General features: G+C 42.2%; 3 protein-coding genes across 3 annotated transcripts in view; 2 read left to right on the top strand and 1 right to left on the bottom strand.

Annotated features, from left to right (window-relative positions):
- Nucleotides 1–44616, top strand: part of RRP15 (ribosomal RNA processing 15 homolog) — a 45157-nt gene extending 541 nt beyond the window's left edge. Inside the window, exons 2-5 of the mRNA XM_030557490.1 lie at nucleotides 13195–13469; nucleotides 15657–15754; nucleotides 16687–16888; nucleotides 44029–44616. Of these exons, the coding sequence (XP_030413350.1) occupies nucleotides 13195–13469; nucleotides 15657–15754; nucleotides 16687–16888; nucleotides 44029–44178 (725 nt within the window). The 3' untranslated portion in view covers nucleotides 44179–44616. The remainder of the gene's footprint in view (nucleotides 1–13194; nucleotides 13470–15656; nucleotides 15755–16686; nucleotides 16889–44028) is intronic.
- Nucleotides 37325–37735, bottom strand: LOC115647628 (signal peptidase complex subunit 1-like). Its single transcript, XM_030554327.1, is given in 2 exon segments — nucleotides 37325–37485; nucleotides 37488–37735. Coding segments are annotated over 2 exon segments (372 nt in total). The 5' UTR covers nucleotides 37699–37735.
- A 19851-nt stretch (nucleotides 44617–64467) lies between the features above and the next one.
- TGFB2 (transforming growth factor beta 2) lies at nucleotides 64468–141444 on the top strand. Its single transcript, XM_030557489.1, has 7 exons — nucleotides 64468–66136; nucleotides 111641–111804; nucleotides 131509–131641; nucleotides 131757–131867; nucleotides 133774–133951; nucleotides 135072–135225; nucleotides 137719–141444. The coding sequence occupies exons 1-7, from the start codon at nucleotides 65794–65796 to the stop codon at nucleotides 137875–137877; spliced, it is 1242 nt and encodes a 413-aa protein (XP_030413349.1). The 5' UTR covers nucleotides 64468–65793; the 3' UTR covers nucleotides 137878–141444.
- Nucleotides 141445–144179: the final 2735 nt, after the last annotated feature.

Here is a 144179-nt window from a genome sequence, read left to right as displayed (position 1 = left end):
TCGCCCTGTGCCCAATCCCCGTTGCTTCCCCTAAAGATATCCCTGTTTTCGGCTCCCTGCTGCCCAGGAGAGCAGCACGAAAAGACAACAGTAGGATGCAAGGGGAAGCAGGCAGTAACTGATCTACTGGGGTGGGGGTGAGGGTGGGTGTTGTGCATCTCCTTGTGGAATAACAGTCACTTATCTTCCTTACGTGGCCCCCCAAGTGGTGTGAATAGGCTTAGCCTGTGGTGGAGAAGGCCTGTCCTAGCCTGTATGAACCCAAGGCTCCAATACATCTGTTAGTCTATACCGTGCCACAGGACTCTTTGTTGTCGTAGCTTGTATATACCCAAGGCTCAGGGAAAGCCACATGTGGGAGCTTAGGACTTGGCTACATTTGCGAGTTAGAGCGCATTAAAGCAGCTCCGGGCACCCTAACTCCTGGCCCATCCACAGGTCTACACTGGGGGGGAGGGATCGATCTAAGATATGCAACTTTAATTACGGGAATAACATAGTTGAAGTCAACGTATCTTAGATTGAATTAAAATGACTTACTTCACGTCCTCGCAGCGCTGGATCAATGACCGCGGCTCCGCCATAGACTTTGCTTCTACCTCTCGCAATGATGGAGGTCAGCAGTCGACGGGAGAGCGATCGGGGATTGATTTATCGCGTCTATACTACACACGATAAATTGATCCCTGATAGATCACTACCTGTCGATCCGGTAGGTAGTGTGGACATACCCTAAGGCTTGTTGCACTTTGGCTGAAACACCCCAGCGTCAGTGTGAATGAGGTATTGCATTACTGCACTTTGTTCGGCCTCCAGAAGCATCCCATAATCCCCTTAAGTCAAGTGGCCCCTCTTGTCATTGTTTTGGAATACAGATATCCCCTTTCAAAGCTCCATTTCTGAGGTCCCACAGGCTTATCTGCTCCGGGGCAAAGGAAGCCATTAGTGTGGAATGTTGCTTGCTGTGTGTGTGTGGGGGGGGGGGGGGGGGGTCTGAACTTGCAAGACAGCATGATGACACACTCTCAGTGCCCCAAAAACCCACTCTCTCTCCCCCCACATACATACCAAACAGCCCCTGTCACACTCCACCCCACCTCCCGCATTTGAAAAGCAGGTTGCAGACACTTGAATGCTGGGATAGCTACCACAATGCACTGCTCTTTGTGGCTTTGCAAGAGCTGCTAATGTAGCCATGCCAGTGTGCTTCCAGCTGAAAGTGTAAACACTGGGCAGCCTTTTCCCTGCTATGGTCTCTAAAGGCTGGTTTAACTCCCAGCACTTTAAATCTGCAAGTGTAGTGACTTCTTTTCATGTGAGAAATATTCCTTGTGGAGTTGCAGGAACCTTGTTTTTTTACATGGTTTTTGAGCATGATGTGGGATGAGGAGTGTAACTTTTTTTTTTTTTTTGATGGAGTCCACACTAAGTGTAGTGCTTCAGTGTAGACACTCTCGATGCTGACAGGAGCAGTTCTCCATTACCCTGAGGTGGTAGCTAGGAAGAATTCTTCCGTCGATTTAGTGCTGTCTACACTAGAAAATTAAGTTGGCTTAACTACATTGCTTAGGGATGTGAATTTTCCAATCTCTCAGTGATATAGTTAGGCCGACTTAATTGTCTAGTGTAGATCAGGCCTAGCTAGGGTGCAAATAACATTTGAGATCCTGTCTATGCTAGAACTTACTTCAGTATAACTTATGTCACAGCCAGAGCAACATGAGTTATACCAACCTAAGTGCTGGAGTGGATGGTGCTATGTGGGCAAGAGAGCTTCTCGCGTTGATGTAGCTTCCACACGGCATGGGAGGCAGAGTAATAAAGCCGATGGGAGAGCTCTCTCTGGTAGGCTTAGAGCATCTTCACCAGAAACGCTGCAGTTGCGCCGTATGTAGCGCTTCCAGTGTACATGTAGCCTGAGGCCATGTCTACATCTAAAATTTTGCAGCGCTGGTTGTTACAGCTGTATTAGTACAGCTGTATAGGGCCAGCGCTGCAGAGTGGCCACACTTACAGCAACCAGCGCTGCAAGTGGTGTTAGATGTGGCCACACTGCAGCGCTGTTGGGCGGCTTCAAGGGGGGTTCCGGGACGAGAGAGCAAACCGGGAAAGGAAACCAGCTTCGCCGCGGTTTGCTCTCTCGGTCCCGGAGCCACCCAGCGAACCGCAGGGAAGGAGACCTGCTTGCTCGGGGTTCCGGGACCGAGAGAGCAAACCGGGAACGCCGCGGTTTGCTCTCTCGGTCCCGGAGCCAGCCAGCAAACCGCAGGGAAGGAGACCTGCTTGCTCGGGGTTCCGGGACCGAGAGAGCAAACCGGGAACGCCGCGGTTTGCTCTCTCGGTCCCGGAGCCAGCCAGCAAACCGCAGGGAAGGAGACCTGCTTGCTCGGGGTTCCGGGACCGAGAGAGCAAACCGCGGCGAAGCTGGTTTCCTTTCCCGGTTTGCTCTCTCGGTCCCGGAACCCCGAGCAAGCATGTCTCCTTCCCTGCGGTTTGCTGGCTGGCTCAGGGACCGAGAGAGCAAACCGCGGCGTTCCCGGTTTGCTCTCTCGGGCCGCGGTTTGCTCTCTCGGTCCCGGAACCCCGAGCAAGCAGGTCTCCTTCCCTGCGGTTTGCTGGCTGGCTCCGGGAACGCGAGAGCAAACCGCGGCGAAGCTGGTCTCCTTTCCCGGTTTGCTCTCTCGGTCCCGGAACCCCGAGCAAGCAGGTCTCCTTCCCTGCGGTTTGCTGGGTGGCTCCGGGACCGAGAGAGCAAACCGGGAAAGGAAACCAGCTTGATTACCAGAGGCTTCCTCCTTCCACGGAGGTCAAGAAAAGCGCTGGTAACTGTCTACATTGGATTACCAGCGCTGGATCACCAGCGCTGGATCCTCTACACCCGAGACAAAACGGGAGTACGGCCAGCGCTGCAAACAGGGAGTTGCAGCGCTGGTGGTGCCCTGCAGATGTGTACACCTTCAAAGTTGCAGCGCTGTAACTCCCTCACCAGCGCTGCAACTTTCTGATGTAGACAAGCCCTGAGATCCTCCATTTAGGCTTTGTGGTTGCCTCCTGCTTTCTTGTATGGGCTTTTGTGTGGTCCCTCCCTCATCTCCCCCCCCCCCCTAATTTGCCTTGCACTACAGTAGCTCTAGTCGTTGCTGATTCCTGGATGTGTAAAACCCCTTTGAGAGAACACTGTTGTTCTCTGCAGTACTTGATAGTGTATATAAACTGTGTACTGCTGTTTCTTTCCGGAAAGAAAAGTTTTATTTTTATTTATTTTCAATAAATATACATGAAACATCTCCACCTGCTGCAGGATCTACAGTAGTCCACTTGAGGCAGCACAGAATACAAATGTGCATAGAAGCAGCCAATATAGATTAACTCAGCACCAGTTTGCTAATATGCCTTAGTGATGTACATTTAATCCTCTAGTGATTATCTTCATCCCCTAACATGTTGTTGGCAGCATTCAGTTACTAATTTACCTGATTAATTTTTCGATTAAAAATAAGGGCAAGGAAAAAAAGTTTTCTTCCAATGAAAAATTGTCTTCTGTTCAATCAATATGTCGCAAGATAAAGTGTCCTGTAGATGTCAAGGTAACCATGTCAGAACCCTGCTCCAGGGTGGTCTTGTTTGTTTCAGACAGAGAGAGGTATTTTAAGAGAGGCAAAACTAGATCCTGAGAGAGTTTGATTCTTATTTAAAGTCTGTGCATATGTGGTTACAGTATTACTACCATGGTTTTGAAATTATGCCAGGTTAGAGTTCTTGTAGTTCAAGATAGAGCCCTAAAAACCTCTCTCAACAGAATTAAATTGCTAAAACGAAGCACTCCACTTCAATTTAGTCTGAGCTACCTATGCTTTATCCTGCATTTTTAAGAAATGTTTCAAGATGCACACAATTAATATGCTTGGTTGAAAAAATTTGTTTAGTATGCAAAACTGGTAAGTAGGACTAGCCTCTCTAGTTACTACTGTGGGCAATGGGAATGTCTCTAAATTATCTAAAGAAGAAAGGTCACTTGAACTTTCATGGTACCACATGTGATTTTTAGCTCTACCGTTCCCTTTGGCAGTTTACAATTTCTGTAGTAAAGTCTTTGGTTATGCCTGTGCTATGGAGCCTGTGTTGGCATAGCCTGCTTGTGTAGATTTCTGTCAGTGTAGGAACACCACCTCCCTGAAATTCATTAGCTATGTTGACAGAAGCACTCATCCGCTGGCATTGCTGCGTCTACGCTGGGGGTTTTGTTGGCATAGCTATATTGATCGGGGTGGTGGGTTTTTTTTCCACATCTCTGAATGATACAGCTCTGCCTGTAAAATTTTTAAGTATAGACTAAGGGCTTTTTGGGCAGTGATCGATCCAGCAGGGGTCGATTTATCATGCCTAATATAGGTGTGATAAATTGACTGCTGATTGCTCTAGCGTTGCCTCCGGTACTCCACCTCACAAAAAGCGCAAGGGGAACTGACAGGAAAGCGTCTGTTGTCGACACACCACGGTGAAGATGCCGCGGTAAGTAGATCTAAGTACATTGACTTCAGCTATGTTATTCGTGTAGCTGAAGTTGCATAACTTAGATCGATCCTGGCACTCTCCTGTCCCCCATAGTGTAGACCAGCCCCAAGACTGTAACTTTATGATTGGAAGCAAAGGAAAATGTCACTACATCAGCAGTTTCCAAACTTTATTGGTTCGTGTACAACCACCTTCAAAAATTGTTTTGATGTAAATGATAGAACATCAAGCTCATCTACACGGACCACAGTTTGGGAAACCCTGCACTAAGTCATAGCTCTTTACCATTCCAAATGCTGAGTCAGACCCTAGTTCAGTGGTGCTTTATATGTGTCTCTTGCGGTGGAACTGATATTTGTCTGAAGATAAAACTTTGTTCTCAAACTAATCTAAGCAATGTGTAGTGTTTGGAGTTGACTCTAGATAGCTGTAAATTAAATTACAAATTGGAAGCTGCAAGGGTAGATCCATTGTTGTTTTTATTTTTTCCTGACTTCACAATCAGTTAGGCTGTGCTTTGATTTGGCTCTTCTGAAACTAGTGCTTTTTAAAGTCTATAAAGCACTGTTGCCAGCCCCACAGACAAAAAATCTTGAGTTTTAAAAGTAATTCATTTTGGGTTCACTTTGTTTGTCTTCTGGATTCTGAGCCTTTAAGGTACACTTCTATGATGTTTTGAAGCTTTTCTTCAATACCAGGAAGGCCAGAAGATTTTTTATAATCAAAGCTGAAATTCTCACATAGTCACATGAATCCAGGAGCTAGAACTTTACATCAGATCTCACCAGATTTGTGATGAAGTTGCAAGAGTTAGCAACATGAAGGTGGTGTGTAGGACTCCTGAGTTTTGCTCATGACAGTGCTGCTGACTCACTCTGACCTGTGGTAAATAGGTTTACATCTGTCTCAATTTCCCCATCTGTAAGCTAGGAATAATACGAGCCTAGTTTAGCTAATGCTAATAAAGAGATCCTCAGACTAAAGGTCCTTTAGAAGGGCAAATTCAGAGCTGTCCTATTGCTTGAAGATCTTCTTTATGTGAGAAAGTTGCACTGGTTTAATGAAAGGTGTGATTTTAAAACTGATTTTGTTGAACCAGTTCAAAAGGCTGTGTGAGCACTCTTAAACCAAAATAAATCTCAACACTGGGATTTGCACTGATTGGACCACATTGGTTTAAATAACTCATAAATTAAACTGGTCCAGCTTTGTGGTATAGATGAGGTCTAGAGTGGATTGCTGAATAATTGGCAAATTCTTTGTGTTAGTAGGCAATAGATAACAGCTGTGTGATTTGGGAGGAAGAAATCAGGGGGAGATCTGTGTGTGTTGGATTTGCTAGCCTGATTTTGCATTCCCTCTGGGTGAAGAGGAAAGTGCTTTTGTTTCCAGGACTGGGAACGGAGAGGGGGAGTCACTCTGTTTGGATTCCCAGAGCTTGTGTCTGTGTATCTCTCCAGGAGCACCTGGAGGGGGGAAGGGAAAAAGGATTATTTCCCTTTGTTGTGAGACTCAAGGGATTTGGGTCTTGGGGTCCCCAGGGAAGGTTTTTCAGGGGGACCAGAGTGCCCCAAAACACTCTAATTTTTTGGGTGGTGGCAGCAAGTACCAGATCCAAGCTGGTAACTAAGCTTGGAGGTTTTCATGCTAACCCCCATTCTCACATGTCCAGAAGCCTGCGGGTGACTCACGGAAGCAGGGTGCGTGAAGATGTCTTGGTAGTATAAGGACAGTGCAGCTTTTAGAAATTATTAAATAAGATGGGATGATGCAGAATATGTCTTCCATTTTATCATTGTGCTGACTCCAGGATCAGCACTCATGACGTTCTCCTTCCTACTCTCATGATGGGTCATATGGGGCATACAGCATCACGACATGGACACAGAACACTAATGGAATTTTGTGGCTTAAATAAATATACTTCTGAGAACACTGCAGTTTTATTCGATCCAAATGCTGACTGTTCACAATAGTGTTCATATAAGCATAACAGGGCCAGATCATGATACCTTTACTTGAGTTGCATAGTACCTTGCACAGTGACCTTACTCCAAGAGGAGTTTATCCAGTGTGTGCAATGGTACTGCAGTTTCGTCTGGGTTACTTGGTTTTGCTTAAATTAAGAGCCCGGGGCTCAAGTCTTTTAGGTTCTGTTCATGGCTCCATCTTGCTTTGCCGAGTGATCTTGGACAAAGAACTTAACTTACCAATTTGCTGGGCTTATAAAATTCACTAACCACTTGGCCCTGTGCAAATAAGAAATTACCCTTTGGGAGTGGGATGGGCTGATTCTGACTCTGGGATGAAATAGTTCAGTTCTTCAAAATCTTTCCCCCTCCCTCCTTCAGCTAGGTATTCTATACAGTTAACTAAATATGTGTTAAGGATTTGCTTTCTTGAAAAGTGCATGTACAAAAATTCCATTTGCAAGCTTTGTGAGCCTTGGTTCTGACTGTGTTTTCTCCCTCAGGCATGACCCCTTTTATTGCTGTCCAAATGAAATATTTTGAGAATTGTATAGTTGGGGACATGGTGTGGTGGTGGGGATTGTAGGTTGGGGAAATGGAGGGTGAAAGAGGAGATGAGATTAGGGAAGGGAGGATGAAGGTGAAGGGAAAATGCATGTTGGGCACAGTTTTATGAATAGGCTTTTCTTTGGTTCTCCTTGCCGTAGCATCTGTCTGTAATGTGTGGAAGAAAAATTGTGGGGGTGGGGGGCGGGAGGTGTCTTCCATCTGGAAGATATCTGCTGGAGGTCTCATGAAGTCAGCAGTAAAATATCATTAGAGTTCCTTAAAATTATAGACAAAAGGTAGTGCACCCAACATGAAGTGACTCTACTTTGGATCTCACTGTAGGGAATAAATCACTGGACTGAAAGTTGGTGGTTACTTCGATCCCAATTATCATGTCCTGATTATATCCAATAAAGGGAAGCAGAAGACCATCTGAATGAACAAAAAATATATTTGTTGCTTCAAAAAGGGTAGCTTTCCAAAGGTGAGGAAAATTATGAGTGAAATTGACTGGGAGGAAAAATTTAGACAGAAAAATGTGAATGAAAATTGGACGTTCTTTAAGAAGCATTTTTATGTATCAAGAAAGGGGACAGCTTTCGCTAAAAGCTCATCTTGTGCTGCAATCAAAAATAAAAAAAGCTGTATATTTACAAATGGAAAAAAAAGGAAATATTGATAGCAGTCAATATTAATGAGAAGTTATGAAATGACAAAACTTATCAGGGAAGCTAAAGACAGCAGGGGAAGATCCATGGCTGTCAGGGCTAAGGACAAGGCGGGTTTTAAAATATACTAGGAACAAAAGAAATCATAGTAATAGTAAAGGCCCATTAATAGATGGAGATGATAAAATTATTAATGATGAAGAGAAGACAGAAGTGTTTAGTAAACATTTCAGTTTTTTATTTAGATAGAAGCAAGATGACGTACTCCTATCCTAAGGACTTTCCATTTAATTAGTAACCTCTAACCAGGGATGACGTTAAACATGATCAACTTTTTTTTAAAATCAGCAAGCCTGGAGAACTTGTACCCAAGAGTCCTAAAAGAGCTGGCTGGGGGGTGTCTGGCCCGTTGGCATTAATATTTAGTAAATCTTGGAATACCAGGGAAATTCCAGAAGACAGAAGAGTGCTAATTTGTGCCTGTATTCAAAAAGGGCAAGAAGGAAGACCTTGGTAATTATAGGCCAGTTAGCCTGGCATCAGTTCCAGGCAAAATAATGGAATCGCTGATCTGAGACTCGGGGGATAAGAATTATAGTATGGGAATATAATTAATGCCAGGCAACATGATTTTATGGAAAATAGATCTTGTGAAACACACCTGATTTCATTCTTTGAGGAGATGACAAGTTTGGCTGATAAAGGTAATTGTGTAGATGTAATATACTCAGATTTTGTAAGGTGTTTGATTTAATACTGCATCGTATTCTGGTTAAAAAAACCCAACGCTGTGCAGTATCAATAATGCACATGTTAAATGCATTGAGATCTTGCTAACTCAGATCTCAAAGAAGTCAGTGATAGGGCATCTTCTTGAATTGGGGTGTTGTGATGCTTTGGGGTTCAACTCAGACTGGTAAGGGGTTATGTCGCTGCCTGCCCTGCAACTCTGGGTACCTTAAATGCTGTCCTGCTGTGGCTCACAGCCCTGACACCAAGAGCCAGCATACAAAGTGTACGTCTATGCAGCAAAGAAAACCTGCAGCTGGCCCGTGCCAGGCTCTAGGACCCTGCAGGGTAGGAGGGGTCCAGAGCTTGGGCTGAAGCCCAAGCCCGGAAGTCTACACAGCAATGAAACAGCCTCACAACCCAAGCCTCGCGAGCTCAAGTCAGCTGGCATGGTTTCTCTTTGCTGTATAGCCATCTCCACGCTGGCTTTTACTGCCAGGCTCCTTTTTTTTCAGCGACCCCAACACTCTCCCAATCCCAGATTTCCCCCAAACTGTATGCTGTTTAGTGTCCAGCCTTATTCCTGCCCATTTTAAGACGTTATTAGGTTTTCTGTTTCCTTAAAGAGACACTACCCAGCGGCTTATGTTAACTGGGGTTAACAAATACTCTATTTTAATCAAATCAGCAAATTGGTTTATTGTAAAAGTCATGGGTTTAAATGATAACAGGTATAAGGAGTAAGGAGAGAGAAGATTAGTTTTAGAAGTGTATTTTTGTTTGTTTCTAAAGCTTAATTTCAGCAAAGAATTTTTGCCTAAGCAGGTGTCTCACTTATCCTGAGATCCCAGAGTCTTCAACCCATTGGTTGAAGGACACAACATTCTGTGATTTCAGGAGCTCTGGCCTCTTTAGTCCCTCAAGAGATGAATGCCAAAATGGCTTTTTCCCCTTCTTGGATCTTTCCAGAGTTCACTGACCTTGCTTCAAGAGGCACAAATGCTTCTTCGGAGCACAGTCTCCATTCCCTGCAAGATCGTTTATTAGTCATCTCTCCCTACTTGCTCTCCTGATGCCTCTGTTTATGTTTCAAAAATGTGCCCTTTTTTTTTTTTTTTTTTTTTTTTTTTTTTTTTGAGTCTTTGGTCATAGCTTGCTTAATTTACATGAGACACACGTTCCTTGGTGTGGAACAGGTGTGGCTTAGGCACCGCTTACCAAGTACATTTTACGAACATATTTGCAGCACATCTCTATAAAGTCCTTTCTGGGTTTTACTGTACATACATCTTGCAAGAATATTAATGATCAGTGAGTTACTGGTTTTCCAGTGATATACTGAAAAGGTCATGTTATTTATTATGTGCCACAACAGTGTGCCAGCTAATATTGGCGTCCTGTTAAAGTCCCAGGTGTTTCTAGTGGGGTTCTGCAGGGGCTGGTTCTAGGCTTGATGCCATTCAAGAATTTCATCAATGATCTGGAAGTAAATATAAAATTTGTGGATGACACAAAGATTGGTAGATAGTGATCAGGAGAGGGCAGTCATACAGAATGTTCTGGATCACTTGTAAGCTGGTCCCATTGAAGTAATACAGCCAGTTGAAGGTCGTAGATACAGCAACAGTGTTTCCAGGCCATATGTACAGAATGAGGGACGGTAAGATATAAAACAGTGACTCAGAAGGGGATTTAGGGGTAGTAGTGGGCAAGCCACTGAACATGAGCTCCTAGTGCGATACTGTGGGGGAAGAAGGGTCAATGTGATCCTTAGGTGCATAGATGTGAGTAGTGAGGAGGAGTGGGGAAATTGGTTAGACCAGTGCTGGGATAGTGTGTCCAGTTCTGGTGTCTGCATTTATAGAGGATGTTGTAAAATTGGATAGGCTGCAGAAAAGAGCCACAAAAATGACTCTCGGGCTGGAGAAAACACCTTATAGTGAGAGATTTAAAGAGCACAGTCTGTTCAGTTTTTCAGAAGGAATTCTGAGAATTGGCTTAATTTGTGTAAGTAGGGCCCAGTATTTCCACATGAAGGTAAAGAGTTCTTTAATCTAGCAGGGAAAGGCATAACAAGAACCAAGCACTGGCCGCTGAAGCCAGGCAAATTCAAATTGGAAAGAAGGCACAATTTTTAACCTTCAGAATGATTAACTACTGGAACAAGCTACCCAGGGAAGTGGCTTATTCTCAATAGCTTGATATCTTTTAATCAAGACTAGATGATTCTCTGCAAGTTGTGCTTTAACCAAACACAAGTTATCGGGCTCAGTACAGAGTTAAATGGATGAAATTCAATTGCCTGTGATATACAGGAGGTCAGACTAGATGATCTAATTGTTCCTTCTGGCCTTAAACTCTATAAATCTATGAAACAATGCCCCTGTACAATAGTGAAGTATTGTCTTAGTTGTACAGATGGAGAACTGAGGCACGGAGAGAGACCTTTACTCCTACTAGTTTGTGCCTTATTTCTCAAATAGTCCCATTAACTTTATTGAGTTGCTGCCCAACATGAGTAAGGGTAACAAGTATCTGGTCCTAAGTGGCTTACCCATGGTCACACAGAACGTTTGTCAGAGAGGAATTAGTTCAAGACTTCCTGACCAGTTCATTAACTACAAAGCAGTCCTTTTTCTGAGGGGTCAAGCATGATATGAGAATTAGAGCACTTGAAGCAGCTGTTGCCAGAGTCAGTGCAAAAGGTGAAGGGGTGGGTTAGCTTTGCAATGAAAGATCTCTCCTTATTCCCAGGTCAAGCTTCAAATCTGATTGCATCTGGGGAGAACTGAAACCCATTAAGGGCAGCCCAAGAGGTAGCATTAGAGCTGCTGCCCCACATGATGCCCTCAAAGCAGGCTTCATCAGTTTGCTTGGGTGGTTGAGGGATGTATGCAGGGGCTGCTGGCTCTTTCTCTCTTTCCCCTTTTCTCACATACTCCTGCTGTTTGTTTTCAAAATCCAGTGTTACTTTGGTAAAAAACAAACAAAAAAAAGAAATACACCTCTACCTCGATATAACGCGGTCCTTGGGAGACAAAAAAATCTCACCGCGTTATAGGCGAGACTGCGTTATATCAATCTTGCTTCCCCCCCATCCCGCCCAATTCCTTGTTCCCTTACCAGCCCCTCCAGAGACCCCCATCCCTAATCACCCCCAGGATCCCACCCTCTACCCAAATCCCCTGTCCCTTGACTGCTCTGACCCCTATCTATCTCCCCACCGCCTGACAGGCACTCACGGGCAGCGGCGGGAAGCAGAGCAGCCCAGTCCCAGTCTGCTCCACCCTGCCAGCTCCCAGCCATGGCACTTCACTTCCTGCTGTCGTTGAGTGTGGAGAGGTTGGGGAAAGGATGCCCTCCCTCCCGCACTCACCTGCAGCGGGAAGCGGAGCGACGTGGCCCCAGCCCGCTCCGCTTTCCTTGCCCTGGCCCTAGCTGTGTTGCTGGGGGGCGGCTGGGGAAAGGTCCTGCACTCACCTGCAGCGGGAAGCAGAGCACCACGGCTGGCAGAGTGGAGCTGGCTGAGGCTGGGCTGCTCCGCTTCCCGCCATCGGTGAGTGTGGGGAGGTTGGGGAAAGGACGTCCTCTGCACTCACCGATGGCAGGAAGCGGAGCGATGCGGCCCCAGGCTGCTCCCCTCTGCCACCTCCCAGCCGCGGCGCTCTGCTTCCTGCCACCAGTGAGTGCAGGTAGGTTGGGGAAGGGACGCCCCCTGTACTCACCTGTGGCGGGAAGCGAAGCACTGCAGCTAGGAGCTGATGGAGTGGAGCAGGCTGAGGCTGGGCTGCTCTGCTTCTGCTGCTGCTGGTGAGTGCGGGGGAGATCCCTTTTCCCAAGCCCCCTCCCCTGAGCGACATGGCTGGGGCCAGGGCGAGGGAAGCAGAGCGGGCTGCTCCCGGCCCCCGGCAAATCCTCTGAGACTGCGGGGTCCCCAAAAGTGCCCTCCCACAGCTCTTGCCCCCCGAGACCCTGGCGGAGGAGCCCCTGACTGCCCCCGAAAACCTCTGCCCCTTATCGAACCCCTCGGTCCCGGCCTGGCCCAGCACCCTTAACACGCTGCTCGGAGCAGTATGTCAGAGCTTTACTGCGTTGTATGCGAACCCACATTATAGCATGTCGCGTTATATCGGGGTAGAGTGTAGGTGTTTCCCCATAAGTCTCACGGGAGACCTGAGCATCTCTTTGTAACATAGGAGCTCAGTGTTCTGGGAGAGTTTTTGAGCAAGTGTTTTGGATCCCAGAGCCACAAAACAGCCCTCTGGATACTTTCTATCTGCCTAGGAAATTGTGCTTTGGGGATCTTTTACTTTAATTTGACTTGCGCACTAATCTGAATTAGCTTTGTGTATTTGTGGGTAAATGTCACACAACCATTAAACTAATCTGCCTGGTTATATTTATTTAAACACTAGGTGTCAGTGTTGCGGTTTTAATATTTTACCAGAAAAGCTTTTTCTCAGAAATTTGCCGCTTTTAATCATCAAAATGTTCATTAATCCCATAATAAATTATTGTGGCTCTCTTCTTTTCCCTCCCACCTAACTTCTTAAATCACCACTCAGAGGAGCAAATGCTTACACAATGTACTTTGTAATAAATTCATTATAATGATGTATGCCCCATTGGACATCTTGAGGAATTAGTTGTAACAGGAAATGGTGCATGGTCCTGAACTCTTGTAACATTTCAGCTTGAGAGGAATTCTCTTAATGGTAGGGTATTCAGAAGCAGGGAATCTGACATCTTCCCTCTTTCTTCAGGTTCTGAGTGGAGTTCAGAGCTCCCAGAAGACAGTTTCTCTTCAGCGGGTGAAGTGATAGACGGTGACGATGAGGATGAGGTGGTGGCCCGCGGCAACATGGATGAAAATGAAGCAGAATCCCAGGCTGGTCCAAGTGCGGGTTGGGCGGAGGCCATGGCCAAAGTGCTTAACAAAAAGATTCCCAAAAGTAAATCCACCATATTGGTTAAAAGTAAAGAGCTGGAGAAGGAAAGAGAGAAAGAAAAACAAGAGAAGCTAGAGAAAAAGAGGCAGGTGAGAAAGAGACAGTCTGTGATATCCCTATGCAATACTGCCACACCAACACTTAGTGGGTGTTCCTGAGCTGGAGCACCCTGGTAGAGATGGAAGCTGCTGGTAGAGTGTTCTCCATGCGGACTCCTCAATTCAGAGCCATAACATGGGCATTTTTGCACCCAGGGTGAGCAAGCATATTTGCATCCCCTACTGTTTTTCCCCCCTTCATTTCTTTGCCCCATTTTTCCACCCTGGTAGCTATGTGCTCTGGTGACTGTCCGACTTACCCTGCCTTGGTTATGGCCCTGCCTCACGTTTGGGATGCATTCACTCTTTGATCTGAAATGTCCTGAATCTGCTGGCCTTCAGGACATGCTGAAGGCCTGTCTCTTTATCCATACAGGCTTTTGGGTCACAATAAGGTCTGGTGTTTGGCAATGGGAGTATTGTGATTGGAGTTTGCTCTCATTTTGGATTAAGTATGTGTTGTTGTGGGGGTGAAAAGCATCTACTGGTTGACTTTTCTTAAGACTATTTTTAATGTATGGTATAGGTGTGTTTTGGAGTGTTACGTTTATTTCCGTTTGTAAAGTTCCAATGTCTTAGTATCATAGAAGCTAGACACAAAAAAGTTGCCTTGGGCTACATTCTGCTGTGACTTAACTTCTGGGTGTAAATCGGAGTGGAGCTTGATTATCTGGTCTAGTGGATCATGCTGCCAGTTCAGTTTCTTGCCCAATGACTATTTTTTTCTCATGTTCTGCCTATGGTCGTTTTAAACGTCCCAGGTTGTATGCAGTTTTGAAATTGTCAGGTGAATAAAACAAAATTGTGTAGCTAATTAAGTAGATTAGCTGCTTTTCCTATGAAGAATTGTGATAAAAACAGAAAATTGATGTACCTTGGTATTAAAAGTACAGAATAGAAACACTTTAGATGCCTTGGCCTAACAATACTGTTTTAATGGGATGACCCAGTCAGCGGTTTGGTTAACTGGGACATACTGTGGTGGCTGCAGCCCACCTTTTGAATACAGAGCATTACAGTAAGGAATCTAATCAGTTACTGTTCTTGCTGAATACCTGGTTTTATCCAATAAATATGTGGGGTACCACAAATTAGTGGTGGGCTGTGAGGCTGTAAACTGATTTGTTCACCCCTGGATAAACTTGAAAACAGTCTGCCTTTTATTAATTCCATGCTGATGGAAGCTAGAATAGGGTAATTCCTTTGATCAAAGGCCAGAGCATGGTCATAAACTCATGAATTCATAGTAGTCTGCCTGGAATGATAAAGATAAGGACTCTGTAATTTCATGAAAGAGTTTTTGTATGATGCAGACTTAATGTAAGATCCCTATGACTAGAACACTGTTAAATTGCTTTAAAAAAAATGCTGCTAACTTGTCCCTGAAACAGAGGTGGGGAATACAACTTTCCACTATCATAGTGGAAATAAAAGCACTATTTACTGTGGCTGATGATGATCGCAGAAAATATGGTTGGGTTGGATTTTAAAACAGTGAGCTTCAAAAGAAAACTGAAATGTTTTATATCTCAGCTCTTTCTCAGTGGAAACAATGTTCTCCCTCTTTGGTCCAAATTCTTTCCTTTATAGCTTTTTTTTTGCTGTGTCATTGCTCATTACAAAATATAGTGAATTGTATGATAGTCTGTTCAGTGGAGAACATCAAGTAGTGTAGGCCCAAAATGTGACACACCTTTATTGGCAGGCCCTGAATATTTAACTTAAAGTTTCTGACTGCTGTGCTGGTCCTACACTGTGTGATGAAGAATATGATTTTTGGGGGTAGGGGGAGAGGGAGAAGGATTCCTTTTTGAATAATTTTCTCCTAGTTGGCCACTCTCTTGCTGAAAAGGGGTGGGCTGAGTTTCCTCCCAGGCTCCATTAATCCTTCTGGGTCACCCAGAAGATTTTCTGCAGAGGGAGTCTCAAGGGCTTTTTTACCTCCTGTGGGGACAAGAGGCTGTTTGAGAATCTTGGCATCCTTGTGTGAGTGTGGCAAACTTACCCCAGGACCTGTTGTCCAGCCCCATAAAAGTAATATTTAGAAGTTCCCCTTACCCTCATCCAAACTGAGTCCAAATGGTTTATCATTTTTGTCGTCTTGCAGAATATCCTATCAAAGTGTGTTACATTTTAAAATGCCTAATGTTTTTTCACATAACAATATTTATACCCCAGCTTGATAAAAAGCGGGAGTGGGAAATGATGTGCAGAGTGAAGCCAGATGTTGCCAAAGACAGAGAAACGGAAAGAAATTTTCAGAGAATTGCCACGAGGTAAGAAAGTGTTTTTGTCCATTTCATTTTTTTAAATAGATATAAAAGCATGTGTGGGTAATCTGTTTCCAATCAAATTGAACTCTTAAGAAGTGACTAGTGGCAGCCAAGTGATTTATACCCAGGTTTGCCTTGTACAGTATTTAGTTCAACAAAAGATTTCAGAAGTCTTATAAGAACATAAGAATTTAGACAGAATATAACATAAGTGTTTGCCCAGCATGAGTGCTGTGCCTGAGCTCATCGTTTTGTTAATTCTGTACTTAAAAATATATAGATCAATCACATCTACCACTTCCTTTTTTTTTTTTTTCCTCTATGAAGAGTTCACCAAATTCATTGTTCTTGTGATCAGATTACTATTTCGTGTTACTCTAGTGCGGTACCACGTGTCTTTGGCATAACACATTGCTGGTGTTCTCTCTATATTTACTTTTATTTTGCTGGGGTCACTCTGATGCTCCTTCCCCTTTCCATCTTGATATGTGCGAGTGGCATGCGACAGATTTTGGGGGGGATGGAGCATTGTCCTGTGGTTGACTCCAGCACTTTGTACCATCCTTCAGCAACTTGATGTGGCTGCTGAATAACCTGTTAAGAACTCTGGCTCTAGTTCAGTTATGCATGTGCGTAGCCCCATTGATTTCTCTGGGACTGTTTATATGCTTAAGTACCTTGCTGAATTGGGTCCTACAGCGGTAGATGTCTATCTGGTTCATAGCAGCAGGTGTGAAGAAAGAGTTGAATGCTGGAAGTCTGAGGTGTATTATGATTACTTACTCTTTAGCTGTGCGAGAGCCTTAAGTCACTGTTTTTGAGAACAGTAGCTAATGGTCTTTTTAGCATTTGCACCAGCACAATGTTTTTTGGTGTGTGTTTCTGTAATGACAACCTGATGCAAAATGCAATATTTTCTTTCTCTTTAACCCTAGGGGTGTTGTGCAATTATTTAACGCTGTCCGGAAACACCAAAAGAACATCGATGAGAAAGTGAAAGAAGCAGGGAATTCCAATAGGAAGCGTGCTAAACTGATGTCATCTGTTACGAAGAAAGACTTCATCAATATGCTCAGAGAGAGTGAAGGAGCTAAAAGAGAACAAAGTACTTCTGGGAAGACCCTGAAAAGCAAACAGGTAGGCATGGTCTTGCTGAATTTACACGAGGGGTTCTCTTAGTGTAATTGTTTGTTCTGGTTTTATTTGATGGTGTGTAAATACTGCCCTTTAGCACAGTGGTTCTCAGAGTCTGATTTTTGTGTGTGGACTAGTTAGGCAGAAAGTGAACCTCGCTAGACCCATCTCCCCTCCATCCTAATCTTTAGTCCATTCTGTGAAGCTCAAGGTAGACTTTTTGGTAATCCATTGATCACAGTGAGTACATTTTGCTTTAGTGATATGTAAAAATTGAACTCATACTTGGTATATAATCAGAGACCGTAATAGAAACTATAGGACTGGAATAGCTTGTAACTTGATTTGAAGTCTCAAATACAGTGGTAAATGGCAGGGACTTTCCTGTGATAACATGTGGCACTGACCTGTTCAACTTATGCATTCACACAGGTAGTCTCTGTGCTCTCTTGCTCTGAAGTAATTATCAAACCTGAAATTGAAAGGTTTTGACACAGGTGTGAGGGTGATATATTACTATATTGGCAGGCAATAATAAGGGTATTTAGAGACTTTAATAAAGATCAGATGTGGGGGGTTTTGTTCACTTAATTGTGTGCACGCTATCCAGGTTGCAGAGTTGGTTAGGACATTATGCATTTCTCTTTCCAAGAGTTATCAAACAAAATCACATGGTCATTACAAACAGATACTGGAGTGACACAGATTTTTTGGATCTGCCAACCCTTGGACTAATCCTGTGAACCCTTCAAGTATCTAGGGTTTAATAACAAGTTGCTCAGACTTTTCTCTTGCTCTCTGAAATTTCAGAAGCTGCCCCATTTTTAAGCATATTTGTGCTTGTGTTTGAACTTTATGCTTGGTAGTGGGTGGAATACTTCTCTTGGCTCAGATCCGCACAAACTAAGTGCTTTTGTGTGCCAGGAAGAAATACTTTAATCAGTTGGGAGACAACAGTTTGTCATATGTTTTTTGTTTGTGTGCATTTAGGCAGCATGTTGAAACACTCCATGGCATGAAAAGCACTTAAAAATTTCAGTCAAGTGTAGTAAGAAAGTATTTTTAAAACTCTTTGGGTAATTAGAGCAAGTTAGTTTGGTGCTGAAACTTTAATTTTCTTAATCTATGTAGCTTGCTTGATTTCAAGTAGCAAAAAAAAAAAAAAAAAGCTGGTATAACAGCAATGCCCACTAGTGCTGCTGTGGCTAAGGGTCTGACAGTATTTATAACTCTGTGGTCAGAGGAGATTGTACATTACCTGCAAAAATAGGGCAGGCTGAGATTGGGCCAATAGATGGGGAACTATTTTTTTTTTTTTAATGTCTATCAAATTGTGGAGCAGCAGTTTTCTTCTAGTGACGGAGTCACAAAATGTAGGTTTCAAGTACCTCTTTGTGTCCTTATATATACTAGAATGACTGATTCTGGAGGAGTCACCATGGGTGTGTTTGTTTTCTGGTGCTTTGGAAAATCAAATATAACTCTTTGGATGCTGAATGGTGGTTTGTCTTTTTTCTAGCTTTATATCTTATGTCGCCATTTTCCCCATCTGAACAAATTTACAAAGTCCAGGACTTCCTGAGGTGGGGCATGAAATCTGGGGGTTGTGCAGCTTGGATTTGGGACCAAATTTGCCTTTTTATAACAGCAGTATCGTCTCTGTAGATATCCCAGTTCTTCTCTTCCCATCATTTCCTTTTGTCACCACGGTCCTACAGCCAGGAATGAACGAAGTCTGGAACTTTTTTCAAGCTGCTCTTAATCAAGGCTTGTTTTCTCTTGCCAACTTAGTTCTCTCATAGCTCACTAGTTATGGACACTCCCAGCTCAAACCTTGGTGAGAGAGACTGAGACAGGTATCTAAACCTAGGTTTTCTCCTTAGTATGACACACACATTTCTGCCACTGAACAGGACTTGTATCTTTTCTCACATCATACCTTGCTGTTTGGAGTTTGTGGATCTTTTGGGGGATTTTGAGTTGTATATTGGAAAGAGCAGGAGATTTTTAGCTTGTGTGAAAGGTCTGTAGGAAGGTTTTGGTAGCAAGCTGCTCTATGTTTCAGCATTGGAGCATATGGTCTTTACTTTTTAAGAAATGTGAATGTGTTTATTTCAACAAACAATCTGAAAGATGCCAATCCCACGCTATGGGCATTCTGCATCAAGTAGAATACGGTTCATAACAATTAACCACCATGACCATACCACCCACGTAAAACAACCAGTCAGCAAGAAGAACATAGCAGAACAAAATCTCCCCGTGAAAGTGAACCTTTCCTAAACTAATACTTTTGCTATGCAGATAGGCAGGCTACGCTCAAGAGTGTATCTGCTGTAAGTTGCAAATGCAGCGAACCATGCGCTCACAAACTGCCATGTCTTGAGGGGATGTTAATTTTTCTCCTCCCCTCCAATATCCTGGTTGCTGCTCTTTGGAGAGGCAATGATGGGAACTTTCAGAGACCATTAATATTTGATTTTTTGCTGTGATTTGCTTATTAACGCATCTGTGTACGGATGTGCATATGCTGACATTTTTGAAACACATAGAAGTCCACCTGTGGAATTGGGATTTATTTCAGTAGCATAGGCATCCTTCTAATAGGGTTTGCGGTGTTCCTTCTTTACCCTTACAACTTGGCATATTACTTAAAGGAGGCATTACTTGTACCCTTTCCTAGAACTGTATTTGTTGTATATGGTCTTGTATACTTGCTTTATATCCATGAGCCTAAAATCTTTTCAGTGTTTCTTTTTTCCCCCTATTTAGCTACAAAAGTAGAATACATGGGCTTCTGTTAAATATTTGCTCATACAATTTAAAACTGTAGCTCTTTTGCAGGTTGTGTGTGCCCAGATGGGAGTAATTATGTTTCGGAATTGAAGCCAAGGCCTTTGCCTTTCATATCATTAACTGTTTATCAAGGTATTTCTTAATCCTGGCTGAGCCAGCTAGTTTGTGGAATATTTTTCCTTATTTTTCCCAAGGTACTATGCACAATGCTTGTTTCTGGGCAAGATCCACCTCCTTATCTGAAAGCCTTTCTATGTGGGAGTAGAGTGTAGTCGTTTAAAAGTACTCCAGTTTTTTGAGCATTTGTTTTACAGTGAGATGTGTTTTGCTTTAAAGTCCTACTAGAACAGCTTTTTGTACAGTGCATTGCTTCTCTTTCTCTTCCGCCCCCCTTCCTTCCCTCCTGACCCCACCAAAACAATAACATAATCTACGGTATCTACAATCTTTTAAAAAAAAATAAAAATAAATAGGGCCTGTGAAAAGTGCCATATTGCCAGCTCTGGGAACAGAAATCCTCCATGAATCCACAGAAGGGATACAGCATGTATAGTGGCAGTGCAAGGAAGCATGCACTGCTCTCCAGATATGCATCGACCATAAATTGGAAGGACAGCCTCTAGGGTGGGAAAAGCAACTTGTCTTACATGTCTATTGAGTCCTTGACCTCTGAGATTGACCTCAAGGGAGTCGATTTAGATAATGAACAAGTGTCTGTCATAAAACAACCCACAGGTCCTCTGAGCTGCAGATGCATGTCCAGAGGCACTCAGACCACAAATGTGATCACTTTGATTATTAGAAGTCTGGCCCAGATTAGATGTGATGGTCGGGAGGTGATGGTAATGGGATACTGAATCAGCATAGTTCTTTCTTAGGAAACTTTGTCTTGCTTTCCAAGGCCCTTTAGCTAAAACATAAGAAACCTGCTTGGTCTACCAAAGACTTTTTAGTGCTTACGTTTTGAGGATACATTTCAGGATGTGGTCATCATGTGACGCTGTGCCTGCTCCATGAGGCATTGCAAACCCTTCCCAAAGCACCCTGTGGCCAGTAGCACGGTGAGATAGCTACCACAATGCACTGCTGTCTTTGTGGTGCAAGAGCTGCTAATGTGGATGCTGTCCAGTGTCACAAGGAGCACAGCGGTTTAATTCAAGCATTTTAATAAAAGTGGTATAACTTGTGGTGCAGAAACTTGCCAGTGTAGACATACCCTTAGAAAACCTGACCTATGAGGAAAGCTTTTAAAAAAACCTTAGTATGTTTAGTCTTGAGAAAAGAAGACTGTGTGGAGAGCTGATATGTCTTAAAATATGGTTAGGGGTGTTCTAAAGAGAATGGTGATCAATTGTACTCCAGGTGGTCAATTGTATGTCCACTGAAGGTAGGACAAGAAGTAATGGGCTTAGTCTGCGGCAAGGGAGATTTAGGTTAGTTGAAACATAAAGGTTAACAAGTAAACATTCTATAAATACATTAAAAGCAAGAGGAAGATCAAGGACTGGGTAGGCTGTTACTCAAAGAGGGGGGGAAACAATAACGGAAAATGTGTATATGGCAGAAGTGATAAATAACTTTTGTTTTAGTTTTCACCAAAAGATTTAGTAGCAATTGAACATCTATCTTAATGAATGCTGGTGAAAATGAGATAGGATCAGAGGCTAAAATAGGGAAAGAACAAGTTAAAAATTACTTACACAAGTTAGTTGTCTTCAAATCACCAGGGCCTGATGAAATACATTCTAGAATACTCAAGGAGCTGATTGAGGAAATATCTGAGCCATTCGTGATTACCTTCAAAAAGTCATGGAAAACTGAATAAAGTCCAGAGGACTGGAAAAGGGCAAATATAGCGCCAATCTATAAAAAGGGTAATAAGGACAACCTGGGGAATTACAGACCAGTCAGTTTAACTTCAGTACCTGGAAAATAATGGAGCAAATGATTTAATCAATTTGCAAACACCTAGAAGATAATAAAGTGATAAGTTACAGTTGGCATGGATTTGTCAAGAACAAATCATGTCAAACCAACCTAGTAGCTTTCTTTGATAGGGTAACAAGCCTTGTGGATAGAGGGAAGTGATAGATGTGGTATATATTGACTTTAGTAAGGTTTTTCATACTGTCTCACATGACTTTATGCACAAACTAGGGAAATACAACCTAGCTAGAGCTACAATAAGATATAACTGGTTGGAAAACAGTTCCCAGAGAGTAGTTAGCACTGGTTCACAGTCATACTGGAAGGGAGTAATGAGTGGGGTCCCGCAGGGATCAGTTCTGGGGCCAATGTTGTTCAAAATCTTCATCCGTTATTTAGATAATGGCATAGAGAGTTTGCTTACAAAAATTGCGGACGATGCCAAGCCCTGAGGGGTTGCAGGTGCTTTGGAGGATAGGATTAAAATTCAAAATGATCTGGACAAACTGGAGAAATGGTCTGACGTAAATAGGATGAAATTCAATAAGAACAAATGCAAAGTATTCCACTTAGGAAGGAACAATCAATTGCACACATACAAAATGATAAATGACTGCCTAGGAAGGAGTACTGCAGAAAGGGATCTTGGGGGTCATAGTGGACCACAAGCTAAATATGAGTCAACAATGTAACGCTGCAAAAAAGGAGACATTCTTCTGGGATATATTAATAGTAGTATTGTAAGCAAGACACAAGAAATAATTTTTCTGCTCTACTATGCACTGATTAGGCCTCAGCTGGAGTATTGTGTCCAGTTCTGGGCACCACATTTCAGGAAAGATTTGGACAAAAGTCCAGGGAAGAGCAACACAAATGATTACAAGTCTAGAAAACATGATCTATGAGGAAAGATTGAAAAAACCTGGAGGAGTTCTCTCTGGAGAAGAGAAGACCGGAGTGTGTGTGGGGGGAGGGTGGAGAGGAGGAGGGGACGGGACATAATTTTCAAGTACATAAAAGGTTGTTTCAAAGAGGAGGGTGAAAAATTGTTCTCCTTAACCTCTGAGGATAGGACAAAAAGCAATGGGCTTAAATTGCAGCAAGGCATTTTAGGTTGGACATTAAGAAAGATTTCCTAAATGTCTGGGTAGTTAAGCACTGGAATAAATTGCCTAGAGAGGTTGTGCTATCTCCATCACTGGAGAGTTTTAAGAGCAGGGTTAGACAAACACTTCACAAACTCACAGACTTTAAGGCCAGAAGGGACAATCATGATCATCTAGTCTGACCTGCACATCGCAGGCCACAGAACCTCACTCATCCACTCCTGTAATAGACCCCTAAGCTCTGGCTGAGTTAATGAAGTTGATCATTATTTGAAGACTTCAAATTACAAAAAAAATCCACCATTTACACTAGTTTAAACCTGCAAATGACCCAGGCCGTGCCCCATGCTGCAGAGGAAGGCAAAAAACCCTGCAAGGTCTCTGCCAATCTGAGTCTGGGTAAAATTCCTTCCCATTCCCAAATATGGCAATCAATTAGTAGACCCTGAGCATGTGGGCAAGACCAAGCAGTCAGACACCTGAGAAATAATTCTCTGTAGTAACTCAGAGCCCTCTCCATCTAGTGTCCCATCACCAGCCTTTGGAGCTATTTGCTGGTAGCAGTTGCAGGTCGAGTACATGCCATTGTAGGCAGCCCCATCATACCAATCCCTCCATAAAGGTGTTGAGCTCAGTCTTGAAGCCAGTTTGGTTTTTTGCCCCCATGCTTCCCTTGGGAAGCTGTTCCAAAACTTCACTCTGATGGTTGGAAACCTTTGCCTGATTTCAGGCCAAAACTTACTGATGGCCCATATCCATTTGTTCTAACTGAGGTGTGTGTGGTGGGAGAATATGGGCCCCTCTTTACTTCTTGGGGCGCTGGGAGACTCTCAGTGCCCTTCAGAGTTTACTGGGTCTCCAGCGCAAGTTTCAGCCTGCTCCCCCTTTGAGTTCCGGGGATCCCCACCCTCCCTCAATGAAAGCCAGAGCCCCAAATGCTGCCAGCCCTCGCTTTGGGGCTGGAGATGCTCCACAGACTGTTCCCTTCCCGGAGTGGCTCCTCTCTGAGTAGAGTAGGTCTCTCCTGTTAACTCCTGCTCCAGTTCTGGCATGGTTTGCAGGTGTGGAGGGGCTGAGCCAGTCCAGACTAAAGCTGCAGTTTAACTCCTTCTATGCCAGTGTGGGGTTTATATAGCCCTTCACAGGTGCCCAGGCCCAGGGAATGGCCCCCTATCAGCCCCATGCCTGATGAGGTGGGGCGACCCACTGGCAGTGTTGCCTTTGAGGGTGCTGCTCCCACTCCCTCCCCTCCCCCTTTACTGCCACCACAGTGCCTGTCACCTTCACTTCCTGAGGGGTGAACCCAGGAGGTGTGTTTTGTTATCCATTTCCCTACCTCTGCGCCCCCCCACCCCCCGGATCCGTTGTGCACCCTCCGTCACTCACATCTGCATCAGGAGCCCTCATCTGCTAGTGTCACTGGCAGGATGGGCAGGGATGGTGTCTCTAACCTCTGATTGCCGGAGGCTGGGAATGGGTGACAGGGGATGGATCACTTGATGATTACCTGTTCTGTTCATTCCCTCTGAAGCACCTGGCATTGGCCACTGAGCTAGATGGACTCTTGGTCTGACACAGTGAGCCGCTCTTATGTTTGCAGTCTCTATCAGGAGTATCTATTCCAGGGGACCACAACGCAGTGGTGCTCGCAGGGCCATCTAAATACACCCGCGTCCTGTCAGGGATGGAGATAATACTTCAGTCCTGCCTGATTTGTATAGTCACGAATTGTTATTCTAGAAGCTTCATTGAACATAGTTTAGTTCACTATAAACAGGGCAGAAGAGAGTCCCACTTACACTTCACTATTGCAACAGCTCTGCAATAAAAACTACAGTCAAAGTATAGTTTTGTTGGTTAAAGCAAGCAGCTGAGACTTCCAAGATCACACTCAGGAGACCACTGATTAACTCAAAATAAGGCTGACAAATACAGACTAAGCTTATTACAAAGTATATTTCTAAACAACTCCCATGTTAATTACATACCACTGAGATACCTCTTACCACTTAAGACAATCTTACTGTGAATAGTACAAATGCAAAGAATCACAGAAATGAGAGGCCATCAAGTCCAGTCCCTGTGCTGAGGTAGGACCAAGTTAACCTTAGACCAAAGGTTTGTCCAACCTTTTATTAAAGTCTCCAATGATGGGGATTCTACGACAATGTCCCCTGGAAGCCTATTCCAGAGCTTAACAATCCTTATAATTAGAAAGTTTTCCTTAACATCGAATCATAGAACTGTAGGACAGGAAAGGACTTCAAGAGGTCTTCTAGTCCAGTCCCCTGCACTTAAAGTAAAAAGCATAATTTGATTCTTAGACCAAATTGACTTTCCCAGGTGACAACTAGAAAAACCCCTTTGGCCTCTAAACAGAGTAAATTTGCAATGGTATACAAAAAATTGAAAAACTAAGGTGCTATTTTCAGCCACCTTTTGGCCCTAAGTGTAATTCTGAGACCTTGTCTGGAGTTGTATCGTGAGCTCCAAGAGATGGAAGAGCTTTGCTACCAAGGTTTCTTCTTCTCTCTTACTTTTTTGAAACTGAGGTTCGTTTTATGAATGCTCCTGGTATTTAGTAAGCAAATCACAAGTGCAGATGATTGCAGGAGCAGATTGGTTGGGGAGTCTAAAAAGCACAAGCTTTGTTTTTGTTTGTTTTGCCGAGTCCCGGTTTTTGAAAAGTTTTGATCCATAAATGTGGCAGTTCTGAGCAATAGCTTGCCATTAGTATTTTCTTTTGCTTCTGAGAATGTTAGTTTGACTCTGTTACCATGACTACATCAGATGCTGGGTCACAAATAGATGCAATATTTTGGGTGGTTTTTTCTAATCAGGTTTGAGGAAAACAAAACCATGTGACACAATAGAAAAACATTTTTCAGGTGAAAAGTCAAATATTTTTTAAATAGGTGCAAAAATTTTTGTTTCGGTTCTTTGTTTTGGTTTGGGGATTTTTTTTTGGTTGTTTTTGTTTTGTTACATACCTTTTATGGGCTTTGTCAAGTCACATTGCCTTGTTCAGGGTCCTGAGGGTACAGATATGAAAATATCAGAGGGGTAGCCATGTTAGTCTGGATCTGTAAAAGCAGCAAAGAATCCTGTGGCACCTTATAGACTAACAGTCTATAAGTCTATAGTGACTTATAGTCTATATAGACTAATAGTCTATAAGGTGCCACAGGATTCTTTGCTGATATGAAAATAAGCTCCACATCCAGACAACTTGTTGAAGTCGCAAGAATCTCTAGGGCTTTGTGGGTCAAGTAGGATCAGGAGGATCATAATAAGGTTCAAAAAAGAAGGAGATAAATTCATGGAGGATAGGTCTATCAATGGCTATCATCCAGGATGGGCAGGTATGGTGTCCCTAGCCTGTTTGCCAAAAGCTGGGAATGGGCAATGGGATGTATCACTTGCTGGATTACCTGTTGTGTTCATTACCTCTGGGGCACATGGCATTGGCCACTGTCAGAAGACAGGATACTGGGCTAAATGGACCTTTGGTTTGACCTAGTATAGCCGTTCTTATGCGTGTTGATGAAGGCTTAGAACTCTGCTAACAAACTGGGGTCGCTTGCAACCTGTTTTGACCTTTAAAAAGCAGTTGCTTGTTGCAACAAGAAGGCAAAAATATTGCAGAGTAGAGTACGGTGCTAGATCACTGCTGCGGATGTTCGTATTGGCATTTGTTTTCAGTGCTGCAGCCACTGGCAGTTTTCTGGCAGTATGCGTCGTGAGCATACCGTAACTGTCAACATGTCGTACGCTGCTGTTACAGAAAACACTTTAAATATAAATCCAAAGTGATAGGAATTAGTTGGGAACAAATAATTTGGCTGGATTTTCTGCAACGTAATGTCAGGAATGACAGCAGCAAGAATTTATTGCAAAAGACTAGTATTTTGAGAGGAGATAACAGTGTACAGTGGATGCCACTGAAAAAATAACAGGAGTTAACACATTGAGTGTTAGGCTTTAGTGTGGTATTGACACTATTTCTTATACTTCAGGCAGGAAATACCACAGTGAAGTCTAATACTGTAACGTAGTAAACCATTGCTTTTTTGGAGGAATGCACCTATATTTTAGAGTGTTTAATATTCAAGTAAAGTTACAGAGTATGCAACTTGTCCAGGCAGTGAACAGTGCCCTTTAGCCCAATTGACCATGCTAACAGCTGCAGCAAACCTGGAGTAATGTGGTTTGGCAAACTCCTGCAGTAAAGTGAAAATCTCTCTCAGCATCCTAGTCCATAGTGATGGTCCCAGTGTCAGTATGTGAGGATTTTTCCATATGAATTTTAGTTTAGGTTATTGCATAAATCCTTTATTTGTATCAATTTCTCTAGTTGTACATATCTTTTATTATTGCTAGCCCACTGCTGGATCATGTTGAAGTTCACTTATATTTTTAGTCTAGGTTTTTGTTACAATGGAATGTGATCATATAATTAAATACTGTATTATAATGCGTAGACACAATGGGGCTGAATTCAGGTTGTGTGCCTGTGCAACCTTAATTCTGGCATTTCTGAACTTCTGAATGCTTGATCTTTTAAGGTAGGTTTTCTTTGTGTGCAGTTTCGTAAAAAAACTTTAAGCAAACTGGAAAAAAACCGAAATTCTGTCATGTCAGACGGTGATCTCCACCTTGGGTTATTGGCAAGATTAGGCTATTTACATCCATAGTACGGTTGTCTGGTGCTTGAGCAAATGGAGTAATTGGCAGCAGTAGAAGGCTGTATTCTTCTGTGTGAACCAGCCACTAGACGGGGGAGAGACAAACTTAGTTTTATGACTATTTGCTAGACAACAAAGGAATGTTGAGACTCAGCATCCTGGGTTCAGTTCCAGATTCTGAGGAGAATGTGTTTCTGCTGGTTACAAACAGTTCTGCCACTGTCCCCACCCCCTTTCTGCTGTCTTTTTCCCCTTCCTGGCTCCTGCTCCTCCCTCCCCTCTGCATTACAGTCAAGCTATTTCTTCCTCTCTGTGCTGCCTGGGCACCAACAGGGGGAGCACTGAGAGTATGAGAGTGTCCTTGCTCTCAGTTCTGATTCCTAACACCAGAATGACCCTGGCTTCTGGGAGAAGGAACTGGAGGGAAGGTCCTGCATGGGATTGAGCATGCTTAATTAGTTGCCTTGTGGGGATGGTACCTGTGCAGTCTGATCTCATGTGAGAGCTGTGAGGGATCAGAGCATGGTCTGTGAAGACCGACTATTTGGAATTTTTATCTGCCAAACTTTAACAAGTCTCTACGTAGCATGTGCAAACTGAGATTTTTTTCCCCAGAGGTTTATAACTTGGCTAAATTAGAATGAATCTTCATGAGAACATCAAAAGGCAAATCTCTGGCATCAGGGTGACCCCCTGGCAAATTACAAGTCGCTGCTCCAAAGCAGGAGGGAGTCTGAGCTTCTTAGCAAGGTGGTTGTAAGAATTTTTTTCATCATGGGCAAAACAACATTTTTCTCTAATCTCACCCTTGATAATAGCAGAACTGTTTTAACTGAAACTTTGCTTCAAATTGGATTTTTTGGGGAGACACCTAGCATAGAACATTTCAGCCCAAAGGGTTTGTTTGACAAAGTTATAAGCAACTGAAAACATAGTCTTATAATGAGTAATGTTGGGCAACTTTAACTATAGGAAGTGCTATCAGCTCCCCCCATAATATAAAAATAAAGTATTTGAGAATTACGTTCATTAGTAATGCAAAGGGGGACTCCAGTGTTACTTTATTTTCCCAGATGTTGCTGCCAAGCTGGTTTTCAATGAAATTGTGTCTAAAACAGTCACAGGGAGGGGGTACATTGAACAATTTGCGGTATACATCTTCTTTTGATCTTCTGTAAATGCACAATCCATAGACATCCAAAATGTCTAATCCTATTAAGACTGCTTTACTGAACTCTCAAACTATGATCTCCAAAGCTATTTTAACGGGAAATATGTCTTGAAGAACTCAAATTGGATGTCTGGTTGTTTTGGCTGTGGCTTTAATAGCTCATGGTGTCATGATTGGCTTAGTTGAAGCTTGTCCTTTTAATTTGGACCTTTTTTTTTTTTTCCCCCAATGTTCCTTATTTGCTATATGGGGTAGCAGAAATTTGTTCCTTTGTGAATAAATCACTGAGTTCACTGTTAGTTCTCCAGGTCCTTTTTAGGACGTTTGACTGTCTCTAAATTCCAATTCTTTCAGTTATGTTTGTTTACAGACTTTCTAAACTATCAAATAGCACCTTCTCTTTGATTGCATTGAATGATCTTCTGACCATTGGCTAAACTCTAATTGGTAATTAAGTTTTTCTGGTCACTGCTTAGGTGCTTTTATCACTGAATCAGTTTAAAGCCAAGGAAGTTCAACATATTGCCCAAAACTCTAGCGGTAAGCAAATCTCTAAAAGTTTGGAGTCTGGATTTTGTTTCCTTTAAAAAACAAAAGCTGGGCTGCTTGCACGAAGGATTCACTTATGCAATATTGATCTGAAAGTTTCCCAAAAGCAGACTTTCCTTGAGAGGTTTCTGTCTTTGTTCATAGCAGTTATTGGCAGGATAATGTTTGTAAAGAGGAATATATATAAACACTTCAGCACCTTTTATAGAAAGATTTTGTTCTGGAAATAACTGAAGATTTGGTGTAGGTCTTTTATCTGAACTAGTTTGGTTTACCCCATCTGAGTGCTGTCTCTCACAGATTATCTTGGGGAGCAATTTCATCAGCTCTATATTACTTAGTTATTTTCGGTGTGATGTGTTCTGATTTCTATTTACCATAATACATATATGCTCTTTTGTAAGTATGACTTCTCTGTGCACCTACTTTTTGTTTATTTATGTGGGTAAATGGAAGAGCTCTGCCGTATGAACTGGAAGAACAATTAGAAGACAGAGCTAAACTTTTTCTTTCATCAAAGAATTTGATGAATTTTTAATGATGGTTTCTGAAAGGACTTTGGCGATTTAAAAAAGAAATCACATAATTGAGATCTTTTTAAAAACAACTGTGGTTACAGATATCAGAGGGGTAGCCGTGTTAGTTTGGATCTGTAAAAGCAGCAAAGAATCCTGTGTCACCTTATAGACTAACAGATGTTTTGGAGCATGAGCTTTCGTGGATGAATACCCACTTTGTCAGATGCATGAAAGCTGTGGTTGCAGAAAACACCAAAGATGTTTTTAACTGAAAGATTAGAGAGCAATTAACCCTTTTCCAGTTTGTCTGAGCATGTGACACTTTTCTGTGTATAGTCAATTTTATTTCCCCCTTAATAGCCAGTTGGCTTTCCCCTCTTTGCGGGGTAAAAGACCCACACAAGAAAGAATCCACCCCCCCCCCCCCGAAAAAAGTATAAACCCATGAAGATGGGGTGGAAGAGTGGAACAATTGGTGGCAACAAAAGAGAGGGAAGATGGTCCACTGCCTGGGGTGATAGCCTGGAACTCAGAAGTACAGGGTTAAATTCCTTGTTCTGCTCTAGACTTCCTGTGTGACCTTGAGTAAGTCACATAGTCTCACTGTGCCTCTGTTCCCTCTTCGTAAAACGGGGATAATAATGGATAATTCCTACTTCACAGGTGTGTTCTGAGGATAAATATACTGAAGATATGTGCGGCACTCTCATACTGTGTTAATGGGTAGAATAAGTAGGGGGTATATTCTCTGATAGATAAGTGGGGGATTCAGGAACAAAGGGTAATGCCTGAAACTTCGTAACTTGTTTCTAAAAACTGACTAAATTTCAAATTAACTGCATTCCTTTTAAACAAATCAAAGTCCTGCACTAGCCAGACACTTGTCTTTATTAGCTATGTGCCTAGGATTAAAAATTATATTGGTCTAAGGCTTGCTGTGTTAGATGCTGGGCCATTGCAAAAATTGCACTTCTGCTTAATGCCGGTTTTAAGGCCCATTATCTCACAAAAGACCAGGGTTAGACATACATAATTATTTAGAAATCTGGTTGTTTTTGAATTGTGAACCTTGAAAAATTCATGATATTGATAATCTCTCATTTTTTCTACATTTCCATTCCAACTGATTTTAGTGGTTACCATCTTGAGAATTGTAAGAGCTAAAATGAGTACTGTGCATCATCTGAAAAAGTCCCATATTTTCCACTTAACTTAGCATTTGTAACTCCTGAAGGTGGAGGCACAGACTGCTTTTATGCTGATAGCGGCAGCATAGGACTGAAATAGATGGACAAGCTTTGTTGGGAGAAGGAACTACAGTGATAGTCCAAAAAGGCCTGAATTTGTAGACCTTCAACACATCCTGCCAAAGCTATGTTTAGGAGGAGGGTCCAGATGGGGTTTTGGGTGGTAAAGATTTGCACAGCTATCAAGAAGTTTCCAAGTTATTCACTAACAAAAATTGGGTGATCTTCACTCTTGGAATTCCAATATTTTATAACTTTGGTAGACCAGTAATCTCATTTCAGGATCCATAAACTTAAGCATTTGCCCTGGACCGGTGATCGGAAAGGAGGACCTTTTCCAGGCCTGGACCCATTTGATTGCAGTGTCAGATCACTTCGTTACCTGAAATGCCAAAGGAACTATCATTGCTTTAGTCTTCATCTATTTAGCAAGTGTGTCTGGGATTGACTCTCTTGTGTTTATTGATCAGCCTTGATAAGAATGTCAGTTGGTATTTGATTATCATTTGCAGAGAGGTTTTAGTGTTTCTTTGGGGTTCCCCCCCCCTCCCCAGCATTAAACATTCGTATTTATAGTAAAACTCTTCAGACTTAACATTAATTCACTTTTGGGGAAAAAATGTACTATGAGAACTGCATTTTTAAAAGAGATCTAATTTCTAAATGATGATTGGACTATTTCTAACCTAACTGAGCTATGATCATTAAAGCTGTAGCTATTCAAATTTAACAACTAACTTGTGTTATCAGAGTTATGAATTTCAATCAAATTTTCAGTTCCTCTGCGAGGCAGATTGCTTGCCTTACAGTTTGAGCTCCCTTGGATATGAAAGGTATTTTTTGTCTGTTTTTACAAATATCTGTCTGACCGTTCAGAGTTTTCACTGCAGAACAGATATGCTTGGTTAGCTCCTGATCTCGCTCCTGTTGAAATCAGTGGAAAAACTCATGTGGACTTCATTGGTAGTTGGATGAGGCCTTCAGTCTGTGCAGTATTCTCACTTTGGGAGTAGATCCTCGATTTCCAACAGCCACCATTTCAAGTGGTGAATATCTTAGATGTAATGTTTTGATGATTAAAGTTATTAATTTGTCATCTTCATAGGGAATGGAAACTACTATATCAGGGTTTCTCAACTGGGGTTGCTGCTTGTGTAGGGAAAGCCCCTGGTGGGCTGAGACCGTTTGTTTACGTGCCCTGTCTGCAGGTCTGGCTGATCACGGCTCCCACTGGCTGCAGATTGCTGCTCCGGGCCAATGGGGGCAGTGATCCGCGGCCAGTGGGAGCCGTGATTGGCCAGACCTGCCGATGGGGCAGGTAAACAAACCTGCCTGGCCCGCCAGGGGCTTTCCCTACACAAGCTGTGACCCCAGTTTGAGAAACCCTGCATGATATGCTCTAATAGTCACTACCCATTAACTTAACTTAGGTTTGTTTTTTGTTTTTTTTAAATTTTAGATTACTTTAATTTCCACTGGTTAAATTCATCACCCTCAAATTGTCTGAAACTCTGCAGCTTGTGTGTTTACTCTCAGTTGGATCTGGATAATGCTCTTTTTGACTGTGTTCCTGGCTGACTTCCTTTTTCATACAAAGCCCGTACCATGTAGTTTCCAGAAATTTGTTGGCACCAAACCAATCCGATGCTGCTTGAATTGCACATTTGACAAAACATATGACAAAATTCTAATCTGACTCTAGAATGTTTATCTAGATAAGATTTAATTTTAAAAGCAATAATACATATTATTTGTATATGGTAGCATCTGGAAGCTCCAGTCATGGACCAGGACCCCTTTTTACTCTGCATTTCCCCACCCCTAGATCTATTTTTATGCAGCAATCTGTGCATTGGGAGGTCACATGGGGGGTGCTGTATAAAGTTTGGGTTCAGTGCTCATCCCTGAACTCTAATTCTGGCCTGATTTTAACTGTCACTATAATCCGGTATCATTTGATCCCATGACACTTGAGTACACAGTAATTTCATGAGTATGTTGCTCTATCTCACAGAGCATTAATTTAAAATATTAACAGAAAATAGGATCTGTGATACCTCTTATACCTGTAATGCTTCTTATATACCTATAAAATATCATATTGCATTTCACTAAATCAGGCTTGTTTTCAGGTGTTTCTGCGTTGGGTACATGAGATTAATATAAAAAGAGCCTGATTACATTTTGCTAGGCAACTTTCAAATATCCTGTGGGCTATTGTGTTTGTAAGTAAAGTGGCTTGTCATGGAAGAAATGAGAAGGACAAGAATATTCAACCTAAAATTATAATTTAAAGGTGTATCAGCTTCAAGAACACTTGTTAATTCTTTTTGTCCAGTATTGTTCCATGTAGCACCTAAAATGACTATAATTGAAAGAGATTGAAAGAACAGCACCTGTCCAATTTGTTTAGCATATATTTTACTAACTTTGTATATAGTCAGTTTCACAATATCTGCTCCCTGTCTCTCTTTTCTTAGTACTTCCCTTCCTCATTACAGCAAGTTTGTGTGGGGGTTTTAAACGGTAATACAGGGGAGAAAACCATGTTTAAAATAGGAAAAGTGACTGTAAAATCATGAATTTTCAAAGGTTTATTACCTGAAACTGCTTTGAATGCTTTCTTTTTATAACTGATTAGATTTCATGTTGATTATGTTCCTTTTAAAAGTCATATGCTTTCCGAAACACTTGTATATTGTGCATAGTATAATCCAGAACCCAAATTTATGTTTTTTCCTGGGCAGCTCGTAGTTATAATACTCCCATATCTTTCCCCACTACTTTCAACAGGTATATGTGAATCTCTTTGCCAACATGTCTGTATGTTGTCTTGTAGCAGCATGTGGTAAAATTCTTCTTGCAATGGAAAGAATTCCCAGATGGCTGCTATCAGAAATGGAATGCCCCAAACTCTGCAAAGCACCAAAATTTCAAGCCAAAAAACAGGCCCCTCCTAACTCTATTTTTTTCTTTTAATGTCTTTTACATCTTGTGGTACAAATGCTCCTGAAACTCATTGTGTTTCTTTTACTAGGACTAAACAAAGCTCTCTTTTTTTTTCCACGTAAATAGCTTAAAATATAAACGACTTCTGTTTCATCTCTTTACAGTCAAGTGTTAAGTAATGATTTTAGAGAATGAGGTTGCTGTTGATTTCTTTTTTTCACTAAAGCCCAGGTGAATGTTTATTTTCAGAATTTATATAATTCAGTTCTGGGCTTTGTTAGGTTAGCATGTATTCAAAGCTCTGTGCATGCCAACCCAAGCATTCCTTCTCATTTACACATCCACCTTCACAATAAACCCAAGAAAAGGTTGTAGGGATAGGGGAATTACTCACTCAGGTTGCTGAACTGTGGAATGCTCTTCCAGTTGTGCCCAAAATGCAAATCAATGTTTGTTGAGCCCAAGTTTCCCCTCTCTGCAGTAACTCCAATGTTTTACCCATGTAAAAGTTTGAATATTAACATCTGGAATCCATATGCTGTAAACAATTGATTGTAATGGTTGTTAACTGGAAATGGCCGTGTAGATTTTAGCCTACACAGCCTGGGTAGAGCTGTAAATAAATGAGATTGTGTATTGCTCCTAAAGTCAACAGCATAGATCTATCTCAAATATTCAGTTGTATTTCAATTTAGTCACTCTAACTTGAAGTCCAGGGTAAATGTGAATGTGTGTTGAATGACATGCTTATCATTAGGAGTAAGTGTTTGTGAAATTACCCTGGAGCAGAACAGGCACCTGTTGTACAATTGGCATGTTCTACAAGCTTTCACTTTAAAATACTTTCCTAAACCAAATTAATATGGAGTGTGTTGTTCAGAGAATGTAATTTACCCTGTTACGACAATTTTTGTATGAAGGGAGAGTTTGTGAAAGTTGCCAGATTGAGAGTCCAAGATGCTAACGGACAGAATAACATAAAACATAGTTTATAAAGTCTTCAGAACAAGGATCTTACTTCTGTGTCTGTTCCAGATCATGCATATTTATGATGCTCTATTATAGATGAAGTTGGTATCAACACCAATATTTTTCCATTATAAGCCTCTGTTTTCAATCGCTTCTTATATTGCCAATTTTTAATTGTTTGGGCTGCAATTTTCCTTACATGTTCTCTGCCTCAGGAGAATTTTTTTAAAGCTTCAGTGAAAAATCTTAGATATTCCAGAGAATAAGGTTAGAAAGAGTAGATAGTTCTGGCAATGTTAAAAAAAAATGTTTCCAACTGTGTCTTTGAAGAGCTTTTGCACTTTTGACGTTGGGAGCAGGAACTTGAAATTTAGCAGGGAAATTGTTGTCAGAGTCAGAAGTGCCTTTTATTATTTTCTTAGAAATCTCCCCGATTTATCCCAAGTTACAAGCACCTGAAAATCACCATTTGCCCTTGTTCAGTAGAGCTTATTCGAGTTGGCTGCTAAAATCACTGAACATTCTATCCACATGGGACATACTCGCCTACCCCAGAGTTTGACTTCTACACAGAAACGGCAGCATCAGCCAGCCCTTTTTGCTTAAGGAAAAGAGTGCTGTGCCAGGAGTCAAGAAGAGACGAATTCTAGGGCTTGTCTATACTTAAAATGCTACAGCAGCAGCACTTTGTTATAGACACTACCTATGCCGACGAGAGGGATTCTTTTGTCAGCAGAGGTAATCCACCTCTCGGAGAGGCGGTAGCTAGGTGGATGGAAGAATTCTACCGTCCACCTAGTGCTGTCTATACAGGGATGTAGGTTGACTTAGCTACGCCATTCAGGGGTGTGGATTTTTCACACCCCAAGCAATGTTGTTACGCTGCCCTAATTTTCTAGTGTAGACCAGGCCGTACTTTCAGATCTTCTACTTTTTGGTGTTCATAATTCCATGTACTTACATCTCTTCGTGTTGAGGAAAGTCTCAGATCGCTATCTTGAAAGTCAGGTAGTTCTAATTCCTCGCATTTTACAGATGGGGTAACTGAGATGCCACACAAGGTCACTTTGAATAGAGTGTATAATAGAATATGATCTCCACTATAGCTACCCAAGGCTTATCTACTCGTCCACACATGGCTTTTCAAAACAGCTGGCCTGGATTTATATGCTTAGGTGGGCTGTTGTTAACTGCTAGACCCATTCACTAGAGCCAGGAGTGGATCCCAGTATTTATAATTTCCAACGTTCTCCTGCTATCTAGCAAAATGTGTCGTGTTCCCCTCAAGTGACTGGTCCATACAGAGGTTAATGCTCTACTGCTGCTTCAGGCACTCCTTTAGCTGAAGTGGAAGGATTTTTTTTACTGTAATTTAAAGGTCCTGGGTTCCAACTCTGCTAATGATTGACCCAGAAAGGGGTTCCATATAAGGGAATTTCCTCAGTTTTCTGTTTGTTTTGTTTGTTTGTTTTGTGTAGGAGGGGGGTTAAAACCTTAAAATAACCAAAAACAAATCTGTGTTTAAAGGAATGTTGTAGCTGCAGAGTCAAACACTCAGAAATTAGGAAACACCAGAATTAAAAGTTGCCTCTGAAACCTCACTTTGACCAGTTTGTGCATATGCATTACGATAGTCTTGAATTACATGATCATTACTTGTTCCAGTGGGATACCTGCTTCATTCAGTGTACAATCTGGACAGTGAATGAGGCAGAGGGTTGTAAGAAAAGAACAGTGTTCTTCAGTGGTAAAGGCAACATGATTTCTGATTCTACCACATACTTTCTATGTGATGTTGCATAAGACTGTGGTGCGTTGGTACAGGTTAAGATTGCATAGACCAGTGCTTCTCAAAGCTGGTCCGCCACTTGTTCAGGGAAAGCCCCTGGCAGTCCGGGCCGGTTTGTTTATCTGCCGCGTCCTCAGGTTTGGCCGATCATGGCTCCCACTGGTCGCTGCTCCAGGCCAATGGGGGCTGCAGGAAGGGCGGCCAGTGCATCCCTCAGCCCACGCCTCTTCCTGCAGCCCCCATTGGCCTGGAGCAGCGAACCGTGGCCAGTGGGAGCTGCGATCGGCTGGACCTGCGGATGCGGCAGGTAAGACTGCCAGGGGCTTTCCCTGAACAAGCAGCAGCCCAACTTTGAGAAGCACTGGCATAGACAACAATAGTACTGGCATTGCCTAACTTTAGAGTGCTTGACTTTGCATCCTTAATTTTCCTAAAACATAGGGCTTTCTTTGTATGTATTAAGCAACATGACACAGGTAGTGTCAGTGCAGACATTCCCACACTGAACTGTTGATGTCCCTCGTACCTGTCCAGGAGCAGTTACTCTTAGGGCGGAAAAGAGAAGTTCCAGTCTTCTCCGACATTCAAAATTTTGCCTGTCTTACACTGCCAACAGGGTGCCAGTCGTGGTGGTGGTTACTGTGGAGTGTGTATGCAAATACCAATTAACCAGGAAAGCTTTGCCACAACTAAATACTATTTAAATAATAAATGCTAGTTATTAATTAAATTTTTTAGGTTTTTTTATCATCATAGAAACCTTTAATGAAGCTAAATTCTCCAGTGTTCACATTATGAGGGTTCATATTCTTCAACTTTTGAGTATGGCTTTTCAGTCCTCTCTCTGATGGCTTCTTGTCTTCTGTTCCCGACTCTTGGACAGGGAGCCATTGCAGCGGTACATAGGCCATGGAGGGAGTGTTAGCAGGCACGATAAAGCAAACCCAGCCATAACTATATAGACAGCCCAATCAAACTGTTCAGCGATGTAGCCATAGATAAAACCAATTACTGCAGAAACAAGAATGATCCCTCGAAAAATCTGTTCTGCTAGTTTTTGACCCTTGTAGTCCATCTGGGTGAGGATGGAACCGAATACATCCAGCATGGTGCTAGCGATGGAATTCACCTCGTCGGCTGCTTCCCCGCTCTTGCTGCTCTCCTTGGAATTGCCCGCCCCGCCCTGAGAAGCACAGGCCTCAGAGATGCTCCCAGCCTCCAAAAGGGAAACTTCAGGAGTATCCTGAGAGCCAAAGCCAGGCCCGGCCTGGGAGGTGGAGGCCTCAGTGGCACCGGCCTTGGAGGAGGAGGGAGGCGAGGTCTCGTGGGCGGCAGCCTCCCTGCCGGACTGGCTAGCTCGTGTTGACATTCCACCAGTGGCAGCCGAGTAGCGGGTCCAAGTCTGAAAGATAGGCGCTGAGCTGGCCGGGTAAAAAATTATTTGCAAGCTTGTCTCCAGCACTCCTATTCTACCAGGACCCCAGACAACACAAACTATGGTCAGACAGCTAATTCCAGTAGTGGATTCAGAAATGTCAAACGTATCAAATGACTTTTGTCAATTACATTTCACAGTTCTTTCATGGCAGTCAGTGTCGCCTATGTTTCAAACTTTCAGACTGCTGTCTTGAGCTTAATGGGTGCAATTGGAGATGTAGTTTGAATTAATTACACTTTAAGACAAAAATGTAAAAAAAAGAAAATTCTCTAGATGTAAAGCTATTGCTTAAAAATGTTTATATTAGAAATTCCTTCCTTGACAGGTACAAATAAACACTTACTGTAGGTGAAAGGTAACATGAGAGTGATGTCAATGCAGTGTCTGGTAGTTCATCTTTGATTATAAAGTGAAGGCAAGGGAAACCCAGTATGTTGGTTATAATTCCCAGGCTTGCAAAATGCTTGTTAATGTTCTACACTTCCAGATAAGGGTATCAATGTACTTTACACCAGAGGTGGGGAACCTTTTTTGTGTCAGGGGCCACTAACCCACCGAAAAAATAAATGGTGGGCTACACATGTTCAACTCACCTGCCGGGCTGTGGGGGGAGGAGGAGAGCTTGGGGCTTCTGGCACTCGTGGCTCCAACCCCGCACACGCGAAGCCCCGAGCCTCTGCGCGCGCACACACACACTCTCTCTGTCTCTCTCTCTGTCTCTCTCTCACACACACACACACACACACACACACACACACACACACACACACACACACACACACACACACACGAAGGGGCTGGAGCCATGAGTGCCAGCTCACCCCACCGTGGGGGGAAGCCCCAAACCTCCACACCCCCCGTAGGCTGCTGGTTGCCCACCCCTGCTGTACACCACACAGCCTCACAACTTCCATGTGAGATAGGTTATTGTAGTTGCAGATGGGGACACTGAGGCAGATAGAAGTTAAGTGACTTACCAAAAGTTTCTATATGTGTTAGTGGAAGAGCAGGGAGTAGAACCAATATTCTTACTCTGTCATGGGTTCTCACTGCGGGAGTTCACTCCCACCAAGAACTGTACTTTTGCTGATGTTGTCTCATCCTACAAGATTTAGAATATTTCCTTTCTTTTGCCTTTAAAAATACTGTATCAGTTGAATGACTGTGCTTTCCTCGTTCACTTAAACGTAGTTTCTGGCACACTAGTTATTCTAATTGTGTTTGCCAAGAGCAAGTTACATAACATGTATTGGTACAAGCAGTAAAAACAATGGCTAAAAGCAGAGGAATGCTCAGTTCTAAATTCCAGAATTACTTCATCACAAATATACAGATCTCTGCTGTGGTAGCATGGAGGCTGCACGGAGCTTGTTCTGCACTGGCCCCACGACACCCAAAAATTAGATGCCAATGCCATATTGCTGTGTTGTGCTGTATGGAGTGACATCCATTAATGATTATGTCCTCCTAGTCTTTTGGACCCTGACTTTACTCATTTTTCAAGACTTGGCTGGCAAGATTCAGCTCACTGTGAGTGAGTCTGAGCTCAGGTGATCGGCACTCACGGCTGGTCCACGCTGGGAACTTACGTCAGCATAGCTGTGTCCCTCCAGTGTGAAAAATCCACATCCCTGAGAGACGTGCTGCCCTAATCCCATGTGTTAACAGTGCTGGGTCGACAGAAGAATTCTTCCATCAACCTAGCTACCGCCTCTCGGGGCGGTGGATTAACTTCGCTGATGGGATAACCCTTCCTGTTGGCCTAGGTAGCATCTACACTGAAGTGCTACAGTGACTCAGCTGCTGCAGCTGCTGTTGTGGAGGTTTGTGTGGGCATTCCCTCGGATTTAGCCTAGCATAGGTGGAGCATCTTCTCCGCAAAGTGTACCCATGCCAGACCAGTTTGGTTGGATCCACACTAGTAGTGTGCTCATGGATAGGAGGCTCTAGGAAAGATGTGGAGGGGGTTGGCTGTCTTTTAGTGTTTTTCAGTTGACCATAAGTGCAGCTGCTGTCCTGGTACAGAAACATATCTGGTTTTGGGAACAGAATAGGGTTAGTCTGGGTGCTCTGGTGAGATAGAGGTCATCCCACTGCACTAAGAACTGCTGACTTAGCTTGTGTCCAGTGTGGTGTTGGCTGCCCAGATGTATTCTCAACGCTTCAAGCCAGTGTGAACATTTATCTTGTTTACATGTCTGATATCTTTTATAATGTTCTCGTGCTGTGCAAGCAAGCAAGTTTCCAAGAGATGCTGTGGATTAGATTGCCTTTATCAATTAATTCATGCAATACTTCTGAATATTATTGGTGCAAATATAAGAAGCCATATATGACATGTTCTCCAGCCTCTTCCATCTTTTAAAGTGATAAATGGGCCCCTGTTGGAACTCTGCAGTAAAACAAAATAACTTGAACATCACTAGGAAACAGCGATTCTTCAAATGTATTACTGTATATATACACATTGTTCTAGTCTCTTGAATGTCATAACCTGTTCGAAGAACAGTTTGCTTTACAGATGTGAAGCCCTTGCCTGTCCAAAACAGTCCTTTTGTGTAGCACTACACGCTAATGTTTACACACAGTGTTTTGTTTTCATTTGGGGATGTTCAGAAGAGACTTCAATACCACAGTAAAATCTGGAAGATGTGGACGAACAGCTGAGAGAAAGCTCAGAGCAATCATGTGGAATGAAAGCTTGTTTACTTGGCAAGTGCCAAGAATCAGTTTGTTTTTACTTCGATGAAACTAGATTATAGTATTAAAAACCGTAAGACATGAACGTTCTTGTGTAGATAAAGCATGTGATGAAATTAAACTTGAACTAACTGCTAATTATATGCAGATTTACTGCACATTTTCCTAGGACTTAATTTTGTTTGTTTGATATTACAACAGCAAATAGGTCAGTCTTGTATTTTCTTCAGTCTTCATTGACCCCTTCGCTTTTTCCTTCCTGCGATAGAAGTGCCCCACCATTAAGTGGGATGAACATGGGTTTTCTCCTAGTGGTAATATATTTAAAATTGATAAACCACCTGAAAGTAAATGTTCATCTTCCAGATTGAGACCTGCTGCCGCTTTCTAACTCTTTAGTTAATGCTTGCGCAAGTCTCTAATCAAACTTTACAAGTAATTCATTTACACAAGAGATGGTAGCTATACTGAAGTTCAGCATCTGGTTTTTGTTGAAGTCCTGTTTTCACCCAGGTGTTGCCGTTCAGTTGGCTGAGCCAAAAGGAGGCCCACTGGCTTGCTGAAGGTCAGATGATACTGGATTTGAATGCAGGCTTTTCTCCTGCCCAGCCGTTTGCTCTAATCCCCTAGAACTCACTGCTGCTGCCTCTTGTCCTTTATGTTTTTAAACGCACCATGTGGATTAAAATGTAGTAATCGTTTTCTGTTGCATTTTTCTTTAGCAAAAGCAGCTTATTGGAAAAACAAGCTGGATTTTTTTCCGTTGAGTATTTAGAGTTTTACTTCAGTGCTATATCCAGACTGTGGTGGTTATTAAAAGGGTTTAGCAAAGAAGGTTTTGTGAGTGGTTTCTTTTATCATTTTAGCCTCTCTTCCCTGACAGGGTAGATGATGAGATATAAAACAGCTGGGGCCCAGTCAAGCCCCAAATTATCTCGGCAACAATTTTCTTTTTAAACTGTTCTTGTGCATTCTGGCTATCGGCCAAAGCGAACACCACTCTGTCTTCTGGGCAGAGCTGTTCTGCAAGCAGCCGTAGAGGAGCCCACCCTGCATGCAGACAAAAGACACTCTTGGTATGGCTACTTGAGACTTTTATTACCCAGAGTTCATTGATGTTTGTATCCTGGAACAGACATTTGTGAAATATCCAAATTAGCCTTTACCAATGTGTTAACTGCTTTGAGTTAATTGGAAATCATTAAGACAAGGTGAAAAAGTCTAATATAGACAAACACTGCAGTAGGTGGAGGTCAGGTCTGATCTGCACACACTTTTTGTACTAGTATAACTGTTCAGGAGGGGTGTTTCTTTTACTGATCTAGTTATACCTAGTACAATCCCAAGTTATGCTGGGATAAAGGGGCCTATTCCCCTTCCCATATGGGAATAATTTATACTGATAACTGAGTCCATGCTGTGGGGGAAGCAGGTGTTACCAATTCCATACTGCAATGTAGTTACTGTAGTGTAACTTCTGTGTGTAGTCAAGCCCTCTGTGGCGTTAGTCAACTTCTCTGGAGGCCATAAGAGTAGGTGGAATCAGAGAAGAGGATGTTGCTGATTCTATGGTGGCTAGAGATGGGAGAACTACTCCTTGGAATAGGAAGTTGTGGAAGAAGATGTAAAGGCCATAAGGCATCCAAGCAGCAGCTGCCGAGGGTACTTTTTTCTGGATTGGGCTTTCGGAAACTGTTTTGAGATGGGTGTGAAATAATAAAATAACCAGTCTTATGAGAGGCATCTTTTTAATACAAGTGCAGGACAAGCTGTAATTCTAGACGAATGCTTCTGGTTTTTGACATCCATTAGCTTAAAGATCTCGCTCTTTCTGGGACAGATTTGTGTTCCCATAACTTGTATTCATTATGCAGAAATGCTTTCTTGCTAGTCTTTTTATATGTTTGCTCTTTACTAACTGACCTGAGTTCTCCAGTCTCTTTTTCCCAGGGCACTAAATCCTTATAATCTCCATTTGCTCTCTCCCTGAGATCACATGAAAGTAGGCTTATGCATATTGTGTTCATCTAGAAATGCACTGGAACAAGGGAAAAGCATGCATAAATTTGAAGAGACTGACTATATGCATTAGGCCAAGCAACAACCGTCAATATCTCATAGTATTCTCATTTCAGTTAATTCCTTGTGACAAGATTCGTTTAAGAAGATAGTATTAATATTGCCGTATCCCGAAGCACGTTACCACAATGTTATGTGTACGCTCTGTACACACCCTACAGCATCATGGAAGTGCAAGCGCTGAGGGGGTGACTGTTTACTAGTCAGTGATAGCAGTGCAAGGGGAGAAGATATTTTTAGCCAGGGACAGCAGGGAAAACCCCTACTTTTTATGTTTGTCTGTACAATCTCATCTCAGTAACCCTTCAATGGTAAACTGCATGTCACTCCTTTACTCCAAGCAGATATTGAGCCATCATGTTCCTTGAAATATTTCACACCGGAGGCTTAGATCACTAAACTCCCACTCTAGTACATGGAACAGTTTTGAGTGATTATCTTCAATAATAGGATATAGGTACAAATTTGTATAAACTGTGTTGCTTAAATTATTTCCACAGGGTGGTGCTGTTGCACCATCTGTGTTTTACCACATAATCTTTGGAGATCTGCTGCCTCCAATACATTAAATAAGCTAACCAAAACTCCTTGTCACCCTTCTTTTTATTAACCCCTGAGCCTTTAAATATTGCCTCAGTTAAACCATTTTCATGCAGAAGCAAATTTGGAATCAAGGTGCTGTTGGCTTGCTGACCATAGATCAAATTTCCATTTCTTTTGGAAGCATCTTTGTACCATATGCAGGCCCAGGTAGTGAGGCAGTAATAACCCACATAAAGGGGATTTGGTTCACAAATCACAAAATATGTTAAATGTTAAATTTGTTTTTTACAAAGCTTTTATTAAATCCATATTTGTATTGCAGAAATGTGCCAAAAATGTTCTAATGAAACATCACCTGGGGGTTAATAAATGATATCATGAGTCCATTTTGATTGCCAAAGATGATTTTACTAAAGGAAGCCATGCCCAGGGTTGACTCTGTTTAGTCCATGAAAAATAATTGTTTTGTTTCCATATTTATTTTATTGCTGTCAAGTTTTTTACTTGCATGCTTGTTTGCATTGAAAGAAATGAAGTCAGCCCTCAGTTTGTCTGTGTCTTTGCATACATTGTAAACGTGGGTTTGGGGAGTGGGAGCGGGTATTGTGGAGGATCGGAATCCTTCAGACTGTCTGATTTCCTCATTCACCTTTTTGGTTTTTGTTTTATCGTAATCAGGGTGAAGTGAAACCTGATGAAGAGCCAGCATGGAACATACTCCGTGACGATTTCATGATGGGAGCATCTATGAAAGACTGGGATAAAGAGAGTGACAGGGAAAGCTTCACTGGACAAGATGGACTAAGGCAGGATAGTGACAGTGACTGATGGAGGAAATAAAAGAACATTCAAGATAAAATGTTAGTTTACTTGAATAAAAAGCTCTACATTCTGTGAATGCACAGCTTTTGGGGACTGTAGTGATGCCTATTTTAAGGAAAACAAAGACATCCTTAGGTTTGGGTGTGGCTTCTTTCCTCATTCACTTCGAACTTTTATTTACCAAAACTTCACTCTCTATACTGAAATCCTGAAATATTTTCCAAAACATGTATAATTTTCAACATATTTCCAAAACATTTTGTACAGTCAAAATAGTGGCACCTGCCCAATGAAAGATATGTTTTGCCAAGGTCATTAAAAGTGAATACATTGGTCATGGCTATTGACGTATTATTGTGCCTGAATTTCCAAAGCTAGGTTGCACCTTGAAAAGGTGTCAGCAATTTGTAAAAGAAATGACTTACAATAAACATAAAAATTCCATCTCTTTGTAAAGTTACTGGTCTCTTGTAGAGTCTGCAGTCCTTGAAAGATTTTGTAGATAATAAAGCCAAGAAAGATTTTGTAGATAATAAAGAAAGCTAACCACTAATGTCATAGTACTGGTCTCTGAGCATTGATTTCATGGGAAACAGTCATAGAAACTTAATTTAAAAAAAGAAACCGAGCCTTATGACTGATGTCATCTCTTTATATTTTCCCTTTATTTTTTTGCAAGTCTTAAGTTAATCTCAGTATGAGACTGGTGGGAGAGGAAAGGAGCTCTCACTTTTTATTTTATTTTTTTACAATAAATAAAACTTGGGGGGGGCAATGTTGAGATTTGAATGTTCCACATTCAGAAAGCAACCTCACCTGCAAGGTCCATGGCATAATTGATGTGACAGCTGTACAGCTTGATTAATTAATGGTTTTATAAAGTGCGGTCTGCATGGTGTTGAACTGTGTCAAGGAATAGTCACTGCTCTGAATTGCTTTTAGTATGAGGGGCAGATTCTCAGCTGGAGTTCATCATAGGACCTAACCAGTTTACCCCATTGGTAATCCAGTCCTTAAGGTACAATGGGTACAGTACATATACATGCAAAGAAGGGATAGTTTTGTGGATAAGGAAGAAAAGTAAGAACCAGGGGACTGAATACTCTCTTCCGCCCATCATAGACTTGCTGTGAGATCTTGTGTAGGTCAGTACCTCAGTTCCCCAATTGTAAAATGAAGATGATGATACTTATAATAGGGTTTTAAGCATAATTCATTGATATTTCAAACAACTTTGTGATGATCTGGAAGTTGTTACACTGCCAAGTATTCTTGAGTCTGCTGCTATGGATTTCTCATGAACCTTTGTATCTTATTATATGCAGAGCACTGAGTATCTTCACTAATTTAAAGAAAATATTTTAAGTAGTCCCTTATTCAGCATCTAAGTGAAAATATAAAGGACTTCATTGATGTAATAGAGGCAAACTACAAATGTTAAATTGGATTTAAATTTCTTAAATAAGATGAGTGGAGGGATTTGTATATATTATACCATGTAAATATAATATATATATCTAATTCATAAACTCAGCCCCTAACAACTGGCAGTAGTTCTGTTACACTGTAGCCTGTTCATGCATCTGGTATATATTGTAGCATAATTCTTTGAGGAGAACTCGAAGCTAACAGCAGAAATGTTTACGTTTTCAAACTGGTTTGAGTGTTAAGTGTATTAGATATCTAAGGAGACATTAGCTTGTGGCCTCATGATTATTATCACAAATGAGGGCATGTACCCAAAATATAGAGTGGCAAAACCACAAAAGTTTGATGTACATTTATCCCAACTTCTGAGGATTTGACATCTGTATAGTTATTAAATTAGTAGAATTGACATCTCATTATTTCACTGTAAACAAATATTTTTAAAATAAGGTAATATACTTTGAATCTTATAAAGTACCATTATAGTCTCACATCACATTTCTTGGTTTCTGCAGAGTTTAATTACTTTATGAGTAAAATCTTCATGGGCAGCCTTAAGTCTATAGCTTTACTGAACAAAGAGTTGATGATGCTGATTTGAATTTTCTCTGTGGTTTGATCTTAAGGCCTGGTACTGACTTACATCCAGCATGTAAGTCTTGTTTGATATCAGTAATATCCAGCTCTGACCAGTGACTCATTGAGATCAACTACTTTAAAAAGATGATTTTTCCTACCAGAAAGTTTCTTGAGAAACAATAGTATATTTTGAAATGACTAAATTTTATAAAATTCTTTTTAGCGAACATTTCCATATTCTTTTAAGTTTTCAAAACTTGTTTGTATGCACTTAGGTTTTTGCAGTAAAGCTGTAAGTGACCAAAGCATTGAGTGGCCATTTATAAATATTTTTAAGAAAAATATGGAGAGATTATACATAAACGATAATGTCTTAAAAGCTATACTTTTAGATCGCCCATCAGCGCCTAAGTGGTGTGTGTGTAGGCCACATGTAATTGCCTTTCAAATCCCTTAACATTCATAACTCTGACCTTTTTCATGTACTACTTCACAGACTGCCTAACCAACCCTCTTACCCTATAAAGCCTCCTTGCTTTTTCCTTTGGGTTGCATACAATATGCTGATGAATAATTAAAATCTAAATCTGAGCCCTGATTGTTTAAAATTAATCTTAAATTGATGCTTTACTTGGACTGAAATTTACAAAGCATCAGCATGTCCGTGCGCTGTTTGAATTGCTACATTATTGTTTAGCTTTCAGTGAAGGACATATATGTGAACTTCAATCCTGCAGCTTTGGTGGTCAGTAGATTACTTGGGGGGGGGGGGGAAATGTTTGGAGGACATGCAAATATTGTAATATTTCATCAAAAACAAATCTTTTCCTCCCACCACTATCTTCTCCATCCAAAGCAATTCTGAAACTTATTTCAAGGCACAGAAATGGTCCACTTAGCTTACTGCCTTCTACCTTCTCTGCACCCGAACCATTTCCATGAACACAAATCCTGCCTTATAATTTGGTATTGTGGTTTTAAGCTGAGGATTTAAATGTGTAGTAAAAGTAGATTCCTGTTGTATAGGAGTAACTCTGAGACTGATTTCTTTTCACAAGAGGGGAAGGATGATCAGAACCGTGGGCTCAGTAGATGCTCAACACCTCTGGAATAGCTTGGAAGAGACAGAGCTAGAACCCACGTCTGCTGACTCCCAGCCCTACCCCTTTCCCACGGAGTCATTCAGCCTGCCCTCCCTAGCAGTGGTGTCTTCCTCTGCTATCGCAGAGAGAGCAGAACTTGGTTCTCAAGCTATCTCCTGCTCCCATGAGTTTCCAGGCTTCAGAAGAGTTGTGCTACTGCATGAAGGAAGGAGTTCATGATCCTACTTACCATTATATGGTGTCTTTTTGCATCCATAGAAATAAAGACACCTAGGGCTGCTTCCAGATGTGCAAGGCACCAGGTAGGCTCCATAATATGCACATCTGGAAAAGGATTCTTTGCTGCATGGATTGCAGACAATACATTTTCATGGGGAGAGGAGCAGTTCACCGTAATCTGTTGGTTAATTTTGCCTTCATCTTCCGATCACTGTTGGCTTCTCTTTCTGTGAGGAAAACATCTTCTCATAGCGGTGCTTTGGGTCTGCCCCTGAGGGAAAACTTTTGATGGGGTGACCTTGGGGTCTGTTTTGTATTCTGTACTAATTTTACTGAGCCACAGAGAGGCTCCAGAAACTTCCCTGCTATGGCTGCTTGAGTGAAGAGAGCTCCTGCCTCTCTCTGGCTGGTGATCTCTTGGTTCGGGGCTGAGGACCTCCATGTCCCTTGAACTATCTCTGCAGTCACCACCAGGGAGGAAGGCAGTAGCCATTTCAAATCTAGCTCTTTCATGGTTAGAAGAAAGACAAACCCCTTAACTCTTATTAAATGGGTCCTGGCCTCCTTAATAACCAGACTGAACAGTCATCAACTTTGCTTTCTTCCAGCCCTTGCAAACCGATCAATGACTTTTTCAGGACTTGGTACAAGAAAGAAGCAGGGGAAGGCTTGAAATGTCAGGGAGCTTTGAGATCTTGTTAAATTTTGATCATACTTGAAGCAAATGTACAGAGATCCTAAAGCCAAACGAGGTTCACATTAAACATATAGGCAATGAGCAGATGCTTACAACCTTAGCCATGGGTTTTGCATTCTGCAGTAGATGGGAGGATTGTGAATGGTGGTTTTCCAAGAAGGCAGTTGAAAACCTGGTGACCTGCTTTCTGATATACAGGAGATGCTTGAAGGGGAATGTTCTGAATAAGATAATACCACAGGGCAAATAATGTAGTAAAAATTACATTTGGGGAATGAGGGGGTAGGGTAAGCTTCCTGAGCTGTCTTACAACAGGTGTTTGCTTTCAAAGGCAGTTGTTTCTTATCGCTCTTATCTTTGGGTACACATTGACTGAACAGAGCTTGACTCGAAATGTGCAGTTTCAGCACTAAATAAAATACTTACTTTTATCCTCATGCAACATTTTCAATCTTTAGAGTGAGTTCAGTCACCCTAACACCTTTATAACTTGTGTGCTGCCAAATGCTTTAATAAGTTTAAAGGGGACCTTTTCAAAAGCTTCTAAGGGATTTAGCATCACATGACTTTCAGTGGGATTCTAAATCCCTTAGGTGCTTTTGGAAATCTTCCGATAAATCAACAATATTTTGTTATAGTTTCATAGTTCATCCATTCCAGTGAGAGGACCAATAGCCGCTTCATGGCAGAGATTCTCATGCACCAGCATGCAGCTTTTCAGTAGTAATCTTAAAGTTCTATTTTCAGCATTTCTATTGATTGTAAAACTGCTAGATAGGTCTGCATCCTGCAAAAACTTACATCCAAGGGGTCTCATTCTGTAAATTGCATACATAAGTCTTTGCAGGCTTACAGCCCTAATAACTTTAAAGGAGAGGTGCACTGGTTGCATTTGATATTAAGATTCCATATATAAATGGTTAATACATGAGTAGTGTGTGTCATAGATGGTTACAAGCACATCGGTAGAAGGTGTTGTCGATGGTTATATACCATGGTTGTAAACAACATCTTGACCTATCCAAATCTGTAACATACATTAAAAACATCTGTTAACCTGTTATAAGCTATCTTATAAATGTCATTTTAATATGACGTGACTGATGTAGTTAGTTTGGTGAGTGAGTTTATCTCTTTGTCAACTGCAGTTCTGTTATCCCCATCTGAAGAGAGACAGTGCAGTTCTTAATTTGAAGTTTTCTGAAGTATTTCCTTTGCCATAATCTTTTCTGGGATGGGCAGGAGATATAGTGAATGAATGTGTGAATTAATGAATATAGTGTGAATTAAATGAATGTTACTGATTATTGCCTGGCATATCCGTGCCTCTAACCACATAATGAATTTTAGTTAACACATGTCTTTATAAAGTCATTTCTTTATATGAGAGAAGTAGTTCCTTTTTTTTTTGTATGCTATGTAGATGATAAATACATGTAAAACATGTATATGTTAAATAATCTATTAGAAAAGAGCAGACTAGGTTGTAGAACAAGGATGAGGATCCAGGAATTCTAGCTTTTATTCACAACTCTGCCACTGATTAAGTGACCTTCCCAAACACCTCCAAGGAATTTTTAGACACGAGCTTTCCCCATTCTGTTATCAGGGACATATGGGGAGATCCCTGCAACTGTGCAGGCTTTTCCATGATCAGAACCTTAATAAATATTTCTAAAGTGCTTTTAGATTCGAGGATAAAAGACACTATGTAACAGCAAGATGTTAATAACATTCAGAAAGTGTGCCGGGTATGCTTTGTATAATACATTTTTTTAAGACAGAATGAAAAATTCAGTAAAACCCTGTTAATCTCTGCGCTACTTTTTATTTTGCAGGCACAAGACTGAATATTTCTTTATAAAACATGTGGTTTCAGAAAATTGCTGTAGGCTAGTAGCTTGCAAGTGGTGCTATTGATTAGCATCATATCACAGTAGGACCGTGCTAATGCTAGTGACTTAAGCCCATAGAGTCTGATCCTTAGATACATTCAGGTCTCTTAACAGTGCCAGTACAGTGTGTCAGACCCATAGAGTGTAAGCACACAATCAAATAATATTTTAAAACAGACAACAGTGAAGTAATACATGGAAATTCAGTCATGGAGCTTTGGATAGCGAAGGCCCCGGTTCTTGCAAGGTACCCTTCTCTCCCATTGCCGCACCTTGCAGGATCATGTGTGAACCTGCCAACTCGACACCTGTTTGTCATCACCACATCAGCTCAACAGAAGTATAGTCTTTATTATATGGTTAGTTTTCCGTGGTATTATTAATTGCCTGGGAATTTTTTTGTTTTTAAATTTTTGGTGCCAAAATGAAGGATTAAAAAATAAATTAAGTGAAATGTATTTAGTATTGAAACAATCCAGTGAGGAATGTTCAACAGTTTTTAGGTAGATGAAATAGGAAATTCAACCTACTGCCTGTGTCCTTTTAAATTCAAGTTCCTTTAAAGTTTGTTCTTTGTGAGGTAAAAGATGATTGTATGTCTGTATAACATACATAAGGCTAAAGGCTTGATGCTGGTAGACACACGGCACCCGCAGACTTATTGGTTTGAGTGGGTGTTGGAACATTCTGTAGGATTGGATACAACGCACATAATCTAGACTTGGTCCAGGAGACAAAAGTTTTCCTTATAGGTCACAGAACTCAATTTTGGCCTCTCGTACAGTGCCATACCAAATCCAAGGGATGATTGTAGCCTTCCTATGTCATGCTAGCATACAGTACTGGTAGATGAGCCTCCAGTGATAGGGGTGGCCAATATTATCAAGGGGGCAATTTAGTCAAGGTAAATTGATAGCAAGACTGACATTGGGAACTTCCTTGTGCCTGTATATAGCGCACTCCTTCCTGCAGCTTGAATTTTGGCAGCTGGGTGTATGATTCTATCTAGCTACTTGAGAATAAAAACCATAGACTGGCCCCTTGAGACTTGAACACACACAACCCGTCTGAGCTGCTGCTGATTCAGTAGGCCAAGCGTAGGGCCAAACCACGACACAGCCTGCTAGTGATCTACACTGGTGAATAGAGCTTTATAGGACAGATGAGCTGTAGCCTGAGCTCTGGAAATGACACCCAAGGTGCCACAGGCAAAGTCACTTCACCTCTGTGCCTTAATTTCCCCCAGCTGTAGCATGCAGTTAATATTTGGCCCTGTTTGTGAAGCGGTAAGGAATTACACGGATCTACAGCGGCTGAGGCCCAAAACATTTAATAAAAATTTTAATGAAGAGGTTTTTTAAATTGCTGATTCCAGCTCTGTTTTAGAGTGAAGAGGGACAGGCATCTGAAGGGAAAAGGATTTAACTCGTGAAATATGCTAGAGCAGAAGGTCTGTTGATGGAAGTCTGTTCACTGACCCCAACAGGGCCAGAGGAGGTTTCCGCCACACTGCCTTGCCATTTGATCTCCATGCCACGTTCAATCCTTGGCTGCTGTGCTCAGACAACTAATGCGTGTGTACGTATGGTAGGTCGCTCTGTGAGGTGGAGATCTGTGCATTCAGACCATTAAGCTTATTACACCCAGGATGTTCAAACAACTATTAGCAGTTAACAATACTAGCAACGTGTATTGCACTTAATCCAGTAACCTACAGGTGGCTAAAAATCCATCTTAATTAGCTACTCTGTATTTTCAAACATGATGAAAAAATACGTGGAAGCCTGCACATTGATGCAATATAAGATATCAATTCCAACAGATGTCCTCCTAATTAATCTTTTTTCATCGTCATAACAAAATTATCCAACCTGCTGCATACATATAATTCAGTTCCATCTGTTTCTCACTTTAATACATATTTTATAATTAAGTTTTAGCCAGATTTTCCAGCAAGATAATACAAATCAGCACTAGGGGGAAAATGAAGGAAGAAACAATTGAACAGCGTTTGGGTCAAGATTTCAATGAAATGAACAAAATTAAAAGAAAACACTCTGCGCAGCTTCAATCCAACAGCTGTGTACAATGTTGAATGGCCCAATAGGAAAGCTGCAAAAAGGAAAGGTAAAGGTACAAGGCAGAAATATCTGTACAAGGAGGCTGTCAGACAAATTCCTCTCAAGTCTAAACTTTCCATAAATTGGATCAGGAATGCTCCACATAGGAGATAAGTTCCTGTAATTAGATAATGGCCAAAGGGCAGATAACTTAATATTTAGTAGCACAAAGAGAGGGTCCTTCTCAAGATATTCTGAGTCCTGGATCCCAATGGTCATAGAATCCAGGTTTGCACAGAACTCTCTTTGACTCCATATAATTCTATTTTTTTTGCAATATGTGCTGAGAAATGTAGACTTCAAAGATTTGCAAAATATGGCTGCAATTATTTTGGTCTTCCTTATGGATTTAAAGACCGGGGGTGGGGGGGGCATTCTCTAATCCACAGCTTGGTTGGGTGGAAGAGGGCCTGCCTGAAGCTGGAGCTCCCAAGGGCATTTTATCTGACTCAGTTTACTGCCCATGGGGCAGAGTGTGTATATGCTCTGCTGTGGGAGCTCCACCACCTTTTTACAGAGTGCTGTATGTACTCCCCCATGCTTGTTCCCCTGCATTGGAGATGGGGTGTGGACAGAGGAGCAAAATCCTCATGGTTTCAGGGACAGATTGTGGCTGACAGGTGTGCAAGCAGTGGTGACTTCCTAGTGCCCTGTTTTCTTCCATCTATACCCCAGTTGTGGACACCCATGTAAGACTAGCCACCATCTTGCCCTATGGGTGCTCTTCATTGAAACTAATGGACTCCTAGGGTGCTGGACTAGGAAGTGCTCTGTGACCAGACTGCCTAATTGCTATGTAGGTCTCCTGAGCTGCCAACTTCTGCAGGCCTCAAAAACTGGAAGAAAGCTCCATGTTATAGTCTCCACCTGCTGCAACACCAAAATAGAATACAATGAAGGACCCAGAGGAGGCAAGGAGGAAGCAATAGGTGGGAAGTCTTGCTCTTATTGAAGTCAATAGGAGATGGAATTGCTAGACCTAGGAGGCCCTTTAAGTTTGCACTGATGAGGAATTACCTACTTTAATGGAAATAGCTTTTTCTGTAACCTCTGTCCCTTGATTCTGCATTTATGATGGAATAGATTTACTGTAATAAAAGAGGCGACACCAAATTTGCATGAGAGTGCGGGAAATGTGAGTTTAAAAACAAGGACAGCTGAGAGTTACATCCCTATGTGTGTGTGGCCTTTGCAGCTGCTAATCCATCCTGGATCGGGCTTCATTTGGAATGCTACAGAATTGCCTTTATAGACCATACAGTGTCAAGGGATTGGCTCTAAGGGAATAAATGGAACAGCTGACTGGAAGTGCTTCATAGGAAGCCTCCAAAACTGCATACTAAAGGAATCCAGTTTGAGAGAGTTTATAGAAATGCAAGCAGGATCATCTGTGCGTGACTGGAAAAGGCCTCCAATGTCAGAGTCTGTCCACACCACACGCAAGTGTAAGGTACAGTCCAGGTAGAGGGTACATCTGGCATTGAGATACTAGGCCTCAGATAAAAGACCCATGGATCAACCCGATCCAAAGCTGCTATCTGAGACTGTTTGTGGTGGAGGTCCTGCAGCCCTTAGTAAATGTAGTAATACTACTGCAGATTCTGAAGGATGCATACTGGATGTGAGCAGGGAGCCTGGATGGCTCAGGAGACTAGTGATCAGAGACATGTACCTCTAGGCCACTAGCGCAGGTGGAGTAGTGACTAAAAGTGGCTATCTAGTAGCTGATGTGAAATCAGTTTGGACTCAGACTGGTTTGTAGTGGGAATGTAGAGTTCAAAGATATGAACACCAGAGTTACGGACCTACCGGACAACCAGACACCCTGTGGAACTGGAAGTCCTCAATGAGGCAACAGCACAGCCAAAAAAAACAAAACAACAAAAAACACCAGCAAATACTGTATTGCCTCAAGGCTTTAGGCCTGAGGCTCAGGGCTTCAGCTATGGTGGGTTGGGGCTGCAGCCAGAGGGTAGGGGGGCTTCGAGCTTCTGATCCTCAGGAGCACTGGGATGCAGGGCTTTAGATCGGGGGGAGTGCTGGGGCTCTGGAATTTAGCTAAGAGGGGAGTGCCAGTTTCAACTCCAATGTTCCCCCCATAGCTAAAGCCCCAAGCCCTAATGCAACCTCCCTGCCCCTCCCCCAAGCCAGGAGTGGAGCCCTGGGGAACTCTGAGCCTTGGCGCCTCCCCCCCACCCCCAGAGCTGAAGCACTGATTCCTGGTGCCCCCTGCAAGGCTGAAACTGGGAGCAGAGCCATGGGGCTGAAGCCCCAAGCTCCAGTGCTCCCCCTCCATGTCTAAAGCACTGAGCCTCCGGTGCATCCGTGGGACAGAAGCCCAACTCTTCCCCCCTCCTACACACCTGGATCCCTGACCTTCACCTTGCGGCTGCAGTCCCAATGCCCCACCCTATCCCAGAAGTCCCTAACCTCTTCTTCAGAGTTACAGAACATTTCAGAGTTACGAACAACCTCCATTCCCAAGGTGTCCGTAACTCTGAGATGCTACTGTCAGGGCCGGCTCCAGGCACCAGCATTCCAAGCTGGTGCTTGGGGCAGCAATCTGCAAGGGACGGCAGTCCCTGTTGTTTTGCCCCCAAGCAGCTCACCGAATTGCCGCTGCGGACGGCGGGGGCAGTCCGTGCATCTTTAGGGCAGCAGGCGCGTTTCCGCGGTTGCGGCAATTCGCCAGCAGCTTCTATGTTTAGCCCTCCGGTGGCAATTCGGCCACTGCTTGGGGCGGCGAAAACTGTAGAGCCGGCCCTGGCTACTGTACCCACAGCAGAAAAATGCCAGCATGATTGATGCTTTTGATGGCAGTCTCAGCTGAGAGACCAATGAAGGAGTATAGATATTGAGCTGCCCTCTGACCTATTCTAGTCAAGGGGTGAGCTGTGTTAGCAGTATCATGCTGTAGACAAATGCAGGGATGTCAGTTCCTCTCATTGCATTCACTAAAACAATCAAACAAAATCCATACCAAAGCAAACTAGAATGTCTTATGTATGAATGAAATAATCCAATGAAGCCTGGGTTATGACATGGTAGACCAAGGATGACGTTGTCACAGTGAAAGCCAGGAAAAATAGTGAGACACAAAGTTTATTACACTTTATTATGGATACATTTGCTCACTGGGGTGAAATTCACTCTTGTGCAGAGCAACCGCACAAGGCTTACATAGCACTTAAAAGCACTAAGGATGGCTAAATGCATAGGCTTTTTGTAGGCACTCTGTACAGAGGCAAATCTGATCCTACTTGGTCTAGGGCTGTCTCTTCAGTTTGACAAATGACTGCAGTTTCCTCATTTACGTCAGCTCATTCTATAGGGATCCAATCCTGCAAGCCCTTCTTGTGCAGAGCTCTAGCTGATTTCAGTGGTCCATGGACAGTGGACTTGAAAATGTGTTTGTTTTTTAAATTGGAAGAAGATATCAATCTTTGGTCAGGGGAAAAAAACTAGAAGTTGTTCCACCCCTCTCCCCGCTTCCTACTCCCCAAAGTAGATCAGTGTAGACTTTCTACTGGGACCGTCTGAAATAGTAAATCAAAGTCTAACTGTCTAGAGTTTTTCTTCCCCACTGCCCTTGAAAATGAGCCACTTTGAAGATGTTACAGTCTTAGGAATCCACTTTGTTTTATTTAAGGCTTTTCTTTGTGCGAGCTGCACCAGCAGGCTGCCGGAGAAGCAAGAACCCTACAGTCTTTGTGAACTGCGCAGCTGCAATACATGGCTAAAGATATTACATTACTAAAGGCTCATTTTTGAGGCTGCCGCCACTTACTTAATATTGCTTTATAAACAATCCTCTTCTTCAAAAACCACCACAAGTACCGCCTGGACGTATGTTTTCACTGAAGTTGTACAATTGAATTTCCTGAATATTGTCATATAGATGTTCTGCTAGAACTACTAACAATTTCTACGATTATCATTTGTTTTATTTATTGGCGCACAACCAACACTGTCTCTATGCAATTCTAAAATAACATGCAATAACCTTTCAGGCCTTAAAATCTTATTAAAGAAATACATACACACTCCATATAAAGCAGTCGTCTATGAATTTATAATAGTTTAGATTAGAGGTCTTGACCACTGTGGTCTTTATATATTCCCTGACAACTTTCGTAAGACTAGTGCCCCCGATTTTCTGCAGCATCCAGTCTCCACTGTGTAGTGGAGGGCTGTGCCACAAAGGTGCTGTTGTGGCTTCCAGACTGTCAGGGTCTAATCTATGTCAGCTAATAATAGTTCCTAAACTAGAGTATTGTGCAATCTGGCCATACCCCCATTTCTGCTCCCAGAATTCCTCCAACAGCTAGATCTGCTGGGAGGAGTAGTCCAAGAGATAGCTATGTCAGCTCAGCACCTACTGGGGACTGCATGCTCCTCCGGTTAGGGTTGTGGTTGATCTGGCCTTAGGTGTTTTAATGCTGGTATCCTGGTCATAGTCCATTCTAAATTTGCACTATACCTTCAGTTGCTTATTATTGTTCTTTGTTTCCTGCCTTAAATTGTTGCGTAGTAGTGGTGTGCACTGGAGAACAATTCCCACCTTTACTCAGAGGTGCTGGCACTGTATAAGTGGAAAAAGTTATTCGGAACAAATTCTGTTGTTCTTTCTCACATGAACACTCCTAGTGAAGCCAAGAGGTCAGTTTGTATGAGCTGGGACTACTCGTGAGGAAAGGTTGCAGGACCAGACCTTCACTTTGTAAAGTTTGCAAAGAACTTTGGGCCTCTAAAACGAAAATCATTATGTTAACATAAGATCATTTTAATTTTATGTTAAACAGCCAGAGATACGAATTAGTCAATATCTTTGAAACGTAAGGGCTGCAGGACAGAGTCCTGTATGAAATAAAAGACGCATTCTGGTGGCAATGGGGCCACTTGCAATAATAAGTAAGCTCAATAGGATGTGTCAAGTACACATAGGAATCACTATGCTTACTAATGAAAAGTACGATACAGAAGTATAGAGGACTGGTGCTTCCAGCTACACCAAAGGTATTAAATGATAAAACCAAGCGTTTTATTACTGTACAATTTTTCTCTATTTGTCATCTCTTCATCTTACTATTATAAGGTGCCACCTCTGCTCCAGAAATTGAATGGTTGTGTGTGCTTGTTTTTATAGAAAGGAGAATTCAAAAGTTTCTTGGCTGGCAGACTGCATCAGAACAGCTAAGATTCAATATGAGCAGAGTAACTGCTGCAAAGTTCTGTGTATGCCACAAAGAATTAATTGTGCAATTGTCAGACGCTCGTCATCAATGTGAAGCTTATGAAATGTGCCTCTTAAATTTTAAAAGTTATTCCTTCTCCAACAATGTTCTCTACTTTATGAAATGTGACCAGCCACCTCACTTAATGACCTGGTCGTCAGCAGTTTGAGAAAGATTATTGCCATTGTATTTTGCACAGCACATTTGTGTATAACCAAAACAATCTAAAAAAGAAACCACAAACTGTAAAATCCTGACCACATAATTTTTAAGTTAACAGGAAACATGAAAGCCGTAAGTTCAGTAAGTGGAGTAACTTTCCAGGTGTCCCTGTTTTCGTAATAAACAGTTACTGTTTATTACAAAAAAAAAATCAACATATAAAAAGACAGCATTGTACTGAATTGAAAGCACAAGAACAGATAAGTCCTGTTCTTTCTTTGTGCTTTCTTTACTCACATTTGGGTGCCCAAGGAATGCAGGATGGGGTCCATGTAAAAAAAATGTATATAGATCAAATCAAGTTTAACTGCATTTGTATTTAGTAAATGTTTTCCACAGTAGTTTTTCACTCTAACTCACTCTTTAGAATTTAATAAATACAACTGATACCTTCCCAAAATAAAATGCCAGGGGTTAATTATGATAGTTTAGCCTATTAGATATGTGCATAGTGAAAATAAAGTTATAACTCAAAAACTGCATTACCTGTATTGAAAGGCATGTGTTTTTTTAATTCTGAAATTATGTTTAGTTTATGGCACTTTATCCAGCAGAATTGCATTGGACCATGCACATAAAATGGCAAAAGTTACAGGGCCAACTTTTGATTGCCTTACTCAATGCAATTGCTCACATGTCCATGATAAACAGAGGTTGGGCCATAATTTCTTTGGGGTCCAATTCTGCATTGCTTGTATATTCACAAGAAAATCTGTGGGAGCAAGAGTTTTGGGTGCACATAGAAAATAAGCTCAGGCAATGTGTCATGAGAGAGAGAATGTCATACTTTCAAAATGAAAAGCTGGTGCTTGTGAATTTTGGTATATATTGTAATGAACTGGCTAGCATGTATGTGTGCCATTGTCCTCTACTAGGAAGAATCAAAATGGCTGACCTGTGTGTATCAGGCTTGGGCTACACTACGTGTTTAAACCTATTTTAGCAGCATTAAACCGATTTAACGCTGTACCTGTCCACACTACGAGGCCCTTTATATCGATACAAAGGGCTCTTTAAATCAGTTTCTCTACTTCTCCCCGACGAGAGGAGTAGCGCTAAAATTGGTATTACCATATCGGATTAGGGTTAGTGTGGCCGCAAATCGACGGTATTGGCCTCCGGGCGGTATCCCACAGTGCACCACTGTGACCACTCTGGACAGCAACCTCAACTCGGATGCAGTGGCCAGGTAAACAGGAAAAGCCCCGTGAAATTTTGATTTTCATTTCCTGTTTGCCCAGCATGGAGCTCTGATCAGCACGGGTGGCAATGCAGTCCCAAATCCAAAAAGAGCTCCAGCATGGATCGTACGGGAGATACTGAATCTGATCACTGTATGGGGAAACAAATCTGTTCTATCAAAGCTCCGTTACAGAAGATGAAATGCCAAAGCATTTGAAAAAAAATCTACAGGCTACACAGTGCTGCATGACAAGCGTAATGGGAAGCCAGAGACTCAAATAGACGCTCAGAGGGAGGGAGGGGGTACTGAGGACTCCAGCTATCCCACAGTCCCCAGCAGTCGTCGAAAAGTATTTGCATTCTTGGCTGAGCTCCCAATGCCTGTAGGTTCAAACACATTGTACGGCGTGGTTCAGGGAATAGCTCGTCAATTTACACCCCGAACACACATGAAAGAAAAGGGAAATAAATTGTTTCTTGACTTCTTTCAATGTCACCCTATGTCTACTGAATGCTGCTGGTAGACGCGATGCTGCAGCAGTGAAGAGCAGTATCCACTCCTCTCCCCTCCCCGGTGGCAGACGGTGCAGTAGGACTGGTAACCGGCCTTCTTATCAGTCCGCGAGTGCTCCTGGCTGGCTTCAGGGGAGGCTGGTAGGGGGTGCCTGGGTGAAAATAGGAATGATTCTTGGTCATTCCTAGTAGATGGGACAGAACGGCTGGTAACCATCTTCATCATAGCAACTGGGGGCTGAGCTCCATCAGCCCCCTCCCTTTCCTGTGTAAAGAAAAGATTCTGTCCTGCCTGGACTATCATAGCAGTGGGATGCTGGGCTCCTCTCCCCCGCACCGCTTAATGTCCTGCCTGGACAGTCATAGCACCGGGAGGCTGCCTCCCCCTCATTTTATCTCACTAACAAGTCACTCTTTCTTATTCCTGCATTCTTTATAACTTCATGACACAAATGGAGGGGACACTGCCCCGGTAGCCCAGGAAGGTTGGGGGGAGGAGGGAAGCAACGGGTAGGGTTGTTGCAGGGGCACCCCCCGTGAATGGCATGTAGCTCATCATTTCTGGGGAATCTGACACGGAGCAGCTGTGCTCTCTGATACACTGCTTCTCTAGTACACTTGCCCCATATTCTAGGCAGGACTGACTCTATTTCTAGAAACCATAAAGGAGGGATTGACTCGGGGAGTCATTCCCAGTTTTGCTTTTGCGCCCCTGGCCGATCTCAGCCAGGGGCACCCATGATAGCAGCAGACAACACAGAAGGACAGATAACCATCATCTCATTGCCAATTTACACCAGCAGTAGATGGTACAGAACGACTGGTAACTGTCTCTGCTATCATGCAAAAGCAAATGAATGCTGCTGTGTAGCGCTGGAGTATTGCCTCTGTCTGCGGCCCATCCAGTACACATACAGTGACTGTAAAAAAAAAAGCTGAACAGGCTCCATGGTTGCCGTGCTATGGCATCTGCCAGGGCAATCCAGGGAAAAAGGGCGCGAAATGATTGTCTGCTGTTGCTTTCCCGGAGGAAGGAATGACTGACGACATTTACCCAGAACCACCTGCGACAATGATTTTTGCCCCATCAGCCACTGGGCTCTCAACCCAGAATTCTAAGGGGTGAGGGAGACTGCGGGAACTATAGTATAGCTACGGAATAGCTACCCACAGTGCAACGCTCCAGAAATCGACACTAGCTTCGGACCATGGACGCACACCGCCGAATTAATGTGCTTAATGTGGCCACATGCACTCGACTTTATACAATCTGTTTTATAAAACCGGTTTATGTAAAATCGGAATAATCCCGTAGTGTAGACGTACCCTCAGGCCCTATGTTACAGGTGGTAGGGGCTTAGCTCAAGTGGTAGGGATCTAACTATGCTTTTGGAAGAGGAGTCTACATTCTATCCCTGCTGCATCTGAGAGCTTTTGAATGGCAATAATTTGCACCATAGTGATACCAAGAAGTCTTAGGTAGCAACAGATTTCTTACACTGATGTCAAACTGAAAGCTGAACTATAGTGAATGCCAGACGCTTGAGGCTGAGATTTGTCAAACCAAGAAAGTGTGTAATGAACTGGTAGTGTGTATGTGTACCATTATTGGACTCTCTACTGGACAGCATAAGAACTGCTCTGTTGTAGGTTATAAGACTTCTAACGAGAGTTGATTGGAAAAGTTTTGGCACATTTTTCTTTTGGAATTTGCTGATTTGGCAAAATCAAAACATTTCCCGGAGACCATTCGATTTTGCTGACATTTAGCTGAAAACCAGCCAGGTTTCGAAACCTGCCCGGTTTCCTGCCAGCTCATTTACCTCACTCCCCAACTCACTTGGAAGGGTCTACGGCTCTGGAGCAGCCCCCCAGACAGATTGCCTCAGAATCCAAGACCTGAAGGATTCCAGGGTACACAGAGAATTTTGAAATTTTTAGTTTTTATTCCTAATAGCAACAAAAGCAAGTTTCAAAATATCAAAATTCTGAAGGAGAATTACCTTTCTCTGCCCAGCTCTACTTATCACTGCCGACAGCTAGTGAAGAGTTTCTAAATGCTCCCATGGTATGGGCTAGTGCTTTAGTAGGAGGATCTGAGTTCTAGCCGTGTTGTCGTTGTGAAGTTCTGGATCGGCATGAGGTACAGCCTAGTAACAATTGTAAATTCTTACATGGCCATGGATGTATTACAGTGTATTTCTCCCTGGTTTCAGGTACAGTTTTGTGAGGAAATAAATTAATTTCACCACCTTATGTTCAGAAACATTCACATCTTAGGTACAACCGATGGCAGGGCCAGATCTTTAGCTGATCAGTGAAGTCAATGGAGTTATACCAATTATACTAGCTGAGGAATAGTGGTTTGTTTTTTAAACAGGAATCTACAGAAATAAAATCAAATGAATTAACTAATTCAACTTCATTTCTCTGATATTGTTAACCATATTATTTCCCAAATCATTATCACTGGAGCTGTACCTTTCGGGTCAATAAGAGTAAGACATGGACACAGAAAACAATAGAAGTGTGGTGATGTGACAGAGAAACTTGTATTCAGCTCTTTGTAGGAATTCAGAGAGGTTTAAACGAACAGGTGCCATTAAATGCGATATTCAGGACTGGTGCGACGTCAGCTGTGTGGCTGCAGTGCCATCCATCTCTGCTTATTTTTAAACTTGTTTACTTTCAAACTATGGCAAAATGACCTTTCAACTACAGTAATTCCTCACTTAACATTGTAGATATGTTCCTGAAAAATGCAACTTTAAGTGAAACAGTGTTAAACAAATCCAATTTTCCCATTAGATTTAATATAAATGTGGGAGGTTAGGTTCCAAGGAATTTTTTGGGGGGCAGTCAAAAGGCATTATATACTGTACAGTACTTTACTGTACTGTGGTGGGGAGGTGCCCCAGGCTCAGGGCTGGGGATGCAGTGTCTGGGGGGGAGTTAGGGTACGGGAGGGCACTCAGGGTGGGGGTGCAGGAGGAGGCTCAGAGCTCAGGCAGGCAGGAGGTGCAGAGCACTTACCTGGGGCAGCTCCTGTTTGGTGCAGAGGGCATGCAAGTGGCTCTGTACGGCGCGGCACTGCACCCATGGCTGCGATTCTGGGAGCTGCCCGACCCCCCAGCAGGCAGGGCCATCTGGAACACAGGGGCTGCAGGGCCCTGGGCTTCTCTCCAGCTGGCTTTGAAGGGGAAAGCACTGGTTCTCTCTGGTCGCTGGCTGCGTGGCTGCTCTTGCTCGTCCGGCCCATGCTTGCAGGGCCGCATTCTGAAAGGGGTTTTAGAGCTGCAGACCAGGGCCCTGGTGCCCCCTTAGCCAGGGCCTTGCAGCCCCTAAAGCCCCTGTGTTCTGGGTGGCCCTGCCTGCCGGGGTGGGGCACTTCCCCGCTCACTTGCTCACTCTCTCCCTCTCAGAAAGTCCTAAGCACCACCAAACAGCTGTTTGGTGGCAGGGGAAGTGCTGGGAGGGAGGGAGGGGGAGGAGGCAGAGAAGAGGAACTTGTGCAATGCTCCCTTGTAAAATCAGCCAAATGATGTTATAAAGGAGCATTGCACAACTTTAAATGAGTATGTTCCCTACTGGAGCAGCGATGTAACTTCGAAACAACGTTAAGTGGGAGGACGTTAAGTGTGGAGTTACCGTATATAGTATTCTCATGTCCTTTATCCAGTAGGAAGGCTCTTCTTTGCTTGTATCCACAGCAGTGCTGGATTAGTTGGCAACTGCTTTCCCTACAGTGGAGCCCTACCATTGCGAACAACATACAGTAGTTCACTAATGCTAGGCCCCTTTATCTCCCCTCCCCAGCCTTCCCTTCTCCCCAGGTAACTGCTCTAAGGAAGCTGTTTTCCTTGCAGACATACTGAGAAGTAAAATTTTGTTTTTCATCTAGGGGCTACCACTTTCAAGTGACTAGCAAGTCTTAGAAATCTTTTTAATACTTTCTAGAAACAGTAGATTGTACTTCTAAGGCTAGATCATCAGCTGGTGTAAATTGGTGTAACTCTTTGGACTCCAGTGGTTCTGTGTTGATTTATACCATCTAAGGATCTGGGACTATATCTTTTGGGAAATTTGAGCCACCCTATCTGGCTTCCTCTGTACATTTTTTGTAGTATAATTAGGAATGGTATAGTTGTGGTCCTATCCCTTTATGCCCCTTATGTCATCATGCTGCAATGAATGCTCCTACACCCCTATCTTATACCATAATAGGAGGTTTAGAAACAATCTTGTCACTATGGAAGAGAGTGGGCTAGATGATTTACTAGAGGCTCCAAATGATTCTCTCTCTTAACACATCCAGTGAAAAATTATGACAACTTAATGCTAAAGGGAATTGAGGAATAGAATGGAGGGTGTTAAGGGAACAAAGGCTACTTGATCATTTCACGAAGTTCATGTTGATGTACAGATGTGATAAATGGACTGTGACAGAAAAAGAAAACACATAGGGGATGAAGTTAAGAATGAGATCTATTTGACTGTAGAATAATTTCTCAAGACCAGGGCCAGAATGCATTTAGGTCAAACCTCTAGCAATTCCCTATGTACAAAGAAGGAATGGTCATGCATTGGCACCAAAATGGACAGGTAAACCCAATAGGTTTTTGTATATATAACATCTAGCAGACTGTGGTGGACATAAAGAAGTAACTGAGAGATCAAATTAGAGAGACAAATGAAAAAGCTCCTGGAGTGAGCAACTGAGTGACCTAGTACAAATGACAATGTGCACAAAGGGCACCAAGGAGCAGGCAGGAGAGAATCATCATCACAGTTTTAATGAGTATAATGATAACCAGGTAACACTTCAGAGGGAGATGACAAGGCCACAGAATGTGTATGGAAATTGAATTTAAGTACAGGGGAGTGGACTGAGCAAAGCCAGAATACCTTCTGCTGACTATTAAAACGATGGGCCAAATTTGCTGCATAATATAATAATGAATCGTAATTATTGGCACATATTTTTCTAACAGAAGTATCTCACAGAGCTCCCCAAAAGGTGGGGCAGGCATGACAGTGACCCCTATCGCGAGTGCCAGGCAATTGCCTACAACAGAGTTGGAAACAGCGATGTGATTTGGCTGTATGACGGTAAGAACAGGCTCAAGAAACAGTAAACCCCAAGCAAGCCAGACAAGAGTCCCCCTCGTCTTCCCCTTCCCGCTTCTCTCCCACCTCGCACGGTGCGGCACCTTGAAGCTTATGCACTGCTAATGCTGGCTCGCGGAGCCCCCGCCTGCTGCACAGAGGGACTAAGGAGCCGGGGTGAGGGAAAAGCTGGAGGAATCCTCTTCCATGCAATCCCACCACGTCATTTTGTTGGGAGGCAAACACGTGGTGCAGGGAGACCTTATAAATCTCCCTCTCCCTGCAGGATCGTGATGTTATCTGCTGGCAAAGTTTCCCTCTTCGCAAGGAAAGCAACAGGGCTCAGCGAGGGAGGGAGGCAGGCAGGCAGGCAGGAGGAGAGAGAGAGAGAGAGAGGGAGAGACACTAACGGGACTGCAGATAAAGTACAGCAGAAGCTGCGCGTTTCGGGCCGGGGGAAGCCCTGCGGATCGGGCCTTGCGTGGCAAGCACTGAAATCAAGCAAGAGGGGAGAGGTGCCCCCGAGGGAGAAAGCGGCAAAGCACCTTTTCAACGCCTGGGCTCGCGATCCACAGGAGGCTGCAGCAGCAGGAGCAACAGCGCCGGCTTGTTGACTGTGGCTTGGGTTGGCTTTTTTTGGAGGAAGAGAAGGGCGCCGGGGAAGCTGCACCGCAAGAGAGGGGGGCTGCTCGGTGCATGCAGCCCGGGGTGCCGGCGGCAGGATCAGTACCGAAGCGAAGAGCAGAGCAGAGCTCACCCAGCCCCGGGGAGTCCCGGGCTCTCCCCTCGCGCACACACGCGCACGTGGGCGCCCTCTCGCCGGCGGGGCGGCTCGCTCTGCTCGCAGTTGCAGCTCCGCAGCTCGGGGCCAGCAGCTCAGCGCGCGCCGCCAGCCCGCCCCTGACATCGCCCCTCTCCCGTCCCGTCCGGTCCCGTGCGTGGCGCTGGAGGAGCCCAGAGCAGAAGCCCGGAGCTGAGCGCCCGGCTGCCACCCGCTCGCCCTCCGGCTTCAGGCGCGCTGCTCACTGGCCAGCCCGGCCACACCGGCTCGCTAGGGAAACTCCTCTGGTGCCCGGCGCCGCGGTGGGGGCTGGTTGAAATACCCCTGAGTTTGTTCCGTTTGGAGGCTGATGCAGAGGTAGCGACCCGCTTTCTTTGCAACTCGCCTGTGTAACCCGGGGGCGTTTTTCATTTGCACCCCCGTTGCCTTTTCCTGGCAACCCGGTTGCATTTCCAGCCGCAGCTGCTTCCCCTCCTTTGCACCCTCCCATCCCCTTCTTTTTCAAGTCACTTTTTTTGGGACGTTGGGTTTAAACCTGAAAAATGCACTGCTATCTTCTGAGCGTGGTGCTCACCCTGGATCTGGCCACCGTGGCGCTCAGCTTGTCTACCTGCAGCACCCTAGACATGGATCAGTTTATGCGCAAGAGGATCGAGGCGATCCGAGGACAGATCCTGAGCAAGCTGAAGCTCACCAGCCCTCCCGAAGAGTACCCCGAGCCCGAGGAGGTACCCCCGGAGGTCATCTCCATCTACAACAGCACCAGGGACCTGCTGCAGGAGAAAGCCAACCACAGAGCCGCCACTTGCGAAAGGGAGAGGAGCGATGAGGAGTATTATGCCAAAGAGGTTTACAAAATAGACATGCTGCCTTTTTACCCCGAAAGTAAGTCCTCTGTGTGTGTGTGTGTGTGATTTCACCCTCCAAACCTTGGCAGTGCCCAGTGCCCTGAAATACCTGCCCCATGTATCATAACTCCCTTTATCTGTTCATTTCATTCCTCTTCTTAGTTCGTTTTTCATACTTTTTGGAGGGGGGAAAGGAGTCGGTTGCTTGCAGATCTGCTGTTTTACACACACACACACACACACACACACACACTTTTCCCTCTCTAAAACGACCCTATCTCTCTCCACAGCTGTTCTGTCCCTCAACCTATCCCTGTGGTTTTTAAAAAGGTATAAAAAAGAATTACAGGCTTCTTTCCCTGCCCCTGCTAACTCCCCAGTCCACAGAATATCATTCTCAAGATCTCTACTTAAATTGGTAGGTAAGAAAGGACAACTGCAGAGACCTTCCTTCTGTTTTCAGTTTAATAGCTGCTGTTCCAATTAATGGTGCCTTTAATTTTAGGTACAAAGAAGTTCCATCTTCTGTTTAGTGTCAGGTTGCTGAAACCCCTCTCATTTTTCTGCCTTTGCTATTTTTTTGAATAACACCAATGATACACATCTCATTCTGAACAATAAAAGAGAAAAATGTTCTGTGCTGATATCTAATCAGATTCCACCTATAATGAATACAAATCATCATAACATGCCTCTTTGTTTTGGTGGTGGTGGTGAGTGTGCAGAAAAGCATAAAACTCCTTAAGAAAAAGGTAAAAGTTAGCTGCGCATGCCAAGGAAGGTTAAATACCAGAGAGAGAAAAGAATAACTTCACCATCAGAGTATCCAAAACTCCAGTGCCTAATCTTTTAATTTCCCTCCCTCTTCCCCCACCCTCCACTTGATGCCATAAATATTTGCTGTCTGTTTTTGAAAAGTACATACCTCTTGCTTAAATAGATAATGTAGCCATCTTGGTAACTTTATCCTAGAGTTTCTAATTGCATTTTCTTTCATTTATTTTTAGTTTACCGAGTTGTAGCTTTAGGGCTCGCTGTGTCTTGCATGTGATAGTCCCATGATGCCAGCCAAAGTGTCTGAACCCCTCTCTTTGCAGCTGCCTTTTTCTTCTTTTACTGTTGAATGACACCATCAGGTACAGGACACCCTCGCAGTCAAAGCCATTTTATTATTGTAATTACAATAACAGCTAGGATAAATATACTCCACCCTTGTTACCCTCAGGGAAGGAAGATTTTTTTATGTATATTGGAGCCAAGTGGATATACGCAAAAGGTTCAATGTAATTTGTAGCAATAACATTGAGACAGAAGGTGGAACTCATGGTGCTTTTCCTTCAAAACACCCCCCCATTGCCACACCACCCTTGCTGATATTTTGGTGAAAGTCTGAATTTTGTTTTGAGACCCAACAGCTCATGCCCTGAGCCTGGTAGCAAGTATTTACTAACAGAGGCCATAGAAAGTAGTAACAACTCCTTGATATATGGGTTTTTGAAGGCATTGATCCTGACCACAGATTTGCCCCTTTTCCCCACCAAAGAAAATCACACAAAGAACTACTACTATAAAATCCAGCCGTATACTTGTTTGAAGTGTGTGACATGAAAGTTCACAAAAGAGGGTCTATTTTTTAAATATTGTCAAAAGCCAGAGAGGTACTAAAGTATCAGCGGGGTTCTGACAGCGTAAAGTAGTCTTCAGGTACCTACCAACAGAGTGCATCAGAAGTTTGGGATCAGAAGGCCATTTAGCAGCAGATCCAATACTACTGTGCAAGTGCCATGGCTAACATCATAGTAAGTAGGTTAACTGTTTTTCCACTGCTCTCTAGTTATCCTGGATTGAGTGAACCTCTCCAAAAGAGACAGAAAGGAGGGAATTGCTCCACCGTATTTTAAACAAACAAATTGAAAGTGCAGCATTGGCTGCTATATACACTTTCTCCTAGACTTCACTGAATAATTTTCATAACTCTGCAGTTCCTGATCCCGCTAGGACAGTGATGAGGAAGGAGAAGGAGATCAATATGAATGCATTGAAGGGTCAAAAGCTGCTGAGATGAAGGCATGGGAAAGATCAGTGGTTGAGTTTTTAACCACAAAGTTGTTAGCGTTCAGTAACTGACTGCAGCCCAAGTATTACAAATATGCTCTAATTATACTCATAGTCAGCTATATATCACTGCAGATTGCTGATAGGGCTTTGTGAGGCATTTTATACAGTTCAGACTAAATATTTTTAGCAATGAGGAGATGTAAAAGGAAAACTATAAGAGATATTGTATATACCCTAAGGCATATTTTGTCTTTAATATTATCCTTGGCCAACTGTACTATATAAATACAGTAAATATGAATAGAACTGGCAAGATGCCAATCTCCTGGGATGAATTTTAGTCAAGAAGGTATTTATGGGATATAAATAATACTGTGTCAACGTTTAAAGAAGGGATCTGATTAGTTTTGAATTTATTCATATTAATCTTTTCACATGCTGTTAGTTTAAGGCTCAAAGTAAAGTTATGCTAAGGTTTACTGATAGTTTGCACTGAGGGAATAAGGGGGCATCTGGCATCTGCTTGACAGTCCATCTGAGGTTAAAGACACTTGTAGTCAGAATATATGTGGAAATTCAGAGAGTCAAAGAATAATAGACTCATGTAGACAGTAGATTGCAAAATTAGTGTCACAAAAATAATATCAAGAAGCTTTGGAAACTCAAAAAGCAGTTGAGCTTTGGTTTGTGCAGCAATCCCCATGTATCTTGTTTTGGGTTAGGTAATAAAAGTCCAAAGAGTCAGTAATTGAGTCGTTTTACAGAGATTGAATGTGAAATCTAAAGACAGTAGATGATAGAATGCTTGAAAACTCTGTGCCTAGAAACAATTATCTTTCGAGTTCCAAAGTCCTGGTTTTATATTTAAAATGGGGTCATATTAGAAGATAATTTTGTCTCTGGGATAAAATTGCTGAGTATACGGGTTCTGATATTTAAATTGGATGTTTATTTCAGCTTTAATCTGCAGATATGTAATATAAGTACAGTTACAGATTGCAAATAATAATCTGACATATCTGGGACATTTATTATACATGCATATAATTAACAAGGCATGTTTTCAGGGATTTGGAAGGCTTATTTGTGGTAAACATATAAAGGCCCAATTCGGTATTTCTTATTCATCTAAATCTCCCATTACAGTCAGTAAATTAGTAAAAACTGATGGATTGGGCCCTGTGAAAGCAAGTGATCACTTTGAGTATTCTATCATCTTTGGAGGAGTTGGGGATAAAATATACAAAGCCCTGAAAAATTAAGATTTCTTTTCTTGATAGTTGTTTCACATTAATGTTATACTAATATTATACAGACCCCACTCCCCGCCATGAAGTCAGCTCCTGCCTATATATCAGTTTTATGGGACTTATTGATGTGACTTATCTTTCAATGAACTCTATAGCATGAATATTGTATTACATGGACTGTCATTCTGCTGAGTATTTTCCTTATGAAAAAAGAACAACTATATAAACTGGCTGGGTACGAGGCCATGCTTCTCTTTTATGAACAAGGAGTTGATTTACCAGTGATTATGTGCATGTGGACTTCTTGTCTTCAGAATAATTGAGTTACTAGTACAGTGGTGGCTACGCTGTATGCCTCCCCTTCACTGATTGCATCATTACCAAATGTTAACATCTACTGATGTGCAGCTCACGTGTGTTTTGCATTTAGCAGAGCCCAGAACTTAATCTTTCAGGATTTTCTATTTTGTTAAAAATATGGAAGCATTCTCAAAAGGAGTATATTATTTTAAACCTCTCAACTGTGTTGACCCAGTGGCCTAGCAGTGGTGCTTAGCACCTCCCTGGGGTTTGATTCCCCATAGTCTCTTGTAGGGCATTTGGAGTACTGGTAGAAGCTTCCAGTAGGGTAGAGGGAAGGTGGTGGGAATGATGCCAAGCTTAAACACGAGTAGCATTCTCGAGTCCTCCTCTGCTCGTTAGAGCCAAGAAGTTGCCGATGAATTTTAAAAGGGGCACGATAATATTATGAACAATGGTATCATTTGTAATTATACATACTGAGTGGGGTAATCAAATGTCTTTCTTCGCTGCATAAGCTGATCACCATAGGGGTCAGGAAGGAATCACTCCTCCCATGTGTACCCTCATCATACAAATAGCAAAGTGCATTCTGGGTGTTTTTTGCTTTCTTCTGAGCCATCAGGTATTGGCCACGGCCGATAGTAGAGTACCAGATTTGGGAGCTCAGTAATCTGATCTGGCATGATAAATCTTGTTACTATGTGACTTGAGGAGAGGGAGACTAAAGAAAATAAATATGGAAGGAACACCTTAGGTTCTTAGAGGGGTTCAAAAGACCATCCAGAACAACAAAAACAAACAAACAAACAAACAACCCCTAGGACCAAAATCCTGAAGCCCCATCTCAGTGCCTACTCATACAAAACTCCCATTGACATCTTTCTTAAAGAGATACCATTGTCTTGGAATCTAGTCAAGTTTTTAAAAAAGTAAATTTTCTGGTACTCCATCCAGCCCCTACTCCTCTGCCAGTTTGGGGTTTTACAGTCACAGGTGACAATTTTTAGATGTTTTTCTGTCTTCTGCTTCTGTGTGAAAGACTCACATAAATAAAAGAGGAAACTGACTGACTAAAGTGACAATCATGCAAGTGACTGTATAGATGGAACCCTATACCCACATGAAGTTTCTTTGGCTTCAGCCAACATGTTATAGGATCAAGGCACAAATGGCTACAGAGGGAAGAGAGCAGAACTGACTATTCTCAAAGTGTTGTCAAACACACAACGTAAATAAACTGAAAAAACCTAAGACAAACTATTTGCTTTCACTAACCTCTGTTAATCCTAGTCATTTTAGGTGTCACTTGTAAGGATAATAGGTAAAATATTTTCATAGGCTGATGTTATCACTTTAAACTTGGGACTCTTGCATGTATAAGAACTGAGCAAAAACTAAACAAGGATGCTAGGATTTGTTCTTAGTGAGGTCCCTATTCAGCGAGAAACACGTGTACAGCTTTAAGGATGTGAATAGTTCCATTAACATTTAAAGCTTAAGTAGCTTGCTGAACTGGGACCTGATTTTGTGGGACATTAGCAGAGTTCTGAACAAAGTTTTGGAGCCATGCAGCTGAAATCCCTCACAACGCTTAGAAAATGTATCGCTAAACATCAGGACCAGTAGCAGAGACAAGACCTGAAAAGTCTTTTTTAGAAAAAAAGAAGTTTTCTGTTCATTATCTTTGTTATCCTGAAGAGTCTCTTCCAGTTAGGCTGAACAGATAGCAAGTGTGAAAAATCCCAGCGGGCCTGGGATAATAGGAGCCTATATAAGAAAAAGCCCCAAATATCAGGACTGTCCCTATAAAATCGGGACATCTGGTCACCTTACTTCCAGTTGGACAGCTTGCTTTCTTTGTTTATGCAAGTGTCTCTATGCTAGAAATGCTTCCACATTACAGATTAAGAGGAAACTCCCAGCACATCTTGACAAAACAAGTCATTAGTGAAGATGCACAAATGTTTCCATTCCCATTGTGAAACCATATGCTATACATTTAAACAGGCAGTTTTTAGCCTGGGAATTATATGTTCTCCAGGTATTATTTTAATTTAATAATATGTTATGGATGCTGAACAGATTTGTTTAGACTAAAAAGTTTGCTTCAGTCATTTGTACAGAGTATGTTTGCATCCTGCCTACAAACACAAACTGTGGTGTGTTTCTTTTTAAATCTATGATATCCACAAGTAGGTGCCTAAATGCAACATTGCTATCAATTTGCTTCCTGGAATGGTCTGGCTAAAGCAGCTACGTTTCCTCTTGAAACAACTCCTCCAAAACCATCTACATCGTCCCTGCTGTTCTATAATAACTGAGGGAAAACCCAGCTGTGCAAAAATACAGCTGAATGGTGCAGAAAGGAGTAAAGGAGAGGGGGAAGGGGTTCAAAGGCCACAACTCTGCATAAGGGGGCAGGGAGCACATTCAACACCAGGCGTGGTATCCTCCTTCCTCCCAACGTAAGCTGCAGGTTCTGGGTGAATGAATGAGTGAATGATGGTGCCCTCTAGTGGCTGGCAGAGAGGAGACGAGACCTACTATTATAATTACTACATGATTTCTCCTTTAGCTCATATGACAGCGGGTGGGGCTTTTGGATCTGATTGACTGGGTGTATACTTCTGGGGGGTAATGGCTGAGTTTTTTTGTTACATACAGCAGGAGCTCTGCAAGTTGGTTCTGAACTGGAAAGCACCTTCGCTGTGCAGTACGATGGCCTCCAAACCCAGTGGTGTTCCAAGTGGAAATCTGCTTGGGCTATTCACTGCTTGTTGAAGTACAGTATTGACTTCCCCCAGGGGAAGAAGCCTGTGGCCATTGCATGAACCATATAATGTATCTGAGGAGAAGGGTATGGCAAGCAGTGCAGATAGACTCTCTCATACCCCAAGGCTCAGGGAGACACACCTGGATTTCCCTGTGGATTCCCATGCAGTGTGAAGTTTGCACCTGGATTGCCATCCTGTGGATATTATCCCATGTTCCCACCCTAGGGAAGAAAGCCCTGTAGCAATCCTGTGAGTTTGAACTAGTGGGATTTTCAAAACATCTTTTCCCATCATGCACATTTTCCTGCAAGAGGGGAAGGTATGACTCTAGAAACAGACATTTCCTATGATTGTGGTTGCATGATGCACAGTGAGGTGCACTGAAACTATTCTGGATTTTCACTACAGATCTAATCTTACTCCCACTGAAGTTAATGGAAGTTTTGCCCCCAGGCTAAGCTCTTTGAGGCAGGGTGTGTCTCTTTGCTCTGTGTTTGTAGAGCACTTAGCACAGTGGGTCCTGGTCCATGACTGAGCCTCCTAGTCAGTACTGCAATACAAATAAATAACAATCATAGTTTTAATCTGGACAAGATTGCACCACATATCCAAATTCCCTAGGACCCAAAAGTCATTGAAATCAACAGGAATCTTTCCACGGACTTCAGTGAGCTTTGGATCAGGCCCAATATGTTATATTTCCCTTGTATTATAAAACTATTATTCATTTATTTATAAATTCATTTGCTTTCCTTGCATGGAGAAGCTATTGCTTTTCAGACAAAAATATAGGGCAGGCTGAGTGAAAATATTGACTAGTGCATTATATTTCAGCAAACACTGTAGCAAACAAAACAAAACGGGGTGGGGGGGAGAGGCGAGAGAAAGAAAATGTTGTGACTTTGACCTTGGCTCTGTTTGTTTGGCTCCTTCCCACTATATCTAACCCACACTACTCTGACAAATACTGCATCTGTCTTGACAGGCTAGTTCACAAATAACCATTCATTCATAACTCAGGGCTGTTGTAAGAATCCCTGTTTGTTGCTTAATCTGACGACTGTGAAGTCGAACATTGGCTTTGAAAAAAGGATCCTGCAAAATGACCACAGGTCCAGTCTGACTTCGCAAAAACAAAAAAGGAGGTCTTGCTTGAAAGAGGATACTACACTTTTAAAAAAAAATATATATATATATTTAAGAGCGTTAAAACATCTATTGTTGCCAAAGCCCAAATTGGAATGTTCTGGGAAAGATAATTTAATTTTAAAGTGCTGGACTCATTTCAATGATGGTAATTTCAACATTTCCTGGGGAAAGTCTATCAGTGATTATTATATGCACACAAAATGCAGCAGTAGATCTGTCATTCTTTCCATTTCAGTTCTTCACTCGTATAAATTCGTTATTTTTCCTCATTTGGCCGGTGTCGGTGTCTTGTGTTTTCACTGGCTGCATCTCATTCAAACTCCTGCCTTGAATTTTAAAAGGCAAGCTAAGTGCTGCTGAAGTTTCCTTTTCTTATTTGTTTTTGTTTACATTCAGCCTTTGCAATTCAGTAGCTAGCTCAGTTAAAGCAGAGTGTTGCTTAAATCATAGAGATGATTAAGGAATCAAACATGGGTTTTTTTCCTTTAAAAAATTGAGAGTAAGCTCTGTGAAGGTGAAAAACTGATAGCCCCGTGTCTTGTTGTTTGTTTGTACAGCTCCTGGCACAGTGGGCCCTGATCCTGCCATATGAGTGTTAAACAATAATAATGAACTCAACATTCAGTGAGCAGATGCTGTTTTAAGCTCTCCAGCCTGCACATGTCTGCTAATGCATCCCAAACCTGACTTACAATAGCCCTTGTTATTTCAAAGCTTGGCTGCTCCTGAGCAGACGCTGCCAGGTGTGCTGTACGGATTGGTGTTTTTGTGCTCTGGATAAACAGGCACTATGGACTAGCTGAAACTACCAAGTGTTCTAATAGGAAGAGTAATAAGTAGCAATTTTATAGCAGTTTAAGTCTTCAAAGTGTCATGTAAATATTAAGGCACAATTTTCCCCTCTTTAGGTACAGAGTTGTTGAAATACTGGCCAGAAGTGGCTGGCAAGCTTGGAATGGTGAGAAAGGGATCTAAGTCACCGCTGGTCATTAGAGAATATAGGAAGCTGCTTGTCCATTTTCAATCCCTACTTGCTTATAAGAATGAGGCAGACCAACAAAGCTGAGAAACACTCCTGTGAGCATAGTGAACATAGCACCAGCTATTTCTCTTGGATCTTAATTGCAGACTTCCACGTTTATGAGGTTTTTCAGACTGGAGTCAATTCCAGCTAACTCTGCAAAACCTCATATTAATGAACATACAGTCAATGAAATCTTTAGCGACTAGGAGCTAGTTTCATTCCCACATGTGAAGGTGACAATTTGCACCCCTTGACCACATGCCAGCCGGAGCAGCTTCAACAGGAGGCATAAACCCTTGGGGAAAGAAAGGCAGCTATATTACTGCCATCCTTCATCAGGATGGGCACTTTTAAACTAAGGCTGCATAGGAGCTCTGCCAGTGACTGTTGCCTCGGAGATGTGTTGGATCAGTGCATATCCTGGGTGCTGTGGTCCCACCCCCTCACCAGCTGATCCTGCCCAGTTTGTGAGCTACTGTACTGGCTCCAGACTCCTAGCAGAATAGGGGGTATAGGTGGCTTGCACCATTGCTTCCCTTCCCTGAGCTCAAGTTCTTTGCAATGTGCCCTTCAGATACAGAGTAGCTGCTTCTCAGCATTAAGATATGCAGAAAGATGCTAGCACATTTTCTTTGTCCCTCCTGTTGCATATTGACGTAATATAGAGTGACAGAATATTGCAACAAACAGCATGTAGAGCACTAGGTATGTCAGCCTGGGAATAAGTGCCACCTTTCTTGAAGAAATCCACCGATCTGATGGTGTTACCAACCAAGAGGCTTATATTCAGGATCTACATTTTGAGCGGCTGGATATGTAAACTAGCAGTTAGATGTCTTTACAATAGACTTGTACCAAAACCCTGGGTCCGAGCTCTCTCAAAAGTTGAATCTGGATCCAAATGTGGCAGGTTGTGTCCATCTTTATGTCTGGGAGTGAGTCAGTTGGAATTTTCACACACCCTTCCTTTCTTGTGGAGAGAAGACCCTAAAAGGATGCAGAAAAAGAGTCCTTTAAATAGATGACCAATGGCTGAGTCACAACAAGTATCATGTGTCTAAGGGAACATTACACCCTTCCAAATTAGGTCCTGTCTTAATCCACTTTAGTGGGAAAGTTCTCTTCCTCCTGGTGGTAAGGTATTTGTTATGGTAGAGCTGGAAAGAGTTCTGTCTAATCCACACTTACCACAAGACCAGCTGCACATGTGCTGCAGCTAAGTCCATGAACTTTTTGCTTCTACATGACTGTTGAGAGTCTGTAGTACTGATTTAGGGCCTGACCCAAAGCCCACTGAAATCAGTGGGAGTCTTTCCACTGACTACAAAGGGCTTTGCATCAGGCCTATGATGCTTTACCCTCGGTTTAAAAAAATAACCGAATTTTCAAGGTATTTTTGGACATTTTTGTAATGTGGCTCCTTGCCTTTGATGAATTGCCATCCAAGATGTTCTACTGTATAAGGCTTTGTAAAAAGCTTTAAAAATAAACTACACTGTAGCTTATTGGTAGCAGCATTTGATAGCAGATGTCATCTGGTGCAGCATATGGCAGCAATATGGCAAGAGCAAATGATTATAGAATACAGAGTATTAGACATGAGTTTCTGTCCTGTACCTCTCAGGTATTCCACCCTCTCCCCCCCCCCCCCCCCCCGAGAAATGGCAATCTGACCATGAAGACCTGGCAAATAAACATGCTGTAATACATTACTATCATCCTCCATAAAGCCAGTTCTAGTCTAGAAGCTAAGGGCTCCATATCTAAAAGTCTCTCTACAGACAACTGTAAAAGTCAAACCTTAATACACATAGCAAGAAAGATTCTAAAGGCTGCAAATAAGAATCTGGTAACTCAGCAAGCAACCCAGAAAGAAAGGCCAGGGCTAAGCCAACAAGGTCCTTTTATATTATCTGCAAAATCTTAAAGTCAGTCCTGAATGGAGCTGGAACCAGCAGAGCGACTGCTAAAAGCATCAGTTTTTGAGTTGACTAGCTGCAATGATATATGCTGAATTTACAAGCTGGAAAGCAAAGGAGTTTGAGAACAGGAACTGTGCTAATGGGATGGAAGTGAATGTGGTTTTATATAGTGCCTCTTGCTTGATGTGTCACAAAGTGATGAGTTAAATATTTGGAGGTACATTCTGATCTCAGTTACGTAGATGAAAACTTGGAGTAAAGCCATTGAAACCAGTGAAGTTAATCCAGATTTTCACTGGAGTTGTGGAGATCGGAGTTTGTCGAGTAAGTGATTCGGCAAATGGAGCAGTCACTGAGGATGGGATTTTCAAAGGAGCCTAAGGGAGTTAGCTATCTAGTTCCCATCAAATTGCAATGAGATTTGGTCCCTTAGGCCCCCTTGGTAAATAGCAGTCTCCTGTACAGATGATAAATCAACAGAGGAACCTGCATACTAAGAGTTTATCCTGCTTTCTTAAAAACACAAATAAAATCAGTGAGAACTCAGCAACCTTCAGAGGAAAAAAGGAGGGGGCTTGGTATGACCTCTTGTCCAAAGGAAGCCCCCACTACTGCAGTACTTCCGGTGCCTGATCAGGGCCAGCCTGGAGTGTGTGCCCAAATACCCTGAGTAGGAATTAAAGCCTAGGGGTCTGATTCTCATTTACTCCTTTACATTGTCAGAGTGGTGTACATGACAATCAGACCCACAATCTTCTGCTTCAAAGGCTTGCTTACTAATGGAGCCATAATGCCACCTGATTTGTGCAGGTGCCACGGAGCGGAGCAGAGACAAGAGATTCTGCTCAGAGCATACATTTCCAGATCTGGCTGCATTTTAAACTAAATAACTAACTGATAACTTGACTGTGTGGTAGTTGAGGAGTGGCTGTGTGTTAATCTAGAATCCAGTAGGGTAAAATGCATTGACCTAGGTTTAGCGCAGGGGTCGGCAACCTCTGGCACGTGGCTCGCCAAGGTAAGCACCCTGGCGGGCTGGGCCAGTTTGTTTACCTGCCACTTCAGCAGGTTCGGCTGAACGCGGCTCCCACTGGCCGCGGTTCGCTATCCCAGGCCAATGGGGGTGGCGGGAAGCCGCGGCCAGCACATCCCTTGCCCGTGCCACTTCCTGCCACCCCCATTGGCCTGGGACAGCAAACCGCGGCCAGTGGGAGCTGCAGTCTGCCGAACCTGCCGATGCGGCAGGTAAACAAACTAGCCTGGCCCACCAGGGTGCTTACCCTGGCGAGCCGCATGCCAGAGGTTGCCAACCCCTGGTTTGGACCCTAGCGTATATCACAGTAATTATGAATTTATTGGATTTATCCTATTTTCCATGGGTAAAATATTGAAAAGTGTCCAAATGACTTAGGAGCCTAAATCCTGGTTTCAAAAGTGACTTAGGCATTTCAGAGCCTAAGTTCTGATGGCTTATTATTAGTCGGTATCATTATGGAGGCTAATTTTGAAAATTTGGTTCATTAGCTCATCTTGCTCATTTGCCTGACAATGTAACATTGTTCCTTACAGAACAGTTGCTAGTGCAGTGTCCAGTGTAATACTATATGGAAGGACCCAGTGTTGGTATCCAAAACTGTTGTTAAAGAATAAATGTGATCGGAGACATCCTGCCCTCCAGTATATTTGCAGGACAGAATGAAAGATACGTGTGGCAGGGGGAATCAAATTTGACTCCTGGTTATGGGTTTAGGGTGCAGTGTGGGAGCAGGGAAAACTTCCATTACCTCCAGTGGGACTTTGGTCTGTATAATGACTGCAGCATCAATTGCTACACGGTTAGAATTCTACAGGTTGGTTTCAAAATCCTGTGGTTAGGGTCTTATTCCTTTTTAATATCTATAGGTTTTCAGAATATTGTTTATTGCTAGGATTTTCAAAGGTACCTAAAATAATTAGGCACTCAATACAGGTGGGTGCCTCAATACAGGCCAGATTGATTTCACCCCATTCACATTTATAGAACTTGCCAATGAAAGGTCTTACATACTAACAGTGTAAAAAATATTTCCCATTGGCTAAAAGTTGGGATTCAGTTTTGTTTCTAGTTACTACGTGTTGGTTCCTCCTCAGGTTTGACCTTAGGCCAGGTAATGCAGGTGACCACATCCTTACCCCTCACCCAGGCTGTCCTGTGCTGATTCAGCAGCTTGCAGGCTAGCTCTCTTTCTCCCAGTAGCCATTCTACCAGCGTGGAAAGAAACCCACACTCAGAAAACTCTCCGCACCCACAGCTGCTTGGACATCACAAATAACCATAAAACCTGTGCTGCATGAATCCTAGCTGCATACTGGTCTGATCTGATCATTATTTGACTTGAAGAAGAGCTCTGATGGTCTCAAAAACTTGTCTCTTTCAGCAGCAGAAATTGGTCCAATAAAACATATTACCTCACCTACCTTGTCTCTCTTGTATTTGGGGACCAACATGGCTACAACAATGCTACAAACATTTTTTTCACTGACAGATCAAATGGCTGCTTATTACACTAGCATTAAATAATAGACAAGTGCCTACTTGAAATTTTGTGGTTGCTAAATTTGTACTTAAAGGCATTAGACTTGAAAGGTCTGTTAGTCACAGCTTAGGGCCAGTTCATTCCGATACCTTGCTCTGAAATTTTATAAAGAGTAATCTCACCACTCCAGGAGTTAATATCATTAGTGTTATCCAGTAATTTATTCTGAGGTTTCTTCTTGGTTGACAATTCAAAATCATTCTGTGCATTTCCTGTCCTAATTCATAAGCATTGCTTTCACTTTAATGATTGATGTGAGACAGAAAAGACATCAGAATTCCAATTCAGTTAAAAACTTGCTGTTTCTTCTGTCTCTGCCATTCATCTATTATCCATTAGCTGGAGTATCTTTATCTTAACTATTTTAAATTGTATTGGCTGAGATTAGAATCTGTGAATTTCTACTCGATTGCAATACAGATCAAAATGTCCAATTTTCTTTTTACTTTCTTTCCCCTCCCTTCTTTATTGCACTTTTTTCTCTGCATATTTCCTGTTTTTGTTTTTTTTGTCTCTAGAGCAAAAGGTTGGACTGCCCAACCTGCTTTTCTTGAAAATGACTTGCTTTCATTTCCTTCTACAGCCAGGGAATAGTTTAGAAATTCCGTTCTCTGAGCCCCGGGCTAGGTGTCAGAAGCCAGCTTCAGGGCTTGCCAAAGGAGCAGGAGTTGTTCCTGGCAGAGGTGGGGCTAGAGGAACAGGATCTAAACAGTGGGACTCACTTTCATCTCCTCTCTACAAACCGGTGCAGAAATTTGCTGACTACTTTTAAATCTTTCAGACAGGACTGATGGGCCTTTGGGGCCTTCTGTTTAAAGTAAAACAACCTACTATGATAGATAGTAATTGAGAAAAAGATACCATAATGAGTCTGTGCTGGGGGGGGGGGGAAAGACATCTAGTGTAAGAGTGAGTTACTGCATGCTGATTGTGATTTTGAACACTTGGTAAGGGAAAATGGGCTATTCTAAGCAGCTGGAGCCATCCTCACTATCACCTTCCATGTACTGCCTCTGTTCTCAGATACACACATGCTCAGAATTGTTCTAGGGAGAATAGGGCCTGTATTTCCCCCTCCATTTCAACATCCTGTATTTAGAGGGAGGGACAAACCCTAAAGCTCAGATTCACATCAGTTTTTTTCCAAAATTCAGGGGAAATTTGGATCTGTTGTTTTGGTTTGGCCCATCACTGTTTTGCAGTGTGAAAGTATCAATGCTCAGAGTGAACCCTTCTGCTGGAAATAGTGTATTGGATAGTGATGATGCTTCAAGATTCTTATAGTCCTTTGCAAATTGCAAGCATATTATATCAGTAACAACTTTACAAATATGATATATTTACAGACTACTGGTTAATAAGGTACAGAGTAATAAAAGTGTGACTTCCAGGACTGCTGGTAAGAGACAACAGAACTTTGTTTCCTAATGTCACTCATCTGACCTATGTCAGGTTTACCTGGGTTAGTCCCCCTGACACAGGACAAGGTCAGTATCAGGTGTTGTGTCCCACCCACTAAACAGATACACAGTGCAAAAAACCACTACTGTATACCTGCACTGTAGCTGGGACCATTCTGCTGCTAACATAAGTACTGAGAAGATGGGGGCATCCAGCAGCATCTGTCTTCTGCTTGACTCCTTGATTCATAGTAATCAGGTTTCAGATCAGGGCTTAATATAAAAATGGCCTTGATGGAGAATCTTCTCCAGGCTTGTTATCTGTCTGCTGATACTGCTAGATCTCCGTGTCTCAATAATTGCTCCCTTGCTCCTTATCTTCTTCCTGAGACCACTCAGAGAGATCTTGAGATGCCATAGACTCAGCTGTCACCCAACTCATCTGAATGTCTTCTCCAATGACTCAGCCTCTGCCATCACCAGGGACAGGTGCCCCAATGTCTATATGAAATCAGCAAAAGGATAAAGAGTTGTTAGCTCAATCTCAGTTTAGGAAAGACAGAACCAGTGCTGGCAGGGAGTGGGAAATACTGTTAAGGAACTAACCAGTACACTAAAATCATCAGTGATTCAGAACATCACAGATCATCAAGGTGGTGCAAAGCCTTAGGGTCTTGCTAGAAGCCTTATTCTCCCTTGACATGCAGCTTGCCACAGTGCCGAGAAACACCTTCTTTGACCTTCACTTGACCAGTCAGCTGTGTTCACTCCTTTCGAGTGAGGACCCAGCTAAAGTGATCCAGGTTTTAAACATGCCCAGGTTGGAATATAGCAACTCAGTCTACTTAGGTTGGACACAACTGCTTCAAAAAGGCTAAAGCTGGTAGAGCATGTCTTACTGGTGGAAATACCCAATGCAAACACATCACATATATGCTTTGCCAATTTCACTGGCTTCCCACATTTGCTTCAGTGGAAAGCTCAAATGCCTGGTTCTAATCTAGAAGGCACTTAATAGGCTGACATCTGTTTGTTTTAGAGACTGTCTTACCTTCCAGGAGATCCCAAGACACCTACCCTCACTTTACAGGGACCATGTAACTGAGTAGGCCCAGATTCCAACAGCCAGCCAATGGCAACAAAGCATTCTTGATGGCAGGGCTTTGGCTGTGAAACTTCATGGCAGAAGAGGTCAAAGTACAAACCAGACAGTGTTTAGATCAAGGTACACTTTTTTGATAAGGAATTGCTATTCTTAATACTGCCCTACACAAGCAGTAACACTATGTTCCAGAAAAATGGAGACAAAACCATTTATATTCTGGACTTTTATTCTTCTTAACTTTTTAAAGATACCCCAGTAATAGTGGTTATATAACCTCCCCTCCAAAAAACAAACAAATAGCAGACAGTAATATAGATAGGTGCAGCGTCCCTCTGCAGATTATTTCTATCAGCTATTGCCAGATTAAGGAGTATGTGTAACCCACACATCTCCTGGGTGTGGTGCTCTGTCCCCGCTAGTGTCACCAAGACCACTTAGAGATGAATGAGTCTGCTACAGTCTAAGCTAAGGGCCATGTGGCTTTTAGCTTATGCAGTAGAGGCTCGTGCATTTAGCTCCAGAGGTCCCAGGTTTGATCCTATCTGCCGATGAGGGTCTGTTGGTGTTAAATACGCATCCCCTCCTCCATAGTTCTTGTCACAGAGGCCCTGCACATTCACTCTTCTTTGATGCTGTGGAGGGGCCAAAATGGGAGGAACCACTTTCCACTCCGTATTGCAGCTGCTGGCTGAGGATTTTCTGGTGCGTGGAACCACATGCCATCCAGAATTTGGCCATGTATTTACAGGGATCATTTCACTCCAAACCTAAATGCAGCCAACTCCTTGGTAGAAATATGCTGTATCCATCTGTTGCTAACAACACTATCCAAGAGAGGCTTTAGGAGGCAAAGTGATGGATACCTTCATATATGCAGTACGGAAGCCCCAACTGAGATCAGGCCTCTGTTGTGCTAGGCAGTCTCATATTCATAGTAAGAAACAGTTCCTGCCCTGACAGGCTAGCAGTTTAAATTGATGAGCCAGTGGATGCTCCATGATATAATCATGCAGAAGAAGAAACGAGCCTGCTCTAAACTGGAGACTTTCATACCAGCTCAAAGATTTCTTCGTGCTGACAGTATTCATCATCCTGCAGCTGTACTAGTCTAATGTACTAGTACTTATCTAGAGACCTATCCTACAGTAGAAACAGGGAATTATATGTTAGAAATGTCACTTATCATACAGTGTTACTGCTTTTTGCAGGGCCTGATTTTTACTACTTCTTTAACAGTGGCCAGATAGCTTCTAGTGATTGTTATTTCTTGTCAGCCGAGTGTGAGATTTGCAAAGAGAATTTAGAATCTAGAGTGTATTTCCCCATCAGACTGTAGCAGTTGCAATGTAGGTCAAACTTCTGGCTCAAACCATTAGACTGTTGTTTTTAAGGCTTTTACTGCAGACCAGCAGAAGCAGGAAGTTCAAAATTAAGGATGAAATCTCTCCAATGACTCCAAAAAAACACACAGTATTAAACTCATTAAAACTCTGCCAGCCTACTTGTGTTGAGTAGAACCTTATTCTATGAGTAATTCCAATGAAATCAATAGGATTACTCATGGAGTAAAGTACTACTCAGCCAAGTAAAGGGAAGGTGGTAATTTCTGGGCTTGAGAATGGGATGTCAGCAAGAATTTGGCACTGGGTTGCTTTTATCACAAATTTACATTATTGCAACATAGTTTTTTCAGTTTTATTTATACTGGAGTTCTTTATTTCTCTGAATTAATAGAAGTTATATATAAAGATATCACATTATTCATCCAAATAACAAAACTGTATATCATGATTTCCCAGGTATATATATATATATAGAGAGAGAGAGAGAGAGAGAGAGAGAGAGAGAGAGAGAGATTGAAAGCATATTTTGTTACCAAGGCGTATCATTTTTAGCCTGAGGAGCTGTTATTGTTGATTAGAGAGCTAACTCTAGTACAGTACTAGCAAATTTTATTTTCAATGGATTATTTATCCAGTAAACTGTGGATACTTCAAAGAAATATTGCCATCTTTCATTTATTACCTACTTATGTGACTATTAAATAGCACATTGGTATAACCCTGTCATTCACCGTGACTGTAATGGGAGTTAGATGTGTCTAACAACTACAGCTTCAGGCTCATCCACAGTGGCTGCATATGCTCCAAGGCAGGAAGGTCTGGTTGGTGTAATTCATAGCTGCAGATTCCCTGGCTGTGCCTGCTCTCCTCTCTTTCAAAGAACAGCCGCTGTACATGGACTCTCGGCCAGCTGTCCCTACGTACAGATGAACTCCATTGGTTCTCCTGCCTCTTGGCCCATCTGTGTCTGCATGGAAGAGGAAGACAGGTATCAGGACCCCACCAATAGAAATATGTAGCAAAGAGTGACTTGGAAGAAGACGTTGTATAGCATCTAATTTTCGAACGTGAACGGCTTGACCATCATCATTTTTGTTTTGTTTTAAACGACTGTCTGTAGTACAACACTTAGCAGTTCTTTAGTATCTTTCATCCCAGGATCTCAAAGCACTTTACAAATGCACATGGGAAATTATGAGAAAGTGGAAGCAGTATAACTCTGCTCTGACTCCCAGCCTTGTGATTTTATAATTGTTTGCTCTTTGTTAAGGGCTAAGGATCTGATATATGTTCTCTAGAAGAATGGAAGCTATTTTGGAAAGATAGCGTTGGTAAATAAGATGAAACATAAACTCAAATAATTCCTTTTTTTTCCTGCCTCTTACCTCAAAATGAGAAAAAGAGTTTCTAAAGTAATTCATTTTCATTCATCTTCAAGAAGTCAAAGCCAAGTAGTGTATCATCTTCCTGACCTTATTCAATCAGTGTGCAGTGCTGGACAGGGTTGCCATACTATCAGTAGGGTTTACCAGAAAATGCCATCTCCTCAGATTTGTGCTTTGGACAAGGACTATTTCAGTTATGTTTGTACAGTGCCTCACCCAATGGGTTGCGGGTCTGGAAGCACCACCATCATTCAAGTTATTATGATTTCCAAAACACCATCTCACTAGTGCTCTACATGTGGTGCCATGAGTATATTACTTCACTAACAAACCTCCCTCTTTCACCTCTTCTGTGCTTCCCTTCATCTCAGCCTCCATCTCTTTGTCTCCATCAAATGCACCTGTCACTGCTGAACCTAGGCATTATCTAGCTTCCCAGACTCTTCAGGTGGGTGATAGGGGAGAGTGGTTCTATATATTTGGAATGGTTTAGGCAAGGGAGCATATATAGAACTGGCATTTTCCTAAGCATCTGTTGTGTATCTGATCTGTTCGTGTTAATTGATATTAACTATACATTTATATTTTGTTTTTTAAATGCATTGCATGCAGATCCTCAGCTGGTATAAATTGGCATAGGGGCGTCATATTTAATTCTGAAGCTATAGTCCTAATACCTGGAGGACAGGAATGTATAAAGGTAGTGTTAACTTCTAACTTTGGGCCAAATTCCTCCTTTCCTTTGAATCTAAGGGCCCAATTTACTCTTATGGAAGCAGCAACAGTGTTGCTTTGAAACTGTTTCAAGGAGATCATGCTGAATTCAGCAGCTGTTTAAAGTGCCAGCTGTTGACTCAATAGTCTCTAACAGACTATCAGGACAGGCCTTGAACTAATCATGATCCCGTAAGTGTAGGCCTGAAATATTAACATTGCATCACCCACAGGAAGGGGCATGTGCATTCTTTTGCGCATGCTTATAAACAGCAAATTGCCTTATTAGGAAAGAATGATCTAAATAAAATATATAACACCTTTTATAATCCTAGACACGTCAATACAAGAACCAACTTTCCTAAGTTCCGTTGTATACTTTCTTCTGTATCTGGTTTGACTTCTCAAACAGATAGACTTCTATAAGATATTATTTGCAGATTGTCTTCTGTTTCCTGCTGTTCATAATAGATCCTTAATCAGGACCAAGACAGGGCAGGAAAACTACAAAATGTTAAACTTTTGTGGGGGCAGGAGTGTTGAGTGATGTAAGTGCAAGTTGTTCATCACTTTGCTTCTAGAAGGCACTGAATATCCCTCTTGTTTTTTAAAGCACAGCAGAGTTCAAATATATATGTAACAGAACATATAGATCAGAGAAGTTAGGGATGGAAAAGATCTAGTAGGACAGGTAGGCCATCTCCCTGCCAATGCTGGTGTGTGCTCACCTCAGTCCAGTCTGGTGGTAACTGTCTGAATCGATAGGTTAACTTTTCCTGCGGGACTATGATTAAAACGTTCACAAGCAGCTTGGTGACTTAGGAACTTCAGTCCCATTTTCAAAAGTGACTTAGGCACTCATTGAAAGTTAATGGGACTTAGGCTTCTATGTCACTTAAGTGCTTTTGAAAATTGTACCCAATATCTCACTGTCTGGAGATATTAGGTTTTCCTGATGTTCAACCTAACCCAACCTTAACCCAGTGCTTTTAGCTTCTCTTCCTTCTGCCTAACTGATCTTTCTGTCTATTCTGTACTTACCACCATTGTATCTGAGTGCTTAAAAACGCCTGATAATGTTTTTGGCACCCTGTTAACATTCACGTGACAGTGCCAGAAATTATTCTAACAAACAAGATATGTTCCAGGGTAATGTTACTACTGCCCTAAATCAGCTCTCTTTTCTTGGTGTTTAGATTCTTCAGAGGTTTCTCAACAGTTACAGTGACCCAGTATTTAGCTCTTGTCATTTTTTCTCATAAGCCAGATCCTCCTGTCCTCTAATCACTTTGTTGCTTTTCTCTGAAGTCTCTCCAGTTAGCCAGTATCTTTCTTGTAAGAGAAGCCCGGAACTGAATGCAATATTCTTGATGTGGCCACACTTGATTCAAATAGGGCTGGTCTACACTACCGCCTAAGTCAATGTAACATGTCGTTTAGGGGTGTGAAAAAGCCCCGAGCGAGACAAGTTACAGCAACCTAAGCATTGTGCACACCAGCGCTATGTCAGCGGGAGACGCTCTCCCGCCGACAAAGCTTCCGCCTCTTGTGGAGGTGGAATAATAATGCTGATGGGAGAGCACTCAGCCACTGGCATAGTGCGTCTTCGCCAGACATGCTACTATGGTGCAGCTGCATCACTGCTGCTTTGCTGATGTAGCACTTGAGTGTAGACTTGCCCATTGAAACAGCCTCCCTGCTCTGTGATGGGATGCCTCTGGGCTTGCAGTCCAAACGCACCTATTTTTTTTTGCTGCCATGTCAGATTGGGAATTCATCTCTAATCTGCTATATCCATTGTCAACTCTCTCTCTCACTACTTTCCCAGGTCTCTCCCTCCAGCAGAACACCAGTATTTTGGGTTATTTCTCCCCAGACATATTAACCTTCAGTTTAAACTTCATTGTTAATTACTCTGTTTTTACTCTCTCTAGGTTTCCATAAAGCTTTTTATATGCAAGGGCGCATGGGAGAACCTCTTGAAATGTTTATGCATACTGAAAAAAATCTTCTTCATGTGTTGTATTTCAAGAATCCCAGTGGCATTAGATGAGGTGTCTCAATGGCCTGTATGTAAGTGTCCTTCTACAGTGTTACGTGAGTCCTGTCATATGTATCAAGCTGGGTAAAGTGCATTCCGCAACCAAATGCATGTGTTGGAATTCTGCTGTACAATTCTGCAACCACCCTTCAACCACTCTTGGTGTAGGGAGTTTGCAGCTTACGAGAGCAACCTCCAGTTGGGCAAAATATGAGCATGTCTGAAACACATGTAAATATGCATGATGCTTTGCAGTAAAAACATTCCATATAACTCCATTTCAGAGTTTACAAATTCAGGATGGTTTACCCAAAGGGAGCATAGCTACTTGGTTTCCTAATTTCTGGGTCAGTTCCATGTTTCACATCCTAGTTTGCAGAAGGGTGTTCCCTATTTTCTGTAAATCCCTTGCCAATTTAAACACTATATACTGTACTTAATAGCCCTCAGTATCCTGTGTAACTTGAAACAGAATCAGATGACTAAATTAAATCAGGAAGATTACTTGCAGTTATGCTTCTTTAGCTTTAATCGGTTAAATACCTGTGCTATCCTACTGATAACAACTGTAATCAATAAAATATATCTATAATGTATATACAACACAAAGCCGACAACTTGTTCTGAAAGGCCCTTTTGGTTGCTCTGTTGCTTTATACCAGGGGTTCTCAAACTGGGGGTCAGGACCCCTTAGGCATCATGAGGTTATTACATGGGGAGTCATGAGCTGTCAGCCTCCACCCCAAATCCTGCTTTGCCTCCAGAATTTATAATGGTGTTAAATCTATTTTAAAATGTTTTTAATTTATAAGGGGGGCGGGGGTTGCACTCAGAGGCTTGCTATGTGAAAGGGGTCACCAGTACAAAAGTTTGAGATCCACTGCTTTATACTAGTGTGTTCATAAGTAATCAGCTCCATAGTCTGTTCTTAGCAAGAGCAGATGCCTTGCTAGTCTGTTTTGATCTTTAAAGGTATTGTTTCTCACACTGCTGTACATCTGTCTTTTCTGAATCATCCTATTATATGAAGCAATCTGTAGAATATAATTCAGTTCACAGTCTGGGTTAGTTTTGGATTCTTTCTCTCTGTCTGTCGCCTGTTTCCCCACCTCATCTCAACCATTTACCTTTTTCCAGCAGACCGAGAAGGGAGCTCCTACAAAAATGAAGCAAGTGTTGTTTCAAGGATCATTTATTTTGGTGTTATTGTTAGGAAAAGAACAGAATAAGTAACAAAAATAAAATGGGTGAAACTTCAGGGACAATTAATGGACTAAAAGCATTGATCAAAACTTGAAGAAATAGGGCCTTTTACTTTGATCTGTTGGTGAGCTTGGACATCATTTCAGTATCTGTGGAATTCTGAGTACCCGCTAATTCAGTTTGTAGCTTGCAGTCATACCCACTGCTACTGATACAGCTCCATAACTTTCAGCATTGTAGGGTCACTCTGAAGTGCAGGTTTTCTGTCATCCTTTCAAAGTTTTAGACACCTCTTTTGGTATGTGGAAGAGCTGACTTAAAGGAAAATCTGAAACTCACCAAGAAAAAAAAAACCCAACCCATTGACAATTTAGCAGAATGTGCTCTTTGAAACCAATACTTTGCTGATGAACATGACGCAGGTAGCTGCCATCTCTGTGACTGATGGAAAATGAATGTGTCTCAATCAAAGACATTTGTCATATCCTTCAGTTAGATCCAGCTAGCTCCATTTAGCTGTTGCAGTCGCATCCAGGAAAACCAAAGCTTACCTTGTAAAATAGGAAGCTCAATCGATTTTGAAAACACCAGATGCAATACAGACAAGAATTCTGTCTTCATTCCAGAGTTAACTCATGTGATTATCCTTGAGTTACTTCCTTATCACCAAGCAGAGCAGCCACACTGCAGAAAAACATCTGTGCCCTGCCTCCACACTGGCACTCTACTACCTTGTGTTTGCTGCAAAGACTTCTGGAGACACATCCCATGGTTTGTAGTGCTACAGTAATCTATGCTGCTCAGTGATTTTGTTTGGTTTTGCACTTCCATTCCAGCCACTGAAGGGTTAAAATATCATAAGTGCACATTGACTGTATCAAATATTAATCCTTTTTCAGTCTGTATATGATTTTGCTCCAGGCAAGGCATCTGTCTAGATCTACAATAACCAGTATTTGAAATAAGTCCATTTTAAGGCTCAGAAGACTGTCTAGGGCACAATAGATTATGCTAGGCTGAAATATTTCAGAAAAATGATTTTTTTTTCAAATAAAAAATAACTAGCCAAGTTTGTAATAGAAATAACAACTGTATTGTAAGTTAAAAACTTTGAATCCAAGTATTTTGGCAAAATGGCCCTTTTACTAACTTCTTCCCATTTTAAATTGTATTGGGGAAGCTCTCAGTTGTACACAAAAGGCCTTCCTGGTAAAGGACAGCTAGACGGTTGCCAACCAAATGATCTTATTCAATATACAACTCATGTTCATTGCGATGGGAGCATACATTAAAACTTTTGACCATGTCAGCAATCCATTTCTTAGATTTCTGGACACAGTCAGCCATTTCCAGATCTACTTCTGAATCTGAGGAATTGCTTCGATCAAAACATGTAAAAGATATGTTGTTTTAGTGGAAACCAAAAAATAACTGTGAATCTTTTATTTATACCAATGATTACAGTGTTTCCAACGATAGTTTGGAATACCAAGAAATCTGAAACAATAGCGCCTGAGGAACAATTGTTAGATCCTGCCATTAGTCATGGAACTATTAAATAAATGTAGGATTTTTTCCCTTTTTTGATTCTAAGTGATTTCATTTGTTTCTATTTTGTATATTAAGTGCTGAATTCTGTGCTCACTTATACCTGGGCAACACTATTGTGTATCTACTGCTGTAGGTGAGGACAGGGCCGGTGCTACCATTTAGGCCAACTGGGTGGTTGCCTAGGGCGCCAACATTTGGGGGTGCCAAAAAGCACTGTGCCCAATTTTTTTTAAAGTGTTTCAGCGGCTGCTGCACTGGGAGGGAGGGGGAGTCTGAGCCGCCGGCAGCCAGCCCAGGGGGTCCCTGGGTCAGTGTGCCACCGGCAGCCAGCCCAGGGGGTCCCCTGGGTCAGCGTGCCGCTACCGGCAGCCAGCGCAGGGGTTCCCCTGGGTCAGCATGCCGCCGCCGGCAACCAGCCCAGGGGTTCGGGCTGATGGTGGTGCGCTGACCCAGGGGAACCCCTGGGCTGCCTGCTGGCGGCTCAGACTCCCTCTCTCTCCCAGCGCAGCAGCCGCTCCATCCCATGCCATTCTTCTCATTGCCGGCGATGGCGCCGGCAGCTGGGCAGAGCTCCGCAGCTCTGCTTAGCACACGTGGCACAAGCCCGGTGACGGGCACGACAGCAGGGCTTCTGGAGCAGAGGTGAGCTGGGGTGGGGGAGGTGCTGGACGGCTGCCTAGGGGGAGCTGTTGCGAGGTTGCCTCAGGGTGGGGGGGAGTTGTCACGGGGGCGCCTCAGGGTGGAGCTGCCGCAGGGCTTGGGGCAGGGGGCGCAAGGTGGCAGTTTCGCCTAGGGCGCGAAACTTCCTTGCACTGGCCCTGGGTGAGGATAGAATGAAGCAGAGCAATCAACTAAAGGTATTCCCATATTTCCCTGAATTGATGCTCTTAGTGCAGGCTGACTGGCCTGGTGTTTGTCTTATACCTTTGTCAAAATCTTGGTGGGTTTTGCAGTGATGGTCTGGAAGCAGACTTGCTTTTCCATCTTTTGACAGAAGCCTGCTCACGAAAGATACCATGGAAAAACCTACCAGATAGCCAGACTACTCTAGTTGTGTATGCTAGAAATACATAGTACAGTACAATGCTCCCTTCAGCTGTTTTAGAATTCTTCCCTATTGTGCAAGGAGTACCCAGGAATCCTTTTGCACTGTTTCATCCTGATGGTCACAGCAGGCCACAGCATGATTCTGTCTCAGACTTCTTGGATACATGGCAGCCCATCTGTAATTGCTTTGAGAACCTTGTGGAAATTCAAGCCTAATAGTGCAAAGATTCCTGTTTAGTATTCTGTTAGACAGAACAATACATACAGTAAGTCAGCTTCTCACACGTGCCTCTCTACAGGGTGGTCTCTTCTTCCTTCAGTCTTGATAAAGAAACATTCCTCCTTCCCTTTTTCAGTCCCAAGTGAGCAGATGATAAGGAGAGGTGCATTCATAATAAGTTTTTTGAGGTAAGGTTAGGTTTAAGGTATGTTTAGAAAGCTCTAAAGTTCTAACATGATTAGAATCTTTTGTGGCTACCATATAATCCATTCCTGCTCTAGCTGGATGTGTAAAATCTTATATTAAGATAGTTTCTTCAGTGAGTGTAGCAGTGGGGATACATTCCATTTCTATCATCATTACCTTTCGAGTGGAAGTACCAGAGACTTCTAAACTCAGGTAATAATGTAAGTCACTTATTTGAGTCTCCTTCTGTTCCACAAGCAAACGCTACCAGCAGGAGACACAATTTTCTCCAGGTGAACCATTTAGTGGGGGAGGGGGTAGACTTTGCAGTTTTGGCAGGGATCCCGTCCCCAATAGAGGAAAGGCACATGGGCTTACATGCCACTGTCCCATCCCCGCCCCCATTTCTGCAAACACAGAGCTGCCCAGCAGAGGGAGGCTGTGTCTCTGCTCTGCTGAGTCTGCAGCTAGACACCACCTTCTGGGTCCTAGTGCCAGTTGGGCTCCCCATCTGTGTGCTCTAAGCCTTCCTGTTTTCTATGCAATAGTTGTGCCCGTGATGGGGCTGGGTAAAGGGAATGGGTGAGGGAAGAGGCAGTGGGGAAGGAAGGAAGGGGGTGGAATAGGGCAGGGCAGGGGAAGGTGGGAGTGAGGGGAGGAGCTTGGAGCATGGGGCAGTGGGGGAGGGAGATGAGATGGGAAAGAAAAGGGGATAGGGGAATTGCAGGGGGGAGCGGGACCCTGGCATGCAGCATCCCTTCAGCAGCAGCTGGGGCTCTCCCATTAAACAGGCCTATTAAATCCTCACCCTGACAAGTCCTACCCTCTACACCTGCCCCCCCAATGCACGCCCCACTCCAAGACTACACTCCAATGAGCCTCAACCAGCTGCACCTGCTACCCCATCCCATCAAGTCCCACACCCCCAGCACCTGGAGCCCCCACTAAGCCTTCCACACCCAGACCCCTGCCAAGCCTCATCTCCCCACATCCAGCCCCCCCCCACTGAGCCCCAACCGTCTTCACCTGGATCCTCTGTAGAGCCCCTTGCCCCTGCACCTGGAACCCCCCCAATGAGCCCCTGTTCATCCACCTCTCCCACCTAGCTGTCTGCACCCAGACTGGCCCACACAGAAATCTCTCACCCCACACCTAGAACCTCTACCCTAAGCCCCTCCACACTTGGATTCTGCTGGGCTGAGCCTGCGCACCCACATGTGGTGCGCCTGGCACAGAATAGCAAGGCCTTGGGGTGTTTCTGAGGCAGGCCCGGCCCTTGCCCTGTGTCTGGGTTGGGTTCAGCCTCGCTGCCAATTCCCCTGTACCAGGGGAGATGGGGGCTTCAGGGTGATCTCCCACCTCAATGCAGCCAGTGGCCTGTGCTCCCCAGTGCCGTGCTGGAGCCACATTTATTTATTGACAAATAAAATTTGCAGAGTTGTGCAGAATTTTAAAATACTGTGTGCATAATTTTTAGTTTTTTTGCGCAAAATATTAAATTTTTTGGCGTAGAATTCCCTCAGGAGTATTTAGTAGGGAGGTACTGTAAGTCATAATAAAAGGATAATCTTCTTATAGTTAGATTAGTGTACCGCACCAGTAAGAAAGTCCTGAGACCGTTGACTGATATGGCAGAATAAGAAAGGATGGTATATTTCTTACCTCTTGTTTGAGTTCTGTCCAATTCTAGATTTCTCCTCACCCCATCTAAAATATTTCTTCAACCTTCCAGTATTCTAGGAGCATGCAGAATAAGTCCAACTAAAGCATTCAGGGATGTGCTATGAACTGGAAATCCTAACTTTCTATTTCTGTGTGCTGGATGTAAGGAATCTTAGCTCAAGCATGAGGACTAGAAAGTGAAAATGCTAAGAATTGAAAGGCCAAATTTCAAAGGGGTTCTGAACACTTTTGAAGCACCTGCAATTCCAGCTGAAGGCCATGGGAGCTGCATTTGCCTAGTACCTCTCAAGACTTGGCCCTAAATTAGCAGATAAGAAATGTGCTTTTTGACAGCCATGTGCTAGGATCCTTCCAGCGAGTCCATATTGTGTGATACAGAAGGTAGTTGCCATGATATTCATTTTTGCCACTAGTAATGCTTGCTTATAAAGAGAAGACATTTGAATCTGCCTACTGCACTCTGATTATATTTTTACCCTTTAGCATCAACATTGTCTCCTAGGCAGCAGGCAAGAAGGCTGTTAAATGCATCCAAATAGGCATTTTCAGCTACTGGGAGTTACTGTAAGCAAATGTCTCCAACCTGGCTCTCCTAACTCATTAAGTACCACACTTTGCAGACATCTATGACTAATTCTATACTAGCAGAATGGTGATCAAATGATTTTAAAATCCTGCATGCAGGAAAAGCTTTTACTTGGTTTAAAATACTGTCCCCTGAGTTGGGTTGTAAAATGCCAGGAACTCCTGCACTTGCTGATGACCATGGCTATGTGTGATGATGTGGGGAGAGATTCTATGAGAGGTGAAGAGCATCACAAATCGGCCCTGATCTTTCTTCCATTGTTCTATATTTATGAAGATCGTACCAAAAAATGTAAACAATTTGTTCCTCTATCCAAAGTTGAAAGGTTTATTCAAGACCCAGTACTCTTTAAAGTTTCTAACTAAAAAAGCAAGTAGCATTTGTCTGTTTCTCTTAGGAAGGCATTTCTTTTAACTTTCACTTTGGTAAACAATCTGACTGTTTATATATTCCAAGATTTTTAATACCTTTATTTGAATTGCATAAAGCTAGTTGAATTCAGTTTGGCACTAGGCAACAAAGCATATACATTTAGGTGCCAAGGAGAGACTCTGCTGTGCTTGAGATGCTTTACATTCCAAACCAGTTACCTTGTAAGTGTAATATTTACCAGATTTCAGTTCAGCTGGAGATGAAGAGCAGGCCTGTGGAGGGGGAGCTAGGGAGAATTTGAGCTTGAATGAACTGGTACAGCTTGCTAAATTCTTATTGGATAATTGACTTAGGAGAAAACATTGTAAAGAACAGAGTCACTCACTGGGCAGTTTATTCAGGCTAAAATCACTGTGCAAGAAAGGGAAGGGAAAAATTGAAAGAGCCACTCTAGCTGTGGATGTAAAGCTCTCTAGGCTTTGTTGGAGGTGGCTAACCTCTTTGCAAGTTTTGAGTTTTATTGCATTTGCACATGTGGACTGGTTTTTACGATGACACAATAGCAGTTTTAAGACTTTCATCCCTACATAGCTTTACTTTTGTGCCAAGCCAGAATTTGTCTAACCACGAGACTCCACTCAGTTAGAGGGGACTTCGGTCAATTTCTCAATCAATGCTGGAAAACTTCTTGTTTATAAACAGAGCTAGTCAATGAGATAAAGCTAAATGGTTGCAAGGATAGGGTCCCATAAACATTTTTCTGCTGAGCAAATAATAAAATCCAGAGTCTGAGAAGAAACAAGATTGATTTGCAAAATCACCTACACTATTTGTGTCCCAATAATCCCCTCTATATACCAGTGAAGAATGATTTCAAATGTTTTCTAGTAAACTGAAATATTAAAAAGAAGCTGGATCCAACTGGACTTCATTCTGTTGTTTTTTTCATGCCTCTCCAGCTGAAAAAAAATGCTCCAATTCCTAATACAATGTGTTACAATTGTGCAAAATCCTTAATCCTATTTTCCATTCATTTTATGTGGTAATTAAAACCACAGCACTGGGAACTGCTTTCATTGGCAACTTTCAATTGCAGAAGCCTACTTAACTTCACATATCTTACAATTATGCATTTAATTTGACTACCTTTCAGTTCCAAAAGATGCTGAAACTTGACAATCTTACCTTAATTATCAATATATGCATCTGTTCTCCTGACATGTACAGAATTGTACTGCGCAGAACATGACAGCACAATTAGGTCTTTTTTTAAAAAGTGTTGTCTTTCATGGAGGGCATTGCAAAATGCTTCACTGAAAGAATAATTTATGAGCTTAAAGAGAAAGGAAAGTTTTAAGGGAATAATTAAAGATGGGAAATGACTCAGTGGCTTGAAGGAAGAAAATTGTGGGTGAGTTCCAACTGAGATGCAGCAGCAAGAGTGATGGAGCCACCACCAACTGTGGAGAGTCATGTTTGGGAGGCACTCAGCATCTCTAGTGGTGGAGCCATACAAGTAGACTGAGAAATGGAGGGGTAGTTTGGAAGGGACAACACCAAAAGATCATGATTCATTCAGATGGCAGCAATTCAAGACTAAATCACTAATGGGTGCAGTGCCCACTTTTAATGTGATCTCTATGCAGAGAATTGTCCATATAAGCTAGCTCTCTTGACAATTAAAACAACACTTGTTTGTTGAGTTTTAAAAGCCAAACTTCATATTTCAAAGTTAGATGCTTTTGTCGGACTGGATGGCTCTGTCTCTAGACTGACATCCAGTCCAGGTGAATCTCACTCCATTATGTAAATGTCTGCTTCACAGATTCCCCATCCACTGTTGACACTAATTGTCAACCCTGATTGGGAGCCTCAGATGAGAGGGCAAGAATGAAATGTTCATGAAGATTGAACTACACTCTTATTCTTAGAGGTGGTCTTTTCAAGACAGGAATCAAGTACATTGGCAGGACTCTAGGGGGAACTCATATTGCCACCATCATAGATAAACAGAGGGATTCAATCATTAGGGCTATCCATCCAACACAAAATTCACACCATTTGCTCTTACGGTTACAGACTGTAACTCAGGAGAGCTCTTAAGCACATGCTTAAATCGATGCCTGTTCAGGAAAGCTCTTAACTGACTTGAGTGGGACATAAGGTTAACGTTAAGCACAGGCTTAATTGCTTTCCTGAATCAGAGCCACAGACCTTTTATACCACTGCACTATAGAAGATTCAGACTGATTTTATCATTTATCCCACACATATTCTTTTCCAATTGGTTGAAACTCTTTGCACATTAATAAAGGGATAAGAAAATCTTTTATATGAAAACAACAATGCTGTGAAACAAGAGCAAAGTGATTACAGTTGGATTCCCCCGCTCTAAGATAGAGACACATAAACACAACAGTCTGAACAGCTCAAACTGAATTGTGAAATAGCCTGAGAATGTATTTTCACTGCCATTTCCTTGATTTCAACACCACTAAGTTTGTCATGTATGACGGCTTTGTGGTTGTTGTGACACTGTTGTAGAAAATTGGATTTAGGGAAAGCTTACTTAGTAGTTCTTTAAATAATTCAGAATGTTTCCAATTCTCCCCCTCCCGCCCCCAGCACAGCTTGCTTCAGCAGTGGCATGTTTTTGTATTGTATGAATAGTCTGTTAGCACTGAGTCATGATGTCAGTGTATAACCGGGAGGTAACCTTGGGGGTTCCAACCATTTTACTGGGTTGTACAACAACACTTGCAGTTACAAGTCCTTTCCCACAGACGATTAAAATGCAGTTGTGTGTTCAGAGAATTAAAACATTGTTCTGGTAATATAGCATTGAAAAGCTTAACTCAGCTGCTAAGAGAATTTGTGATGGCTATGTGTATTGTGGGAGTTATAAGGTTTACAGAACCGGTGTTTTGGGCCCAGCCTGATTTTAGGGACATAGAAAGATCAAGACCAGTCTCAGTATACATTAAAAGAAGAGTAAATCTTTGCAGGGTATAGCCTTGAAAGTGTACTAAATCAGTTTTTGGTGTTGAAAGTTTGTGCCTGTGCTTTACTCCAAAGATAATGGATTAATCACAATCCATTTTACAGTCCCCAGGACTGGCCTCTGGTACCCCAAAAAACACACAGCCATGAATCCTCCAAATCAAGGGGACTGCAAACCAATTTGTGGCTGAGGGGGGTAGTGCCTCATGGGCTGCTGCTGCTGACAAGGTAGCAGCAGGCCTCCTCTCAGCCTGCTGACTGGCTCCCTGAGTACCCCGCATGGAAGGCTATATTATTAAATGGATTTAGCCTGGGACTAAGACCTGAGGATTCCTGCATTCTAATCTGACAGACAGTGAATTCTTTCTGGGGGGCTAGTCAAATCACTTATCCACTCTTTGTTTCTGTGTATCCATATGTAAGATGGAGGCAATAATGCATATTCCCATACCTACTTAACATATATAGTGTTGCCAGTTTTGGTTGGACTTATTCCTGGAGGTTTCATCACATGACATAATCTTTAAGTAAAGATTAATTTTTAATTCCCAGAAACTTCAGGACAATCCTGGAGATTTGGCAACCCTAGGGTGATAAGAACGGCCATATTGGGTCAAATCAAAAGTGCATCTAGCCCAGTCTCCTGTCTTCTGACAGTGGCCAATGCCAGGTGCCCCAGAGGGAATGAACAAAACAGGTAATCATCAAGTGATCCATCCCCTGTCTCCCAGTCCCAGCGTCTGGGATTAAATAGTGAATTGATGTTTGTAGAGCACTGTTGTACGTGTGCTTGAAGTCTCCAGATTGCACACGCTCGCCCTCACAGGGACTGAAGCCTAGAGCCCCAAACTCCAGTCTCATTTGGAGAATGTCCCCTTGAAATTAAACATTTCTACATAGTACAACCCTAGCCTCCACTTCTGCAGTGGAAGAGAGCATAAAGTTTTGCTCCAGAACCTTTTTACATAAAATGAACCTGTTAAGTTTGGTGTTCCTCACAGAACCACGATTTTGACCCACCCTAAACTCCTCAGCCTGGCCCTGAGAATGGTGCTGTGATCACAGTGGAGAGGAGTTATTATATTTTGTAGGGGGGTAGGGAAAGAGGATAAAAAAGTGGCCCCATAGACCCAAGAAATATTCAGGCCATTTCTGAAAGTGTCAAATACTAAGGAGTCCATTGAAGTCATTGAGAAATATCATCAGCTGTCCAGTATGCCCACTCAGGGCTTTAAACATAGCTGAAATAAGGTTACTTTCTTTTTCTGACTTATATGTACAGTATGTTTAGTTTATTAACAAACAATGGTGACAAATCTTTTTGCACTTGGCGCAGTATATTGAAAACTGCATTCTTGCTGCCTCAGAGCTGGCCTGAGCAGCCATATTGGCATCAGACCCCTGTCTCCAAGTGCAGGTGCATCCTGTCCATCTGCGGCAGGTTCCCCTTGAAGTCGTTAAGATTCCATGATTCCCATGTGCCTCTCTCTGACCTTATGCCTCAATTCCAATACCTTGAGAAATCTTAGAGCCGTGAAAAGAGGGATATGCACAGCAGGTGCAGCGACGTAGCTATGCCAAGAGTCTCATATGCTGAAGAGAAGAATAGATTTGTAACAGAAGTAATGTTTGCAATAAGTCTGATGGATTCAGTAAAACTATGTCTGGACAATATTTTTTAAAAAAATATGGCTCATTAGTAAATTGGCACTGAGATAACATCCCAAAGCCAGGTTTAATCCTGTCAGTATAAATGAAGTTGATGAGGCAGGTGCCAAAAAGAGGACAGATTTAATAATAATAAACACAGACGCAAACCCAGCCCAATACTTAATCTCCTGTTGATAAGAGAATTAAAAACACTGTCTTTCATAAAAAACATTCTTGGGGTTTTTTTATTATAATTATTATTTTATTTTTACTACCACCCTCAAGAAGTCTGCATATAGAGCAGTATGGTTTACAAGTAACGTAGCCAGGCTTTTCAGTGTATCTGCCAATGGGGATGTCTCTTGTTACAGATCCCTTCTTAAAACTTCATTTCAGTAGTCTGCAACCAAGAAAGGAGGTGGGGAAAAGAAAGGAAGAAAAGGCCTTTGTTATGAAGTAGCCTGTGGTCAATCTTGCAAACACTGCAGGAGTTGAATCTGATATGTTTTAGGCATCAGCATGCTCAGCTTACCCCATACAAGAAATTCAGAGGGCCTCAACTTTACCGGTTAATATCAGAGGGGTAGCTGTGTTAGTCTGGATCTGTAAAAGCAGCAAAGAGTCTTGTGGCACCTTATAGACTAACAGACATTTTGGAGCATGAACGTTCATGGGTGAATACATCCGAAGAAGTGGGTATTCACCCACGAAAGCTCATGCTCCAAAACGTCTGTTAGTCTATAAGGTGCCACAAGACTCTTCTGCTTTTACCAGTTAAGAGGGTCAGCTTGTGTTCCCCGATCAGTTTCTTAAATGGAGATGGGAGGTAGTGCCTGTGATTCTTGCTTATAAATTCTAGCTGAAAAAGGAGCGGCACTCCATGGGAAGATATGAAAGACACTTTGAGTATTTTTCTTACATTCCAGTGTAAGCAGAATAGCAAAGTGCATACCTGAGAATTTTCCAAACACAACACACATCTATTTACATATTTGATTTCAGTGGTGATACATGATAACCTGGGATTTCATTCAAAGGATACCGATGGTGATTTGGAAGGGTTCTCCTTCCTCAGACATTCAGAAAATAGCTGGCAAAAGCTGAAGGACTGTTTGTTGGCAACTTTAATCAGGAGAAAACATGAGGCAGAGAGTGTGAAGACTGTCATCTTGTGCCGAAAAAACCCTCTTCCATTGTTACACTAGATTGCTGTGCATGCAGGGTGAAATCCTGGCCCTATTGAAGTCAATGGGATTGACTTCAGTAGGGCCAGAATTTTACTCCAGGGCTTTAAAGCGAGGCTGGTGGCCCTGGTGGAAAGAATTGTGCTAGTGGAAAGGTTCGAGCTAGCATGCTGAAGATAGAAATGTTGATTTCCCAGCTCGGTTCTGCCACATCTCACCAGGAATAGAAAATCATGAGACCATGTGACTGCAGTAGTGATATGAGATTCTAGGGTAGAGCAAGCAAAGCTTCACTGTTCATTTAGCTATAGAATTATATTGGTCTTTTTGTCTTTGTGTCATAAATGTAGAACATTCTGATGTGTAGCCACTATTAAGCTTTGAGCCATAAGTGTCAATTACTAATTAAAAAAAATAGTTAAAGGGCCTGATTCTCATTTACATTCTTGTAAAGGCCCCTTTACATTAGCAGAGTGGTGTAAAGGGGCCTTAGTATAAATGAGGTTCAATTTCATAGCTTTAATCATTTTAGTTTGTGTATGTTTTAAGGATGGTCCAGGATGGAAAGCCAACTAGTACCACCAAAGTACTTTTGGGGAACTTGGTTACCCCTTCTAAGTAGTCCAAGACAATTGTTGGACAGCCCAAAATATGACCTGAAAAGAGCTCTCTTGATATGCACCAAGTGTTATCATCAGTGCTCAGCCCCTGTGTTTCAGCATGAGAGAGGAAAAGCAGCACCAAAGGATATAAATAAAGCAGAGGGAAGGAACGAGATGAGTGAATGTGTGCTGTGAAATTTCTTTTCAATGGATTCATTTCCAAGCAATCCTAGAGGCAGCAGCAGACCGCATATAGTAAAGCAGAACACATCTATGAAAAACTTGCAGGTGTTTACATGTAGGTTGCTGGCTGGCCTCCTTTTTTTTTATTTTATTTTTTCTTGCAAAGGGATGAATGTCTGATCTTCCAGAAAGAGAGAGAGGGAGAATAATTACTAGTCTTTCCCACTCCAGTGCTGCTTGTTCTGCTTCATCCTGCGAAGAGTAATTTGGAGGGGCAGATTCATATTCTGGGAAGGGTTCCATATTCATTTCTAAGAAAATAAAGCGTTCAGCACTGGTCACACTAAGTCCTTCTTTGGTCTGTCACTGTGCCATCAGCAGTGATTGCTTTGTCCCATCTGGATTCTCTGTGCTCTGGGCAGGAATATATAACTTCATTTATCATTTTATAATCCTAGAGATGTAATGTTACACAGCACTCACGCAGAAAATAAAATAGTCTAGCACAGCCGTGAAGAAAGATGAGCTCTGAGTGCACGTTGGAAGAAAGAGAAGGAAAGTTTTCTAGGGGAGGCCACAGACAATTACCCTGTTCTTTCTCTGGTCAGAGGTTTCAACCATTTAAATATAGCTTTCAAACACCTCTGTAGTTCAGAGATATTTGGATCAAGATTTTGATTCAGGGCTTTGTGCTTAGTCCTACCACACTAGAATGTTTCCCCCGATACTAGTAATGTTTCTTCTATAGTGGTACTGCTCTTTTGTTCAGTCCTGACCCTTTACCATTCCACTTCTCTTGTGGGGGAGAAGTGTCATTTTTACAGGAACTCAGTCTTATTCAGTGGAATGCACTCTCAAGACAGGAGGAATTTTAAAGGGCCAGGATCATGCCTTGTGTTTGACTGAATAGCAGTGCCTGACTGAAGTACTAATAACAAAAGGTCCTCACAGTCCATATGGTAATTTACTCTAACATATATTTAAACATGTAAATCTGATTGCACAGCATCTAGTCTTTGTTCTCCACTCTCTACCACTAGATTTCCATAGTCATTTCCTTTTCAATCTAAGCAGATGTTAGATGCACACATACAACTCCCTTTCCAATCAATGGGTTTTTTGTGCATGGAAAGACTTTGTGATGGTGTGTATATATTTTAAGGTTTTACTCTCACTTTCCGACTAGCCCTGAGTCGCAATCGGATCCCCCATTCTGTTTTGCAAATGGATGACCCTGCAACACTTTGTTTAGGCTAAATTCAACAAAGTCTCTCTGTCTCCAAAAATAAGTGTATTGTAATTTGTTCTGTGGCCTGTATCTCTTGATGGGAGCTTCTTAGCTCCCACATAATGTCATTGACGTGTTGCGAAATGCAGGAAGCATGGGTTAGTAAGAGCACACGGACATACAGGTAATTATTTTACAGCAGGCCTTCTTTTGAAAGGGAATAGTAGCTGTTGAAAAAACCCAGCTTTTGTTATCCACTGACATTAAATATGGTCACCCTTCTCTATAAAGGCCTTTTCCTCTCACCTCACCCACCAGCCATCCAGACTCTTTCACTATCGCTTTCTATTTTGGTAAAATTCTCCTGCAGCGGGTGGCAGCGTGTGTGGGCTGGAATGAAGCAGGCATGCGTAGTATCTCTTTCTCCAAACTATTTAGCTCTTGCTGTCTCTACTTTGACAGCACTTAGCGTTTGGTCTTGTTTTTTTAATAGTTCATTCATCTGCAGGAAAGGAAGAAGGAATGGGTGCCCATGATGCTGTGCAGCATCCAGTGACATATTAATGTTGGGTTTGTTAATGGCATGTAATAAGCAATATGAAGAGAAAGAGAGAGATACAGAGAGGATACACAGATGTTTTTTCATAACATTTTTTCCCTTTTCATTTAGGCCGTGCCCAGTGTGTTACTTTATAGCCCACTGTGTGGCTTTTTGATCACACAGACACTTGTGTTCAGCAATTGTTTGCATGTTTTTGTAGTTGGTCTGTTTATCGCATGTTTGACACCATTATCCTAGGCAACTAGCAGGGACTGGGAGAAAGGTTTTTGCTTTATGCCTTTTGGAGAAGGGAGCCAGGGGTTGACGAAGATTTAGGTCAGATTTTCAGTAGATCTCACCATCCATAATTGGGGCCAGATATTCAGGAGCACTCTGTTCCCATTACAGCACCAGAAGACATGCCAGATTTTCAAAAGAGCATAGCATGTGCTGAGTGCTTTTGAAAATCAGGCCACAAGTGTCATAGTAGCAACTACTGGTTGCTATGTTTTTTTTGGAAAATCTGACCCTTATTTAGGTATCTCTGTGGGAGCTGAGCAACTTTGAAACCCTATCCCAAATTACGGGTGCTGAGCATCCAGAAAATCTGGTCTTTCTTGTCTTGGCTTAAAGCACCGGAAGAGGTTAATCCATGTCTGTCAAAAATATGTTAGCATTAGTTTCACAGTTTGCAAATGGACCCTGGGTCTCTTTGCACCAGGGTGGGTTCCAAGCCTCAATTAACTCACTGTTTCATTGCAGCTACAATCTATCAGAAAGCAGTGGCTGTATGTGCCTGATAAAGGCATGATAATGTCGACTATATCTGAGACCTTTGGCCATCACCAGACACAGGTCATCTTTTCAGATAAACCAGCAGTGCACCTACATGTCCCTGTAACTTTACTCTTTGGTGTTAAGTTTCACCATCCTCCCCCACATTTTGAGGGAGTGAAGTTGCTGTTATCCTTTCTCCTGGCCTCCTCAGCTGCAGGGACTGGATATGTTTTCGGTAATACATCCATCTGTTCCTGCCATGTGGCACAGAAGAGGGACATGCATTCACTCTTGCTATCTTGCTCAGCAGCCCTTCTCCACCCAGTAGCACACAGTAAATGAGAAAGGGAGAAGGAAGAGCCAGAACTGACTATGTTCAGTAGGGTAATTGTTTTGTAGCCTGTATTGGTGGTATGGGGTGGCCTTGCACAGAATAGCAGCATTAAGCTGTGGAGTCATGCTCTGCTAGCTCAGATTTGGGTAAAGAACTTGCAGGGCCTGCAGAGCAGCAGGTGAGAGTGCTGCATAGGTGGGATGGGTGTATAGCCATTTACTGGCTTCTTTGTTTGTTTTCCAGATTGAATTATGTTTTAAATTGAGATTGCAAAGATTAGTAGCTTCATGGGAATGGGAGTGGAAGGGAGACCAAGAGAACATGCACAGTCAGAGGCAACACGAGGCAGGGGTGGGGACACAGAGTCATGTGACCTCCCCCCTAGATTTCTGCTTGGCCTTTTGCAAGGTTACCTCTGGGCACCTGTCCCAGTATTTGTTTGGGTCTCGCACCAGGACCTGTGGGTGATTTAACCAGGGCCATAGGGTGGCTGATGCACAGGAGCCCCCTCCGGGGGACGGGGCACCTTGGAAACCATATCTGGAAGGAAACCACCCAGCCTCCAGGGGCTTGGGGCATGGCCAGGGCTGCCCCATTCCCACGCTTGGATTTCCTGTTGACTCAGAGCCTGCCTTGCTCAGTCATATGATGCTGCCGGGCCCCTGCCCTGCGCGGCAGCTGGCGGAGCCAACCCAGGCAAGTGACCGTGGAGTCCAGGCAAGCTGCACTGCAAGCTTCACTCTGCGGGGAGAAGCAGGAGCAACAGCTGGACACTGCAGGGAAGAGCTGCTGCTTTCTGGGAGGGGAGACTAAGGGCAAGGGGGAGGCCTGCCCGGGTGTGTGACCTGAGCTGTTTGAGGGGGCGGGGGAAGGACGGCAGTCGAACCTTTAAATTGTGCCCTCCTGCTATCAACAGTTATGCATCGTCTCAGTTAGAAAATTACATCTTTTTCTAACTGGCCAACTTTCCAGTCAGGTAAACATATTAATTTTCTTATTGTATTGTAGATTTTTACAGAGGAACAGCAGTTCAACAGTGAAACATTAAGCACAAAGTTGGTTAATTATCGTCTTGTAAATCCATGACCCCCTAAAACTGTATGGCTGTAGTTGGCTGTGCGCAGCATGGATAGAACTCACCTCCTCCTGTTGTAATATTTGTATCATTTCAGCATAGATCATAATCTAATAGTTATCAGCAGAACAGGGCGTGTGATGTACATTGAGTCCTGATAGGCAATTCATGAAAATATAAAGAGAAAATTACACAGATAGATTCCCTTCTGGGTATGGATTGATCATAATGACTCTAAAGAGTTCATAGCTAATATGGAAAGAAGTTAATTAAATAGAGACCTCGTCAGTATTGATTTGTGTAAATATAACTGATTGGGAAAAAAGCCAGTTTTCTGGGTAACTAGAGTAGGAGTCCTGTCTCGGGCTAGGGTTTTGAGTTGGAGTTTTTTCATAGCAAGGATTTGGACTTGACAATTCATGTTCTTAATGGTGGCATATTGGCTCTTTATTGTTCTGCTGGGTTGACAGTTCTAGCAGCCAATATCAGTGGTACAGTGACTGATTTGATTTCAGTTGTCATCAGTCCTCAGTTTTCCCACGGCTTCAGAAGAGTAGTCAGCAATTGGGTCCCAAACCTATTCTCTTTCTTACTGCCTTTATGTTAAGGAAATATTTCTTCCTTTCTCTCTCTCTCTCTCTCTCTCTCTCTCTCTCTCTCTCTCTCTCTGTCTATCCAAATATATTATGTCCATTGCCATGATATATAGATACCAAACACACAAATTCAAAGTACCGGGGTATGAGATTGTGAACTTTGTACTCCATTTCCTTTCCCTCCCCTCCGCCTACTGTAATTAGGATTTATTACTAAGGATTATTCTGTGGAATAGATCAAGCTACCTACCATTTTGCTTTGGCCCTCCAGAACAGATTTTTAAAGATATTTAGGCATTGCTGCACTCAATGTTGCAACTTCTGATTGAGTTAGGAGCCTTAGTCTAATTTTCAAAGGGGATTTAGGCACTTAGGAACCAAAATCCCATTGAAAATGAGTGCCTAAATCCCTTTTGAAAATGAGACTTAGGTTCCTAAATAAGTGATGGATTGCAGCGTGGAGTGCAGCAATACTTAAATGCCTTTACAAATCTGGGACTCCCTCAATAACAGAAGCTACAAACAGATGTGTCTTGCATTATGCTCTGAAAGAGGGAAGACACAAATGCATCCTGATCTGCGGTGGAAGGGAATTCCATTGCCAGGTGCCCTCAGCTGAAAACTCCCTGCTGTATACTCCCAAGAATGTCACCTTTCGCTCCATCAGCCACAGTGTCCCTGTTGGATGGTAGTGTTAGCAGCGGACTGTGGATGGAGAAGTGGTTGCTGAAGGAGTCTGGTAATATCCCATTGACAACTCTGAAGATTAAAAATTGGGATGTTAAAGCGGATCCAGACAGGGAGCCAGTGCAGAGCTGAGTTTCTGACTTCGTGGCGTCACTGCAGGAAGTTGAATAGATATCTGCATCAAGCTCCACACTGCAGCCACAATATGATCCATTTAGGTCCAAGGCATTGGAATAGCAAATGGAAATCTCCAGACGCCTTTATCATAGAGGGAAAAGCTTACCATGGGGGCATACATCTGAGCTGTCTATTTGGCTCTGAATACTTGAATGTTGAACCCCTGAAAACATGAATGAAGCCTATAGGCATGATTTGGTTCATCTGTATATAGGCATCTGATTGCATTCTGGAGACTGCTTCCCACAGAATTCTGCAGTCACATTGGAGTCACAAGGGGTGAGCAGAATAATTAGCCGTGAGCTTTTGGAATCCAGATGTGTTAGACAACTGTCTCATTCCTTGGAGAGGTTTTCACTGGAAGAGGGCGCCTGACAGCAAGGATAGGATCCTGCTGGAAAGATATTCGGGAATAGCTTGCAAGTTGCCTTTCCCTCCACCCCCCAGTACATACAGCTTCAGTTGTCACATGCCATTGTTGTTAAAGGAGGGCTGCTCTGGACAAGAATCCATATGTAGGGCCAGGAATGAAATCTAAACAGGAGGTGGGAAGGAACAATGTCATGTTATGCAAAAGTGACTGCTGCCTATTAAAAAAAAAAGAAAAAGTAGGCTATTGCTATCAGTGAGTTGCAATCTAAACAGCCTAAATGGTTCTAATAGTCAGAGGGCCAGGGACCTCTGCCAGAGTATAGAAAGCATAACAACTGCATTTAATAACAATCAAGCTACTCTTATAAATATTTGCATATGCTTCTTCAAAGCCTAGTACATGGCCATTCATATAATTCAGTTAGGAAGAATAAAAAGGAGAGACAGAGACAGAAAAAAAAAGGGACCCCATGTTTTGTAACTGTCATAATGAAGAACGGGCAGAGCACCAGAAAGAAGAGGAGAAGGAGGGGAAAATAAAAAGCAAAGAAAACCCTCCAAAGTTTAATAAACACAAAAGGGAATAAAAATAAATCTTTGAAGCATTTATTACCAGTCCTTGATGGAAGGATTAGATTGAAGCTCTCAGCCTTTCCAGTGTGGGTGGATGTGTGAAGTCAGTCCTTATGGTTTCTACCAATGAGAAAAGAAAAGTTGTTTACATTTCCTAACAACAGGAAACATATTGAATTAGTTCCACTCATTTGTGATGATCTTTCAAAGAATGTTTAAGGCTTCTGCTCTCTAACAATGAAACTGTGCTTGGAAACTAAATGAGACGGACTTATCCCTGGTGTAAATGCATTGAAATTCTTGGGCCAGAGTCAAAGGGGAGTTGAAGGGAGTCCAACTGTGCCTAATTTGATACAATTTGTATGCTAAGGAGGGGTCAGAAGATGGTACAAATTACAGCATCTTAGAGTCACTTGGGGCCAAATCCAACTTTTTTTAAAGTCAGTGGACGTCTTTCTACTGTCTTAAAGATGGCTACAATACACAGACTTCATGCTGATACAATAGGATGGATAGATTTCTGAAGCCCCAATTTTGCAGTTATTTGTAAATATTTTGTAAGTTAAGTAATCCATCCTCAGTTATTTTCAAATCTTTGATATCCCCACACCTTTCATATAATGGAGATTGAATTCTATTTTATTTGGCAATGAAAAAATGGTAAAATAAATAGTTACAAATATTGATTTTGTTTGATCAGAAAAAATATATTGGAGAGGTGCGTCAAGGAAATTACTGGCAGATCCTTCAAGAATGCATTCATGGATTAATAATAGGCTGTATCTAAAACAAAAAACAGAAAAGGAACAAGGCAGTATAATTTCTATACACAACATTGAGCAACCTAGAGGAGACCCTTGCTAGATCTTATTCAGTAGAAATAGAGGAAGAAATATGTGGACATACAGTAGAACTTAATTTAATTCTGACACAGAGGGATGAATGGGATCTTATGTACCTCAAATAAAAGCATATGAACAGGATGTATGTGTTTGTGCATTCGTGTGCATTTGCCTGTGTATATGGGAGGAGTGGCCCTTTCCTAACCTGGTTTATCCACAGGGAATAAAATTGTAGCCTGTTACCTTAAATAACTGACAAGGAAGGACAATTTACAATTAATCCTAAATACATCAATCATATATTTATGCATTATTAGCCAAAATTATATTTCTCCCATGATGTGAAATCTGAGGGTCCTGTTGAAAATTTTCTTTTCCTAGTAGGACAGGGTCCAGGGACAGGTAGTAATCTTGGAGTTCCCTATAACAGAAAAATAAATCAAGGTTATTTCTGCTGTAAATGAGCATGTACCTTCTGGTTCAGACACCTTTCTGATAGAATTTCTCAAAAGTATTAGACTAAATTTTGTTTGATATGTAAAGGGAAGCTTGTAGAAGAAGGCTGTTCCCTAGTACTTTGAGAGAGGCCCACAACCATTGTATTACTTAAGATAAGGACTTCCTGTTACCAAGGCTTTATACACCAAATTCTGATTTTAAGATTATAGCAAACATTAGCCAGCTGAGTGGCAAGGATGTTGCCCAGCATAGTGATCAGTTGGGAGTTATTTTTAGGATGTGGTATATTTGCTAATTAGAGAAGATTTTTTAATTGATGGGGCCAGTAAGAAAGATGTGCTAACTGCACTAGGTGTGAGGAAGGCATTTGACCATGTTGAGTGGAACTTTATTGTGGGAATCCTCTTTCATGTGGGCTTTGGTACGTATTCTGAGAATTGGTTATCTACTATGTATAAGGAAGCCAAACTATGGTTTAGATCAGTTCTTGGTCATCTGAAGTTTTCCTCTTATTAAGAATTACTTTTCAAGTTTAACCATTTTCCAGGTTTTAATGAGATTTTGGGCCATATGTCTAGAGGAGATGCCCTTGTAAAGGGCATAAGGACAGTAGAAATATATGATTTCATTCTTTGCTGATGGGGCCCTTCTCTTTACTGTATTGGTACTTGCCTTGTGTTTGTTCTTACCATATTCAAATCCAGACAGAATGCGTAAAATAAATGCAATGAACAGTGACAGGTGTGCTAAATGTAAAAGTTAGGCTGGTGCCTTTTTGAAAATTATCTAGAACTGCTGCGTTGTTCAAAAGTTCAGATAGCAGTGGAAAAATACCTTAAAGACATTGTAGACATGCAACATGTTCTTTATCTGTGGGTTTCCATTCTTAATGATCTGTCCCTATCGTCTTCTGGTGGCTTAGAAATAGATTCAAACTTATTGGAGTTGTCTTTTCTATAATGCCTCACAGAAGAAGGAACTCTATTCCATCAGTAGGAGAATGGATTAATGCCCTAAACTCAGTATACTACAGGAAAAGGGATTGAGTGAGAGTCTTCTCCAGGATGATTGAGAAAGCTCAAGAGTCACACTTGGGTTTTTAATTGTCCGGAGGCCCAGTCCTATAATGTGCTGGGTGCCAAATGCTGTGTGAAGGGTGGGGAGAATGTTGTGTTTTAAAGGTGGTTGCCCAGATTTTCTGCTGGCATAACCCTGATGAAGCCCATGGAGTTACATGGATAGAGGATTTGGCCCACTTTGTCAATTTGTAATTATGTGTTTTTCATCTTTGTTTCTCTTCTATACAGTTTTCAATTTAAAAAAATGTAAAAGAAAAGTCAGACTTCCCCTTAGCTTTAGTGGGAGTTGTATCAGGCCCCTAGCTTCACGTAGACTCGTCTCTGAATTTGGCTCACTGTGCCGACTCTGCAACTGGAGGACCTCTTGCCAAACAGCAGTGTGGAGAATGTCATATATGCAGAGTGTTTTCAGCAACACTATTACTCTTGCACCAAAAAATTAAAAATTCTGCACTGAAAAAATAAAAATTCTGCACACAATATTTTAAAATTCTGCAAAATTCTGCAAATTTTATTTGTCAAATATATGTGGAGGCTCCAGCATGGCATTGGGAAGCATAGGCCACTGGCTGCACAGAGGTGGGAGATCACTGTGCAGCGCCCCCCCGAGACATGGACTTAGCAGTGAGGCTACACCCAACCCTGATACAGCGCAAGGACTGGGCCTGCCCCAGAAATGCCCCAGAGCTCTGCCCCTTCAGGCCAGGTGTAGGCAGGCAGGCTCAGCAAGCCAGGATCCAAGTGTGGAAGGGCTTAGTATGGGGGATCCAGGTGTGGGTTCAGAGAGTTCTGTGTGGGGCAATCTGGATGTGGGCAGCTCAGTGGAGGATCCGAGTGCGGGGCAGTCTGGATGCACAGGGGTTTGTTGGGGGGTTCTGGGTGCAATGGTAATGGGACTCTGCAGGGGAGTCCAGGTGAAAGTGGTTGGGGATCAACGGGGGGAGGGATGTGGGTGTACAGGGGACTGAACTCAGCAAGGGGGCCTGGGTGTGTGGGCAGCCCTGCACAGGGATCCCTCCCCCTGCACCTGAGGAGCAATCAGTGGAGGAAGCACGGGAGGGGAGGAGGAGTTTGCAGAGCTTCCTGCAGCTGGGGGAGAAATCTAGGTGTGGGTCTGACTTGGCTCCAGGTGCTGTGCAGGGGAAGAGGAAGTCCCGTCCTCCCCAGCCCAGCCAGGACTAGCAGCCGAGCCCGGTGCAGGATAGAAGGCACTAGCTGGGTCTTCCCCAGTCCCATCCCTTGCCCCACAATGATTTACCTCTCTGGTGGCTGCCCTGGGCACCTGAAACATATTGCTGGGGAGGGTCGCTCACTGCTCTTATGACTTCCCTTTGCTTCCCTGTCAGAAAGTCATTTTTCTGCAGGGAGGTGAAGAAATCTGCAGGGGACATAAATTCTGTGCATGTGCAATGGTGCAGAATTCCCCCAGGAGTAGCACTATGCATGGCTTGCTGCTTGTGCTCATGGACAAAATTAAGTAGAACAGCTTACGATGATCGCTGAACCCATTATGTTACATGGAATTGGATGTAAGTGCTTGCCATGTTAACATCCGATAAGATTTAGGAGAGGAAGCCTTTTTAAATTTAAACTGATGATTTTTGTAATGCTGTCTTTTAAGATTTTGATTCAGCTTTTCTAAATGTTAAAATAATGCCTGTGCTTTTGCCTGATCATCTGCAGTGCACAGCAGGAGTTCATTTTAATATATATGATCAGTTATTGTTGATAGTTGGTCACTGGATATGTAGTTCTCTTTTTGTACATGCTGGTCTATTCCCTTTCCCTTCTAATCATTTTTTGCAGTTTAATACGATCAAAATATTTAAAACAGAAAACACATTGTACAGGGCTGAATATTTTTACTGTAGGCTTTGAAAAAATGAAACCTATATGAGGCAAAGTGCTTGCCATTAAATTCTGTTTTCTTGGAAAATACAATTAAGCCTATGCAAGTCTGAAGTCATTTGCCAGATATCAACTGTCATGAACATGCTCCAATTTATAAGCATCCAGGATTTTTCACTGTTACTTTCAAAGAACAGGGTTAAATGCGTGCCCTGAAATAGAGTTTGAAATGGTTTGTTAATCTCTATTAATCTGCTATTCCTCTAGTCAAATACATGTGTTTATTTTTCTGGTTAAATTGTTAATGATATTAAATTGGCTGTTGGAAACTGAATCATGCTGCACACATTTCCCTTACTGTTTCTTGAGGCTATCTTATGTTGCGGTCTTTGAAAGAACAATGTATTTTATCATTTTAAAAGATTACACTAACTTCTTGCAGATGCCATCCCACCAAACTATTACAGCCTTTACTACAGAATCGTAAGATTTGACGTCTCAGCGATGGAGAAAAATGCTTCCAACTTGGTGAAGGCAGAGTTTAGAGTTTTTCGTTTGCAGAATTCAAAGGCACGGGTATCTGAACAACGAATAGAACTGTATCAGGTAAAGCTCTGACTATTACTGTGGATTGTTTTACTAAGTCCTTATGACAACATTCCCTGCACCTGATTCTCTGGTTTAACCTCAAATGACTCCATTGATTTCAGTGGAGTGACTCCCAGTTTACACTTACCTAAGTGAGGAGAGAATCGGGCTTCATGTGCTCAAAATTGAAAAACTAATTTCAAGTGTCTTCACAGTTCAAGCTAGTAAATTAAAAGTAATAATAATACTTTGTACTTCTACATCTCCTTTCATTGCAAAATCTCAAAGTGCTCTACAAATATTAATTCACTAATTAGGTCTTACAGCACCTTTCTGAAGTAAAAAATTTCTATTATCCCCAATTAAACAGATGGAACAAAATGAGGCAGAAAGAGATTAAGACCCAATTTTCAGAAGCACCCTATAATTTTGGGTGGCTAGCAACTTCAGTTGAAGTAATGTGTAATGTGCTCAGCACCTTTGAAAATTAGACCTCGGATGTCTACATTTGGGCATGCAACACTGGAGAGTTCTTATGAAACTTGACCCTACACATGACCTGCCCCAAATAACACACTGAGTCAGTGTCAAGAGTAAGGAACAGAATCTAAGATCCTAACTCTATCTAATCACTAGTTTACATGTGAGAAATGGGACTGTTGTTCTCAGGCTTAATCACAGACTATGGGGATTGGAAGGGACCTCAGAAGGTCATCTAGCCCAACCCCCTGCTCAAAGCAGGATCAATATCCAAACAGATTTTTGCCCTAGATCCCTAAGTGGCCCCCTCAAGGATTGAGCTCATAGTCCTGGGTTTAGCAGGCCAATACTCAAACCACGGAGCTATCCCTCTCCCCTGATCCCTAACTGGATCAGTGCCTGTTTACTCTTCCTTACCAGAAATGGTCATTATAACATTTCAAAGTGAGATTACAATTTGAGGCTTTATTTGTGGCACTGTTTCTGTATGACAGCCACATAGATCAAAGGGGAGGGAGGAAGCAAAAACAGAGAGACAAAGAGTTATATGTTCTTGTCTCTCTTCCATAGGTCCGTCCTGCTGAGACTTGTTTATATTTTAATAAAATGTATTTTTGATGGTTACTCTGAAAGTTCACCAGGCACTTCAGCTAATGACATATGGTGACTTAGGAGCTCAATTCCCAAGAGTTCTCACCAAAGGGGTATGTTGGTTATCATATGGGTATTACAGAAACCACATGATACTTGTGTAGCAGTGCCTCTCTGCTGGGCATTCTGCCCAGGATCACACCTGTTAAACCCCAGTAAAGTCCACAGAGGAGACTCTGGGCAGTATCACTGACTTCAGCGAGACCCCTTGTGGAGTTAAGTACAGCTCAGTGGAATAAGGGTATTACCATTTGCTTTAAGAGTTTGTGCTGCTCTCTTGAAATTGGATCTCTGCTGCCATCATCCCTGAGAAGCTGTCATGAGAAGTATGCACTGCAGTCATCATTTAGGCCAGGGATACATGGAATTCTGTTGCAAGTGCCCAGCTTGCAAAACAAAGGATCTCAGAATCCTCTTAGAAATCAGCAGCAGGAGTGCTGGAGTTCAGATCTGCAGCTGGTTGTAGACTGGAACCTGGCTTTATTTGATACCCCCGATGGAGTGGGAGATAAGTTCAAATATATATGATATGATTTTGAAGTTTCTGTAACATTCCTTAAAATAAAAAAATTAAGTGAGTCTTTGATGAAGGTGACTGAAGCCCTCTATTTATAAACAAGATAGGCAGATCATAGGGGAGTGACATTGCAAGCTCACTATGCTATCACACCAGTGTGTGTCTCCCTACCCGAGGGTAGTTCAGTCTGTGTACTGACTTGGTCTCCCTACTGAGACTTCCTCTAAGGGCCCAGCTCCTCAATGGTAGTTAGGCACCTGGCTCCCATCAACAGGAGTTACAGTCACAGTGCTGCTGTGGTAGCTAATCAGCGTCCTGAAAGGTGTGTATTTGGGGCAGCCTGAGTTAAACCCATTGAATTTCTTCATTTAGGCATTGAAGGACAGGAGGGTTAAAAAATGTGCCTTTTTTAACTGAGTACCTGACTGGTAATGAGGGCCAGCTGGAGCTCATTATTGGGGGTATGAGCGTGAGCAAGCTTGTGCCCTTGGTAAAGTATAGACACCTGGGAAAAGGCAGGTACTTTGACCTTATATATACAGTTATTGGTGAGGGCTGCCTACTTTTTTGTGTTGGGCAGGGGGTAATGAGGGAAAGTTTTCTATCAGTAATAAATCTAGACTAGAGTGAAATCAAATCTAACTTCCCCAAAGAAACAGAAGGTTAAAACCAGCTAGCTGTGTGTATTCTTGTATAAGAAGAATGGGTCGTGCTTATTATTTTGCTCTTACTTACTGATTGAAGATACCAAGCCTGGGACTATAATACAGTTTTAGGTCCTCAGTGTGATAAACTGAATTTGTTTGCAACATTTCCTCTGCAGCACATCTATTGGAGTGATGGGTTTGTGTGGCCAACTGTTCACTGGGTACTGAAGTGAGACACTCTGATTCATTTCTTAAAGGCTTCTGAAAATCTGAGACATCCTTATGGCCAGTTCCCTCCTCTCTTGGTTTTTATTTTCCTTTTCACTGAGGTCTAGTTACCAATCTTGCATCGTTATATGCAGCTCTCAATAAAAGGGTTGACCCCAATCATTTAGCTAGCTCTGTGATGGTGAGTCTGTGCTATAAAGTACTTGACTAGTATTCTGCCTATATGAGCACCACCATCTCTAAGTACTGCTAAATTCTCTTTCTGACCACCCCAAGACCTACCAGCCAAATAGGAGGCAGTAAAAGAAGGGGAACTTGGTGGGGTCTTCAGAAGACCAGTTCTTTGAAGTGCCTCAGTTGGCTCAAAGATGAATTGTTGTCCAATTAAAGAGTTGGAGCTGGAGAGGAAGGGAAAATCAAGGAGGGTGGGTGGGAGAGAGGGGATTAAAAAAAAACAGATGTCTTGGGAATGGAGGAGAGCTTGAATAGAAGCATGGGGCTAGGATGAGATTGAAACTAGAGCTAGAAGCTTCAGAAGTGGAGAGGAGAACCTGCATATTGGAGGTAAAGCAAGGATTGTTGAGGCAGGTTCTTAAGTTCATTGGGTTGCTAGAGGCAGGCAGGAGAGAGAAGAATAAAAGAAAGTTACTATCTGCAGAGACGTTCACAGCCAGCCCCTGTCACTGCTTCTAGTACACAATTCCTTGCACGGAAAGCGAGTCTCACACAAGAGCAGCAGGGCTGCTAGTAGGGTCGACCTGCACATTCCATGTTCCCCTTCCATGCATAAATACAACCCTAACTTCGTGCTTCTCTGTGGGATATGTGGAAGGACAACTTGTGCTAGGCTTTCTAGTACTAGTGAGCCTGGAAGGGACAATGTGGCTTTGCATCCCACATGGGGAATATATAATTTGATTGTTAGCTTCCCACTCCCTCTGAGTTCAGGAATGAGTATTTGAATTATGTGTCAGAGTTGCATTAATGAGATCCTATTAATTAGTTCCACACCCACCAGTTTCAAGAAATGAGTGTGCATGCGAGTCCTCTACCTACCTTTTTGCAGCTGAATTCAGGCAGGTTGGGAGGGGCAGGAGCCACTTCAAGGGGAAGGAGGTGTTCCCCAATATGTTATGTGCAAGAATGATATGAGGGGTTGAGGGCTCCATGGAAACAAAGAGACCTGGTTAACTTTGCCCTGTAGCAGATTTCACCTCATAGTCAGAGAGGCTATGATTTGATCATGTGCAGAGGGACTGGGACTAGTTGGTATTCTTCCTAACCTGGCTAGATAGAAGTGAATGGAGCATGCATGGAAGGACTGGGTCCTAGTATTTGAGTTAGTGTCATAGTCTGATGTTGGGAACAATTGCAGTCAAAAATATAATGGTGGGAAAGAGAAAAACTAGGAAATTAGCATGTGACAGCTATCACAATGATGAACATTCCTTGCATTCTCCCTCTAGTTCTCCAGGTACCTGGGTCCCTCACCTTACAGAACTACTCCTTCAAGCTGAAAAAGTTAGAAGGCAGCATCTTTGCTCCTCTAAGATCTCCTATGACAGTACTCACCCATTCCTTTGAGGCCTCATCAGACAATGGGTGCACTGCTTTTTGCTAAGTTCCAATAAAGGCACTTACTTCAGGACTCTATTAAGACAATCTAGGGCCTAGATGCACTAGAACACAAATCACCCAGGTCTCCTCCCCCTCCATTTGGTGTGATGGTGCCAGTGTCTTCTTTCCCAGAGAGGTGGGGTAGTGGCATGGAGCCTCATTCTTACTCCAGGAGCAGTAACAAGGGCCTTCCTCCCCTTAGGGGTAGCAGAAGGGTCCTCTTTCCCCATCCTCAGAGAGGCAGGGTTGGCAGCAAGGAGGCCTCCTTATATTTACCCCAATAGCCAGAGTGTAGCTGTTTGAGAGGTTGGCCCAGGCCTTCTACACTCCTCTCCTCCTGTCACATAATAGATCTCAGAACACCCCATTGAGATGCACAGGGAATTTACGCTTCTCAAAGCTATTGTTTCTGTCTCCCTGTGGACTCAGGCAGACATGACTGCATCGGTTACATCAGGGGCATATATTCAAGATTTTCTTTACAGCCACAATGGCTAAAAACTTAAAATGAAAGCTTATTTCTGAGGTAATGACATGACTCCACAAGCTGGTCTCAGACATGCACTTATAGTACCTATGCCTTAATCTGGCTCTGATTGACTCTATTCTGTCGATATTCCCCCTTCTGTACATTGTGGGGCCACTGTAGATACCAGGGGATTTGTTTTAGTTCTGGCTCTTCCGCTGACTTGCTGTGTGACCATGAGCAAGTCACTTGGTGTCCTTTATACCAGATTCTGGTGTCTTTTAAATCAGTGTAAATTTGGGGTACTTCCACTGAAATCAATGCCTGAGTTGTGTAACTGAGATCTGAACAAGACCCTGCATGCCTTTGTTTCCCCATCTGTCAAAGGGGTATAATAACACTTACTTTCCTGCACAGTGGCATTCTGAGGATCAGTGAAAAGCCCTGTGCAGATATGAAGTGCTGTATAGGTGCTAACTATTTCATCCTTATCATCAAAGGAAGGCTCTCAGGAGCAGGAACCAAATTTCTTCTGTATTACTCAGATGCTGTCATCTTTCCAAGACTGTAACAGGTGGACGGACCCACAGAGATTTAGACTTGTCAAAAGAGCTATAATTTCTGTCCCTTTTCCTCCCTGAATCCTCCCTTTGATCAGTTCATGGTGGCTGCTGAACATCAGCACTCTGGAGAGTGGGAAGCTGGAAAGAAATAAAACAGCACAGCCACAAACACCAGAGAATGATCCTTCCTGCTCCCTCCCTAGCTATCGGCTCGAGAGCATTCACATGATGCACCTTTGAATGTACACAAAGACTTTAGAGACTATTAGGAGGCTAAAGTACTTTTGGAGGAGGAATAAGATTAAATAAACAAGTCCTAGCATCCTCCAGTGGCCCTTGCTATGTTTTTAAAGATTTATGCCAAATGCAGGCTTTATTAGAAGTTGATCAGATAAAGCTCGATGCTATGGGAATATCTTTGTTCATCAGTACTTTGAAGACTTCAGCACATCTTTCTTTTATTAAGGTGCTTCTATATTTATGAATAAAGCCTCTGCACTCTTCTGAAAAGGCCCAACTTGTATGAATAACATTCCAAAAATAAATAGGCACCTTAGCAAAGCTGGAGAAGTGAAAAGCTCAGCAGGGCAGACTCCTATCCACTCTAGTTCTGAGAGTTATTGTTTTTAAGGTAGCTTTATTAGGTACAGACTGTCAAACAATAACATGTTAAAATGACTTCCCATGGAACCGGCGCCATGTTTTGGTAACACATCATAAAGCATTGTGAAGCATGCAGTTGAAACGCTGATCTTACTGTGGCTGCTATCTGAGGCTGCTATATATATGGGTACCTGATAGGCTGGTAGAAGAGAGGAATGCACCACGTGAAACATTAGAGGAAGAAATAGTCAAGCTGAAATAAGCACGCAGCACCAGGGTAGAGCCCAAGGGGGACATCAGATTACAATGAAGAATTTGAAGAAATTGGGAGCAGAATTTTACCCTTTGTGTCTCAGGGCCCAATCCAAGACTTCAGTGGCATTGGATAAGCCCCTAAGAGCTGAGCAAGTATCAGAGGGGTAGGCGTGTTAGTCTGGATCTGTAAAAGCAGCAAAGAGTCCTGTGGCACCTTATAGACTAACAGATGTTTTGGAGCATGAGCTTTCGTGGGTGAATACCCACTTCATCGGATGCAAGAGCTGAACAGTAGTCTACATTTCAGACAAAGTTACCTCAAAAATTTTAAGGGCCCCCTTTTGAGGTGCAGAATGACGATGCCATCATCCCATTATAAGTCAGATTTAAATGTAAACCACAGCCACTGTTCCAAATACCACACTTACAATTCAGATGGCCTTTTGTCTTGTTTTCAGTTAGGGAGTACAGTTAGAACTAGATACTAAAAGCTTGGGCCAAGTTACGCTCCTGTAAATTTGAAGTAATTACATTGACTTCAGTGGAGCAACCCCAGATTAACCTTATTGTAATTGAGAACAGAACTGGGGGGCGTCATTTCTTTTTTGAACGAGAATTCTAAGTGATTCACTGGGCTTGCTAAGTAATGCTTTTTTCATGCTATGGGAAATACTGGTCAGAGAAACTGGATTTGGGAATCTGAACCAGGACAATCTATCTGTATTATAAAACTCACCTGAGGCATTTGACTTCACTTGGCTGGTTTTACGATGGACTACATATAAAGCAGCTTATTTTGATAGTTATCACAATTTATATGATATTTTCCAGAAATTATACTCTTGCAATCTGAAATTTAGCCTTCACTATGGCAAATACACTGTATGCTGTGAAACTGTAAACTTTGTAGGATATGTGGGCTTAACAGTTTTCTTCCCTGCAAAAGGAAAAAGTGAATTGGTGAGGCATGGCGGGTCAGTATGTCCGGATATGTGGGGTATATTTCTGCCTAACCTGTTTTCTATTTGTACTATAATTCCCTTTTGTCCAAATACTACTTGTCCTGTGAAGTCTGGCACACACCAGACCTTATATAGAGTATCTCTGGCGTATCAGTTGATAATGCATATCAGTTGATTAGAAAGAATGTCATTTTAAAAAAACATTACATATAACTATCTATTGTGCCAGGGCTGCCCAGAGGATTCAGGGGGCTTCGGACAAAGCAATTTCGGGGGCCCCTTCCATAAGAAAAAGTTGCAATACTACAGAATACTATATTCTCGTGGGGGCCCCTGCAGGGCCCGGGGCCTGGGGCAAATTGCTCCACTTGCCCCTCCCGTCCCCGCCCCCCCGGCAGCCCTGTATTGTGCTTTTGGAAACTCGCCTCACCTACCGAAGTGCAGCTATCTCCTGACTGGAAGCAGCAACTGTTGGAGACAGGGTCTGGGAACCAATCCATATCCTATTAGAAATTCACACAAGTGCATACATATTCACAGCTATACATCATTGCACATAGAAATATAGACCATTGACTGACAGCGATTATTTACAGTTAGTGGCAGGTATACCTTATTAAAGCAAAAGAGTGTCAGAGCAACTGAATGCAGAGGTGCAGTATAGTATTTGGCTACATCTTAGAGTCTAGTAATTAATACCCTCTAGGATACAGGGTTGGGCAGGGTTCCTACCCCCAAACAAGCAGGAGTTGGGAGTGTTATGGAGGGAAAAGCTTTAGCCTCCATTTTGGGCAGAATTTCAGGAATGATAAAGAACCTTGAGCTGTTGAAAGTCATCCTTTTGGCCGATGAAGGAAGAGAGATGACGAGTTAGAAAGAGAGTTTAATAAATCCTGGGTCAGAAGAATGACCATCATAGTATTACAGTGCCTTTTGGGCACTGACAAGAGCCTGGGGGTCCCTTGGCAAAAGGAGCTGATACTTTGCTCTGATTATTATTCATACAGGACTTCTTTACCACTCTACAGAGAAAGGGCTTCTGCCACACAGCTCCGTCTTGGGAGCTAGAATAATTTGTTAAAAGGGACCCAGGCATGAGCAAAAATAAGGGAAGAGTGAAGCAGAGCACAGGGACCCCTTCTCTGCTAAAAGAAGAGAGAAAGGTACCCCCTTCTTTCACCGTTGTGCAGGAACACAGATCCCCTTCTCCCATGAAATTAGAAATCCCTGGGCAGGGAAATATGAAGAAGTTGCAGTGGAAAGAACAGGTGCCTGATGGGAAGAGTTTGGTGGAGTTCTAGTCTTCCTACCTGTAGATGGAGCAGCATCAGTGCTTGACAGAGAAGAAGGGATGACCCCATGAATATAAGACTCCTCCCTCCCCTTCATAAAATAAAAAGGATTGAAGAGGAGATGGTCCGTTAATGAGCTTCCTCTCCCATCTTGGAATAGAAGATCCCAGGGCAACAACATGGCTCTGTTGCCCCTTAGGTTCCACAATACTGCTAGCACTCCACAGTGTATACACAGGGAAGCAGTAATCAGGAAAGGAGGCAGATAAGTGAGTAAAAAAGATTTGAGTGTGGAGGACAGTGAAGAGAAAAGGTTGAAAGAAAATTGACATGGGGCAGAGTAAAGATTTGGATGGGAGGGAAGTTAATCATAAGGGGAAACTGGAGTTTAAGGGAAACAAGGCAAACTGAGAGATGGAAAGGAACAAAGAGGAATGACTTATGGAGCCAGACAGGATCTTGAGAGATGTAATAAGTCAAAACATTTGACATTGGATAGTAAGTATGGTACTAAAATATTGCAATAAAATGCACATGAATCTGAGCTATAGATGTCAGGGGACATGACTGTAGGAGGAGCAGGAGAGACCTAATTTTAGATGGGAGATGAGCACATGATCACACAGGATTCTGAGGGTAGGGATAGGAGAGTGGAAAACCCATTCTTGCTTTGTTGGCTTTGGCTCCTAGTTGTTGGTACTTTAATAAAACATAACTTGCCTCTGGCAAGTTACTGTTAAATGGCTAGATAAATGTACAGGATTTTTTTGTTTTGCTTCATTTTGATTTTCTGAGCTATCTTAAAATCTTCTAAACTGGAGGAAATTGCACTGAGTATTTCATAATCTTCTGGAAGAAGGATTCCCAGTCATCTTTTCCGGTTTGTTGCTTCCTCAATGCAGAGTCTTCCCTCCTGGTTAAGTGTAAAACATGCATTTGTAGAAAAGAGGCTGAGGAAAACCAGGGATGTTTCCCCAGCACCATATATTGTACCCACTCATGCATAACCTTCATTTGGCTGGCTAGAGTCTTGCTTGGAGAATAGGGATGTCTTCTGAATGGCTCATCCCATCACCACAAGATGATGCAGTGCTGTATCATCACATTTAGAGACCTGTCCACGATGACCACCTGAACTGGTGGTCAGCTTCCTTTTGATCTGCTTTCACCACTCCTCCATCCCTCCTCCATACCTTCAAAGCAACTAGCATGACAATGCAGCTAGGCAGATGTTCTCAGTGCAGTTGCATTGCACCTAGATATAAAGTGGATTTGGGTCTGTGTTCAATATGTTCTCTTTATTTGGAAACTTGCATGAAGAACGTGTCTGGCAAGTTCCAAGCAAATGTATCACTATAGATTTTCAAAACATTTTGGCAAGTACTTTGTACTTTTGTATTTTGGCAAGAACTCTTCACCTCATGTGTTAGTTTCTAAGGTCCAGATTCTGCCCTCAGTTAGAGCCTGTCCAAAGCCCACTAAGTCAGTGGAAAGACCCACATTGACTTCAAGTGAGGTTTTGGATCAGGGCCATACACCCTCATAGCTTTATAATATTGCATAGGGTTGTATGGATCAGAGCAGACTCTGATTCTGAATGTTTTGCAAAATCTGTTCCAGAAAAATCTTGAAAATTGATGCAGCAAATCTTATAGCAAATAAATGATTGATCTCTTGCACTAATGGTGAGAACTACTAAACAAGCAAATGCGTTTAAATCAGTTTTATCAGATAGTGGGTATCTTGTGAAATGTGCTGCAAAAGCTTTTCACAGCTAATTTACCACATGAACTTTCACACAGAATCATTAAAGAAAAGAAGATGAGCAATCAAGAGATGAAAGTGGTTTGCAACAAACATATAGATTTGTTTCTTGCTAGAGTGCAAGATTTTGATCTCAGTTCCTGAATTCGGTAGTAGAGTGAGGAAAAATTAAGGACTAAGGTGAAGGTTGATTACTCACCCTTACTCCTTAGAAAGAATGGGGTGAAGTCAAAGAGGACAGTCTGAGAATATCAGTGAAATCTGGGATCTGACAGGGAATGAGTCTCTTATTCACTGGAGCAAGTGGCACACACTTCAGAGGAACCAAAACCTTCATATGTCAGAACTTGGAAACATTTTCACGTATATTCATGTACATTCTTGGCATCTTACCTGAGATCACAGTGTGAACTGTAAAAGAGGTTATCCTGAGTGATCATTTACAGCCATAGTGTTGTTCATAATAATCTAATCTCTCATGCTCTTCCCTTGACCAATATCAGTACACAATTGGTCATTGTTTAGGGCTGTTCAGTACAAGGGATAAAAAGTTGAAAGAAGGTTATTTGCATTATTGACGAAGGACCATGAAGTAAAGGATATTGACTGATGAGTAAGAGAAGAATTAGTGAGTCTGCCGAGATGTTGTAGTACAAAACAGTCTGAGAGGTCTGAAGCAGCAGAGGAGAGGACAGAAGGAAGTAAGTTATAAGTGAGCCGACAGTATCTGGAAGGAGGTCATCAGGAGAGGGGAAAACAGATTATTGACAGGTTTTTACAAGAGAATACCCCCACTGCTATTTCAAAAAAAAAAGAGCTAAAATCCACCTTAATTGATTATAGTTGCAACCCTATTTAAGGTGGTAACGTAACAGACAAGATAGTTATTTTAAGGTTGTCATTTGATTTTTGTGTTTTGAAAATTATCCAGCAATTTTTGTAAAGGAAGGGTAAATTGCCAAAAATGTTTCCTAATACTCAGTGACTATAATATCCAGCCCCAAATATAAAATACCCTCATTATTGTTAAAGCTTGGCCTTTGATATGTGATCAGAGTTTTCTAGGCTTTAATTGATGTTAAAAAGCATTGTATCAGCCTGCATTTGTATATAGTCATTGTAAAACTGCAGTTGGGATTTTGTTTGTTTTTTAAGGAGGTGATGGATTTATTAGCCAAAATTACCTAGTAATAAATTACAAGGTTCCAGGAACACTTGTTTATAGTTTTTCTGTTCTTTCATTTTTGTAATGTAATGGCTGAATACCAGCAGCTGTTGGCCAATCCACCATACCAGGATTACACTATATCCTGGAAGTCCTTATGCCTCTGGATAACTGTGCAGTTGAATAGTCCAACTGAATTTAATAGGACTATCTATGTATGAACAGTTATCCAGATGAGTGAGTGTTTGCAGGATCAGGATCTAATTTGGAGCTTAACTATATTTACTCTAAGAAAGTTTCTTTTTGGAATTCTAGTTATTTGAAGAGAGTTTCTAATTATTTGAAGAGAGTTTCTGTCTGTCTGTGGGATTCTTACCTTTTTCTGTGTGGGGGAAGGGAATATGCTGTTTTAGATGGTTATTGTTTTAGAAGTCATTCATTCATCCCCTATTTTCACCACTTGTTCTGTGAAAAGGCCAATAAAAAGGTTAAAACAGAGCATTTCTGTATTTGCATTGCTTAAAAAGTTAGACATTCAGATCCTCAGCTGGCAGAAGTCAGCATAACTCCATTGGTGTGAAACAGAGCCACACCGCTCTACACCACCTTAAGATCTGGTCTAGGTTGAAAAAAGAGTTGAATTTCTACTACTTTCAGAAACTCTCCATTATTGTTTATTATGATATAAATAGCAGTGTGAGTTTACACAATGCTTCACAAAACACAGAATAAGACAATCCTTGTCTTCAATATTTACATTGGCAGCTGATATGTTTTGTCTCATTATTTACTGAAAAATGCAGTACTTTCTTGGGAGTGAGTACTCATACACACACTAAGAAGGTTTATCTTCCAAGATTTTAATGATTTCAGCTAATTGTCTTGTTCTCCTAGATTTTTTTTAAGTCTTCTTTTTAAAAGCTAATGCACTGTAAAAATAAAGCGGAACGAGTGGCAACAGCAATTGAGAATACAGCCTATACTAGAAATGCATTTATAGTTTCCTCTAATTTCTATCTGTGATGAAATTTGAACCCTCTTTACCCTACTCTTCGTAATTCCAGAATCTCAGAAAAGCCTGCTGTCTTCACAATGGATGGGGAGATGCATACATATATCCCTCCTCGCTGAGCAGTGAATGCACCCCTTTGAGCTTCAGGGTTACTTCAGAACTGTTCAAACTTTATAGTGAGTCCCTTTATAGAATTAGTAAATAGCAGCATGTTTGGTGGGAACGAGAACAGAATGGGGAATGGCAGAGAAGGGGAGTTTTTTGGTCCTTATGCTACCACCACTAGAAAATTTCACCATAAGATATAATACTTTGGGGTCTTGTAGGCAATAAGCAGCAAAAATGTGAATGCCCCATTTGTTTACAGTGCCTTGGGTGTATTCTGCAAAGATGCACTAATGTAATCTGCAAAGGACTAGACTGTGGAACCCTTACTTGCATCCATGAGGATTTATTCCTGTGACTAGCCCCTTTGAAATCACTGTGGGTAATGTCTACACTACAGGATTATTCCGATTTTACATAAACCGGTTTTATAAAACAGATTGTATAAAGTCGAGTCCATGCGGCCACACTAATCACATTAATTCGGCGGTGTGCGTCTATGGTCTGAGGCTAGCGTTGATTTCCGGAGCGTTGCACTGTGGGTAGCTATTCCGTAGCTATTCCATAGTTCCCGCAATCTCCCCCGCCCCTTAGAATTCTGGGTTGAGAGCCCAGTGGCTGATGGGGCAAAAATCATTGTCGCAGGTGGTTCTGGGTAAATGTCATCAGTCATTCCTTCCTCCGGGAAAGCAACGGCAGACAATCATTTCGCGCCCTTTTTCCCTGGATTGCCCTGGCAGACGCCATAGCACGGCAACCATGGAGCCCGTTCAGCTTTTTTTTTTTTACAGTCACCGTATGTGTACTGGATGCCGTGGACAGAGGCTATACTCTAGCACTACACAGCAGCATTCATTTGCTTTTGCATGATAGCAGAAACGGTTACCAGTTGTTCTGTACCGTCTGCTGCTGGTGTAAATTGGCAATGAGATGACGGTTATCTGTCCTTCTGTACTGTCTGCTGCTATCATGGGTGCCCCTGGCTGAGATTGGCCAGGGGTGCAAAGGCAAAACTGGGAATGACTCCCCCGAGTCAATCCCTCTTTTATGGTTTCTAGAAATAGAGTCAGTCCTGCCTAGAATATGGGGCAAGTGTACTAGAGAAGCAGTGTATCAGAGAGCACAGCTGCTCCGTGTCAGATCCCCCAGAAATGATGAGCTACATGCCATTCACGGGAGGTCCCCCTGCAACAACCCTACCCGTTGCTTCCCTCCTCCCCCAACCTTCCTGGGCTACCATGGCAGTGTCCCCCCCATTTGTGTCATGAAGTTATAAAGAATGCAGGAATAAGAAACAGTGACTTGTTAGTGAGATAAAATGAGGGGGAGGCAGCCTCCCCGTGCTATGACAGTCCAGGCAGGACATTAAGCGGTGCGGGAAAGAGGAGCCCAGCATGCCGCTGCTATGATAGTCCAGGCAGTACAGAATCTTTTCTTTACACAGGAAAGGGAGGGGGCTGATGGAGCTCAGCCCCCAGTTGTATGATTATGGTTACCAGCCGTTCTGTCTCATCTACTGGGAATGACCAGGAATCATTCCTATTTTTACCCAGGCGCCCCCTGCTGACCTCACCGGAGGCAAGCCAGGAGCACTCACGGGCTGATGGTGACGACGGATATCAGTCATATCGTACCGTCTGCCACCAGGGAGGGGAGAGGAGCGGATACTGCTCTTCCCTGCTGCACCCCCCATCGTGTCTACCAGCAGCATTCAGTAGACAGGGTGACATTGAAAGAAGTCAGGAAATGATTTCTTTCCCTTTTCTTTCACGTGGGGGGGGAGAGTAAATTGATGAGCTATTATTCCCTGAATCACGCCGGACAATGTGTTTGAACCTACAGGCATTGGGAGCTCAGCCAAGAATGCGAATACTTTTCGGAGACTGCTGGGGACTGTGGGATAGCTGGAGTCCTCAATACCCCCTCCCTCCCTCCATGAGCGTCCATTTGAGTCTCTGACTTCCCGTTACGCTTGTCACGCAGCACTGTGTAGCCTGTAGATTTTTTTTTCAAACGCTTTGGCATTTCATGTTCTGTAATGGAGCTCTGATAGAACAGATTTGTCTCCCCATACAGCGATCAGTTTCAGTATCTCCCGTATGGTCCAGGCTGGAGCTCTTTTTGGATTTGGGACTGCATCGCCACCCGTGCTGATCAGAGCTCCACGCTGGGCAAACAGGAAATGATAATCAAAATTTTGCTGGGCTTTTCCTGTTTACCTGGCCACTGCATCGGAGTTGAGGTTGCTGTCCAGAGCGGTCACAGTGGTGCACTGTGGGATACTGCCCGGAGGCCAATACCATTGATTTGCGGCCACACTAACCCGAATCCGATATGGTAATACCGATTTTAGCACTACTCCTCTCGTCGGGGAGGAGTACAGAAACCGATTTAAAGAGCCCTTTATATCGATATAAAGGGCCTTGTAGTGTGGACGGGTACAGCGTTAAATAGGTTTAACGCTGCTAAAATCGGTTTAAACACATAGTGTAGACCAAGCCTGAGACTAGTCCTGCGAGTGCTCATCAGCATGAGTTAGGGTTCATTAAACATGTCTAAGTAGATGAGGTCTTATGCATGTTTCTGACTATGCTGCTCCATCAGCCTTTACAAATAAACTAGTGTGTGTGTGTTTCTTTCACAGGGTCCTGATAGTACATGATCATACCCGATGTAAAGCATAGGCAACTGGGCAAGAGACCACCTGTGAGTTTTGTCAAAGTGCCCTCAATTCATGAGTTTGTAAAAAGACACTTGGTCCAGAATATTTTTTTTTTAACAGTGCCATAGAAAACAAGCCCTTGAAGGCATGGCCCAACTTTGGGAACCTCTGATCTAGAATAATCCCATCCCTTAAGGATAAATACATTAAAGATTATAAGGCGCTCAGATACAACAGTAATGGGGATCTTGAAGAGATTAACAAAGACATTTATCCCAGCCATTGCCTTTACAGAGGGATACCGTACACAAAAGGAGAGCAGGGAAAAAACGAGAAATTGCTTTCAGATGTCAAAGCAATACTACCAAATAAAAATGATACTATGTGTAATTGTCCAGAACTTTACTGGATACAGTCCTCTTACCTGGGTAATTTTTCCATCACATTACCACATTCACTTGCATACCATGCTGCTGTGCAGTAACCCTTTTTAAAATCACAACTGTGCGAGCCCACATGAAAGCTAGACCAAAAAAGCACTTTATACACACACAAGATCATTCACACACATATCTTTATAAACTGCAGGTATTTCACAGAACTTTCACTCTCCTTTTGCATAGCTTGGGCCTGATTTTCAAAGGCGTCGTTCACTCGTACACCAATAAAGCTGTGTATGCACAGACCTGTGCATGGATGCTTTTGAGCATCGTCACTTACCCATGTGTGCAGATGATCAAATGTGTCGCTAGTACATGTGGGTGATGGCTTTTTGTACATGTAAATTCTGTCTCCTAAGCCTGCATGTGATTGAATCTATCACCTTCACACGCAGGTGATAATGCACAAAGAAAGGTTGGGATCCAAATGAAAATCAGATTCTTTGTAGCTGTTCAAGGGGAGGGATTAGGGGAGATGCTAGAGGAACATGTGAAGTGATTGCTTTGTGAAGTGGGGATTTTACCTCAACGCCCCTCTCTGCATCCCCGGAGTCATTTATGTCTTTCCTTTCTCACTCCACTTATTTTCTTCTATTCTCCATTAGTATGTGGAACTACATGGTGCTTTGCAGATAATTTAAACAAGCAGGGTCCCTGCCCCAAAGACTCATCATCTAACTCATGCAAATGCAAGTGACAAGACAATATTTCAGGACAGAGGAGGTGCTGAGACATTGTCAGAGGGCAGAGCAGCATAGAAAGAAAAGCTTCCCAAAAGGAATGGACTTTAAAGAGTATGTAACAGAGATGGCCGGTCCTAGTGCACAGGAAGTGGAGAGGTTGTTGCCAGTATGGAGTATGACCAGAAATAAAGTGCACAGCAAAAAGTATGAGAAAAGGACAACGGGGAAGATGGGAGAGAGACTGTGAAGTGTTATCATCTCTATTCAGTTATAGAACTTATAATGATAGAATGTCAGGGTTGGAAGGGACCTCAGGATGTCATCTAGTCCAACCCCTTGCTCAAAGCAAGACCAATCATTACTTTTTTCCTGTAAAGATTCCAAAGACTATCTAGAAGGAGGAGTCACTTTTTTGTCTCCTGCTGGGTGGCTGTGTCAGAGTGCACAACAATACTGTGCTGCAGTGTAGGAAAGGAAGTGAAGAATACTTTATTTAATTGAAAATGCAGGAGGAATTTTGATCAGTAGATTGTAATGATCCATACTGGTATTTGGCTGGCACAGTGGGGCTAGTGTGCCCTTACCTCTCAGGGAAGAAAATTTCATGGGGTCTTTCTTGATCACCAGCAGTCAAGGCACTGATTTACGTATCTTCCTAACACCATATGGGAGTGCTGATTCAACCTAGAGGGAAGAGAGGAACACTCCTGCTGATTCACCAGTATCACTCAGTGCAGCACCCGTAGTGCTTGGAGGCCTCCCATCCGAGTACTGCTCTAGCCTGACTGCTTAACCAGTTATACTGATAACATAGGTTAGCTGAGCACTGCTTAGCTTGCGCATTAATAACCTGGCCTGAGGTGCCATAGCTTTCTGTTCTTCCTGCAGATGCTGTGAATGGAATGAGGAGATAAGTCTCCTGATCCAATAATATAATAATGGTCATGTAACCTTCACACTGAATTATTCCCAGTCTACTGTTTCTACACATTTCTCATAACACTTTCAGTTCTGAGAGCAAGATTGGCTTTCAGCGCACTGAGTGAAATACACTCTGTCTCTTATGCCTGGTGAATACTGATAGTCGCTGATACATGCCTTTCACAGTGTTTCTCTTGCCAGCAGGCTGTCATGGGGGAGAGGGAAGAAAGGGGGTAGGAAGACAAGCTCTTTGGGGACTGGTTCTCTCCCTTGGCCAGTCCCCTCTACTCTCTCAGGGCCCACCTGAAGAGCCTGAACTAGTCTCAGGGCAACCATATCAAATCTACTTGCATTAGCAAATGGCTTTTTGCATGTTTCATACTTTAGAGACATATGATGATATGAAGAGTCAAACCTGCTGTGAGGTGTGACTGCACAGAAGGGCGGAGATGAGCTGAAGTCCTGGGTCCTCTTCAGCTCTCTTCTGAGAAGCATCCATCCATCCATGCAGCATGACAGCTGTGTCTTCTTCTTAGGAACACTGGAACTGACCCAGTAAAATTCCAAGGGAACCCAAAGTTATATCTGTGCTACCATTGGATTTTCACAGCTGTAAATAATACTAATTCACTCAGCCCTCGGGCACAGCTGAGGAATGGGAACCTCTTTGCTGCCTTCATTCTCTTGCTGTATAGTTTTGTGAATGCTTAGTTTGAAGAATGCATTGTGAAAAAATAGGCCCTCATTCTGAGAGGTGCTGAATGCCCTCTGCGCCCATTGAAGGAGTTCACCCATTTCTGGGAGGGGCTCAGCAGCTTGTAGGATTGGACCAATAGCTTCTTGTGTATCCCTTCTCTCTCAGTCCTCCAGTAGAAGTCTGGGGGAGGAAGAAATGCTCCTGCCTTCGAGAAAGAACTTACCATACTGTTGTTCTTGTCAAGAGACAAGTTCAGTGCAAGGGCTGCTCTCTGAGTGGAGAGATCCAAATACAATTCTCTGACTCATGCAGGGGCTCCAATGAAGTCAGTGGAGAAATACTGACCCTTAGAGAGTAGACTAATTCCTTTTGTTTCATGATGAAGAGCCTACTTCAATCACATGGCCTATTTTCTTGCCTGTTGTCCATGATTTTTTCAGGTTAATTTTACCATTTCATGTGCTGATTATGTGCCAACAAAGTGCTGACTTGGGTTGAGAACACAGGATGGAAAAATGAATATGTCTATCAATCATTCATTTTAGAGATGGACCCAGACTGTGGCAAAAAAATCTAAGTCATGGAGCTAGCATACCAATGGGTGCAAACTGATGTTATCATTAGTTCTTGATTAAAATGTACTTAACATGGCATGACATTCCAGCTCCCTGAATCAAAAAAATCATCAGTGTAGTAATGCTGGGGAACTGGGCAGTTCACAGACAGCCATAAGCCCAAGTTTTCCTTCCTAGATATGGAGGGAATCTGAGATTGTATGCAATGCGGTGATTGCTCAGTCGTTTGGAAATAAGGGGAAGAATTTGTTGCACTTGAGAATCTGGAAATGTGCTGCAACATCTTATATAGGTAGAAAAAGTTTTTTTTTAATGAGGTGTGTGCTCAGTACCAGGTTGTGATAAACCTGTTGGCATAAAATACAAACTAAGTTGGAATGAAAATTTGTGTTAAAAAAAGCATCTTAAACAGTACCAATAAAAGGCGATATTCAACTAGGATTTACACTGCTTTATATTGCTGCACCCTCTACACACAGCTGTATAAGCTACATCTTCTTGCAGTTGTCTGTAATACAATGAACATTCATGTGGACAGTAACCCTGAGTCAGAGTAGACATTAGTAGCTCTAACAAGGTAATATTTATGTAAAGATGAACTGGTCTTGAAGAATATAACAGTATCATCAATGTACAAAGCACCAATAGGCTTTCTTTTAGCCTAAGGTGTGTATGTGTTAATTTACTCAACCTATGTATTATGGCCAATGGTAGACTGTCCTCGCTAACTTAAATGTTGGAGTTTATTCCCATTGCTCCACCACTTCTGCAGTATTGTAGTGCAGGGCAGCATTTTGTTGCTGTCATTTCTCTAGATTTCCCTTGGAGAACTATGTGGAAGACAGTGTTTTTGTTTCCGGATATAAGCTGATTACGTAAGTCTACCCAGGAAAATACTTTGAAAGTCTAGGTGCAAATATGGGGATTCCTCACCCTTTATTGAAGCATCAAGTATATTAGAGGTAAGACATGTTGCATTAGGGATAGATATGAACTGCAGCTTGGCAACTGCCATTTCCCTATGACTACGCAGAACTATAGAGTAGCTGGTGGTCGACCATATGCACTACTGGTTCTGGAACAGAATAATAGAAATCGAGATGAAAAGACCTCATTTGCCAGTATCTTTCATGTCACTTTTACCACAATGTGCAGATGACTTAGTCCCTGTTCCTATGTTCTCTGAAGTCAACAGCAAGTGTCCTATAGAGATAGAGCCTTATCCTGCACCACTGCTTAGTATACATTTTTGTGTCAAATGCCTGAATGTCTGTCTACCCTGTGTATGTGTAGATTGCTGTTACGTTATTTATTAGCATACCCACTGTGTTATGTTAAGCTCTTATAGAATGTCCATTTTGATAAGTCTGCAAAACTGTAATCTACAGAGTCTTGACTTGTTTACTGTTTCTTTCAGGTTGTTAAATCCAAAGAACTACCTTCGCCAGGACAGCGCTACATTGATAGCAAGGTAGTTAAAACACGAGCTGAAGGGGAATGGCTGTCTTTTGATGTCACTGAAGCTGTACGCGAATGGCTCCATCATAAAGGTGATGAGAAATGCTCTTCTCTTGCCTTCCCGCTCCAACTCTTCCTTCATTACCTGAATTATTTCAGGGTCATTCCAGATGTAAAAATGATCCCCCTCACTTTCATGTTTTGCAGAGAGGAACTTTGGATTTAAGATAAGTTTACACTGTCCATGCTGCACCTTCGTGCCTTCAAATAATTATATCATCCCAAATAAAAGTGAAGAGCTAGAAGCAAGATTTGCAGGTAACAAAACAACAACAAAAAACGAGGGAGGGGTGGGAGGGTGTACAAAGGGCGGTGATGTTTGCTGATTAAAAGATAGAAATAAAGAACTTTTTATGGTTTCTGTAAAATATAAAATATAACTGATGTGGGGGCCTGAGGATGATGAACTAAAGAGCTTTGACTCTTTGCTGGGGGGAATGGGATGATTGAGGACACATGGGTAAAGCCATGTTAACACTGTAAAATGTAACTGGTCCACAACTAAATCGAAGAGATTGCACTGCCATAAGCACAAATGGTTCAGTGCATCCATACTAGCCTGTTCCAAACCATTTTACCTTCAATGCTCTATTGGTATCTATCTCACAATTCAAGGCACAGGTCCCAAAACAGTGGATTTTGGGAGATCTTGAAATCACCAGTGCACTATGGGACATAACTGAGCTGACAGTATTGACTGAACTGTTTCAGTCTGAACTATTTTATTGCTGTCCACACTGGCACTAAAATGGTGCATGCTATAGTAGTGCAGACTAAACCGTTGATTATCCCTGGTGTAGGCAGGTCTAATCCAGACAATGTTTAGAGCAAACTGTTTGCAGCACTTTTGTCTGTGAACGTGATGTGTTTTACAAGTGTGCAAGAGGGACTAAGCAGTTCTTAGCATGGTAAATTTCTCTAGTATAGGCAAGGCAGTAGTCAGGTGTTTGGCTTTCCATTTCCCCAAACAAATGAGTAATGTCATCTTGAATTTGGTGGACAGAAGAGCCATTCACATAACATGAAGAATGTCCTGGTGCCAAACACTGTTTTGGCTGATCACAAGACACTGTTTTTGGAAGGGTAATTGTTTTGCTGCTGATGTAAAACCGTATCAGGCCCTGCTATTTGTGAGTACCTTCAAATGGACTCCCACATCATTGCAGGATGCTAACACCTCCTCTTGCTCCTGGGTGTTTTCACTTGTTTATATCTCTGATGTAACTTTTCAATATGCCTTAACTCTAACTGTAGCATAGATCATTTGAGGAAAAACTATACAGTATGTGCCAAAGTTGTATAAATGACCTACAGTGTTGTATTCGCCAAAGTTCTGTTGTATCTATTGAAGTCCTTTGTCATACTGAATAAGACAAGTAGTGATCTAAGACCATTGTCAATAGCTTCCAAAAAATTTAATTAATCCCAATATCAATGGTCTCTAGTTCCAGTAAATTTATTTTAAAGTCCCCATTGTCAGATATGTACCAGATTAAGGGGCTGGAAGGATTGATTTATGAAGGAAGATTAGCAAAACAAAATAATATGTACTGGTTAGTAATATAGAAGACTATGGAAGATAGGACAAAAAAGCATACAAGCATTTGAAAAATATAAAAATGAGAAACTAAGAGGAATTGCTCAGATGGCACAGTAGGGGTAAAATAGGAATAATGGAATGAAATTAAGCAAAGAAAAGTGTATGTGAAATGTCAGGAGATGATCTAACAGTGTCTTCTGGCCTTAAAAGCCATGAATCTGAAAAGAGAGAGAGCCATTGGATTAGTCTTCCACACAAAGTGGCAAAAGCATCATCATGCAGGTCATTTAAAACTAGCTTAGACAAAGTGGACTTTCCCACGTGGATAGATGATCCAATAAGTCTTTTCCATCACTAATTTTGATAGATCCATTAGTTGACTTCAAAAAGCCATTTAGATAGACTAAAATTGGGGGAAGGCCAATATGTCAAACATGAGGGTACGTGATACTATATATACCTTAATGCAGAGCTCTTAGGTTGTGATTCCCTGCCCCCATGACACACCCACCTGATGTCCTCACCACCAGTTTTCTAAGAAAGAGATTTTTTTAAAGAGATGGTTTATATAATTTGTGAAGAAACAGCAACACAATGTTTATCACCAAAATGTATTTTTTGAAGGTATTGATGACTCCTACATATATTCCAGTGGTGATGGGAAAACTTTCAGGTCCAGTAGGAAAAAATACAGTGGGAAGACCCCACATCTCCTGCTAATGTTATTACCCTCCTACAGACTTGAGTCGCAACAGCCCAGTCGGCGGAAGAAGCGTGCTTTAGATGCTGCCTATTGTTTCAGGTAAATATATGTATAAAGTCAACTTACTTATATTGACTCCTACACGCCTAAAGGCATAACTTGGGTTGTTTCTAACCTGATTTGATAAATTTCTTTTCACTAGGTGTTAACACACAACTCTGCCCCGTGTTCTCAGACGGGTTAGGTCAGTCTATAGTAAAACTGACGTGTCCGTGTGGGATCTGAACCTAATAGGAGATGATTACCCTCAATTCCTATTGAAGGTAATAAGAGTTGAGAGCACTCATGACCTTTAGAAAACAGGAAATCAAGATCCACCAGTACTAGTCCCCAACCGCATCGGTCATGTAATCACAGGAAATAGTTCATGTGAGGATGCTAACCTCCTCAGAGGAAGTTCACCTTGGCCGAGTCTGTACCTGTATGACCTGGGGGGAACAATCCTTCCTAATGTTAAGTCTGGCAAACCGTTGTATATGCGAGCAAAAATAATTGTGGCTAAGCATTGGATTTCAGTATGCTCAGAGCTTCTATTGGTTTCCAAGTAATTGTTTCTTTTTCTTCTTGAATCCCATGAGTGTAGATTCTGCCAGTATCTCATGGTTTAAAGAATTACAGCTGAGTCACATAATTCTATAGGGGTTGGTCAGCTGCCCTGCACATTTCTCTGTTGCAGAGCCACAAAATCTTAAGTCTCCCAGGCACTGTTGTTTCCACACAGGAGACAACTGTAGATTAACTTCTCAAATATATGCCTCTGATTCAACACTGGTAGACTAGTGACTGATGAGCGTTTCCCCTGTACATGGGATAACCTGTCAAATCGTAGCTTAACATCAGTAGTGAGGCAATTATGGGTCTAACTTCAGTGCAACCAGCATTTGGGCCTTTGTACTTGGAATTGAAATCATTGCTTGGGCACTGTATGGAATCTTACAGTTTGAATTAGTATGAGAGTCAGGGGTGAGCTCACCTGTAAAGCATTGCATTATGAAGGAAGCAATTAAATAGATTCTCCCTCCCACTCTACCCTCCCACCCCGCCCCCGTACACACACACACACACACACACACACACACACACACACACACACACACACACACACACACACATACATTGTGGTTCTGAACAATGCATCTGACTGTATTTTTATTTCCAGAAATGTGCAGGATAATTGCTGCCTGCGTCAACTTTATATTGACTTCAAGAGGGATCTTGGTTGGAAATGGATTCATGAACCTAAAGGGTATAATGCTAATTTTTGTGCAGGAGCCTGCCCATATTTATGGAGCTCAGATACTCAGCACAGCAGAGTAAGTCCTGCCTTTTGAGAACTTTGATTCATGTGACTTGTATTAGAACATCTATGTTAAAGCCTTGGCTTGAATTATATTATCATTGCCACCAAATGCCAAAAGCTTTCACAGTGCAAAATATATTATTTTAATGACTTTCTTAGGGTGAAATTCAGCCCTGCAGAGGGGACCAGTGAAGGCCTTTATTTAGAGATTAAGTGGGACTTATGTGACCTTGTGCTGGCCCTCTGCCTGGGAGTGAATTTCATCTTAATTGTGAGCCCATCGCTGTGATATATGGATGCATCATGTATGTCATAAACATCAGGAAGAGAGTGCCTTATCTTCCCCACTGACAAACTGGGCCTTGCCTTGCTGTCTCTGGAGGTTAACATGTTCCAGTTTTGCTAGGCTACCCAAGAAAATGGAGCTTCCACTAAGGATTCTCTTTCTTCCACTTACCAAGTTGCAAAAGCATGGTATCTGCGTGGGGAAGCTTTCACTGCCACTGCCTGGACCTTACCTATTGTTTGGATAACTGGAGGGATTTGGTTTCCACCTTTGATCTGCCACCTTTCACAAATTTCATGAAAATTGAATAGATGTGATTTATTCCCTATTTTTTGTTCTACTTTTAAGTTTCAGTAAATGTGAAAAGTTAAACTTGTTTCCTGATTGTACCATGGAATCTGCAGCTGGATTCAAACCAGAATAATGGCTCCCATTCCTCAAGCCTTCTTTAAAATATCAGATTAGCATTAGCAAGCAATTGGATTACAGCACATTGAACAGTAATCTTGCTTTCTCTAGTGTGAGAAAATCTTATAGTCCAGGCCTGTGTTGATCTTGAATATAAACAATTTAGTATATATGCACTGCATATGTGTGGCTGGCTGGCTGCATCAGTGTAGTCCGGCGGAGTCAACAGGCTCAGATGCAAGAGAGTACAAATTCCCTCTGATACACAGAAGTAGTATGCAAAGTTTGGAGCAGCACTTGTTTTTTAAGGAAGAAGGAAGAATAACTGTCATGGTCACAAATATGTGGTTTGGACAGTTACCCAACAAGTTAGAGGTTGCTTAATAAAGTATTTAGTGTTGCGGCATTGAACAGGACTTCTGTCTCAGCTGCGAACGCTGTGCTGAAGCTCTGGGAAAAGGTCACTTAGTGTTTAACTAACACATTAATGGCATCCTTGGAAATACCTGTGTATCATCAGTGGGTAACCTATATACTTCTCTTAGAGAAAACTGTTCTGCATGTGAATCTAATGTGGCATGAAAACTGCTAACCTGGCCATAGTTGGTTCCAGGCGAGTTTTGCGATCAAAGTCACAATTAATCCATAGCAGCAATAGTGGACACAGCAGCATGGGAGAAAAACAAAGCAATGTCTAACTCAGTGAAGGGTTCGCTTCTCCCTTTGATGCACTTGCAAAACCAGTTAACAGTCAACTAAAATCTGAAAGCATAAATATGGCTCTTTCACTGCCCATCACGTTAACAGAATGTAACGTACAGAATGTACATCTAATACATGTAGATTTAAAGGGCTGAATTTCCAAAGTAGTTTCCATGGATGTCCCTAGAAAAATACCCATAAGTCCATTGTTCCCTCAAATCCCCATATCTGTGCACAAATCAGGTCAATGTATGTGCAAATAAAATCGTTTAAAAATAATTTCCTGTCTTACTCACCTGCCAAGACCTGAGTTTAGTGTTGTGCCTTTCTCCTCCAGCAATTGATTACTGTATATCACTGACACTTTAAAAACATAGTAGAAAGTGAACTTAACTCAGTTCTTGGCAGATAAAAAACCTTTCCGTTCAACTCTGACTAAGCTTATTTACCATTAATAGAAGTTTTGCGCACACATTGTTATTTACTTATATCATTTTATTGCATGGTATTTTGCAGCCAAGTAAGAGGACAGGGCCTCTGTCCCAAGAAGCTAACAATCTAAATAAAGAGGACAGCACCTCAAGGGTATGAGAGATCCCCAAAGCAAAAGAATGCTGAGCATCAGCACCAAATGTGTTATTCATTATAATTTGTGAAGTCAGTGTTGTACAGTGAATTATCCCTGCCAGAGGCCATACCCCTGATGGTTTACAAGCTGGCACAACACAATACAAAACCAAACAGAGTTTGGAATGGTATTTCTAGATGGAAAGTGCTATGGACCAAGTTTTTAGAAGTCTGTTGAAGCAGGAAAGGATATCTTGGTGTATGTTGGTATCTATTGATGATGGGCATAGGGTGAGTGAGGTAGAAGGCATAAAGTTATATTTGGCAAGGGAGACAAATGGGATGAGATCTATTGTTAAAGTGTAAAGTGTGACCAGGGCTACAGGCCTGATCCAAAGAGTATCAAAGTCAATGGGAGTCTTTCCACTGATTTCACTGGACTTTGGCTCTATCGGAGCAAGTGATGCTAGAGACAGAGATAGGCATTGATTATGTGGACACAATGATAAATGTTTTCATCACAGTTTTTTTTTCTTCTTCTAGGTACTTAGTTTGTATAACACCATAAATCCAGAAGCGTCTGCCTCTCCATGCTGCGTGTCCCAGGATTTAGAACCCCTCACCATCCTGTACTATATTGGCAAAACGCCCAAAATTGAACAACTTTCCAACATGGTCGTAAAATCTTGCAAATGCAGCTAAAAGAAGTCCCTGAAACAGCAATAAACAAATACGTAAAAATAACCAAGGAAGAAAGAAAAAGAGATTAAGAAAGAAAAAAAACCTAAGTTCATCAGTGTTAAAAAAATAAAAAAATTAAAAATTAAAAAAAAAAACCTAAAAAGAAGAAGAAAAGCGGTACTAGTCCGAACTGTTTGAAAGTTTGTTTGTTTTGTTTTTTTAAAACTGGCATCTGAAACAAAACATTGAAGGTCTTTATCCTACATTTCACCTACTCAGTTAGTGAGATAGACAAGAAGCAAACAAAAACCAAAAACAACAACAACGACAACAAAAACAAAAAGAACCACACCTTTTAAAAAATAAACACTGGAAGAATAGTGTTACTATGTGAAAGGAAAAAAACAGGAAAATCCCATTAAGTGGAGTTGCTGTATCTGTCCCATGCCTTACTTGATCTCTCTGTATTGTTATGCGATAGACATCCTACTCATTCTTTTTAGTTTTAGTGTTAACAGTGCATTATTTATTTGTATGTAGAAACTATCACATGAACATTTCTTCGCCATTGGAAAAAAAGAAACAAATGTGGACAAAGTGGAGACCAAATAAACTACCAGAAATATGTTTAATGCTTAGGGGAACTCAAGCGCAAAAGATCCTGAAAATAATAGTTAGTTTAGTTCAATTAAAACAGAAGTCAGTTATTACATTATTGAAAAAATCTGCCTTAAAAATGCCTTATTTTATATGCCAGCGACCTAGGGAGGCTTCTTGTAAGGTCTCAAACCCTTGTTTTAAATACTGAAAAACTTACTAATAAAGGACGCTCTGTTTCAGTCTCAAAGACAAGTCTATAAGATTTTTTTTTTACTGTAAATGATTAAAATGTCAGTTTAGTAAACCAGTGAAATATTTAACATGTACTGGTCTAATCTTCAGACCTTAATATGTTGCTGTATAGCTATGCTATGGGATGTTTTGTTCTTTTGGTATATGTAACCATACCTATAGTATTACAATAGGTGGGTAGTAAAAGCCAGCTTAATTGGAAACATATCTGTAGATCTCTGTTGTAAACTATTAAAAAAATTAAGTACTTTATGTGTAATGTGTAAATTTTCACCATATTTTTGTATTCTGTAATACTGTCAACTCTCATGAGTTTGAATTTGAATTTGGGGCTCTTTTTGATCACTCAGTCATGTGTTTCCCTCTAGCTGGCCAGTATGAGTAGAGTCCCTATATTTTGACTTGCACTACAAATACATGTTTTATAATAATTTGCTATACCTGTGCTTTGTATATTGTTCATCATTATGACATAAGCTACCTGACTCCATTTGTTTTTTGTTTTACAAAAAGAATGGATTAAAATATTCTCCTCTTCCCTTCTCCCACATCCTAGTTCATCCACATTTGTAGCAGTGAATCGTAATGCGACTCTGAGTTTTAAACCCAGTTTTGTTTTATTTTCTCGGCTAAAGACAGTCAAGCAGATGGATAAAGGAGCAAGATTTTCAAGAAAGGATTTTGCAGCCTAAGTGATACGAGGCTAGGGCCCAGCCCTACAAACCCTTACACAAGTGAAATTCTCTACTGTGCAGAGGGCCAGGACTGAAGCCCTAATAACAAGGCTTGAGTGGGACTTAATCAGTTCAGAGGCCTTATGTTGGCCTTTGGCACAGCAGTGACTTTTCACCTGCAGTTAGTCTATGGGAGTGATCCTTCTCCCACAGAGGTCAGCAGAAGTTTTGCCATTGACTTCTATGGCATCAGATGAGGCCTAGTGAGCGTTGGCATGTGGAAGGATTTGGAGGATCGGGCTCTATGTCTTCATTTAATCTTTTTTTTTTCCTTTCAGATAACACCTTTTTTTTTTCCTCTTTCTGAAAAAAAGGAACGTAAGTCTCCTAGGAAACTCCTTTGGGCCCTAACAATCTTCAGCGTATTCCAGAGGGAGTAAAAAAAAGATCTACATCGTACACGCTGTTTAAAAATAAATTAATAGCAACAGATCCCTAAGCTAGACAAAGATGTGTAAAAACCATGACAAGGAACAGTTCAATTGATTTCACAGTATAAGTTGTTCTCAATGGCAAAGCTTGAAGCCTGTGCAAGGAAATATGACAATTGGATGTAAAGGGAACATTCCCTCAAATCCAATACAGGAACAGGACCTAGGGTGAGATCCTGGCTCCATTTAAGTTGATGGGAATTTTGCCACTGACTGAAATGGGGTCAGAATTTCAAGCTTTAAAGCAAAACATTAGGAGCCTGATCCTCCAGTGTGTTCACTTGAATTTAGGATAGTGTAACTCCCTTGACTTTAGCAGAGCAGCACTGCTGTAAAACTGAAGTAACATAGTGGAGAATCAGGCTCAAGGTCTGGATTTTACCTCTTTGATTTGCACAGACAGTTCCCATTAAATGAGCCTGTGCTCATTGCTGAGATCGAAATGTAGCCCTGCGAATAATCTGACCCTGCCCATTGTCTCAGTGCAAAGGAGGTATATGAGGGTTTGTATGTGTGTGTGGTTCTTCTAGTAGTATTTATTATTTAGCAAATTGAAATTAACAAATGAAGGGTCCAATCCTACAAACACTTGCAGGAGCGATGTTTACTATCCTGAAGAGACCCGTGGAAATAAACGAAGCTCATTGAGGTAGAAAGCACTGGGACTGCTGGCCTTTGCAGCATTTAGCCCTAATCTGTTTTATTAGCTTCAATATCAGAATTCTGTGGCTCGGGAGGAAGAGACAAGGGCTGGGCAATTAAAAAAAAACCAAACTTGCCATTATCAATTTAAATGCGGCAAAAACCTGGTATTGAAGCTTGATGATTTGAAATAGCGGGATCTGAGATGCCATTAGTGTACAACAACTTACCGTGTGCTGGACACAGCCAAAAGTTTGGGCCTGGGAGGTGGATATGTTTTAAAAAATCTGTGTATAATGCCTTGTAATTACGTTAGGTCACTTTCCCCAAATTGGATGAAGTTTTGTTTTGTATTTTTTACTCAGAAATGCACTGATAGTATTTGAAACGTTCTATTTTACAGCTCCTAAATCTTTCCTTTTTTTGGTTTATTTTTAGACATATATTTCCCGTTAGTGAATAAGGACATTGGGCCTGATCCTACAAAGTGCAGACAGAGCTCCTTTGGGGTGAAACTGGAGAGGGCCAGCGCGAGGAAGGCCCTGGTGCCATTTAAGTTCAGCGCAAAGCCTCAGAATGAGGTGTAAGTGGAAATAAAGAGGCACAGAGGGGCATACTATGGCGCCCCTCTGTCAGGTGCTGATTTCCTTAGTTTGCAATGAAGACGGTGGGAATTAAGGATACTTAGCACTGGGCAGGAGATACTCAGTACCTCACAGGATCAGACTCAAAGAGAAGGGGTGGGGCTGAGGGACAAATCTTAGCACTCAGCTGGTTGGGTTAGGACAGCATTTTTTGTGTGTTTAGCAGCAATACAGTTGTACGGATGGCATGGTTTTAAAAAAAAGGAACATAAAAACAGCTGTGTTGTATTTTGATGACTGATTACCTTGTATTTTAACACAGTGTATGTCTGTTTTTGTGGTGCTCTAGTGGTAAATAAATTATTTCAATTATATGCTTATGTCGCATTCGTATGGCAGTCTTCTTCTGACATAAGAAATCCCTCAGTTCAATACTATATGTCTCAGCCTAATGTGGAAAGTAATTTTTGCATACTTGCTCTTCAAATTGTATTCTGTGGTGTGAATCTAACAAAAACTGTGCTCTGTATGGATGGATCGCTTCTTTGCTGTTTTAGTGCAAAGATTACATAATCCATGCAGTGCTTTTTTCCTTTCACTGCAGTATAAATACAGGCATATTGATTGACAGAAAATTGTTCCAGGTGAATGTAGTGCCAGCAAAAGGTGTTCTGGATTTACAGTCCTGGAGAGTAAAGTCTTCTGTATTCATAGTTACAACATAGGCAGTGGGATTGTAAACCCGTTTCACCTCCTCACTGCTGGGGCCATACCCTGATCTGTGCCACACACAATCAATCTAGAACCTCTCTACAGAGACTACCATCAATCGCTCAACAATTGTGTGGGGGGGCTTTCCCTGCTAGGTCACGGGTTTGTATCCAGACCAGGTCAACCTGGCAGTGACAAAGTAATTTCTACTTCTGTCTGTTCATTTGTGCTAGGTGAAATGAGTCAGTGATCTGAGTCCAGTTCTTGTTCCACATGACAAAGGCTTTTGTCCAGCTCAGACCTCTAGATAGAACTCATTGAAATTGTACAGTATTCACATTGATGAGCTACATAATCATTGTGAGCTCTTGTCTTGTGCAGTTTCCCACACGGTCTCATAAGAGGTCACAACCTTGCCTGCCCTTAGTTCTGTCATGTATTGGCTAAGTGTATGTGTTATACTCTACTTGCAAACCACTGTGTTTATAGTGGTTTGTTCATAGCAGAGAAATAGTTACATGGTTCTATTTCTCTTGACAAGTAATTTGATTCCACTGTTTGTTATGAGAAGAGTCGTTCCCACCCCATTCTGCAATTTACAATCACGTCATCCGAGCAATTAAGAATCAAGGGGCCCAATACCACAATTTTTACTCCCTGGACCATCAGTAGCCTTAGTCACATGAGTAAACATAACTCAAGTGAGGGATGGTCACAGGACTAGACCACAATGTTTTAAGATGAATTTATGAATAAGGTATATTAAAAACTGTTTGCAAACATAGAAGCTGATGGCAAGAAGTGCAGAGCAAGTACAATTCCTGTTGATTTCAGTGGGAGTTAAGGTTCTATCCAAGAAATACTATGCATGCCTCGGGGCTGAAGAAAAAAACCCATCTGTTTGTATCTGGTTATTTAGCATATTTTGCTAATAATAATAATAAATGGACCCCGAGGACTGTAAATATCTTCTTAAACAATTAGGTTTGGGATGAACATTAAAATAATCTTAGGGCTCAGTTCACCAGGTTAGTCTAGTTTTACACTGGTTGATCTTCATTAATTTCAGTGGATTTACACTGGCATAAAACTGCAGTAATGTAAAATTATTAGGCCTTTAATTTCCATTTATGTGAAGTTCTGCTGAGAGATGCTGCTTTTGATGTAAAATTGCCAGTGACAGGACTTTCCAATCACATTCTTACCAAAAGTGATCCATACACATTCTTACAGAGCACCTGTTTGCCAAAACACTTTGAAGTCCTGGTTTCTCTATTTCTACAAGCGAAGAATGTTTCATGGGGGGTTGATGGGGATTTTTAGTTAGAAAAATAATTATGATGCATATAATTAGAAAGAAACAAAGTAGAGAGAACAGAATGTCCTGAGAAAAGATTTTATGAAGTGGGGCTGAAAAATGAGACGTGCCCCCTCATAAAGAGATGTAATCCAACAGCTATGCATAATTAAAGGTAGACTATTTGTGCAGAATAGCGTGTTGGGCTTGTCTTTTCCCTTTACTAATACAGCTTACTCAGACTTGATCAGAGACACTCGTGCTGCAGTGCTTGAATCAAAATGTGGTTAATAAATATAGAAAATTCAATATAGGAATAAAACCCCATACCCTGTAACTGTCTTGAAAACCAGTTTTTAGGCCAAAATCTGCCTCTTAGATCAGACGGAATAGATTCTATGAGGAGCCATGAGTTCTGGGAGAAAATAAACCAAGAGGTTATGTAATTATATGTGGTTATAAAGTAGATGTGAAGTAATGTAGTTGGCTTGTCAGTGGGTATGGGTGTAACAGTAATTTCTTCATCTGTTTAAAAATAAAATTAAACGGAACAGAAAGCTGATGAGAACTCCCAATCAAATTTGATATGCTCGTTTAATGAAGTAACCTGTTGGAATCTAATACTGAGCCCTATGGGCATAAAACCTTCTTAAAACATATTGTGGTGGTCCAAGAAACTAACATTGCCTTTTTTGTTGTTTTAATCCAAACCAAAATGTTGGCAGGAGTGGGAAAGGGGTCAGTGATCATTGGGTTTCTGTAATGTTTGCACATGCTATAGGCTGAGCCCAATAAAACTTTTTAGGAGTGAGATGCATGGTTTGTTTAGTCATAAGAAAGGGAACTACATACAAGTGGCAAATAGGAATTAAAGTGCTTTTTATGCTTTGAAACACACTGTGGGATTCAGAAGATTGTTCTTACACATCATTTTCATGCAGCTAATTAGAGGTGGATGCAGGCCAAAAAGTTCAGATGAGGGTCCAATTTTTTTCAGATTCTGAGGTCAGGGATCTAGAGCCAAGCTGGATCCACACTTTACCAAAGTTTGGGGGGTTTGATTCTGAGGCTG

This window comes from Gopherus evgoodei, chromosome 3 (assembly GCF_007399415.2).
Source record: "Gopherus evgoodei ecotype Sinaloan lineage chromosome 3, rGopEvg1_v1.p, whole genome shotgun sequence".
Classification (NCBI taxonomy): Eukaryota; Metazoa; Chordata; order Testudines; family Testudinidae; genus Gopherus; species Gopherus evgoodei.
Note: the sequence above shows the minus strand (reverse complement) of the source record. Positions and strands in the feature narration are given on the sequence as shown.

What these genes read in the sequence shown, in the direction of transcription:
- TGFB2 (XM_030557489.1), top strand. Translation starts at nt 65,794, where the DNA reads ATGCACTGCTATCTTCTGAGCGTGGTGCTCACCCTGGATCTGGCCACC. An exon ending in GCTGCCTTTTTACCCCGAAA is followed by an intron (nt 66,137 to 111,640) that starts GTAAGTCCTCTG and finishes AACTTCTTGCAG; the next exon opens with ATGCCATCCCACCAAACTAT. An exon ending in CAGATACTCAGCACAGCAGA is followed by an intron (nt 135,226 to 137,718) that starts GTAAGTCCTGCC and finishes TTCTTCTTCTAG; the next exon opens with GTACTTAGTTTGTATAACAC.